Source organism: Pan paniscus, chromosome 6 (genome assembly GCF_029289425.2).
Source record: "Pan paniscus chromosome 6, NHGRI_mPanPan1-v2.0_pri, whole genome shotgun sequence".
Taxonomy (NCBI): Eukaryota; Metazoa; Chordata; class Mammalia; order Primates; family Hominidae; genus Pan; species Pan paniscus.
Genome location: NC_073255.2, coordinates 49,634,426 through 49,776,639, shown reverse-complemented (window position 1 = coordinate 49,776,639; position 142,214 = coordinate 49,634,426). Strand labels below are relative to the sequence as shown.

At 47.8% G+C, this 142,214-nt stretch overlaps 3 protein-coding genes across 22 annotated transcripts; 1 reads left to right on the top strand and 2 right to left on the bottom strand.

The window, feature by feature from the left end:
- The first annotated feature begins 15,205 nt into the window (after nt 1–15,205).
- LOC100974682 (histone H2A.V) lies at nt 15,206–36,579 on the top strand. Of its 6 annotated transcripts, XR_008955791.1 has the most exons (6): nt 15,277–15,406; nt 19,983–20,060; nt 22,315–22,428; nt 27,658–27,787; nt 28,755–32,283; nt 33,156–36,579. XR_008955791.1 is itself a non-coding variant. In XM_057302865.1 (5 exons), exons 1-5 carry the CDS (start codon nt 15,404–15,406, stop codon nt 28,814–28,816), a joined length of 387 nt encoding a protein of 128 aa, XP_057158848.1. In that variant the 5' UTR covers nt 15,206–15,403; the 3' UTR covers nt 28,817–36,579. The 6 variants fall into 6 exon arrangements, 5 of the variants coding, with proteins under 5 accessions (XP_057158848.1, XP_008967103.1, XP_008967114.1 ...); XM_057302865.1 differs by having other exon boundaries at nt 15,206–15,406; nt 28,755–36,579; XM_008968855.4 differs by lacking the exon at nt 28,755–32,283.
- Nucleotides 36,580–61,775: 25,196 nt separating this feature from the next.
- Nucleotides 61,776–67,792, bottom strand: PPIA (peptidylprolyl isomerase A). Its single transcript, XM_008968875.4, has 5 exons — nt 66,596–67,792; nt 64,136–64,166; nt 63,931–64,019; nt 63,537–63,709; nt 61,776–62,122 (listed from the first exon to the last, which is right to left on the bottom strand). The coding sequence occupies exons 1-5, from the start codon at nt 67,082–67,084 to the stop codon at nt 61,987–61,989; spliced, it is 918 nt and encodes a 305-aa protein (XP_008967123.3). The 5' UTR covers nt 67,085–67,792; the 3' UTR covers nt 61,776–61,986.
- Nucleotides 67,793–95,022: 27,230 nt separating this feature from the next.
- Nucleotides 95,023–115,192, bottom strand: ZMIZ2 (zinc finger MIZ-type containing 2). 15 transcript variants are annotated; one of them, XM_055115905.2, is made up of 20 exons: nt 114,719–114,758; nt 113,731–113,896; nt 107,399–107,510; nt 107,159–107,273; nt 106,551–106,753; nt 106,138–106,321; nt 105,591–105,851; nt 104,255–104,434; nt 103,489–103,566; nt 103,124–103,292; nt 102,124–102,268; nt 101,812–102,022; nt 100,731–100,836; nt 100,298–100,455; nt 99,226–99,293; nt 98,703–98,771; nt 98,133–98,377; nt 97,379–97,548; nt 97,049–97,291; nt 95,023–96,198 (listed from the first exon to the last, which is right to left on the bottom strand). In XM_055115905.2, exons 3-20 carry the CDS (start codon nt 107,446–107,448, stop codon nt 96,091–96,093), a joined length of 2,763 nt encoding a protein of 920 aa, XP_054971880.1. In that variant the 5' UTR covers nt 107,449–107,510; nt 113,731–113,896; nt 114,719–114,758; the 3' UTR covers nt 95,023–96,090. The 15 variants fall into 15 exon arrangements, 13 of the variants coding, with proteins under 13 accessions (XP_054971880.1, XP_054971878.1, XP_054971883.1 ...); XM_055115903.2 differs by having other exon boundaries at nt 102,124–102,295; nt 114,719–114,751; XM_055115908.2 differs by having other exon boundaries at nt 106,551–106,657; nt 114,719–114,751.
- Nucleotides 115,193–142,214: the final 27,022 nt, after the last annotated feature.

The following is a 142,214-nucleotide window of genomic DNA, read 5'->3' as shown; positions in this document are numbered from 1 at the left end:
TAATATGATTTTTACTTTTACTAGAATAAGCAGGGATTAGCTTACTAGACCTCTACTTTGTATTCCTAGCTTGTCATGGTCTAGTATTGTGCTCAATGAACAGAGTTCTCGCTTGAACACCTGGTTAAATTTGAAAAAAGACCAGCAATGACGTCCCTGTGCTTGACCCTCCCAAACTCAATATAACATTTTCCTCTCAAGTCAGCATGGACAGCACTTGCTGACAAAACAGTGCACTTGGAGTGGCTAGGAAGAGCTCATTCCTTCTGTAGTTGTGGTGGTTGGAGAAGTTTTTCAGGCTGCTATCTGGGATCAATAATAAATGATAGGCTAGTGATGTATGAACCATGTACAGAGAGAACTCTAAACGTTCTTGCTACAACTATTTTACCACTTATTGTATGGTAGAAATCTATATTTGTTATTTGATAATTTTTTTATTTTGCAATAAGCCCTTTCTTCAATAATGAGCTTAAAAGGTGTCTAAAAAAATACCTAAGTGAATACTGAATTTCCATTTCTGTGTATAACCTGCACAAATTTTTTGTTGACATTTACTATCAATGCCATATCAAGATCAATAACCAGGCTGGGCATGGTGGCTTACACCTGTAATCCCAGCACTTTGGGAAGCCAAGGCTGGTGGATCACTTGAGGTCAGGAATTCAAGACCAGCCTGGCCAACATGGTGAAAACCCATCTATACTAAAAATACAAAAATTAGCTAGGTGTGGTGGCAGGCGCCTGTAATCCCAGCTGCTCAGGAGGCTGAGGCAGGAGAATCACTTGAGCCCAGGAGGCAGAGGTTGCAGTAAGCCAAGATCACGCCACTGCAATCCAGCCTGGGTGACAGGGCGAGATTCTGTCTCAAAAAATAAAAAGATCAATAACCACAGGAAATCCAGTAGACATAAATTTTCTGTAGAAGTTTCTGCATCTACTTCAAAATTTAGCAACTATCTTAAATAAACATTACCCAGAGGCCAGGCACAGTGACTCATGCCTGTAATCCCAGCACTTTGGGAGGCTGAGGCGGGTGGATCACTTGAGGTCAGGAGTTCAAGACTAGCCTGGCCAACATGGTGAAATCCCATCTCTACTAAAAATACAAAAATTACCTGGGCATGGTGGCAGGTGCCTGTAATCCCAGCTATTTGGGAGGCTGAGGCGGGAGAACCACTTGAACCCAGGAGGCAGACATTGAATGAGCTGAGATGGTGCCACTGCACTCCAGCCTGGGTGACAGAGCAAAACTCTGTCTCAAAAAAAAAAAAAAAATTACCCAGAGACAATGATTTAATTGATACAATTAATACAGAAGGTACACTTACAAATCACTCTGTGAAGCAAGACTTTTTACTTAAATAAATTGACTGTTTTTAATTAATTTCACTCATCTTCTCATCTTCAATTCAGAGTTTTCTTATGCCCATACAAAAAGTGAAGCCATGGCTCTTAATATGCAGACTAGACTAGATATATGCTACTACATAGAACTTCCAGTTATGTGATGCCAGTTTTATCAGTAACATATTCAGATTCAAATAGAAAAATTGACTTCATTAATTCTGGTAAGTTTCAAATTTTTCACTCAATTCTTTTAATCAGTGTTGAAGTAAAACAATCTGATATTTTAATGTTACTATGAAATTAGTTTAAAAGTCCAACAATTCTGGGACGTGTCGGGGAAGCATTGCAGGGACGGAAAGCATTAGGAAAAAGATCTAATGCATGCTGGCCTTAATACCTAGGTGATGGGTTGATTTGTGCAGCAAACCATCATGGCACATGTTTATCTATGCAACAAACCTGCACATTCTGCACATGTACCCAGGAACTTAAAAAAAATTTTTTTTAAGTTCAACAATCAAAATTGTATTTGTGATAATACAAAGTTGGGTGGAGCAGAGCATGGTAATACAAAAATGTATTTAATGAATTAGGAAATCAATGGAGGATAAATGTACTTGGAATTGGATGTAGTGTACCTATAATTCATAATAATGTCCAGGCAAGCTGTTTTATTTTACCAACTAAAATAGAAGATGTAGTAGCCAAATTTTAACAAGTTTTGAGTAACTAACCTACAAAATTGCTGTGATAAAGTAGATGTTGAATCTAAAAAGCACTTCAGCTCACACCTGCAATCTCAGCACTTTGGGAGGCTTAACTGGGAGGAACGCTTGAGGCCAGCCTGGGCAACATAGCAAGACTTCATCTATATAAAAGAAATTTTTTTGTAATTAGCTAGCGTTGTGGCAGGCATCTGTAGTCCTAGCTAATTGGGAGGCTTAGGCAGGAGAATCATGTGAGCCCAGGACTTCAAGGCAGCAGAGAGCTATGATTGCACCACTGCACTCCAGCCTGGGCAACAGAGAGAGACCCTGTCTCAAAAATAATAATAATAAAAATAAACAAATTTTTAAAAAGCACTTCAGCATGGCAGGTTTTGCCCATCATCCTTTTTAGAAATGTTTAAGCCTTTGAAAATCAACCTATCCTATACTGAAATTTTTGATAAATGAAGCCTCTAAATTTTGGTAGTATTTTATTGATTGATTGATTGATTGATTAAGGAGTTTCACTCTTGTTGCCCAGGCTGGAGTCCAAGGGTGTGATCTCAGCTCACTGCAACCTCCGCCTCCCGGGTTCAAGCGATTCTCCTGCCTCAGCCTCCTGAGTAGCTGGGATTGGAGACGTCCACCACAACGCCCAGCTAATTTTTTGTATTTTTAGTAGAGATGAGGTTTCACCATGTTGGCCAGGCTGGTCTCAAACTCCTGACCTCAGATGAGCCACTTGCGCCCAGCTGATAGTATTTTATTTAAAATCAGTTGGGAACCTTTCATCTGAGCATTGAATGAATAGAATGATAAGAAACTTCGGCCAGGCACGGTGGCTCATGCCTGTGATCCCAAGCACTTTGAGAGGCCACGGCATGTGGATCACGAGGTCAGGAGTTCGAGACCAGCCTGGTCAAGAGACCAGCCTGGCCAATATGGTGAAACCTTGCCTCTACTAAAAATACAAAAATTAGCTGGGCATGGTGGTGGGTGTCTGTAATCCCAGCTACTTGGGAGGCTGAGGCAAGAGAATTGCTTGAACCCAGGAGGTGGAGGTTGGAGTGAGCCGAGATTGCGACATTGCACTCCAGCCTGGGTGACAGAGTGAGACTCCGACTCTGAAAAAAAAAAAAGAGAGAGAAACTTCAGGCCGGGAGCAGTGGCTCAGGCTTGTAATCCCAGCACTTCAGGAGGCCAAGGCAGGCAGATTACTTGAGGTCAGGAGTTCAAGACCAGCCTGGCCAACATAGTGAAACCCAGTCTTTCTTAAAAATACAAAAATTAGCCAGGCACAGTGGCAGGCACCTGTAATCCCAGCTACTCAGGAGGCTGAGGCAGGAGAATTGCTTCAACCTGGGAGGTGGAGGTTGCCGTGAGCCGATACCATGCCACTGCACTTCAGCCTGGGTGACAGAGTGAGACTCCACCTAAAAAAAAAAAAAAAAGGAAAGAAAGAAACTTCGGTTTATGAGCCCTTACTGAGTTGCAAAGTGTTGAGAGCAATACTTGCAAACAGGAAGACATTAGACTTGATCCCTAGCAGAGAAAGCTTGAAAAAATAATGATAAATCACTCTGAAATACCTTGGCTTATGGAAAAAATCTTGTAATGCAACTTTTTTTTTTTTTGAGACAGGTCTTACTCTGTCACCAGGCAGGGGTGCAGTGGCACGATCTCGGCTCACTGCAGCCTCAACCTCCTAGGCTCAGGTGATTTTCCCACCTCAGCCTCCAGGGTAGCTGGGACTATAGGCAGGGACCACCACCACACCCAGCTAACTTTTTGTATTTATTGTAGAGATGGGGTTTCGCTATGTTGCCCAGGCTGGTCTTGAACTCCTGGGTTCAAGCAATCCTCCCACCTCAGCCTCTCGAAGCAATGAACTTCCATTTTTTATTGGATAAATGTATATTCTGGCCAGGCGTGGTGGCTCACGCCTGTAATTCCCGCACTTTGGGAGGCTGAGGCTGGCAGATCACGTGAGGTCAGCAATTTGAGACAGCCTGGCTAACATGGCGAAACCTCGTCTCTCCTAAAAGTACAAAAATTATCTGGGTGTGGTGGCGCATGCCTGTAATCCCAGCTACTCTGGAGGCTGAGGGAGGAGAATCGCTTGACCCTGAGAGGCAGAGGTTGCAATGAGCTGAAATGGCAGCCACTGCACTACAGCCTGGGTGACAGAGTAAGACTCTGTCTCAAAAAAAAAACAAAAAACAAAACAACAAAAAAAAATTATATTCTGTACTGGAATGGAGTGAAATTGAGAGGGCTTACTATTTTGTAGCATATAAATTTGATGAAACAGGCTGGGTGGGGTGGCTCACGCCTGTAATCCCAGCACTTTGGGAGGCCAAGGCGGGCGGATCACTTGAGGTCAGGAGTTTGAGACCAGCCTGGCCAACATGGCAAAACCCCGTCTCTACTAAAAATACAAAAAAATTAGCTGGGCATGGTGGCGGGTACCTGTAGTTCCAGTTACTCAGGAGGCTGAGGCAGGAGAATCGCTTGAACATGGGAGGCAGGGGTTGCAGTGAACTAAGATCCTGCCACTGTACTCCAGCCTGGGCGACACAGTGAGACTCTGGCTCAAAAAAAAAAAGGAAAAAAATATATACAAGTTACATTTCTGCAAGAGAAAAAAAAAGTTTCATTTTGCATTTGTGCATTGCTAGTGGATAAAATAGGTAATGCATGCACATTGTACAAATTCTAGTGACCCAAGTTTTTTTTAAAGAAACAATTTTCTTGTAAAAACATTTGTTGCCAATTTACTTTAAATTTACTTCAACATACCCAGTTGAAAGTGGGGCAAAATAAATGAGAATATAAAATAAAGTAAAAGAGGCCATGAGATATTATTGTAGCTGAGTGATGCCAGGTTCACTGCACTATTTGTTTTACTTTCATATGAGCTTAAAGTTTTTGATAAGAGAAAGTTTAAAAACAAAACAAAACAAAATCATATGCTGTAACAGTCAACATTCATTCAGGTTCCAGAAAATACAATGTTTTTTTGTTTTGATACAGGGTCTCACTCTGTCGCTCAGGCTGGTCTCAAACTCCTGGGCTCAAGGGATCCTCCTACCACTACCTCCGCCTCCCTAAGTGCTGGAATTACACACATGAGCCACTATGCCCAGCCCATCACTTATTTGAACAGAGACAATATAAGATATCATTAACTGGGTATAATATTGTTAACTACTAGGGCCGGGCGCGGTGGCTCACACCTGTAATCCCAGCACTTTGGGAAGCCAAGGCGGGTGGATCATGAGGTCAGCAGTTCGAGACCAGCCTGGCCAACATGGTGAAACCCCGTCTCTACCACAAATACAAAAATTAGCTGGGCGTGGTGGTGGGCGCCTGTAATCCCAGCCACTGGGGAGGCTGAGGCAGAAGAATCATTTGAACCCAGGAAGCAGAGGTTGCAGTCAGCCGAGATCTCGCCATTACACTCCAGCCTTGGTGACAGGGTGAGACTCTGTCTCAAAAAAAAAAAATATATATATATATATACTATATATAACTATATATATGATCATATATCTATAGTTAACTACTACAGGGTAAAAAGAGAACTCTAAGGTGTCATGGAGGTAGCAACTAGCAGCTACCTTGAAAAAATCAAAGGGAAAATCTTAGAAACCTAGAGAAAGGGACCTCTAGAGCTGCAACTCAAACCTCTGAGGAAGGAGCCGGCTGGTGCTGGTGAGGGGGTTAGGGACAATTAGGCTGGTTTTTCAAGAGTTGGAAAAACTGAGTCAGCTGCTGCTACCTAACGAACTGCTCCAGCCAGAGTGAAGTCCTGAATAAGTGACACTCAGAGAAACAGAAAGCGGACTGGAGGGCGCCTTCAGTCTTTCCATTTCCCTCTAGTTCCCCCTATTGGCAAAGCCTAGCAGGGAAGCAAAGGCAAAGCAGAAGTGTGTTTTGCAGAGTCCCAGGCATCACAGCTGAGTATAGAAGGGTGGGTGCATCCTGATTGACCTCATTTAGAACTGGCCAGGCTTGGGCCAGGCTCACTGGCTCACGCTTGTAATCCCAGCACTTTGGTAGGCTGAGGCGGGCGGATCACAAGGTCAGGAGATCGAGACCATCCTGGCTAACACGGTGAAACCCCGTCTCTACTAAAAATACAAAAAAAAATTCGCTGGGTGTGGTGGCGGGCACCTGTAGTCCCAGCTACTCCGGAGGCTGAGGCAGGAGAATGGCGTGAACCCGGGAGGCGGAGCTTGCAGTGAACCGAGATGGCGCCACTGCACTCCCGCCTGGGTGACAGAACGAGACTCCGTCTCAAAAAAAAAAAAAAAAAAAAAATTGGGCAGGTTCTGGCTCATGTGAGTAGCTGCCTTGCCACTGCAATCTGCCCTAAACCTTTCCAGGAATTTTTACAAAATAATAGTAATAATAATAATACAGTCGTGTGCCACATAGGGCATTTATTTGTGGCCCCATAGGATTACAATGAAATTGAAAAATTCCTATTGCCTAGTGACATCATAACCATCTTAGTCATTATAACTTCTTAGTGCCAGGCATTACCCACGTTTCTGGTGATGCTTGTGTAAACAAACCTACTGGCTGCCAGTTGTATAAAAGTATAGCACTTGCAATTATGTACAATATATAATTGCTAATGATAATAAAAAACTATGTTACTGATACCTTTTTTTTTTTTTTTTTTGAGACAGAATCTTGCTCTGTGGCCCAGGATAGAGTGCGGTAGTGTTATCTCGGCTCACTGCAACCTCCACCTCCCAGGTCCAAGCGATTCTCTTGCCTCAGCCTCCTGAGTCGCTGGAATTACAGACATGCGCCACCATGCCAGCTAATTTTTGTATTTTTAGAGAGACAGTGTTTCACCATGTTGGGCAGCTGGTCTCGAACTCCTGGCCTCAGGTGTCTGCCAGCCTCGGCCTCCCAAAGTGCTGGGATTGCAGGCATAAGCCACCGTGCCCAGCCGTTACTGGTACTTTTTATCAATATTTTATTTATTTTCATTTTTTATTTTTTGAGACAGAGTCTCGCTCTGTCGCCCAGGCTGGAGTGCAGTGGCTCGATCTCAGCTCACTGCAACTTCCGCCCCAGGTTCAAGCGATTCTCCTGTCTCAGCTCCCCCGAGTAGTTGGGATTACAGGCATCTGCCACCACGCCCGGCTAATTTTTGTATTTTTAGTAGAGACGGGGTTTCACCATGTTGGCCAGGCTGGTCTCAAGCTCCTGACCCCAAGTGATCCGCCCACCTCGGCATCCCAAAGTGCTGGGATTACAGGCGTGAGCCACCACGCCTGGCCCTTTATCATTATTTTAGAGTGTACTCCTTCTACTCATAAAAAAAGAACTGTAAAACAGTCTCAGGCAGGTCCTTCAGGAGGGATCCACAAGAAGGCATTGTTATCACAGGACATGTGTTAATGCCCTTGAAGACATTCCAGTGTGACAAGATGTGGAGCTGGAAGACAGTGATATTGATGATCCTCACCCTGTATAGACCAAGGCTAATATGTGTGTTTGTTTCTTCATTTTTAACATACAAGTTTTTAAAAGTGAAAAAACAATTTTTTTTAATTAAAAATAGACCAGGTGCCATGGCTCATGGGTCTGTAATCCCAGCACTCTGGGAGGCCAAGAGGGGAAGGATCACTTAAGTCCAGGAGTTGGAGACCAGCCTGGGCAACATGGTGAAACCCCGTCTCTACAAAAAATACAAAAATTTGCCGGGCCTGGTGATCTGTGCCCATAGTCCCAGCTACTCAGGAGCCTGAGGTGAGAGAATCACTTGAGCCCAGGAAGCGAAGATTGCAGTGAGCTGAGATTGCGCCATTGCACTGCAGCCTGGGTGGCAGAGTAAAATCCCTTCTCAATAAAAAGCAAAAAGCTTACAGAATATGGATATGAAGAAATAAAACATTTTGTGCAGTCATACAAGGTATTTGTGTTTTAAGCTAAGTGTTTTACAAAAACTCAAAAAAATTTTTTAATGTAAAGGTTTATAAAGTTAAAAAGTTATGGTAAGCTAAGGTTAACTTATTATTGAAGAAAAATATTTTTATAAATTTAGAGGAGCCTATGCACAGTGTTCATAGTCTCCAGTACTATACAGTATAAAGTCCTAGGCCTTCACATTCATTCACCACCTACTCACTGAATCATTCAAAGCAACTTCCAGTCCTGCAAGCTCCATTTATGGTAAGTGCCCTATACAAGTGTACTATTTTGTATCTTTTTTGGGGTTTTTGTTTGTTGGTTTGTTTTTTGAGACAGAGTTTCGCTCTTGTTGCTCAGGCTGGAGTGCAATGGCACGATCTCGGCTCACTGCGACCTCTGCCTCCCAGGTTCAAGCGATTCTCCTGCCTCAGCCTCCCCAGTAGCTGGGATTACAGGCATGTGCCACCACACCCAGCTAATTTTTGTATTTTTAGTAGAGATGGGGTTTCACCATGTTGGCCATGCTAATCACGAACTCCTGACCTCAGGTGATCCGCCCGCCTCGGCTTCCCAAAGTGTTGGGATTATAGGCATGAGCCACCCCAGCCCAGCCTTGTATTTTTTATACTGTATTTTTACTGTTCCTTTTCTATGTTTAGGTATACAAATACTTACCATTATGTTACAGTAGTATTCAGCACTAGTAACATGCTGTACAGATTTGTAGCCTAGGAGCAACAGGCTATGCCATATAGCTAGGTGTCTAGTAGGCTATATATACCATCTAGGTTTGTGTAAGTACACTCTATAATGTGAGCATGACGATGAAATTTCCTAATGACACATTTCTCAGAAGGTATCCCCATCAGTAAGCAATGCATGACTGTACTTTAAAAAGGAGAATTTGGCTATCCTTTACAAGAGTAGCCAAAAGAGGCCGGGCGCGGTGGCTCACGCCTGTAATCCCAGCACTTTGGGAGGCCAAGGCGGGTGGATCACGAGGTCAGGATATCGAGACCATCCTGGCTAACACGGTGAAACCCCGTCTCTACTAAAAATACAAAAAAAAATTAGCTGGGCGTGGTAGCCGGGGCCTGTAGTCCCAGCTACTCGGGAGGCTGAGGCAGGAGAATGGCGTGAACCTGGGAGGCGGAGCTTGCAGTGAGCCGAGATCGCGCCACTGCACTCCAGCCTGGGCAATAGAGCGAGACTCCGTCTCAAAAAAAAAAAAAAAAAAAAAGAGTAGCCAAAAGAAAATTTCTGTCTCTTACAGTCTTTGTGATATTTTGAAGAGCACTGCAGCATTAAAATGGAATTTAAAAGTGAACACAGGGATAAAAAGCTCCTGCAATCTATGTATAGTAATCTTTAAGGCTGAAGTCTCTAAATGCCAACACACTTCACTGTATCAGCAACACCTCTGCAGAGGTGAAACTGATGACTAAGGGCAAGGACGGGAGGAGTTTGTGTATGTGTGTGTATGAGTCTTGCTCTCACTCAGGCTGGAAGGCAGTGGCACAATCACAGCTCATTGCATCCTTAAATTCCTGGGCTCAAGTGATCCTTCTCCCTCAGCCTCCTGAGTAGCTGGGACTACATGTGCACGCCACCATGCCTGGCTTATTTTTTAAATTTTTTTATTTTTTGAGACGGAGTCTTGCTGTGTCGCCCAGGCTGGAGTGCAGTGGCGCAATCTCGGCTCACTGCAGGCTCCGCCTCCCGGGTTCATGCCATTCTCCTGCCTCAGCCTCCCGAGTAGCTGGGACTACAGGCGCCCGCCACTACGCCCGGCTAATATTTTGTATTTTTAGTAGAGACGGGGTTTCACCGCGTTAGCCAGGATGGTCTCGATCTCCTGACCTCGTGATCTGCCTGCTTCGGCCTCCCAAAGTGCTGGGATTACAGACGTGAGCCACCGCGCCCGGCTTATTTTTTTTATTTTTCACAGAGATGTGGGTCTCACTATGTCACCCACACTGGTCTCGAACTCCTGGGCTCAAGCGATCCTCCTGCCTTAACCTCCTAAAGTGCTGAGATTACAGGCATGAGCCACTGCACCAGGGGAGTCTTTTCACTGTATACCCTTTGTACCTTTTGAAATTTTGTACGTATGAATATCTTGCCTACTCAAAAATTGACTACATTTTTGCAGAGAAAAGTCATTGTCTTAGTTCAGGTTTCCCAGGAAACAAATGGGATTTGCTTTCAAGAGGTAATAGTATGGAATGCTCTTGGGGACATTACTAGGAGAAAATAGAGGAAGTAGGATTACGCAGAAGTTGAACTTCAATGCAGTTAGATCAAGTCAAAACTAATCACACAAGAAACTCTGGAGCTGGAATGGCCCTTCAGAATTGTCTCAAATTAAGGCAAAAGAGCTAGGCACTATATCCTACATCCACCAGTCACTGGAGGTAGGCCCCCTAAAAAGGAGTGTAAACTTGGGCAATACAGCTTCCTTTGGCCAAGTGCAATTCCTGGGTAGAGATCCCTGAGTAATGATCAGTCAACACTTCCAGGAGCTAAATAAGTGCTCCAGTTTTTTTGTTTTTGTTTTTTTGAGACAGAGTCTTGCTCTGTTGCCCAGGCTGGAGTGCAGTGGCGCCATCTCGGCTCATTGCAACTTCCACCTCCTGGGTTCAAGTGATTCTCCTGCCTCAGCCTCCCGGAGTAGCTGGGACTACAAGCGCGTGCCACTACACCCAGCTAATTTTTGTTTTAGTAGAGATGGGGTTTCACCATGTTGGCCAAGCTGGTCTGGAACTCCTGACCTTAGGTGATCTGCCCACCTCAGCCTCCCAAAGTTCTGAGATTACAGGGATGAGCTACCACACCTGGCCAAGTGCTCCAGTTTTATAAGGAATACGTGGGCTCTGGACTGTGCACTGCAGCATATACTATACCAGTGGTTCTTAAATTTCAGTATGCACCAGAATCCCTTGGAGCGCTTGTAGGTCCCACCCTCAGTGTCAGATTCAGCAGGTCTGGGGTGGTGGTGAGAATACATTTCTAACAAGTTCCAAGTGATGCTGATGCTGGTGGTCTAAGGATCACACTTTGAGAACAATTATACTATATATTACTGGGTTAAATCCAGCAACATTGAATAATTTTTTTTTTATTTTTTTTATTTTATTTTATTATTTTTTTTTTTGAGACGGAGTCTCGCTCAGTCGCCCAGGCTGGAGTGCAGTGGCGCGATCTCGGCTCACTGCAAGCTCCGCCTCCCGGGTTCACGCCATTCTCCTGCCTCAGCCTCCCGAGTAGCTGGGACTACAGGCGCCCGCTACCACGCCCGGCTGATTTTTTGTATTTTTAGTAGAGACGGGGTTTCACCGTGTTAGCCAGGATGGTCTCGATCTCCTGACCTCGTGATCCGCCCGCCTCGGCCTCCCAAAGTGCTGGGATTACAGGCGTGAGCCACCGCGCCCGGCCAATTTTTTTTAGAGATACAGTCTGGTTCTGTTGCCTGTCTGGTGAGCAGTGACACAATCATACATAGCTCACTGCAGCCTTGAACTCGTGGGCTCAAGTTCTCTACCCACCTCAGCCTCTCAACTAGCTGGGATCACAGGCATGCGCCACACACTCAGCTAATTTTTTTCTTCTAATTTTTGTAGAAGTGGAGTCTTGCCATGTTGCCCAGGCTGGTCTCAAACTCCTGCCCTGGTGACTCATGCCTTGGCCTCCCAAAGCTTTAGGATTACAGGCATGAGCTACCATCCCCAGCCCAAAGTTGAATAATTTGTCAATGTTTGTAGTTTATCATTTATAGATGCTAATACATAACATTTTCTGGTTAGACTGGTGTTCTTCATGAGCTCATCTTTGCCTTTTTTGTAACCCTAGTTCACTAGAAACTAAATTTTACTAACACACTTGGTTTATAAAACTGTTAGGAGGCAGACTTTTTTCTGGCATCTGTGTTTACAGTGATGATATAATTTAGTGATGATATATAAATCAGTGAAAGGATTACTATTATCTACAATGAGAACCAGTTTTTTTCAACCTAACTCCACTTTCATCAAAATCTGAATCAATGACATGAAGGCTGAGGGGTAGAGAGTGGTGAGAAAATGATTTTCCTGTTAAGGAAGGAAGTTAACATTTATTGGATATTATGTGCTAGGTACAGTGCTAGGTGCTTTCTCATACATTATTGGACACTTCTTTCAGCCCCCCTTCACAAGGGTAACTCTTCTTTTTTTTTTTTTTGAGATGGAGTGGAGTCTTGCTCTGTCGCCCAGGCTGAAGTGCAGTGGCGCAATCTTAGCTCACTGCAGCCTCCGCTTCCCAGGCTCTCCTGGGCCCAGGTGATTTTCCTGCGTCAGCCTCCTGAGTAGCTGGGAATAACAGGCATGCGCCACCACACCTGGCTAATTTTTGCATTTTTAGTAGAGACAGGGTTTTGCCATGTTGGCCAGGCTGGTCTCGAACTCCTGACCTCAGATGATCCACCCACCTTGGCCTCCCAAATTGCTGGGATTACAGGACTGAGCCACCACGCCCAGCCTGCATGCTCTTTGTGGACCACCCACACCAGCTAAACTACATTCCCTGTTTCTCTCTTAAAGCACCCTGTTCTTTTCCTTCAGCACACTTGAACTTATTATAATTCACATATGGTATTTGTTTATTTCTTTAACATCTGACTCCCGCTGCAGAGGACCACGAGGGCAAGGACGATGTCTATTTTGCTAATCACCAAATCCTCAGTACCTAGCACAGTGCCTGCAAACAGTAGGCACTGAGTGATTTGTTAAAGGAATAACTCACAGGCTTATGCCTTGGTAGATTGGTAATGCCATCCACTGAGGCCAGAAACACAGAGGAGCAGGAATTAACAATGGCTATTTTTACTGAAGTAACTCCACTCTTCTACCTAGTTTTGAGGCTTCTATTAATCTGGGCACATTGCTCCATTCCTTCCTATTTCACTGGACACCCTTCCTCACACTTGTCTGTACCTTCATCCGTATTTTTCCAAATTCTTACTTAGAAGCTCACCCTCTTCCTCTTCTTGAATTTAAGTTACCTTTTTTTAAAGACTCACTTCCCCAAAGTTGCTTCTCCTGATTCAAACTTTGGAACAGCTATCATCAGCCTGGATATAAATTTCTAAAGTGCCAGCCTGGGAAAATCCTATGACAACAGAATCTCCACTAAGGCAGAAACTTGTTTTTTTCACTATTAACTCACCAACACCAAGAACACATTCTAGCACAGTCAATGCATCATACTGTGAAAAGAATGAAAGAATTTAAAGCTGGAATGAGTTGGAACAAATGTGAGCTGGTATCTTGGTTATCTACAGGCGATGCGGTCTCAGGCAAATGACTAAGTTCACCTAAGCCCATTTCTTCAGTTATGAAATGAAGCTGGCTCTCCCAGAAAGCTCATATTGTCCAGACTGTAATAGAGATGATCATGATAGGGTGATGGGCCTTTTTTAATTGTGGAAACAGGCCAGGCGCGGTGGCTCACGCCTGTAATCCCAGCACTTTAGGAGGCTGAGGCGAGAGGATCACTTGAGGTCAGGAGTTCAAGACCAGCCTGGCCAACATGGTGAAACCCTATTTCTACTAAAAATACAAAAACTAGCGGGGAATGGTGGTGGGAGCCTTTAGTCCCAGCTACCCAGGAGGCTGAGGCAGGAGAATCGCTTGAACTCAGGAGGCGGAGGTTGCAGTGAGCCCAGATCACACCACTGCACTCCATCCAGCCTGGGCAACAGAGTGAGACTTCATCTCAAAAAGTAAATAAATAAATAAATTGTGTTAACACTGTGGAAGAAAAATGATCGCTGGAGAGCCTGTGCACTCACATACATCCTTTAATTTTTACAACAGCTTCCGGGGGAAGGCGATTCCACTTTAGAGCTTTTCTTCCTTTCTAGCTGGGAGTTATCCTCCAAATTTTAACCTAATGATGTAAGCAAAATAAACACACTGAAGAGGTTGAGAAAAGAAAAACGGCTCACAACAGTCTGAGCTCTGTGAGGTCTGCAAAATGCATTAGGCCTAGAGGGACATGAGTATGGGACTTCGGTTATGCCCACCCTCTGCCCCCACATACACACATACCCAATCCCATGCATACCCAATTGTTTAAAGTCATTTCATTCCTGACTATCGGCCTCATCCATTACCTTTTTTTATTATTATTATTTTTTAGACAGGGTATATTCTGTCTCCCAAGCTGGCGTGCAGTGGTGCGATCATGACTCACTGCAGCCTCGACCTCCTGGGCTCAAGAGATCCTCCTGTCTCAGTCTTGACAGTAGGTGAGGCTACAGGTTCGCGCCACCAAGCCGGCCCCATTATCTTCGTGTTCTTAGAATTTGTAATACATGCCGGGCGCGGTGGCTCACGCCTGTAATCCCAGTACTTTGGGAGGCAAAGGCGGGCAGATCACCTGAGGTCAGGAGTTCGAGACCAGCCTGACCAACACGGAGAAACCCCGTCTCTATTAAAAATACAAAAGTTAGCTGGGCATTGGGGCGCGCGCCTGTAGTCCCAGGACTCCATCTCTAAAAAAGGAAAAAGAATTTGTCATACAAATAACAATATGTAGCCAATTGATAGCTTTTGTTTTTGTTTGTTTGTTTTGAGACGATGCGTCGCCCAGCTGGAGTGCAGTGGCGCGATCTCGGCTCACTGCAACCTCCGCCTCCGGGGTTCAAGCGATTCTCCCGCCTCAGCCTGCCGCGGACCTTGTCAGGGTCCGCGCTGAGAGGACGTCAGAGTAGTCAGTCCGCCAGAATACGGCTGAGCATGAGGCCTGCCTAACCTTGAAACCCAGCGCCCTCCTGATCCACACGTTCTAAGACGAATAAATCCTCACAGTCTGTGAAAACCCACCAGGAGAAGCACGTCCAACACTCTTTACCTCCCCAAACAAGTCTCATAAGCGGGAAAACCAACGCCGCGAATGGGCGGGAAAGCCACAGCGCCTGCAATCGCTTCACCTTATTAGCTAATTTTGCTGTCCTTCCCAGTGGCCCGCCTCCCTTGCTCGCGGGCGATATTTTTATTGGCTTTCGTCTGCGAGGCGTCCAATCTCATTGGTTTGCCTTTCTGTTCGTCAGGCTTGGGCGCCTGGTGAAAGGCAGAGAGCGCGTCACTATTGGGGCTGGAGGCCCGCCTCCGCGTGCCGTGTGCAAAAACAAACAGCCGTTAGGAAGGCGGTGCCGGGGGGGCGGGGTCTGGCTAGAAGGAGGCGCGCGATTGAACAGCCGCTGGGGTTCGAACCAGCAAGACAAGCGGGCATTGGCCACAGCAGCGCGAGGCGGGCACGGGGTATTGTCCGGCTCCGGCGGCGGCGGTCGGTGCTGCGAGAGCGGCGGCGGCGGCGCGGGTCGGCAGCGGGAGGGCGCGCGGCCGAGCGGAGGCGGAGTCGGCGCCGAGAACATGGTAAGGGCGGTCGGGTGGGCCGGGGGCACGGGGCCTAGGGGAGCAGAGCGCGGAGGCCCTGGCGTCCGCGCCGCTACCTGTGGAGTCGGGAGTTTGCGGGTGTCTGGGCTTCGTCCGGCCGAGCCCCTCGCCGCCCGCCGGGGGGCGCCATGTCCCAGCTGCGGAGCCCGACACGGGTCCCCGGGTGAGAGCTGGGCCTGGCCGGGTAGAGCGCGAAGTCTGTTCCGAGCCGGACAGATCTGTCCCGACGCTTGTGACGCTGCACCGCCCGTCTTAGAAGGAGGAGGACGGCAGAATCCGGCTTGGAAATGTAGAAACAAGTGCTGGATCTTAATGTGATCGCTTCTCTGTATGAATGAGGTCAAACAGGCTGCCGCTGTACAAGTTAGATAAGTCTTTGGCGATGTTTGGTTACGTAATCTCCCTGGCAGTCAGTTTGAGGGTTTCTGCGAAAGGGTGCTTGTATTTGTGGTCTTTTGAGCGACAAAGAATGGTTTTATAGACCAGAACCACACGATTTGTTCTAGGTGATTGCACAGGTTAGAAATGAACGCCCGTTATCTTCTGAGCCCCTTGCAGTTTGCGGTTTTCATTATACAACAGTACTTTCCTTTGCCCTTGCTATGGATTTTCAGTCTTAAAGTATTCATCTTTTCATTCTGAAATTCAGATCTAGATAAGAAGAGTGTGGCTTTAAAAAAATGAAAGTGAATAGAACTTCAGCCCCATCTTAAAGTTGAGGGAAAAGAGAAGGTGCTAAAGGATACGCTCTGAGTTGCATCAAAGATTGTGTAAAAATAATAAGACTGTTATGGAATCTTATTTTTGCCGGTATTCGTGCTTTAAGCATTCTGTTGAAAGGTTACTTCAGCGGGAGCTACCTGCTTAAAAGTTAGCACCAAGCTGTCATTTATCATACTGCAGATAGTATTAGATGATTTGTCTTGTGCTTGATGTGACAGATATGGTATTGAATAGACATAACACCTAACTGTAAACAGATTGGCCAGTCAAGAGGACAATGTTTGGTTATTGTAAAATACCCAAATCTTAGAGCTGGAATAGACTTTAGGGATAATTGCTTCCAACGTCTAACGTATAGTTTATTGTTATTGTAAAAAACCCAAATCTTAGAGCTGGAATAGACTTTAGGGATAATTGCTTCCAATGTCTCACGTATAGTTTATTGTTATTGTAAAGTACTTTATAGTACTTTAACAAACTGGGGTACAGCGTACATCTAATCTGTAAAAGGATTTGCTCAAACAGATGATTTTCATGATTCTAGTTTTTTGTGGTTTTTTTTTTTTTTTTGGTTTTTTGTTGTTTGTTTTTTGTGGGTTTTTTTTTTGAGATGGAGTCTCACTCTGTTGCCAGGCTGGAGTGCGATGGGCGATCTTCGCTCGCTGCAACCTCCGCCTCCCGGGTTCAAGCGATGCTCCTGCCTCAGTCTCCCGAATAGCTACAGGCGTGCGCCACCACGCCCTGCTAATTTTTTGTATTTTTAGTAGAGATTGGGTTTCACCATGTTGGCCAGGATGGTCTCGATCTCTTGACCTTGTGATCCGCCCGCCTCGGCCTGACAAAGTGCTGGGATTACAGGCGTGAGCCACCGCGCACAGCCAATTCTAGTTTTTCAGATATTTTTCAGTCTCTAGTGATACGCTATATGTTTTATATCCACTTACCAGTAGCTAAAAATACATAAGTATTAACATAAGCTAAAAATGCAGGAGACATTGAGTTGTCGTTCTTGATAGATTTTAAACCTGAGAGGAAGTAAGCAGATGTCTGTTAAAACTGACATGAAAGTGTCTTAGTATCCAGTTTGCAAGTTTATCCAAGTAAAATGAACGAACTCCTACTTCCTCCTCTCTCTCTCTCTCTGTGTGTGTGTGTGTGTGTGTGTGTGTGTGTGTGTGTGTGTAATTTTTTAAAACCAACAACCTTAACTCAGGTTAATACGAAGTCAGTTCTTGGAATTAAAAAATTTAGATTTGGGTTCTCAAGCACCAATTATATTAAAATGAATGTTCAAAGTAGGGAGGCTATATATACAGTTTGAGGGGATATCGGAAAGAAAGTAATTATCCATTTATTGTATAGTTTTATATTCAGATAAGTTTGATACCATAAAAGTTTTCTCTTGTTAAGTATGAGAAATGTATCAGGAGTCTCTAAATGTTGGAAATAGTCATTTAATGGATTGAGGCTTTTAAAACCTGACTGTATGTCTACTTCCTTAAAAAGCAAATAGAACACCAAATATGACATATCTGTAACAGTGAGGATAAAATTGCTTAAGCAGAGTAGTTATTATATGACCTGGGGAGCCTGGGGAATTTTGTAGTTGTTGGCTTTTCATTAGTGACTACTTCTTTTTTCCAATCCAGTCATAGGAAGACAGTGATTATAATTTTAGATGCCAGTTGAGAGGTTTTTAAGTGTTATATATTAGGGCAAATGGAGATAACAAGGGTTTTTTATTTGAGAAGTAAGACTGTCTTGTTAGTGGAGCTGACCTCAAAAATCCAAAAATTGTATTTTTCTTATATAACAACATAGTCAAAAATTATTAAAATATGAGGCATTCTGGTAGAAATAGCGTCTCAGTTCTTACTGGTAAACTTAAATCAGTCTCTTGTTGAATTACCTAATATAAGAGAGTGAATATGAATTAGTTCTTAGATTTTTATTTTTCCTGTTTCTGATACCTGCCAGGGTTTTACTGTTTTTCTTCCATATTATCTTGGGTGACACGCACTTAATCCACTTAGACGTGCAATTAGAGGAAGTATACAGGGGTAATTTTTAGCTTTAAAAAATTTTTAAGGAAAGGGTTAGCTACAAAGGGGATATGCCATTTCAAAGCTTACCATCTATTTTGAAAGAATAGCCCCTCAAACAGCCAATCTTGTAAACTGATTTCTTTTTTTTAACAGTAAAGAAATAATCTGTTTAAATGGTAAGAGCAAAATATATGAGAGAAAATTAGTTTTCTTAAGTCAGACCCTTAGTATTTCCTCCCTAGAGGCAAATAACATTTCTAATTTATTGTGTCACCTACTAGAAATACATGTGTACACATATACTCTATAATACCCCATATTTACTTAAAAGCTCATTACATTGGCACATACTTTGCCTTTTTCATGCAGAAATAGGTTTTTTTTAAGCGTACAGTTCAGTGGCATTAAGTACATTTATAGTGTGCAACCATCACTGCCTTCTGCCTCTAGAACTTTTTCATCTTCCCAAGTGGAAACTCTACTCATTCAACAATAACTCGGCCAGGCGCAGTGGCTCACGCCTGTAATCCCAGTACTTTGGGAGGATGAGGCAGGCAGATCACTTGAGGTCAGGAGTTCAAGACCAGCCTGGCCAACATGCAGAAACCTTGTTGGTACTAAAAATACAAAAATTAGGGCATGGTGGCGCGCACCTATACTACCAGCTACTTAGGAGGCTGAGGCAGGAGAATCACTTGAACCCAGGAGGCAGCTACCCCTGGCAACCACAAATCTGCTTTCTGACCATGAACTTTACTATTTTAGGGACCTCATAAGTAGAATCATACAGTATTTGTCTTTTTTGTAACTGGCTTATTTTCCTTAGCATAATGTCCTCAAGGCCCATTCATGTTGTAGCTTGTGTCAGAATTTCCTTTTTGAAGCTGAATACTATTCCATTATATGTATATCATTTTGTTCATCATTGGACACTCAAGATTGTTTCTACCTTTTGGCTATTCTGAATAATGCTTCTGTGAACATGGGTGTACATGTGTTTGTTTGAATCCTTGCTTTCAATTTTTAGGTGTATACCTAGAAGTGGAATTGCTAGACTGTATGACAATTCTGTGTTTAATTTTTTGAGGGTTTTTTTTTTCTTGGAACATGCTTTATTTTTCTGAGAGCTAAGTTCTAAATATTTCTGTGGAAGTAATATATGTTACATTGACATTGATAACAATTGTGAAATATTTCATGTATGCATAAAAGTTATATTGACTTGCAAGATTCTTTAATCTGGAAATTAATAAATATGTTTGTTTTTAAAAATCTCATATTTTTCAGCCTGGCACTGTGGCTTATGCCTGTAATCCCAGCACTTTGGGAGGCCTAGGCGGGCGGATCACTTGAGGTCAGGAGTTCAAGACCAGCTTGGCCAACATAGTGAAACCCACCTCTACTAAAAATACAAAAATTAGCCGTGTGTGGTGGTGTGCGCCTGTAATCTCAGCTACTCAGGAGGCTGAGGCAGGAGAATCGCTTGAGCCCGGGAGGTGGAATTTGCAGTGAGCCAAGATCGTACCACTGCACTCCAGCCTGGGCAACAGAGCTAGACTCCGTCTCAAGAAAAAAGAAAAATATTTTAAATAAGTGTTTAAGGTTTGATTTCTTTGATAGAAATTATAAAAGGTGATAGAATCCCATGTATATTTACAAATGAGGAAGGGGATCACCTACATATTGTTAACTACCTAAAGTAAAACTAGAAAAAATTCTGTTTCCAGAATATTTTTGAAGTAGTATTTTCAACTCTTTTCATTCAAAAAATTTTTTTTTGCATTTAGGCTGGAGGCAAAGCTGGAAAGGACAGTGGGAAGGCCAAGGCTAAGGCAGTATCTCGCTCACAGAGAGCTGGGCTACAGGTAATGAATCCATGCTGCCATTACATTATTATTTTCTTTACTGTTGTAATTTATGACCTATGCTTCATCAATTACAAAAATCTACTTGTATACTACAGACTTTTTTTTTTTTTTTTTTTTTTTTTGAGACAGAGTCTCACTCTGTCGTCAGGCTGGAGTGCAGTGGTGCAATCTCGGCTCACTGCAACCTCTGCCTCCTGGATTCAAGCGATTCTCCTGCCTCAGGCTCCCACATAGCTGGGACTGCAGGCGTGCGCCACCATACCCAGCTAGTTTTTGTATTTTTAGTAGAGACGGGGTTTCACCATGTTGGCCAAGATGGTCTCAATCTCTTGACCTCGTGATCCGCCTGCCTCAGCCTCCCAGAGGGCTGGAATTACAGGCATGAGCCACCGCGCCTGGCTGAGAAACCCTTTTAATCAGGAAGGCTAAGCTATAAACTGTTATCCTCTTGGCAGTGGTAAGCCATTGAGAGTTTGAGCCAGAGGACAACATTATCCAGATGATACCGAAAGAAGGGGGATGGGAACTTACACTGATATGCACATTCTGTATTTTAGGTCTCCATGTATATTCCCAATTAGAATTTATTTTAAGGCATACTTAATTTGAAGTAGAAAATGGAAGGCCAATGGAGGTTATTGCAGTGGTTTAGGAATAAAGTAACATACTTGAATGGGAAGGAGTAGAAAGCATGTGTGTGCAGAAAATAGGTGAAGCAGTATAAGGTTGAGAGAAAGTCACATGTTTCTCTAAGGCTTAGAACCTAAGGAACAGAGGAGTTTGTAGTAGGGGCAAGTTATGAGTAAATTTAAATGGAATCATTTTGAAGTTCACTAAAACATCCATGTGAAAATGTCCAGAAGTTGGAAACATGAGTTCAGCTTTCTAATAGAGGTGATAGAATTAGGAATTTGAGATCATTTATGTAAAATGGATAGTTTATGTTATGGATGAGTTTCCTAACCTAAGAGAATGAGAAAGGAGCACAGGGACGTTGGTGGACCCCTCAAAAACTTTAAGAAAAAGCTGAGGAGTAGTCAGACTTGGTATGAGAACTCTGAAGTCTAAGATGAAATGTTTTTGAGGGCCTACTGTATGCCAGACAACATACTGGTTACTAAGGATACAAAGGAAAAGAAGACATAAATCTTGCCCTTAAGAAGCTTTTGGTCACTTAGAGATGAAGTATAAATGCAAAAAAAAGATTGCTTGTTTTTATTAAGGAAGTAAAATGTCACTGCTGGCCTTCAAAGGTCAAGTTAGGGTTAGGAAAAATGGGTGACAAGAAAGTAAGGGTTTCAGGATTTGTTTTTTCAATTCAGTCTTTGGAAAGAGACTGTCTAGACTATAACTGGAAGCAGTTTTCATAGATTGTGAAGTTTTCAGTAAAGTCTGTAGAAGGAAAGGAACCAGCGGAAAGGAAGTAATTGTAGCTGTTGAAATAATGGAGCAGTGAAGGGTTGAGGGAGGCCTGTAAGAAAGGCACAGACTGGCGGGGCACAGTGGCTCATGCCTGTAATCCCAGCACTTTGGGAGGCTAAGGTGGACAGATCACGCAAAACCCTGTCTCTACTAAAAATACAAAACAGCCAGGCGTCCTGGCGCGCCTATAATCCCACCTACTCAGGAGGCTGAGGCAGGAGAATCGCCTGAACCCGGGAGGCGGAGGTTGCAGTGAGCCAAGATGGCGCCACTGCACTCCAGCCTGGGTGACAGAGTGAGACTCTGTCTCAATAAAAAAAATAATAAAGGGCACAGACAAGTGGGATCAGGATACTTTGAAATGAGAAAAATACCCTCTTTTTCAGAAAGTAGAAAGAACCACAATGAGATAATAGTATTGATTTTTCTTAACTATCAGATCACCTCTTGAAACTGAAGAAAGAACATTTAAGATCTGAGGAAGGTATTGGAGGTTCAAAGGTGCATGTGGCTATTATGTGAAGAAATTAACTAGATAGGAATTTGATCCATGGGTCATGTTGAACGTACAGTTGATGACAGCCCAGCATGGTTTTTTTTCATTTTAGAGTGATATTTTCCATATTATGCAGAGGTTAAAGATTTTGGACAGATTACCAGAACACAGATACAGGCCCTGGGAACTATTGATGCGTAATAGGTTTGGCTTCTGATATGTGTGATCAAGTTTTTTATTATTTCATGCTTACTCACATTGTTCAGCCTTTGATTACAGTCAGTGCAATGTTAAGACTCTGCAGTGCTTCCCACTAAGACATCTCTCTTTTAGTTTCCTGTGGGCCGCATCCACAGACACTTGAAGACTCGCACCACAAGCCATGGAAGGGTGGGTGCCACTGCTGCCGTGTACAGTGCTGCGATTCTGGAGTATCTCACTGCAGAGGTTTGTACAGGAATGTCTGTTGTATATGGCCATCCAGAAGGTGCACTAGTCTCAGTGACAGAAACCCATGGAATATATTTGAAAAAAGACATATTATGCTCACTGGGGCTTTTTTGTTTGTTTGTTTGGAGACAGAGTTTCACTCTTGTTTCCCAGGCTGGAGTGCAATGGCCAGTCTCGGCTCACTGCAACCTCTGCCTCCCGGATTCAAGCGATTCTCCCACCTCAGCCTCCCAAGTAGCTGGGACTACAGGTGTGCACCACTGTGCCCAGCTAATTTTTGTATTTTTAGTAGAGACGGAGTTTCACCATGTTGGCCACACTGGTCTCAAACTCCTGACCTCAGGTGATCTACCTGCCTCAGCCTCCCAAAGTGCTGAGATTACAGGCTTGAGCCACCACGTCCGGCCTCATTGGTTTCTTTAATAGCAGTTTGAGATGCATCTTGTCAGCTATTACCCAATGCCAATGTAAAAGAACCTTGGTGTACTTGTTTTTAAAGCTAAGCAAGGGGCTGGGCACAGTGATTCACGCCTGTAATGCCAACACTTTGGGAGGCTGAGGTGGGTAGATTGTACACTTGAGTCCTGGAGTTCCAGACTAGGCTGGGTGACAGAGCAAGACCCTATCTCAAAGTAAAAAAATTTTAAAAAGTTAAGCAAGGGCCAGCAATCTCTTATCTTTTATTTTTATTTTTTTATTTTGAGACTGGGTCTCACTCTGTCACCTAGGCTGGAGTATAGTGGCATGATCATAGCTCACTCCAACCTCAAACCTCCTGGGTTCAAGGGATCCTCCTGCCTCAGCCTCCCTAGTAGCTGTGACTTCAGGTGTGTGCCACCACACCTGGCTAATTATTTATTTATTTATTTATTTATTTATTTTGAGACAGGGTCTTGCTCTGTACCCCAGGTGGAGTGCAGTGGCACAATCTTGGCTCACTGCAACCTCCACTTCTTGGGTTCAAGCGATTCTCCTGCCTCAGCCTCCCCAGTAACTGGGATTACAGGCACCCGCCACTACACCCGGCTAATTTTTGTATTTTTAGAGGAGACTGGGTTTCACCATGTTGGCCAGGTCAGTCTCAAATTCCTGACCTCAGGTGATCCACTTGCCTCAGCCTCCCAAAGTGCTGGGACTACAGGTGTGAGCCACTGCGCTGGGTGCTAATTTTTTATTTTTATTTTATTTTATTTTTTTTTGAGACAGAGGCTCGCTCTGTCACCCAGGCTGGAGTGCAGTGGTGCAGTCTCGGCTCACTGCAACCTCCGTCTCCCGGATTCACGCCATTCTCCCGCCTCAGCCTCCCGAGTAGCTGGGACTACAGGCACCCGCCACCACGCCCGGCTAATTTTTTTTTTTTGTATTTTTAGTAGAGACGGGGTTTCACCGTGGTAGCCAGGATGGTCTCGATCTCCTGACCTCGTGAGCCACCCACCTCCGCCTCCCAAAGTGCTGGGATTACAGGCGTGAGCCACCACGCCCAGCCTATTTTTTATTTTTTTGTGGAGACAGGGCTCCCTATGTTGCCCAGGCTGGTTTCTAACTCCTAGCCTCAAGTGGTCCTCCCAAGTTGCTGGGATTACAGACATAAGCCACCATACCCCAGTGAAATTTGAAGTATGTATGTAATCAGTAGACAGTATTTGTGAAGTTAGAGCATAATGTTGTAGTTTATGAAGATTTGGGATGATGTAAAGTTTGGCCAGTGTGATGATATATAAAAATCACAAATATGATAATAGAAGTAAAAGACTCAGTCTGTCCTGGTTCTCTGCAGGGTTATACATACAAAATTGCTGTATATTACTCAGTTTGAAATTTCAGGAAGACAAGTTAATTGGGCAAGAGTTCTTGGGTCACAGACCACCACTTTCCCCATCCCTATTCCTCCTTTAAAAAAATCCGTTGGGAAGTCATAAAACTTCAGCTACATTCCAGACTGGGGAAGTAATTTGAGTCACAAGTAGGTCAAGTGCAGACGCATTCATTCTGGTGGAAACAGAAGGGTCTTACTTGGGGAGATATGATTGGGAGCTAGGCTGAGGAATTTAGCTTTTAATCTGTATGTCAGTTATCATTGCTGTCATTTATTTCATTAGTCTCACCAAGTCATCTGTGTCCCACTGGGGATTTAACATCGAATTATGGATGTTATGGATAGTTTCAGCTTCTCTGTGTCATGATCAAGGGGTGTTTTGTTTTTGGGGTTTTTCTTGTGTGTTTGTTTTGAGACAGGATCTCTCTCTGTCTCCCAGGCTGGAAGGCAGTGACATGATCTCTGCTCATTGCAACCTCTGCCTTCTGGGTTCCAGTAATTCTCCCACCTCAGCCTCCGGAGTAGCTGGGGCTACCGGTGTGCATCACCACACCTGGCTAATTTTTGTTATTTTCTTGTAGAGACAAGGTTTTGCCATGTTGGCCAGGCTGATCTCGAACTCCTGACCTCAAATGATCTGTCCGCCCGAGCCTCCCAAAGTGCTGGGATTACAGACATGAGCCACCTTTTATTAAAAGAGGCCACCTGGCCTCTTTTATTTTTAAAATTTTTTAAATTTTAATTAAAATACATTTTAAAACTTTTCTATAAGCATTAAGAAATAAATTTCACGGCTGGGCACGGTGGCTTACGCCTGTAATCCCAGCACTTTGGGAGGCTGAGGTGGGCAGATCACGAGGTCAAGAGATCGAGACCATTCTGGCCAACATAGTGAAACCCTGTCTCTACTAAAGATACAAAAATTAGCTGGGCATGGTGGCGTGTGTCTGTGTATAGTCCCAGCTACTCAGGAGGCTGAGGCAGGAGAATTGCTTGAACCCAGAAGGCAGAGGTTGCAGCGAGCCGAGATCGCGCCGCTGCACTCCAGCCTGGCGACAGAACGAGACTCCGTCTTAAAAAAAAGAAAAAAAAAGAAATTTCAGCTATTAAAGGTTCTGCAGAAATAGACCACATAGATATATTAAAATATATGACTTTGGCTGGGTGTGGTGGCTTACATTGAACATTCTGGTTCACAAGGTTCAAGCCCCATCTATCTAAGCGCCCCCCCCTTTTTTTTTAATCTTTGGAAACTTTGGTTAAAATTTTTAAAGTTAACACAGTGGCTCATGCGTGTAATCTCAGCACTTTGGGAGGTCAATGTGGGCAGATCATTTGAGTCCAGGACTTTCAGACCAGCCTGGACAACATGGCAAAACCCTGTCTCTACAAAAAAATACAAAAAATTGACCACATGTGATAGTGTGCACCTGTAGTCCCAGCTACTGGAGAGGGTGAGGTGGGAGGATTACCTGACCCAGGAGGTTGAGGTTGCAGTGAGCCATGATTGCACCACTGCACTCCAGCCTGCATGACAGTGAGACCATGTCTCAAAAACAAAAAAAAAAACAATTTAGGTTAAGATTGGACAATGAATACGTGTGGGTGCAGTCAACTTTTTTTTTTTTTTTGAGAGTCTTGCTCTGTCGCCCAGGCTGGAGTTCAGTGGCTCAATCTCGGCTCACTGCAACCTCCACCTCCTGGGTTCAACCGATTCTCCTGCCTCAGCCTCCCAAGTAGCTGGGATTACAGGCGTGTGCCACCACACCTGGCTGATTTTTGTATTTTTAAAGTTCAGCAGTTGATTCTCCTGTATACCCAACACTGCTCTATTTAAAATGAGGAGGTGGCCTGGCGTAGTGGTTCACGTCTGTAATCCCAACACTTTGGGAGGCCAAGGCGGGCAGATCACAAGGTCAGGAGTTTGATTTTTTAATTTTTATTTTTTTTTATTTTTTTTTTGAGACGGAGTCAAGGTCAGGAGTTTGAGACCAGCCTGGCCAATATGGTGAAACCCTGTGTCTGTTTTTTTTGTTGTTTTGTTTTTTGTTTTTGTTTTTGTTTTTCTTTTCGAGACAGAGTCTCGCTCTGTCGTCCAGGCTGGAGTGCAGTGGCGCCATCTCGGCTCACTGCAAGCTCCGCTTCCTGGGTTCACGCCATTCTCCTGCCTCACCCTCCCGAGTAGCTGGGACTACAGGTGCCTGCCACCACACCCAGCTAATTTTTTGTATTTTTAGTAGAGACAGGGTTTCACCGTGTTAGCCAGGATGGTCTCGATCTCCTGACCTCATGATCCACCCCTCTCGGCCTCCCAAATTGCTGGGATTACAGGCGTGAGCCACCGCGCCCAGCCGAAACCCCATCTCTACTAAAAATACAAAACTTACTCAGGCATGGTGGCAGGCGCCTGTAATCCCAGCTACTCGGGAGGCTGAGGCAGGAGAATAGTTTGAACCCGGGAGGCGGTGGTTGCAGTGAGCTGAGATCACACCGTTGCACTCCAGCCTGGGCAACACAGCAAGACTCCATCTCAAAAAAAAGAAATTATTTTAAATTATATTTTAGGCTGAGTGCGATGGCCCAGTACACCTGTAATCCCAGCACTTTGAGAGGCTGAAGTAGGAAGATCACTTGAGGCCAAGGGTTTGACACCAGCCCTGGCAACATAGTGAGGTCCCATCTCTTTTATTTTTAAAAAATTTTAAAAATACATTTGAAAACTTCTAAAAGCATTAAGAAATACATTTCAGCTATTAAGGGTTGTACAAAAATGGACTACAAGTATATATTAAAATATATGACTTTGACTGGGCGTGGTGGCTCACACTTGTAATCAATCTCAGCACTTTGGGAGGCCCAGGTGGGCAGATCATTTCAGCACAGGAGTCTGAGACCAGCCTGGGCAACGTGGGGAAACCTTGTGTCTACAAAAAACAAAAATACAAAAAAGTAGCCGGGTTTGGTGGCGCTCACCTGTGGTCACAGCAGCTCAGGACGCTAGGGCAGGAGAATAACCCTGCACTTGGGAGGTCAAGGCTGCAGTGAGCCAAGATCACACCACTGCACTCCAGCCTAGGCAATGGAGTGAGACCTTGTCTCAAAAAAAAAAAAATGACTTTTCTAAATGTTCACATCTGGCATCTTGGCTAAGGGATAATATCTCCTGTCCTTACCCTTATTTCTGTATAGAAGTGGGTTTTTGCTCAAGTTTGTGTCTCTGTTGCAGAGAATGAATATAAATGAAGTTAAATGAATTAGAGCTTTATAAAAGCATTATAGAAATACAAGAAAGAAAAATATATTATCAGTTTATGTATTGTGTGTGCATTTTGTATGTACAAATGCTAAGTGATCCTTCATTTGGGATCCTAGGTCCTTCATTTGATATGCTAATCATGGATGCTTTGTAGGTGCTGGAGCTGGCAGGTAATGCTTCTAAGGATCTCAAAGTAAAGCGTATCACTCCGCGTCACTTGCAGCTTGCAATCCGTGGTGATGAAGAGTTGGATTCTCTTATCAAGGCTACCATAGCTGGGGGTGGTATGTATTACTACTTAAGCCTTGATTCCTATTGGTCTTTCTGACTAATATATCGTTCAGATCAATGATATAGTATATTTGATTGGTTAACTAGAAAGCATATAAACTTTAATTTCATAAATACTAAATCTATAACAATTCTAAGCTTTTCATAATGATCTGAATAAATATTTCACCTTCTAGCCATATGTAATGCTATTTTTATTTTAGCCAGTTCTTTGTCTAAATTTCATATGATACTTAAAGCCTGATGTTTAACATATTTCCCATACTTTTTTAACTGTGTTTGAAAAATGAGTTGGAGACGTTGCATAACATACACTGGAAAGGGTTGAAATAAATACACTTGAAAAGTGGGTCAGGATCAATGAAAGTGAGAGGTAAGTTGGTGGTTCTTAATCTTCTTTGGATAACCCTCAAAGAACCTCATGAAAGCTGTGGTTACAGCTGGGCACGGTGGCTCACACCTGTAATCTCAGCACTTTGGGAGGCTGAGAGGCCCCGGATCACCCAAGGTCAGGAGTTCAAGACCAGCCTGGCCAACGTGGTGAAACCCCATCTCTACTAAAAATACAAAAATTAGCTGGGCGTGGTGGTGCACACCTGTAGTCCCAGCTACTCAGGAGGCTGAGGTAGGAGAATCACTTGAACCCAGGACAGAGGTCGCAGTGAGCCAAGATTACACCACTGCACCCCAGCATTGGCGACAAAGTGAGGCCATCTCAAAAAAAAAAAAAAAAAAAAAGCTATGGTTACTCTTCTCAAAAAATGCACGGAAAGTCACACAATTTTACATACAGTTTTAAAGGGTTCACAGACCCCTGGGGTGTAGCCATTGGTATAGATAGTTTAACAGTATCAGAATATGAAAAGGGACTTAAGTAAATTTCATTTTTTCTATAATTAACTTTTTACTTGAGGCAAAAACTTTAAAAGTTTTTAATAACTTTTTTAAATTTCATTCTAGGTGTGATCCCTCACATCCACAAATCTCTGATTGGAAAGAAGGGACAGCAGAAAACTGCTTAGAGGGATGCTTTAACCAACCCTCTTCCTCCCCGTCATTGTACTGTAACTGGGACAGAAGAAATAATGGGGATATGTGGAATTTTTAACAACAGTTAAATGGAAAAGCATAGACAATTACTGTAGACATGATAAAAGAAACATTTGTATGTTCTTAGACTCGAAGTTTGATAAAAGTACCTTTTCATGTGGTGACAGTTGTGTGTTGATTGGCTAGGTTTCTCCCGTGTGTTTTATACAAAAATGGAATTGATAAACCATTTTTTACAAAATTAATTTGTCTCAAAACTGTTCTGTTCATGATGTATTAGAAATATTTTGCTCAGACTTTAAATATTTTAAATCTCAGATTGGTTATTCAGAGTAACCTTAGAACAGAAATTGGGAATATATCTTTACAATGATTGATACCATGGTATATTGACTCTTAGATGCTATTGATCTGTAGCACCATTTTTTACAAACGACTAAGGAAAAAACCTGCCAATTAAATCATGATATGCCATCAATTATGAGACATCCCAGTTTGAGAGATGTTAGATTATAGAAAAGTATGCATTTATGACTGAAATGGTAGCGGAATTATTTGAATTCTACACCAAGCACTTACCATGTGCCAGGCCCTTTGCTGAGTGCTGTACTGACCAAGAAATGTTATTCCTGCCACATTATAGATGTGGAGCCTAAGGGTCACAGAAATTGTGTGCTGTGCCAAAAAACATTGAACTGGTAGATAGAAAATGACAGAGCTAGGATTCAAACCTGGATCTGGCTGACTCCAGAGCCTAGTTTTACCTGGAATTGATGTTCAGTTTATCAAAGGTTTCTCCTTTTGGTTTAAAATCCCAATTTTTGGCCTGGCATTGTGGTTTACGCCTGTAATCCCAACACTTCGGGAGACCGAGGCTGGTGGATCACTTGAGGTCAGGAGTTCGAGACCAGCCTGGCCAACATGGTAAAATGCCGTCTCGGCCAGGCGCGGTGGCTCACGCCTGTAATCCCAGCACTTTGGGAGGCCAAGGCGGGTGAATCACGAGGTCAGGAAATCGAGACCATCCTGGCTAACATGGTGAAACCCCGTCTCTATTTTAAAAAATACAAAAAATTAGCCGGGTGTGGTGGCACACGCCTGTAGTCCCAGCTACTCAGGAGGCTGAGGCATGAGAATGACGTGAACCCGGGAGGCGGAGCTCACAGTGAGCCGAGATGGCACCACTGCACTCCAGCTTGGCGACTGAGCAAGACTCCCTCTCAAAACAAAAAAAAAAAAGTCTCTACTAAAAATACAGAAATTAGCCAGGCATGGTGGTACACACATTTTTCCCAACTACTTGGGGCACTGGGGCACAAAAAATCACTTGAACCCAGGAGGCAGAGGTTGCAGTGAGCCAAGATCACGCCACTACACTCCAGCCTGGGTGACAGAGTGCGACTCTGTCTCAAAAAAAAAAATAAAATCCCAGCTTTTAGTAGTCTCTTAGTCATGCAATAACAGTAATTTGTACAATCTTTTAAAAATTATTTTTATTTATCAGTTTCTAAGAAACTTTTTTGTTTGTTTTGAGACAGGCTCTTGCTCTTTTGCCCAGGTTGAAGTGCAGTGGCATGATCCTGGCTCACTGCAGCCTCCACCTCTCAGGCCCAAGCAATCCTCTTACCTCAGCCCTGCAAATAGCTGGGACCACAGGCACATGCCACCATACCTGGCTAATTTTTTTTATTTATGTAAGAGACAGAAGTCTCCCTATGTTGCCCAGGTTGGTATTGAACTCCTGGCTCAAGCCATCCTCCCACCTTGGCCTCTCAAAGTACTGGGATTATAGGCATAAGCCACCATGCCCTGCCCTAAGTAACTGTTACTTGAGTTAATGTACTAGTTAATTGACCCTTAGAAAATTATATTTTTCTGCTTGTAAGTCTTCATTAAAGAAGGAAATTTTAAAATATTTTATAGTATAACACTATCCAAACTCATTTTTAAAAACATTTTATTATGGAAATTTTCAGAAATGCACAAAAAGAATAGCAGAATGAAGCTCCGTGTACCCATCCTCCAACAGCTGTCCTGTGGTCAGTCTTGTTTACCTGCATCCCCACCTATCCCCTGCCCCAACCCACAGGGATCAGTTTGAGTCCCATTAACAGGCATAGTATTTTCATGTCTGTGTGATCAGAGACATTCAAATATAACTCCAAAGATAGGGTACGTTTTTGAACATAACCACAATACCATTGTGTAAGACTGCTAAAACATTTTTTGATGCCAAGTACCAGTCAATATTCAAACTTCCTGATTGTCTCATAAGTTTTTTTTAACAGTTGGTTTATTTGAGTCAAGATCCAGGCAAGATCTAGATCCTGCATTTTGTTAATATAATCTATAGATTTAACTTTCCTGTTTTTAATTTTTGAAGAAACTAAGTTGTTTGTCCTATAGAATTGTCCCTCAATGGATTTTACTGAATGTATCCTAATGGGATTATGTACACCTTTTCTGTCCCTTATATGTTCTATAAACTGACAGATCTAGAGGGCTTCTGTTGTTCTGTTTTGCTTTTTCACAAAAATAATTCATAGGTGATACATGCTCCATGTTGTATCACATCATGGCACATAATGGCTCTCATCTTGTAACATTAAGATTGATAGTGGGTTTGGATGCTGCCAGCCCACTCCATTCATTACAAAAGTTCTCTATCAGCTTTTCCCCTGATGGATTTAGCCATCATTAATGATATTTGCCCACATCTGGGATTCCATTAGAGGTTGCCAACCGGTGATATCTTGTCATTCCTTCTGCATCTATTAGCTGGAATCCTATAAAGAACTTGTGCTCATTAATTCACGAGGCAGGATAAAATAGAAATTTCAAATTCTGATTGAATTATCTAGGCACCCATTTTGAAGTTTCTGTGTTGAGAGTCAGGCCTACAGTAAAAGTAGCAATAGAAAGCTGATTGTTTGAAAAAAAAGGGGGGGGGAGTGCAATATAATCAACAGACTTTCCTTTGGCTGAATCACTTGATTCAGGGCAATTTTTACTGCAGTTTTATAGATAATTGCTTCAAATGTCTAATTCATTTTGATAGTTTAGTTACTTGACTACATAATTTCTTTCCAGGGTTGTATTTTCACTTTGTTTTCTAACAAAAAACATAGAAATAGAACAACTAGGTCATGTACTCTGGGCTTAGCTCTCACAGTTATGATCAGTCTCATTTCATTTGTACCCAACCCCTTGAGTTATTTTAAAGCACGTTCCAGCTATCATATCACTTCATGTATAATATCTTAATACGTATCTAAAAGATAGCTTTTTTATGTTTTATTTTATTTTTATTTTTTCAGACAAAGTATTGCTCTGTCGCCCAGGCTGGCATGCAGTGGCACAATCTCAGCTCACTGCAACCCCCACCTCCCAGGTTCAAGTGATTCTTCTGCCTCAGCCTCCTGAGTAGCTGGGATTACAGGTGCCTGCCACCATGCCTGGCTAATGTTTGTTTGTTCTTCTGTTTTTGTTTCTGAGACAGGATCTCACTCTGTTGCCTAGGCTGGAGTCCAATAGCCTAATCTTGGCTCACTGCAACCTCAGCCTCCCAGGCAACTGGGACTACAGGCATGCGCCACCATGCCCAGCTAATCTGTGTGTGTTTTTTGTTTGTTTGTTTATTTGTGTAGTAGAGATGGGGTTTCACCATGTTGGCCAGGCTGGTCTCAAACTCCTGACCTCAAGTGATCCACCCGCCTCAGCCTCCCAAAGTGCTGGGATTACAGGCATGAGCCACTGTGCCTGGCGTAGAAAGTATTTCTTATAATTAAAAACAACACCCAGTCTAACTAGTATAACACCTAAAAAATTGTCAGATCTGTATTTTAGATAGTACGACACAGTGAAGTGCAATGGCACTTAAGCAGAGAGAAGAAGGATTTTTCTTTTTCTTTTTTTAAATAGAAGGTGTTAGAACCTGAACTGGGCCTGGTTTGCATTTGGGAAGAGTCCAGTGGGGAAACAACACAAATAAGGTCTTGAGAATGAAGAATTGCATTTATATAGGGAGTTGTAACAAATGGCCTGGAGAGTATCTGACTCTTTATGATAATGAGAAATGTGACTTGCTTTGGTGCCTATGGTTGAATTTATTGCGATGCTTCTGACATTATGAAAATTTTCAAACATGCAAAAAAGTTCCAGTAGTTATCCAGTGAATTCTTATACTCACCACCTATATCTATAGTTAACATTTTACTTGTATTTTATCCAGTTATCAGCTCATCTATGAGATGGCCCTTATTTATTTGCCTGCTGTTTTTATTCTCTATTTGTCCTGTTATTTCTTGTTAGAGAAGAGAAGGTGTTCTTAGATCAGAAGATGCCATTGTATTAGGTGACGGCAAGGTTTTGCTGATTTAGTGGAACAAGATTCTACTGGGATGTGTGCTGAGCTGAACCAAGGAACTGCCCGAATGTGCTGAACAAGGACATTTGCTTCTCAGATACGTGAATTCAATTTTAAGCAAGATTCTTGATCTGCTTCCCAGCAGCTTTGATTTAAAGTAATTTCAGAGCACCTTTCCTTGCATATGAGTAATTTTCTGAATGTATAAAATATTCTATTTATGTTTGACCTTTTGGATAAACTGTGTTGCTGCAGTGTTGGTCCACACTACCATCCTAAGTGAAGACTTAGTAAGTCTGAGGATCTCCAGGCACTGGAAAGAGTGAGAACCTGGGAGTGAAAGGGTTATAGTTAGTGTCCATTTTTCGGGTTTTGTTTCATAGGGAGTCCTGAGTGGGGTAACCTGAAATGTTTTAACAGTTGAAGATCATCCCATTCCTATCCCCAGTAAAAATAGGCCTTTCCACAATCTTCTACCAGTTAACTTAGCTTTTTTTTTTTTTTTTTTTTTCCCCTTTAATAGAGTCTCATTCTTGTCACCCAGACTGGAGTGCAATGGCACGATCTTGGCTCACTGCAACCCTCCCTCCCAGGTTCCAGCGATTCTCCTGCCTCAGCCTCCCAAGTAGCTGGGATTACAGGCGCACGCCACCATGCCCAGCTAATTTTTGTATTTTTAGTAGACATGGGGTTTCACCATGTTGGCCAGACTGGTCTCAAACTCCTGACCTCAGGCGATCCGCCCGTCTAAGCCTTCCAAAGTGCTGGGATTACTGGCATGAACCACCAGGCCCAGCCAACCAGCATTTCTTAAGGTGAAAATACATGGTGTTAATTTATATTTTGAGTGAGACCCAGTCCAGCTGCTATAACTGCTTGGACACTTGGCAGAGGACAGAGTACTGCAAAACTGTCTAAGGGAGACAGCATTTTGCCTTGGGTGCTGTAGATGTACAAGAGAGGTTCCAGGAGGGGGTGATAGGCAGAATTTTGGTCCCCATCACCTTCCCTGCCCAGTGTTATGCCTATGAATGTGTTACATTATGTGGTAAAGGGGACTTTGTAGATGTAACTAAAATTTCTAAAATAGAGATATTATCCTGGATTACCTGGGGGAACCCAGTGTGATTACATGAAACCTTAAAAATGGAAGAGGATGCAGGAGTCAGATTCAAAGGAAGGCCCAAGGTGCTATTGCTGACTTGAAGATAGAGGGGCCATGTGGAAATCAAGAGAAGGAAGTGAATCCTTCCAGTGAGCTTGGAAGAGCACCTTGAGGCACAGATGAGAAGCTTGGCCTTACCTGATGCCTTGATTTTAGCCTGGTGAGACCCTGAGCATATAAATTTGCTGTGCTATGCCACACTTCTCACCTACAGAAACTTAGTTTAAAGCCACTAAGTTTGTGGTAATTTGTTACAGCAGCAATAGAAAACAAATAGAGGAATACATACAGAATTTGTTGGCTTTAGGCCCCTGAGGGTAGAGATTTATGGCTTGTGTTACAAGTAGAGAGCAGTGGAGAGTTGGGCTTTGTAATTCTTTCAAGGGTGATTGTAGTTCTGGAGTCCTATCTACCTGGGTTCAGATCTTTGTCGGCCAGTCCCTGGCTGTGTGACTTCACTGCTTTAAGCCTCTGTCTTCATCCTTAAAGTGGAGATGATAGTACCTACCTCACTCTGATCTCTGAATGAGAACACATGTAAGACACTTAGCACAGTTCCTGGTGCTCAAAGAGTTCCAACACCTGAAAGCACCATGGCCCTGTTTGTTTTTCAGTCAAGATTTCTAAAAGCCGTTATTACCAGAGATTCAGTGAGAACATGGGCAGGGTAAACTCAAAATGGAGAACATAAAACTGGGACTCCCAGACCAGTCACTTAGAAGACTGCTGCAGGAAGTACCAAGGTCATTAAGAATCAGTAGTAATAATAAGTAATGTGTGAATCCATTAGAATGTTGAGAAGTAGACCTTTGACATTTCAGAAAAATGTATATCTCAGACACAGCCATATGTATCGTTATCCCTGAGTTGGAAGAGCATCACAGAGCAGTTTCACAAAAGCTTCAAAAAATATACTAATTGCTGGTAATATGTGAACTAACAGAAAAAAATAGCCATGTTAAAATAGGAGTGCCTGACAATTAGCTCTGTTCATCTTGTCTCCTAGCTGTAAGCACCCTAGATTCAAATTATGCACCTAGAAAACTAAATTACTATGTATGTTATAGGCCTTTGAAATGGATACATGAAAATTAGTGAAATCAGAATGAACGTTTCACCTGCCAAAGATATGTATTTTTATAAGTGATACAAGGGCCCCATGAGCTCCATGGCCACATCTGTACAAAACAGGCCCTCCTTTCAGGAACTGGTCTCGAGAGAGCAAAGGGGTCAACTCCCTAAATGGCAGCTGAGACAGTCCTCCCTGGTGGCATGGCCCTGTTTCCTGTTGATATGGTGATAGTTGGAGAGTCAAATTTTTACCAGAATTTGTGAATATCATCTCTGGTTAATGATTACATAAAACCTTTTAAAATTTTAAAAAATTATTTCTAATTCTATAAATAAACTCTGCAGTTGTACAGCCACTGTACAGCTAACATCTCAACACTGGAAATGAGGCTGGTTTCTTCCAGTTTGGCTCAGATTCTTCAGGGAAGCCCAGTTAAGACAAACAGCTCTCTATACTCAATCCTTACTTTGCTGAGAAGATACAGGCCTGCCCACTCGCTCCCACCTACTCTTCATGAGGAGTCCTTTATTCCTGCATGTTTCCTGTTCTTTGGGACCTTTAGGAGCTAACCTCCACAGATGCTGATAGTCTGTAGAGTCAGGAATACCATGTAACATGTTGAAGTAGACTAAAGATTAGTTCTTTGGCAATAGCCCAGTCTGGACTTACTATGTACTTTTGAAAATAAAACTGCTTATTTGTAAACTCTGTAATTAGGACCTTTTGCTATTTGAGTTATATTCCTTTCTAACTTCAAACGTCTGCATTCATGTATAATAGCCATTTTATGCACAGATGAGGTGATTCCCACACTTTTTTTCACAGATGTTTCATTATCTGGATGAGTGTATTACATAATAAATTTGAATAATGGTAGTCTTCCAAATGACAAAAAGCAAGCTAGTTGATTTGTCAATTTTGAGTTTAAATGTTTTGACTGCTTATCAGCAAAAAAAATCAAAGAATAGCATACTAATATTAATGGAAATGCAGAGTATATTTAATTGGCATGATTTTTTCATGGATGTGTGCTTCATTTGATCTATTGTATGTAGCTCGTGATCACATTTTCTGTTGGTTAACATTGTTCCTAGCTTATATGATGGAATTAAATATATTCTGTGTAAAAAGAGGTATGGACTAAATATTTCTGGACGATGGCTTTCAGCTTTAGAAACTCTGAGAAAGGGCTGGGTGTGGTGGTGCACACCTGTAGTCCCAGCTACTTAGGAGGCTGAGTAGGATTGCTTGAGCCTGGGAGGTCAAGGCTGCAATGAGCTATGACCATGCAACTGCACTCCAGCCTGAGCAACAGAGTGAAATCCTGTCTTTAAAAAAAAGAAGAAGAAGAAACTGAAAAAGTGAGTCCTCCCATCTCTGAAGGTGTTGGAGGAGAGGGTGGACCTAACCAGCCCTGGCCACTCTCAGGCCACACTCTGCTGAAGAGCCTCAGGCTCCTCTCAGTTTTCCATCTCCACAGCAAGAAGGCAATAATACTTCATTTTACAGATGAGGAAATTCAGGCAGAGGAAGATGATTCAACATCCCAGGGTCACATAATCTGAAATGGGAAAGTGCTGAGAATCTGGTCTGTTTAGCTCCAAAACTTAAGTTTTTTCCTATGGAAGGGGAAGGTCACTAAACATTTCTTTGAAAACCTACCAGCCTGCCTTATGTGGATTTAGCTCATTTAACCCCCTGAATAAATCTGGGAAATAAATACCAGCCTCATTTTACAAGCAAAGAAATTCAGATTCAGAGATGTTAGATACAGCCTGGCGTGGTGGCTCATGCCTGTAATTCCAGCACTTTGGGAGGCAAGTGGATCACTTGAGGTCAGGAGTTTGAGACCAGCCTGGCCAACAAGGTCTACCAAAAAATACAAAAATGAGCCAGGCATGGTAGCACGTACCTGTAGTCTCAGCTGCTCGGGAGGCTGAGGTGGGAGAAATTGCTTAAACCTGGGAGATGGAGGTTGCAGTAAGCCAAGATTGTACCACTGCACTCCAGCCTGGGTGACAGAGTGAGACTCTGTCTCAAAAAAAAAGAAAAAAAAAAAAAAAGAGATGTTAGCCCAAGCCCAGGGTTACATGGCTCCAGTTGGTGACACAGGAATCTGAACCCAGGTCAGTCTGACCACAAATCCAGGTCAGTGCAAAAAGTTTCACGAGTCTGCTCAAGGGGGTCTGCAGCTGGCCCGTGGACATGCGATGGCACTTACATTCTTCTGGTTTGCTTGAGGCCACATATAGAAAAATATCTATAAAGCCCTCATGTTAATGTCTCACATGTAGAGCCAGGTGGCCTTTTGAGCTTAGGTAGCTTTGTGCCTATTTATCGTCTGGGCTTTCAAAAAGAGTTTGTGGAATAGGTATATATGAGAGGTACATGTATTTCCTGGATGGTCAGAAGCCGTGACTCCCTGTTTAGTATGGAGCCAGGCAAGTCTGGCACTCAGTATTCAGTTTAGCACTTCCTGCACACAGGCAGGCTCATCTAGTCTCCAGCCCCGTCCTACAAGCCCCTCACATGCCCAGAATGCCAGTGGGAAACTAACACTCTGGGAATTGCCTATAAGCCTGTAGACTCCATAGCCTCCTGCCACAGCTGAGTGTGAGTGTGGACCTCAGCAGCTGAGGAACTCTGCTCCAAGGCTTTGCTTGGTGGGGTTCAGCAGCAAAACCCTATGTGACAGCCTGTCCTGTCAAAAACTTGCTCCTGCTCCCACACAAGCTGCCTTTTTTTCCTCACTTATCAGGAGCATCAATTCCTCAATCCCCATTCCGCTTTTACTGCCTCTGCCCACTTCCTGCTATCTTCCCCAACTCTGAGTACAGCCACATACTTCTGGAAACTCATGATAATCTGTTTCAGATATTCTTCCTGGAGGACATTCATACCGTATTCACACATTGCAGAGCACACATTCTGACCTTCAGTTCTGACCTTTTCTTCAGATTTACACACATCCTTTCATTTTCCACTGACTCCCTATGCTCTTGTAGTCACCTCCTAATTACCCAGTTTTGTTTGTTTTTTTAGAGACAAAGTCTCATTGTGTGTGTGTAGGCTGGTCTTGAACTCCTGGGCTCAAGCAATCCTCCTGCCTCAGCCTCCCAAAGTACTGGAATTACAGGCATGCACCACCATACCCAGCCCAGTCTTCCAGTTTTAACCCATTCTACATACCACTGCCAGACTGTCCATATACCACATTTTAGACTGTCCCTAAAATGTGGCCCTTTGAGTCTGGCAAACCCTGCTCCAGTCAGTGCCTGTCTCATCCAGGAAGGCAAGGCCTTGTGTCTGCATCTGAGGACACATACTCGAGCTGCTTCCTTTACTGGTCCTCTGTCATCAAGTTTGGTTTTCTCCCACCAGTGAGTGTGATTTCATTTCCAGCTCATCCTCTGGTCCTGATGTATTGAAAGTCTTCCATATGCCACTGCAGGGGCTTTGCACACAAACTGCTACTGTCTGGCTGCCACCCTCAAGAAGCTTATAACCTAAGTGAAGGAAGGAGACATGGGCATATAGACGGATTCCGGGCACAAGGCCGCATATTGTTGTATGACAGGGCGCCAGATGTGTGGTATTGGCCCCTTCTCATTGTCCACAGATTTTTTTTTTTTTTTTTTTTTTTTTTTTTTTTTTTTAGTTTTCGCTCTTGTTGCCCAGGCTGGAGAGCAGTGGCGCGATCCAGCTCACTGCAATCTCCGTTTCCCAGGTTTGGGCGATTCTCCTGCCTCAGCCTCTTGAGTAGCTGGTATTACAGGCACACACCACCATACCCAGCTAATTTTGTTTGTATTTTTAGTAGAGACAGTGTTTTGCCATGTTGGCCAGGCTGGTCTCATACTCTGAGGTGATCCACCCGCCTTGGCATCCCAAAATATTGGGATTACAGGCATGAGCCACTGTGCCTGGCCACAGATTGTTTTTTCAAGTAAAAACTATTAAGATTTTTTTAAAAGCTGGATGTGGTGGCTCATGCCTATAATCCTAGCTACTTAGGAAGCTGAAGCAGGAGGAACCCTTGAGCCCAGGAGATCAACACCAGCCTGGGCAACATAGCGAGACCCTCATCTCCCCACCAAAAAAAATTTTTTTTAATTTTAAGGTTCTTTTAGAAGGTGTTCTAAGGGAAAAAAAAATGTTTTTAAGTGTTCCAAAGTACCCAAATATAAACACCTCAGAGTTTAAAGGCGGAGATTTCCACTCAGTGGCTGGGAGTGTCCTGGGAGTGTGAAAGTGAGAGCCTTGGAGATGGGGACACCCAGCTAAGGGAAGGGAGGGAAGGAGAGAAAAAGGGAGGGAGGTGGAGGAGAGAAGGAGGGAAGAAGAAGGAGGGGAGGGAGGAGACAGAGGGGAAGAAAAGAGAAGTGGAGGGAAGGAGAGATTGAGAGAGGGAGGGAGCACAGACAGGCAGGCATTCCAGAAGAGAATGAGAACTGTGGCATGTCAAGTTGCTGAGGGGCAAATTCCCTCCTCTGATCAGTAGCTAGTAGAGACTGACTGAAAGGGAATGCCACTCCATAGGGGGTTAGGTTTTGTAGGGTGATGCTTACTCTCTGCCTCACGCTGTTCACATGTCCACACCACTGGTTGATGAATCTCCTCACACTGCTTTGAGAGTACAAAGACAAGTCCAGTAGCAGGGTGGAGGATGAGTCTGGGGAGGAAGAGAGCTTGGGCTAGACAATCGGAAAATGAAGATCACTGGATCTTGATGAGATGGGGTTGAGTCTGGATTGGCACATCTTATTCTACTCCAAAGACATGTGAAAGTCCTGCACCAACACAGCTGAGGAGAAAGAAAAAGAACCTCTTGAAAGCAACAGCATTTGAACCATTTTTCCATACCAGGGAGAGTTACAACCCCAGGGCGGGTCAAGGCTTTGAGAGGACCCTGAGCCCTGAGGCCTTGGCCCAAGAGCAAGTCCTCAGAATTGTGGCATAGTCTAAATTGCCGCTTGCCAGAGGAGAATGGGAGCCCTTTAAAATTCACAAGTAAGTTGTTCTTGGGATAAATCCCAGTTTGTTCCTGTCTTCTGATACCTTCATCCTTCCTTCGTCAGGAAGAAAAGAAAACAAAACTTCCTGTTTCTCCAGTACAGTCCAGAGATGAGCAATCACATGTACCCTTTTTTTTTTTTTTTTTTTTTGAGGCAGTCTCACTCTGTCACCCAGGCTGGAGTGCAGTGGTGCAATCTCGGCTCACTGCAACCTCTGCCACCCAGGTTCAAGCGATTCTCCTGCCTCAGCCTCCTGAGTAGCTGGGATTACAGGCACCTGCCACCACGCCCGGCTAATTTTTGTATTTTTAGTAGAGATGGGGTTTCACCATATTGGTCAGGCTGGTCTTGAACTCCGGACCTCGTGATCCACCCACCTCGGCCTCCCAAAGTGCTGGGATTGCAGGCGTGAGCCACTACCCCTGGCCTTGTTTTGTTTTTGTTTTTGTTTTTATTTTGTTTGTTTTGTTTTTTTTGAGACGGAGTCTAGCTCTCTTGCCCAGGCTGGAGTGCAGTGGCGCAGTCCAGGCTCACTGCAACCTCCACCTCCCAGGTTCAAGTGATTCTCGTGTCTCAGCCTCTCAAGTAGCTGGGACTACAAGCACATGCCACCACGCCCGGCTAATTTGTGTATTTTTAGTAGAGATGGAGTTTCACCACGTTGGCCAGGCTGGTCTCGAACTCCTGGGCTCAAGTGATCCACCTGCCTCAGCCTCCCAAAGTGCTGGGATTATAAGTGTGAGCCACTGCCCCAAGCCTATCCACTTTTCTACAAGGTCATTGCTGCATCATTATGAGGTCATTGTTCCACCCTTTCTACATTGCAGCTGGCTACTCCAGAACACCTGGTGGTCATTCTTCTTACCCATCCATGCTGGATTTGGTGCTATTGTAGGATGGTTTCTTTCTTACTCCATGCATAGAGACACACTGGAAAAAAAGATCACAAAATTATCGCCAGAGTAAGAAAGGAAAAAAGCTTCGGGGTGAATCGTACTAAGGAACCACAGCCAGAGGGTGCAGTGGGGACTGAGGAGGACTCAAGGCCCATTGAGGAAAGGGGGCTGGCTAGGCTCGACTCCCTGACTATGGGACTAGAAAAGACTTTGTAATCCCAACACATCAGGAGGCCAAGGTGGGAGGATCACTTGTGTCCAGGAGTTCAAGACCAGCCTAGGCAACATAGTGAGGCCCTGTCTCTACAAAAAATCAAATATTAGTCAAGCGTGGTGGCATGTGCCTGTAGTCCCAGCTACTTAGGAGGCTGAGGTGGGAGGTTCACTTGAGCCTGGGAGATGGAGGCTTCAGTGAGCTGTGATTGTACCACTGCACTCTAGCCTGGACAACACAGTGAGACTCTGTCTCAAAAAAAATTAAAAGACTTTATGTCCTTGAAATTGACCTAGATAAATGACACAAACACTCTCACAGGAAATCGAGGAAGTTGCCATCTGCCCAGCGTCACAGGTGCAAAAATAGAGCCCCCATTCTGAGAACCATGTCACTGCCCCGCAGATCAATGAATACAAAAACTGGGCGGCAAGCAACAGACCTGCAGGAAGTGAACTAGGCAGACTCAGAACCATGCCATAAAGATGTTTATGTGGGGCTGGGCACAGTGGCTCACACCTATAATTCCAGCACTTTAGGAGGCCAAGGCGGGCAGATCACAAGGTCAGGAGATCGAGACCATCCTGGCTAACATGGTGAAACCCCATCTCTACTAAAAATACAAAAAAAAATAGCTGGGCATGGTGGCAGGCACCTGTAGTCCCAGCTACTCGGGAGGCTGAGGCAGGAGAATGGCGTGAATCCGGGAGGCGGAGCTTGCAGTGAGCTGAGATTGCGCCACTGCACTCCAGCCTGGGTGACAGAGTGAGACTCCATTTCGAAAAAAAAAAAAAGTTTATGTGTCCCAGGACACACGGGACTTTAATGGAAACACCTTTTTAAAAAAGTACAAACTTTGAGAGGCCTAGGAGGGAGGACTTGAACTCGGGAATTCAACAACAGCATGGGCAACACAGGGAGACCCTGACTCTACAAAAGATAAAATAAAAAATTAGCCAAGTTACTTGGGAGGCTGAGGTGGAAAGACTGCTTGAACCAGGGAAGTCAAGGCACAGTGAGTCATGATCACACCACTGCACTCCAGCCTGGGCAAAAGAATGAGACCCTGTCTCAAAAAAAAAAAAAAAAACCATACAAGAAGGCAAACCACCATTAAAAAAAGAGCAGCTGGATTTTAAAAATAATTAGAAATTGCGTAAATGAAAGATACAGTCCAGGCAAGCTGACTCATGCCTGTAATCCCAGCACTTTGGGAGGCTGAGGCAGGAGGATCACTTGAGGTCAGGAGTTCGAGACCAGCCTGGCCAACAGAGCAAAACCCCATCTCTCCTAAAAATACAAAAATTAGCTGGGCACGGTGGTGCACACCTGTAGTCTCAGCTACTCAGGAGGCTGAGGCAGGAGAATTGCTTGAACCCATGAGGCGGAGGTTGCAGGGAGCCAAGATTGCGCCACTGCACTCCAGCCTGGGCGACAGAGCGAGACTCCTTCTCAAAAAAAAAAAAAAAAAAAAAAATTGCAGGTTGAGTATCCCCTCTCTGAAATTCTTGGGACCATCTTATTGAATTTGTGATTTTTTTTTTGGATTTTGAAATATTTGCATATACATTATGAGCTATCTTAGGGATGTGACCCCAGTCTAAACACAAAATTCATTTATGTTTCACATACACCTTATACATGTATCCTGAGGATAATTTTATACTATCTATCTATCTATCTATCTATCTATATATTTTTTTTTTTTTTTGAGACGGAGTCTTGCTCTGTCACCCAGGCTGGAGTGCAGTAGCACGATCTTGGCCCACTGCAAGGTCCGCCTCCCGGGTTCACGCCGTTCTCCTGCCTCAGCCTCCCAAGTAGCTGGGACTACAGGCACCCGCCCCCGCACCCACCACCACGCCCAGCTAATTTTTTGTATTTTTAATAGAGACGGGGTTTCACTGTGTTAGCCAGGATGGTCTCAATCTCTTGACCTCGTGATCCACCCACCTTGGCCTCCCAAAGAGCTGGGATTACAGGCCTGAGCCACCACGCCCGGCTTATACAATATTTTTTTTAAATGTTGTGCATAAAACAAAGTTTTGATTGCATTTTGACTACAACCCATCACATGAGGTCAGGTATGGAATTCTCCACTTGTGGCATCTTGTCAGCACTCTAAAAGTTTTGGATTTTGAATTTTGGATTTTTAATTAGGGATACTCAATTTGTACTAAAATTAGGCACTACCAGAGGAAGTAAGTACTGTAATTATACCCCTTTTATAGATAAGGAAACAGACTTAGCATAAATCACTGCCCCAAGGCTCCCCAGGTGGTAATGATAAAAGTGGACTCAAAGCCAGTCTGACCAGATCTCATCTCAGAGTGGAGAACCAGCTGGAGGCAGCACTACAACCCAGAGGGTGTCGAAATCTCCAGGGAGGCCACTGACCTAAAACCAGGCCCGTGGAGCCCAAGTTGGGCCCAAGGTATTCACCATCTCCCACCTCTGGATGTCTCCTCCCACTGCAGCTTCAGCTAGTGCTGGGGGTTGACTGGTTGTAGCTAGGGTTAGAAATTTTGAAAAAGCTTAAATGTCCACAACTTTTAGGGATATATGTATATATGTTAGTTACTGTTTGCCTAAAGTATTCCCCAAAAATACTGAAATTCAGGAGATTAAGCATCTGGCTGAACAATAGTCTTTTTTTTTTTTTTTTTTTTTTTTTTTTTGCGGGCAGGGTGGGCGGGTTTGTTTGTTTGTTTTTGAGACGGAGTTTTGCTCTTGTTGCCCAGACTGGAATGCAATGGTGCGGTCTCAGCTCACTGCAATCTCCGTCTCCCAGGTTCAAGTGATTCTCCTGCCTCAGCCTCCCAAGTAGCTGGGACTAGAGGCGCCCACCACCACAACTGGCTAATTTTGTATTTTTAGTAGATACGGGGTTTCACTATGTTGGCCAAGCTGGTCTCAAACTCCTGACCTCGGCCTCCCAAAGTACTAGGATTACATATGTGAGCCACAGTGCCCGGCCAGTTTGTTTTTTGAGACAGAGTCTTGCTCTGTCACCCAGGCTGGAGTGCAGTAACACGATCTCGGCTCACTGCAACCTCCACCTCCCGGGCTCAAGTGATTCTCATGACTCAGCCTCCCGAGTAGTTGGGATTACAGGCACGTGCCACCACGCCCAGCTAATTTTTGAATTTTTAGTAGAGACAGGGTTTCACCATGTTGGCCAGGCTGGTCTCGAACTCCTGGCCTCATGTGATCTGCCCGTCTCAGCCTCCCAAAGTGCTGGGATTACGGGCCTGGTGGCTCACGTCTATAATCCCAGCACTTCGGGAGGTTGAGGTGGGCAGATCACCTGAGGTCAGAGTTCGAGACCAGCCTGGCTAACACAGTGAAACCCCGTCTGTACTAAAAAGATACAAAAAATCAGCCAGGTGTGGTGGCGGGCGCCTGCAGTCCCAGCTGCTCAGGAGGCTGAGGCAGGAGAATGGTGTGAACCTGGGAGGTGGAGCTTGCAACAGAGCCGAGATCGCGCCACTGCACTCCAGCCTGGGTGACAGAGCGAGACTCCGTCTCAAAAAAAAAAAAAGAATCCATTCTATTTCTTCCCAGATCTGCGTATGTGAAAAATATCTATTTTAAATATGCAATTCAGTTAGCAATTATGTAAATCTATTATGAAATAAATATGAAAAAAGTTTTTTCTATGAAAAGCAGATTTAAAAAGAGTGGATTAACACAAATTGCTTTCTTTTTTTTTTTTTTTTTTTTTGACAGAATCTCACTCTGTTGCCCAGGTTGGAGGGCAGTGGAACAATCTTGGCTCACTGCAACCTCCATCTCCTGGGCCAGCCTCCTGAATAGCTGGGACTACAGGCATGCACCACTACACCTGACTAATTTTTTTTTTTTTTTTGAGACAGAGTCTCTTGTTGCCCAGGCTGGAGTGCAATGGCTTGATCTTGGCTCACCGCAACCTCCGCCTCCTGGGATCAAGCGATTCTCCTGCCTCAGCCTCCAGACTAGCTGGGATTATAGGCATGCGCCACTACGCCTGCCTAATTTTGTATTTTTAGTAGAGATGGAGTTTCTCCATGTTGGTCAGGCTGGTTTCGAACTCCCTACCTCAGGTGATCCTCCCGCCTCAGCCTCCCAAAGTGCTGGGATTACAGGGGTAAGCCACCTCGCCTGACCTTTTTCTTTCTTTCTTTTTTTTTTTTTTTTTTTGAGATGGAGTCTTGCTCTGTCACCCAAGCTGGAAGGCAGTTGCACAATCTCGGCTCACTGCAACCTCTGCCTCCCAGGTTCAAGTGATTCTCCTGCCTCAGCCTCCTGAGTAGCTGGGATTACAGGCGCCCACCACTACACCTGGCTAATTTTGTATTTTTAGTGGAGATGGGGTTTCACCATGTTGGCCAGGCTGGTCTTGAACTCCTGACCTCAAGTGATCCTCCTGCCTCAGCCTCACTAAGTGCTGGGATTACAGGCGTGAGCCACTGTGCCTGGCCTGATTTCTAGCTTTTGTTTTGGAAAATTGCCTAATAAGTAATAAAAGTAATAATGAATGGGCTGGATGTGGAGGCTCACACCTGTAATCCTGGCACTTTGGGAGGCCGAGGTGGGAGGATCACTTGTGACCAGGAGTTCAAGACCAGCCTGGCCAACATAGTAAACCCCTCATCTCTACTAAAAATACGAAAATTATGGCCTGGCGTAGTGCCTCATGCCTGTAATCCCAGCACTTTGGGAGGCCAAGGCAGGTGGATCACCTGAGGTCAGGAGTTCAAGATCAGCCTGGGCCAACGTGGTGAAACCCCGTCTTTGCTAAAAATACAAAAAAATTAGCTGGGTGTGGTGGCGGGCACCTGTAATCCCAGCTACTCAGGAGGCTGAGGCAGGAGAATCACTTGAACCCAGGAGGCGCAGGTTGCAGTGAGCCCAGATTGTGCCATTGCACTCTAGCCTGAGCAACAGAGCACGACTCCGTATCAAAAATAAATAAATAGCCAGGCGAGGTGGCTCACGCCTGTAATCCCAGCTACTCAGGAGGCTGAGGCAGGAGAATCGCTTGAACTTGGGAGGCGAAGGTTGCAGTGAGCCAAGATTGCGCCACTGCACTCCAGCCTGGGCGACAGGGCAAAACTCCATCTCGAAAAAAATAAAAATAAAAATAATAAATAAATAAATAAATAAAAATACAAAAATTAGCCAGGTGTGGTAATGTGCACCTATACTCAACGCCGTCTCTACTAAAAATACAAAAATTAGCTGGGGGTGGTGGCGGGTGCCTGTAATCCCAGCTATTCAGAAGGCTGAGGCAGGAGAATCGCTTGAACCCAGGAGGCAGAGGTTGTAGTGAGCTGAGATAGTGCCATTGTACTTCAGCCTGTGCGACAAGAGCAAAACTCTGTCTCAGAAAAAAAAAAAAAAAAAGTAATTTTTGAACAATATATTTGTTTAAGCGCTTGGAGTGAGCCACATACTACTGATTTATTTTAAAATGTATGTTTTTGAAATTTTTCATATGTAATGCAGGTAAAAATAAGTCCTCTGGCCACAGTCCTTGAGCCTCTACTTGGAGACACCCACTGTGAAACATTTCTTCGCTGTCCTCCCAAGGATATTATAGTCACATGCAAGCATAAAGATACATTTAATTTTACTTTTTACAAAAACAGTGGCATATGTTATATTGCGTTCTACTGTTCTTTGTTTTTCTAAATCTAACTTTACAAAATCTACGTCTGTCTGAGGCTATTTTGAGGATGTACTACATTGGCCTTTATCTACTTTCTTTCTTTTTTTTTACGTCTGTCTTTTTTTTTTTTTTTTTTTTTTTTTTGAGACGGAGTCTCGCTCTGTCACCTGGGCTGGAGTGCAGTGGCACGATCTCGGCTCACTGCAACCTCCGCCTCCTGGGTTCAAGCAATTCTCCTGCCTCCAGCCTCCTAAGTAGCTGGGACTACAGGTGCCCGCCACCATACTCAGCTAATTTTTATATTTTTAGTAGAGATGCTTGCATGTGCATAGAATATCCTTGGAAGGACAGCGAAGAAATGTTTCACAGTGGGTGTCTCCAAGTAGAGGCTCAATGACTGTGGCTAGAGAGAACTTATTTTTACCTGCATTACATATGAAGAGTTTCCGCCCGCCTTGGCCTCCCGAAGTGCTGGAACTACAAGTGTGAGCCACCACGCCTGGCACATTGGTCTTTTTTAAAAAAATAGAGACAAGGTCCATGCCTGTAATCCCAGCACTTTGGGAGCTGAGGCGGGCAGATCACGAGGTCAATAGATCGAGACCATCCTGGCCAATATGGTGAAACACGTCTCTACTAAAAATACAACATTAGCCGGGCCTGGTGGCGGGCCTCTTTAGTCCCAGCTACTCGGGAGGCTGAGGCAGAAGAATCGCTTGAACCCGGGAGGCGGAGGTCGCAGTGAGCCGAGAATGCGCCACTACACTCCAGCCTGGCGACAGAGCAAGACTTCGTCTCAAAAAAAAAAAAAAAAAATTGTGACAACATCTCACTTAGTTTCCCAGGCTGGTCTCGAATTCCTAGGCTCAAGTGATCCTCCCACCTTGGCCTCCCAAACTGCTGAGATTACAGGCATGAGCCACAGCACCCAGCCTACACTGGTCTTTTAACAATTACTTCTATCTCGTCATGTTGGTGGTTTCAGCAGGACAGCAGTGCCTCCAGGAGGCACTTTGAAGATTTGTGGGCCTCCAACAGTGGTTGGGGAGATGTTGCACATCTTGTCATGCATGGCACTGTCCACATGACTGAAATGTCCAGCCAGATGTTCATGTACATGAATAACTCATTTATCATTGCCTAAGTCTAGAACTCTATTTTACATATAAACACAAAGGGGTTTGGTTGTAGTTTTGCTTGTTAAAAGTTTTAACATCCCTGACATTCTCCAGGCCTGTAAACTGCTGTGTAATCAGAGAGAAGAATGAACTTTATTTTACTTATTTACTTTTATAAATTTTTTTCTTTGGAGATGGGGTATCCCTATGTTGACCAGGCTGGTCTTGAACTCCTGGCCTCAAGTGATCCTCCCATCTTGGCCTCCCAGAGTGTTGTGATTACGGGCATGAGCCACTGTGCCTGGCCAAAGCATGAACTTCAGCTTCATTGTTTGGAATTTTGTTGAGTTGTTCATCACTTCTGGAAGTCAGCTGGTGTCACCTGAGATACTGAAAGACACCTAAACTGCACTCCTTGCTACAAGCAGTTACAGCAGGATGGACTCGACCTCTCACTGTACCCTCTCCAGTGATCTTAGAGACCCAAGCATTTACAGAGTGAAACATGCCAGGCACAGTGGCTCACGCCTGTAATCCCAGCACTTTGGGAGGCTGAGGCAGGCAGATCACCTGAGATCAGGAGTTCGAGACCAGTCTGACCAACATGGAGAAACCCCGTCTCTACTAAAAATACAAAATTAGCTGGGTGTGGTGGCGCATGCCTGTAATCCCAGCTACTCGGGAAGCTGAGGCAGGAGAATCGCTTGAACCCAGGAGGCGAGGGTTGCGGTGAGCCAAGATCATGCCATTGCACTCCAGCCTGGGCAACAAGAGTGAAACTCCCTCTCAAAAATAATAATAATAATAATAATAATAATAATACAGAGTGAAACACATATTATTTCATCATCAGGGATTTCCCTTTCCTTTGTCCTTTATTGTCTAGTTAGACATTACTGATCTTTAAAAATGTTGTAAGAAAGTCACACCCATAATTTGAGTTCAGGGCAGTAAAAGGAAGCAGTGGATCTGTAAGGCTATTATAAATTAATAGGCGGGGCGCGGTGGCTTACGCCTGTTATCCCAGCATTGTGGGAGGCTGAGGTGAGCAGATCACCTGAGGTCAGGAGTTCGAGACCAGCCTGGCCAACATGGTGAAACCCCATCTCTACTAAAATTACAAAAATTAGCTGGGCATGGTGGTGGGCATCTGTAATCTCAGCTACTCAGGAGGCTGAGGTAGGAGAATTGCTTGAACCGGGGAGGTGGAGGTTGCAGTGAGCTGAGATGACACCACTGCACTCCAGCCTGGGAGACAGAGTGAGACTCCATCTCAAAAAATAAAATAAAATAAAATAATATAAAATAATAAATTAATAGAGAATAATTTGTTTAGCCAGTCCCCTATGATGAATATTTATACTGTTTCCTAAAATTGCATTTGTACATAACCATTGATTCAAACAAAGCAAGAAAATTTAAAACATGGAGAAAAAATAGTATTTCAGAATTTAAGGTTCTAAAGATAACCAATCTCATTTCCTCTTGCATTTATTTATATTTTATATTAATATATGTGTGTGTGTATATATATTTATTTATTTTATTTTTTTTTTTTTTGAGATGGAGTTTCGCTCTTGTTGCCTAGGCTGGAGTGCAATGGCACGATCTTGGCTCACTGCAACCTCCACCTCCCAGGTTCAAGTGATTCTCCTGCCTCAGCCTCCCGAGTAGCTGGGATTACAGGCATGTGCCACCATGCCCGGCTAATTTTATATTTTTAGTAGATACGGGGTTTCTCCATGTTGGTCAGGCTGGTGGTCTCAAACTCCCAACCTCAGGTGATCCGCCTGCCATGGCATCCCAAAGTGCTGGGATTACAGGCGTGAAGCACTGTGCCCTGCCGTATTTTTTTTGAGACAGTCTTGCTCTGTTGTCCAGGCTGGAGTGCAGTGGTGCAATCATGGCTCACTGCAGCCATGACCTCCTGGGCTCAACCAATCCTCCTGCCTCAGCTTCCTGAGTAGCTAGGACTACAGGCATAAACCATCATATCCTCCTCTTTCATTTAAAGTAATCCTGTCATTAAAGCAGATTTACTTTTCACCACTGACATTACTATCCTGGCCCAAGCCCCTTTCCTCACTCCTGGATGATGCAGTAGTCTCCAGATTTCACTCTGCCACATAGTCTATCCTCAACAGACTTCAGTCAAAGTGACCTTTTTAAGAATGGTGGCTTAGGCCGGGCGCAGTGGCTGATGCCTGTAATCCCAGCACTTTGGGAGGCTGAAGTGGGCAGATCACCTGAGGTCAGGAGTTCAAGACCAGCCTGGCCAACATGGCGAAACCTCGTCTCTACTAAAAAATACAAAAAATTAGCCGGGCGTGGTGGTGGGCGCCTGTAATCCCAGCTAGTTGGGAGACTGAGGCAGTAGAATTGCTTGAACCTGGGAGGTGGAAGCTGCAGTGAGCCGAGATCACGCCACTGTACTCCAGAGTGGGTGACACAGCAAGACTCCGTCTCGGTGGGGAAGAAAAAAAGGTGGCTCTATTGGGCACAGTGGCTCATACCTGTAATCCCAGCACTTTGGGAGGCCGAGTCAGGTGAATCACCTGAGGTCAGGAGTTCAAGACCAGCTTGGCCAACATGCCGAAACCCTGTCTCCAATAAATATACAAAAATTAGCTGGGTGTGGTGGCGCTCGCCTGTAATCCCAGCTACTCGGGAGGCTAAGGTAGGAGAATCACTTGAACCCGGGAGGTGGAGGCTGCAGTGAGCCGAGATTGCGCCACTACACTCTAGCCTGGATGACAGAGTGAGACTCTGTCTCAAAAAAAAAAAAAAAAAAGAAGAAGAACGGTGGCTCATGCCTGTAGTCCTAGCACTTTGGGAGACCAAGGCAGGCGGATTGCTTCAGCCCAGGAGTCTGAGACCAGCCTGGGAAACATGGTGAAAGCTTGTCTCTACAAAAAATTTTAAAAGAATTTTTTGGCCAGGAGTGGTGGGTCACGCCTGTAATCCCAGCACTTTGGGAGGCTAAGGCAGGCGGATCACTTACGGTCAGGACTTTGAGACCAGCCTGGCCCACATGGTGAAACCCTGTCTCTACTAAAAATACAAAAACTAGTCGGGCGTGGTGGTGCACTCCTATAGTCCCAGCTACTTAGGAGGCTTGAGACACAACAATCGCTTGAACCTGGGAAGTGGAGGTTGCAGTGAGCTGAGATAACACCAGTGCACTCCAGCCTGGGCAACCGAGCAAGACTCTGTCTCAAAAAAAATTTTTTTAAATATTAGCCAGGTGTGGTGGGTGGCACATGCCTGTAGTTCCAGCTACCAGGAGGCTGAGATAGAAGAATCGCCTGAGGCCAGGAGGTCGAGGCTGCAGTGAGCTGAGATCAGTTCACTCCAGCCTTGGCAACAGAGCAAGACCCTATCTAAAAAAAAAAAAAAAGTTAGGCAAATGCTGTCACTCCTCTGCTCAAACTTCTATAGATATATGGATCCTATTTGGATGTAAATTCAAATAAGGCAACTGGGAAAACAATTATTTAATATATTGAATAAAAATACATAAGTCCATAGTGACAGGAGGAGGGAGGGATCAGAAGGGTACTTTACAACTGCAAAAGGGAATAATTGATTCAGACAAATATAATTAATGCCAAAACACAACAATCAGGTGAAAAGGCTCTCTTCTTGGAAAGAGGGTCTTTATGCAGAGGCAAAATATCACCCCTCAAGATTACCTAATTTTCAGAAAAGGGAAAAGATACCTTTCCAGTGGAGCAGTCTGGCAGGCATTACCTTAACTGCAAGTTCAAATTTAGCCTCACTGATGAGTCAGCCTGAGACTTTGTGCCTCCTGATGTGAGGCAAGATTAAGTACACAAAGCATCACCTATGAAATCTTCCTGCTAAATATGATGAATTTGAATCCAATTAAGCTTCTAGGCCTAGTGTAATTTCCAATTTACAGAAAATACAGGAGCTAAGAGAGAAAAACAGGAAACAATTAGCTCCAGAATAATGGACATTCCACAAAGTCAATGTCCTGAACTCTGTTTTATTTGTTTCTTTATTTTATTTATTTATTTATTTTTGAGATGGAGTTTTACTCTTGTCGCCCAGCCTGAAGTGCAATGGCACGCTCTCAGCTCACTGCAACCTCCACCTCCCAGGTTCAAGCAATTCTCCTGTCTCAGCCTCCCGAGTAGCTGGGATTACAGGCATGTGCCACCACGCCCGGCTAATTTTTGTATTTTTTAGTAGAGATGGGGTTTCACCATGTTGGCCAGGCTGGTCCTGAACTCCTGACCTCAGATAATTCACCTGCCTCGGCCTGGAATTGCAGGCGTGAGCCACCGCACCCAGCTGTTTTATTTCTTTTGGAGACAAGGTCTGGCTCTATCACCCAGGCTGGAGTGCAGTGGCACAATCACGTCTCACTGCAAACTCCACCTCTCAGGCTCAAGGGATTCTCCCACCTCAGCCTCCTGAGTAGCTGGGACCACAGGCTCGCATCCTGTGTGACCACAGGCTCACACCTGGCTAATTTTTGTATTTTTTGTAAAGATGGGGTTTCACTATGTTGCCCAGGCTGGTCTCCAACTCATGAGCTCAAGCAATCTACCTACCTCGGCCTCCCAAAGTGCTGGGATTACAGGAGTGAGCCACCGTGCCCAGCTGTCCTGAACTTTTTTTTTTTTTTCTTTGATACACAGTCTCGCTCTGTCTCCAGGCTGGAGTGCAGTGGCATCTGCCTCCCAGGTTCAAGTGATTCCCCTGCCTCAGCCTCTTGAGTAGCTGGGACTACAGGTGCGTGCCACCACCCCCGGCTAATTTTTTGTATTTTAGTAGAGACAGTGTTTCACCATGTTGGCCAGGTTGGTCTTGATCTCCTGACCTTGTGATCCACCTGCCTCAGCCTCCCAAAGTGCTGGGATTACAGGCGTGAGCCACCGCGCCCAGCCTGTCCTGAACTTTTAAAAGAGTCAACATCGGCTGGGCGCAGTGGCTCATGCCTGTAATCCCAGCACTTTGGGAGGCCGAGTTTGGAGGATCACTTGAACTCAAGAGTTCGAGACCGACCTGGACAACATCGTGAAACCCCCTCTCTACTAAAAATACAAAAATTAGCTGGACGTGGTGGCATGAGCCTCTAATCCCAGCTACTTGGGAGGCTGCGGAAGGAGAATTACTTGAACCTGGGAGGCGGAGGTTGCAGTGAGTGAAGATCGCCCATTGCACTCCAGCCTGGGTGACAGAGTGAGACTCTGTCTTAAAAAAAAAAAAAAAAAAAAAAAAAAAGCCGGGCGCGGTGGCTCACGCCTGTAATCCCAGCACTTTGGGAGGCCGAGGCGGGCAGATCACGAGGTCAGGAGATCGAGACCATCCTGGCTAACAAGGTGAAACCCCGTCTCTACTGAAAATACAGAAAATTAGCCGGGCTTGGTAGCAGGCGCCTGTAGTCCCAGCTACTCGGGAGGCTGAGGCAGGAGAATGGCGTGAACCTGGGAGGCGGAGCTTGCAGTGAGCCGAGATCGCGCCACCGCACTCCAGCCTGGGTGACAGAGCAAGACTCCGTCTCAAAAAAAAAAAAAAAAAAAAAAATCATTTTCACTTAAGGGAAACAATGTCGCCATGCACCTGTAATCCCAGCTACTGAAGAGACTGAGATTTAGCCAGTCCCCTAAGATGAATATTTATATTTCCTAAAATTGCATTCATACAGAACCATTGATTCAAATAAACAAGAAAAACATGGAGTAAAAAAAAATAAAGTCCAGGAGTCCAGTCCTGCACTGAGTCCGGGAGTTTGAGGCTTCAGTGAGTTATATTGCACCACTGCACTCCAGGTTGAGTGACAGAGCAAGACTCCATCTCTAAACAAACAAACAAAAAAAGTGGGAAGGAGCAAAGACCACACAGTGTATGATTCACTGTAAAAGTCCAGCCAGGCCCAGTGGCTCACACCTGTAATCCCAGCACTTTGAGAGACAGACGTGGGAGGACTGCTTGAGCCCAGAGATCGAGACCAGCCTGGGCAACGTGATGAGACCTCTTCTCTACAAAAAACTTAAAAATTACCCAGACGTGGTGGTACATAGCTGTGGTCCCAGCTACTTGGGAGGCTGAGGCAGGAGGATCACTTGAGCCCAGGAGGTCAAGGTGTTAGTGAATGATGTTCGTGCCATTGCACTTTAGCCTGGGTAACAGAGCAAGACCCTGTCTTAAAAAAAAAAAAAAAAAAAAGTCCAGAAACAACAAATCTATAGAGACAGAAGGCATGTTTGCAGTTGCCAGGTGGTGAGGGGACTGCAGTTGAAGCAAGATTGACCACATATGGAAACAAGGCCTTGTACTGGGGTGATGGAATGCTCTAAAACTAACTGAAAATTATTGAACTGTGCTCTTAAAAAGGGTAATTTTGGCCAGGTGCAGTGGCTCACTCCTGTAATCCCAGCACTTTGGGAGGCCGAGATGGGTGGATCACCTGATGTCATGAGTTTGAGGCCAGCTTGGCCAACATAGTGAAACCCCGTCTCTACTAAAAATGCAAAAATTAGGTGGGCGTCTGTAATCCCAGCTACTTGGGAGGCTGAGGTGGGAGAATCACTTGAATCCAGGAGGGGGTGGTTGCAGTGAGCCAAGATCAAGGCCACTGCACTCCAGCCTGAGTGACAAAGACAGACTCCATCTCACACACACACAAAAAAGGTAATTTCATGGTATGTAAATTATAATCTCAATAAATTTTTAAAAGCTAGTAAGCAGAAATTACAGGTTTTGGTTTTGTTTTGTTTTTTAAGGTGGAAAGACTGCTCTGGAGTAAAAGAAACCAAAGACACCTAACAGTCAAATGTAATGTGTAAAACTAAATTAGATCCTGGGAATGGTGGAGAGAGGAGGAACAGTTATAAAAGACATTCTAATTGTATGTAAATTATACCTTAATAAGGATGATTTTAAAAATACATCCTCATAGAAAGAGCAGGATTGAAATAGAATTTTTTTTTATTTCTTCAAAAAAAAAAAAAAAAAAACAGGCCAGGCATGGTGGCTCACACCTGTAATCCCAGCACTTTGGGAGGCCGAGGTGGGCAGATCACCTGAAGTCAGGAGTTCGAGGTCAGCCTGATCAACATAGTGAAACCCCATCTCTACTAAAAATACAAAAATTAGCTGGGCATGGTGGCGCCTCCCAGCTACTTGGCAGGCTGTGGCAGGAGAATCACTTGAACCTAGGAGGTGGAGGTTGCAATGAGCTGAGATCGTGCCATTGCACTCCAGCCTGGGTAACAAGAGCGAAACTCTATCTCAAAAAAAATAATAATAAAAATATGGAATACATGTGTAGAACATGCGGGTTTGTTACATAGGTATATGTGTGCCATGGTGGTTTGCTGCACCTATTAACCCTGAAATATAATTTTATTTATTTATTTATTTTGAGACAGAGTCTCGCTCTGTTGCCCAGGCTGGGGTGCAATGGCACGATCTTGGCTCACTGCAGCCTTCATCTCCCAGGTTCAAGCGATTTTCCTGCCTCGGCCTCCTGAGTAGCTGGGATTACAGACATGCACCACCATGCCTGGCTAATTTTGTATTTTGAGTAGAGATGGAATTTCACCATGTTGGCCAGGTTGGTCTCGAACTCCTGACCTCAAGTGATCTGCCCACCTCGGCCTCCCAAAGTGCTGAGATTACAGGCATGAGCCACTGTACCTGGACTGAAAAAGAATTTTAAAAAGCAATAAACATAAAAACACATTATAAGAACAAGGGGGGACATCTGACTGTGAACCAGATATTATAGATTTTACAGATTTTCTGAGGTGGAGAAAGGCATTGGCTGACTTTCCCAGAAATAGTTCTTGTGTTCTCAAAGACCCTGAGGCCACACTCTAACCCAGCCTGCTCAACTTGCCTTCTCCTGGGAGCCTGCCTCATAATAGTGGCAATTTCAACCTTTCTTTGCACAATTAGGTTTGTGCTTGCTTCTCACTTTTTCTCAATATGTTTTTAGGGACACAGGTGCTAGAGATTGATGAACACAAAAATTGGAATCATGGGCTGAGCGCGCCTGTAATCCCAGCACTTTTGGAGGCTGAGGCAGGAGGATCACCTGAGGTAGGGAGTTCAAGATCAGCCTGACCAACATGGAGAAACCCAGTCTCTACTAAAAATACAAAATTAGCCGGGCATGGTGGCACATGCCTGTAATCCCAACTACTCGGGAGGCTGAGGCAGGAGAATCGCTTGAACCTGGGAGGCGGAGGGTTGCAGTGAGCTGAGATTGCATCATTGCACTCCAGCCTGGGCAACAAGAACAAAACTTCATCTCAAAAAAAAAAAAAAAATTGGAATCATGGTTCCCTCTGAAGAGGAAAGAGCGTGCAACTGAAGAGGGCTCGCAAAGGGCATTTCTGGGATACTAGTAGATATGCTGGGGTTCTTTTTATTTCTGGTCTTTAAACTGTACGTATTTTATAGACTTGTGGTAGGCAACTCTTAAAGATGGTCCCTTATCCCCACCTCTATAAATTGGGTTTCATCATGTTGGCAAGGCTGGTCTCGCACTCCTGACCTCGTGATTCACCTGCCTTGGCCTCCCAAAGTTCTGGGATTACAGGCATGAGCCACCATGCCTGGCCGCCTGGGTAATTTTTCTATTTTTAATATAGACAGAGTTTCACCATGTTGCACAGGCTGGTCTTGAACACCTGGGTTCAAGCGATCTGCCTGCATTGGCCTCCCGGGTGCTGGGATTACAGGCGTGAGCCACCATGCCCACCCAGCCTAGAATATTTGTAAAGGGCTCAGAAGGGGTCTATCACACAGTTACTGTGATATTTCTTCTGAGCCTTCTCTGAACCAAGCTTTAGCCTAGGTACTGGGATACACTGGTGAAAAGCTAGACAAATCCCTGCTGGGTGTTTACACACTAACAGAACTGTTCATGCATGTACCATGTGCTAACCACTCTTCTAAGTACTTCATATCTAATCCCCACAACTCTGTGAAGCAGAGTTTTTTGTTTTTTGTTTTTTGTTTTGAGCTGGAGTCTTGCTCTGTCACCCAAGTCTGGAGTGCAGTGGCACAATCTCCGCTCACTGCAACCTCTGCCTCCCGGGTTCAAGTGATTCTGGTGCCTCTGCCTCCCAAGTAGCTGGGATTACAGGCGCGTGCCACCACGCCCAGCTAATTTTTGTATTTTTAGTAGAGACGGGGTTTCACCATGTTGTCCAGGGTGGTCTCAAACTCCTGATCTCAGGTGATCTGCCTGCCTCAGCTTTCCAAAGCGTTAGGATTACAGGCGTGAGCCACCACACTGGGCCAAGTATCTTTTTTTTTTGTTTGAGACGGAGTCTCTGTCACCCGGGCTGGAGTGCAATGGGGCCAATTTCGGCTCACTGCAACTTCCACCTCCCAGGTTCAAGCGATTCTCCTGCCTCAAGCCTCCTAAGTAGCTGGGATTACAGGCGCATGCCACCATGCCTGGCTAATTTTTGTATTTTTAGTAGAGACGGAGTTTCATTCACCATGTTGGTCAGGCTGGTCTCGAATTCCTGGACTCAGGTGATCCACCCGCCTCAGCCTCCCAAAGTGCTGGGATTACAGGTCTGAGCCACTGTGCCCGGCCCTGAGTATCTTCTTATTCACTGTGTAAGGCGTGGATATATACAGCAAACTCACAGTGTGGTCTAGGCAAACTCCCGCCTCTCAGCTTGTAAGTTTCCTAAGGGTTTCCATGAGAGCCTCCAACCAGCAGAAAAATGATGGGTTTTCCTGGTTACCTTTCTTCCAAGCTCCACTTCTTTCTCAGGGTAGCCATTTGAGACCTTTCTGACCAGGTCAAATCTTACTACACAAGCTGATGCCGCAATACCAGCTTGGCATCTGACTCACTTTCCTTTTTCTTTCTTTTTTTTTTTTGAGACGGCATTTTGCTCTTTTGCCCAGGCTGGAGTGCAATGGTGCGGTCTCGGCTCACTGCAATGTCCGCGTCCGCAGTAGCTGGGATTACAGGCTAATTTTTTGTATTTTTAGTAGAGACGTAGTTTCACCACGTTGGTCAGGCTGGTTGCTAACTCCTGACCTCAGGTGATCCACCCGCCTTGGCCTCCCAAAGTGCTGGGATTACAGGCATGAGCCACCATGCCTGGCGCGGCCTTCCTTTCAAAAGGTCTGTTGAGGGAGGAAATTGTCTACTTTGGCACATAATTATCTTCCCAGTGGTTGGGCATGGTGGCTTACACCTGTAACCCAAGCACATTGGGAAATGGAGGCAGGAGGATTGCTTGAGGCCAGTTTTTTGTTTTTTTCTTTGAGACAAGAGTCTTGCTGTGTCACCCAGGCTGGAGTGCAGTGGCATGACCTTGGCTCACTGCAAGCTCTGCCTCCCAGGTTCACACCATTCTCCTGTCTCAGCCTCCCAGGTAGCTGGGACTACAGGCACCTGCCACCATGCCCGGCTAATTTTGTTTTTGTATTTTTAGTAGAGACAGGGTTTCACTGTGTTAGCCAGGATGGTCTCCATCTCCTGACCCCGTGACCCGCTCACCTCAGCCTCCCAAAGTGCTGGGATTACAAGTGTGAGACACCGTGCCCGGCCGAGGCCAGTTTTTCAGACTAACCTGGACAACATAGCAAGACTTTTTTTTTTTTGATACTGGGTCTTTCTCTGTCACCCAGCTGGAGTGCTACCACAGCTCACTGCAGCCTCGACCTCCCAGGCACAAGGGATCCTCCCACCTCAGACACCTGAGTAGCTGGGACCACAGGCATATGCATCCACATCCAGCTTTCTTTTTTGAGACAAAGTCTCACTCTTGTCCCCCAGGCTGGAGTGCAATGGCCCAATCTCAGCTCACCGCAACCTCCACCTCCCAGGTTCAAGGATTCTCCTGCCTCAGCCTACCAAGTAGCTAGGATTACAGGTGCCTGCCACTATGCCTGGCTAATTTTTTTTTGTATTTTTAGTAGAGATGAGGTTTCACCATGTTGGCCAGGCTGATCTCAAACTCCTGACCTCAGGTGATCCGTCCACCTCGGCCTCCCAAAGTGCTGGGATTACAGGAGTGAGCCACCACACCTGGCATCCCAGCTTATTTTCTTATTTGTAGAGTCAGGGTCCCCCTATATTGCCCAGGCTGGTCTCAAACTCCTTGGCTCAAGGTCCTCAGGCCTTGGCCTCCCGAAGTGCCGGGATTACAGGTATGAGACACCACAGCCGGACCTTTTTTTTTGGGGGGGGGACAGAGTCTCTCATATTCTGTCTCCCAGGCTGGAGTGCAGTGGCACGATCTTGGCTCATTGTGCATTCTGGGTTCAAGCAGTTCTCCTGCCTCAGCCTCCCAAATAGCTGGGATTACAGAAATGCACCACCATGACCATATAATTTTTGCATATTTAATAGACGGAGTTTCTCTACGTTGGCCAGGCTGGTCTCAAACTACTGACCTCAGGTAATCTGCCTGCCTTGGCCTCCCAAAGTGCTGGGATTACTGAGGCCCAGCCCAAGTACTGAACTCTAATACCAGATGTCAGGGATCACGCTGGGCACTGGAGAAATTAAAAAAAAAAAAAAAAAAAAAAAGAAATGGGGCTGGACGCGGTGGCTCACGCCTGAAATCCTAGCACTTTGGGAGCCCGAGGCGGGCGGACTGCCTGAGGTCTGTTTGAGACCAGCCTGGCCATGAACATGGTAAACCCCTACTCTACTAAAAATACAAATAATTAGCTGGGTGTGGTGGTGTACACCTGTAATCCCAGCTACTCTGGAAGCTGAGACAGGAGAATTGTTTGAACCTGGGAGGCAGAGGATGCAGTGAGTGGAGATAGTGCCATTGCACTCCAGCCTGGGCAACAAGAGCCAAACTGTCTCAAATAAAAAAGAAAAAAAAAGTTAAATACTTGGATGAATAAAAGCAGTTAATGACGACGTGGTGAGGCTATTCTGTTAATTAATGGAATAAGGAAATACTAGGGATAATGAAAAGATGTTTGATGTTTATTTCCACCTTGCACTCAGGTCTGAGCCACAAGTACATTAAGACATTGAATGGTATCACCCAGGGAATACGTAACCAGACAACACACAAGACTGAGATGCACAAGTGGTGGTGGTGGTAATTCACGCAGAAGGAACCAGAGTAAAACAAAAATTGCCCAACACACCAAATGATCAAATCCGCCACCTCTAGGATAGGCAAACTTGATTGCTGGGTTAAGAACCCTAGAGGTCTGTTAAGGTGGGCAGAGAAGGGGTTTTCTCAGCTTAGATTGTCCTGACATGTACTGTTAAACCTATACATCTAACTGCCAGCAAGCACTGTACATATAATTTCCTGAGAAACCAAGTCCTTAGTGGGAAGGGTATCCCTTTGACCAGATCTTATGGCTTAAATTGGTCAGGTTTGCAAAACCTCAAAGCCTCCATAACCAAAGCTAGGGAGAGGCTCTATATGCTACAAGCAGTACCTCCTCACTGCAGGTAGTCTGCGCCTTAACCCTCTGCAGGGAGACTGACTGTAGCACCAAGTGCCTGGCTTTTTAGACTCTACATAGGAATTCCACCATAATTAAGATGTATAAACTTGACCTACAGCCTAAAGCCCAATATGCTTCCCTCAAGAACATCAAGTGTTCAAGCTTAGCTTTGTTACAGAAAATGAGGTAGGGTGCGGTGGCTCACATCTGTAATCTCAGCAGTTTGGGAGGCCAAGGCAGGCGCATCAGCTGAGGTCAAGAGTTTGAGACCAGCCTGGTCAAAATGATGAAACCCCATCTATACTAAAAATACAAAAATTAGCTGGGCATGGTGGCACACGCCCGTTATCCCAGCTACTCAGGAGGCTGAGGCACTAGAATCACTTGAACCCAGGAGGCGGAGGCTGCAGTGAGCTGAGATCACGCCACTGCATTCCAGGGGAAAAAAAAAAAAAAAAAACCACAACAGATGTCTCAATTTTTGACATTAGTCATCTTGAAGAACACCTCTAAATGCATGAACTCACTGCAGACTGACCAACCTCTTAATTCTGGCTCCTTGCTTTTCCTGCCTCTGCCTACCTTTGAGACACAAGATCTGTGACACCCAGGCTGTACAGTGGCATGATAATAGCTCACTCTAGGCTCAAGCAATCCTCCCACGTCAGCCTCCAGATCAGCTAGGACTAGGCATGCACCACCAGGCCAGGCTAATTATTTTTTGTAGAGACAGCATCTCATTATGTTGCCCAGGATGATCTTGACTCCTACCCTCAGGTGGTCTTCTGCCTCAGGTAATACATTACAGACAGTGAGCCACCATGCCCAGTTGCTGCCTACATTTTCAATATTCCACTCAACAAACATTGACACTTCCTGGGACTGGAAAGTAAAAAAATCTAAGTACTGTGTAGAATTAAGCAACCAAGTGATGTTTCAGAAGTAACCCATTACTGCTTAAAATAAAGCCTACATCAACACTCTTAACTCAAATGAGGACAATTGTTATTTAGTTTTTATTTCATAATCATAAACTTAACTCTGCAATCCAGCTAGGCATGGGAGGGAACAAGGAAAACATGGAACCCAAAGGGAACTGCAGCGAGAGCACAAAGATTCTAGGATACTGCGAGCAAATGGGGTGGAGGGGTGCTCTCCTGAGCTACAGAAGGAATGATCTGGTGGTTAAGATAAAACACAAGTCAAACTTATTCGAGTTGTCCACAGTCAGCAATGGTGATCTTCTTGCTGGTCTTGCCATTCCTGGACCCAAAGCGCTCCATGGCCTCCACAATATTCATGCCTTCTTTCACTTTGCCAAATACCACATGCTTGCCATCCAACCTTGAAAAGGAAGAACAATCACTATGACTGGCAACCACAAACAAGCAGCCTCCATGTGTCATGAACCAAGACGAGAAAGGTAGCTTTTTTTTTTTTTTTAACTGAAGCCTTTTGTACTAAATGTCATTAAACATGATTCTCCAATTACCATTAAAGAGTTACACATATAGGCCGGGTGCGGTGGCTCACGCCTGTAATCCCAGCACTTTGGGAGGCCAAAGCGGGCGGATCATGAGGTCAGGAGATCGAGACCATCCTGGCTAACACGGTGAAATCCCGTCTCTACTAAAAATACAAAAAATTAGCCAGGCGTGGTGGTGGGCACCTGTAGTCCCAGCTACTCGGGAGGCTGAGGCAGGAGAATGGCGTGAACCTGGGAGGCGGAGCTTGCAGTTAGCCGAGATCGCGCCACTGCACTCCAGCCTGGGCGACAGAGCTAAACTCCATCTCAAAAAAGAATTACACATATAGAATGAATTGCGCGCCCCCCCCCACCAAAAACAAACACAACAAAAACAAAACCAAACCCCCAAAGAAACAAAAAACCCAACCAACCGCATGTTATTAATAGTAACATAAAAGCAGCACTTAATTGGCTGGGCACAGTGGCTCATGCCTGTAATCCCAGCACTTTGGGGGGTCAAGGCAGGCAGATCACTTGAGCCCAGGAGTTCAAGACCAGCCTGGACAACATGGTAAATCCCGCTCTACTAATAATACACAATTTAGCTGGGAGTGGTGGTGCATGCCTGTAGTTCCAGCTACTTGAGAGGCTGAGGCAGAAGAATTGCTTGAACCCAGGAGGAGGTTGCAGTGAGCTGAGATGGCACCACTGCACTCCAACCTGGGAGATAAGAGCGAGATCCAGTCTGGGAAAAGAAAAAAAAAAAAAGCACTTATTGGTTGGGCGCAGTGGCTCATGCCTGAAATCCCAGCACTTTGGGGGGCCAAGGCAGGTGGTTCACCTTAAGTCACGAGTTCAAGACCAGCTTGGCCAACATGATGAAACCCCGTCTCCACAAAAATACAAAAAATTAGCCAGGCATGCTGGCACACATCTGTATTCTCAGCTACTCAGGAGACCAAGGCAGGAGAATCGCTTGAACCCAGGAGGCAGAGGTTGCAGTGAGCCCAGATTGTGCCACTGCACTCCAACCTGGCAACAGAGCAAAACTCCATCTCAAAAAAGTAGCACCTAATTCAACCACCCAGCTAAGGGCCAAGTTTCTATCATAGGATCTGACATTCTGTATCACATTGGCTATATTTGTCGTTATGTATGCTCTTCTTCTAGTATCTTAGGGATGAAAAAGTCTGTGGAAGCAAAGGTTGAAGAAAAGTAGTGTTTGTTCCGTTCCCCCCAGGGCAACTTTTCATTTAGTCAGGTGGTTAGTGTGCCATGTTGTACCCTTACCACTCAGTCTTGGCAGTGCAGATGAAAAACTGGGAACCATTTGTATTGGGTCCAGCATTTGCCATGGACAAGATGCCAGGACCTGTATGCTTTAGGATGAAGTTCTCATCTTCAAATTTCTCCCCATAGATGGACTTGCCACCAGTGCCATTATGGCGTGTGAAGTCACCACCCTGTCAACATATAGGAAAAATGTCACTTCTGACAACATAACCATAAAGTGTGCCAAATCTGCAAGGTTCAAACTTTAAACCCAAGTTCAAACTGAATAGAAGGGTTAAATAGAACCGAAATGGTAGAGTAACAGTTCAGATATGTGTATCCTGAAATATTCTGGCTCAATCCCAAATGAAGGGAGCAACCCAAATAAAATAAAATTCAGTAAATTTCGTACCTGACACATAAACCCTGGAATAATTCTGTGAAAGCAGGAACCCTTATAACCAAATCCTTTCTCTCCAGTGCTCAGAGCACGAAAATTTTCTGTTTAAAAAAAAATTAAACACATATATACATACATAAAAAAATATATATACACACACACACACACAAACTGTCACAATTGGAACATCTTTGTTAAACTTAGAAAATGGACCAACCTGCTGTCTTTGGGACCTTGTCTGCAAACAGCTGTAAGAGAAAATTACAGTTAATTAACATCTGCTTATTTTGTTGCTTAGTACCCATGTCTTTAGGGGCTTCTGAGTCATAAATTCATTTTCTCACTAGAATACTTCTTCAGTAATTACTTTAATTCCCAAGAACTGCTCCTGACAGCCGTAAGGCCCTGCAGGCAGTTGGGTTAAGAAACATGAAACCCAAAGACATGCCAAAAATCCAATACTAGTCATAACTTAAATAGTGAGACTTCTAGAAAGTGTCTCAAACTTTTAGTACATCACACCTACTTCTGAAAAGATATATGGCTTCTTAAATGTCTATCACCACCCCCCAACTTGAGCTAGAACTTACAAGGCAAAATTCTAAGGAACAGCAAGCACTGCTGCACGATCAGGGGTAAACAGCTGTTCTTTTAGTCACTTGTAATGAAAATGCTACTACCTCCAATCTGTTAACATAGCTTTATGGATTAGATGAGCAGTCACTTCTTGGTTTCCAGGCCCCTTACCTAGTAGTGGGGTAAAAAATAAAGATTGGTTTCTAGTATATCTGGTTTTGAACCTTTCTTGAATGTATAATACGTTATGGCTAGAGAGGTAGCTTAAATACCATAAACATTTACAAGCCCTTTCATAAAAACAGCTTGTTTAAAAGTAGCATTTTATAAGCTATTTCACAGATGTGACTGAATTAACTATTAGTATCCGTGTGCACTTCTCTTATAGCGATGTACTTTTTTTTTTGAGACAAGAGTCTCGCTGTCACCAGGCTGGAGTGCAGTGGCGCGATCTCGGCTCACTGCAGCCTCCGCCTCCGGGGTTCAAGCGATTCTCCTGCCTCAGCCTCTAGAGTAGCTGAGATTACAGGCAAGCGCCACCACGCCCAGCTAATTTTTGTATTTTTAATAGAGGTGGGGTTTCACCATGTTGGCCAGGATGGTCTCGATCTCCTGACTTCGTGATCCGCCCGCCTGGCCAACGTACTTATTTTTTAGTTTTTAGGTATTTGTACTTAGAATGTATGGTCTTTCTAAAACATCAGCTTTTCTCAGAGCTTTATAGTCGGTACGTTTAAGTTCCTATGGCTTCCCTTTCAGACTTTCGCTAAAGCCAAAGCCCTCATTGGCAGTTACCCCTCCATTCTCATCAAGACCTGCAAGTCCTTTCTCATTTCCCTGAAGCTCTTTGGGTAACCTGATGCCCAACATTAGGTCAGGCCAAGTTTCCACGAAAGCCCTTGTCACTTACCAGCTTTGGCTACACTCATAGGTGGGGTGTGGATTAACATGCAGTGTTTCAGTGCCTATGTGCCAGGCACTATGGACAGGGTAGGCAACAAGGAAATCGCCCTGTCCTCACGAAGACTGCATGAGGATCAATCTATTTTCGGAATAAGATCCCAAACTAGCCATTGGTGGCCTTTTGAGATGTGATTTAAAGGAATAAAACCACTAACATCCTATTTCGCTACTCCCTAAGGTCTATCCATGTTAACTGGAACGGAATCGTACTCAATATTTAACTTTTAAGACACGCGCCAAGTTTAGATATTATGCTATAATTACAACTGATCTTTAAGAACGCATTTAACGCTCTCAAAACTAATTAGGTAATCACTGGTAATCCACCTTGGTCGGAAGAGGCCTGCCTTGTGGCCAGTCGCAACTTGCTTGCTAGGCAGAGGGACAATCGGGAGGGGCTCAAGAGCGCCTCCCCCGCCAGCGCCGTCACTGCAGTGGAAGGCGGTCCTTGGGCACCAGCAAAGGCAAGGCCCATTTTCACATTTCCGCTTGGGGGTGGGGGACACGGAGGGACGTTTGGGGCACATGTATAAATATTCCTACTTTATCCAAATGGAAGATATTTCAAGTGGCAACCCGTCACATCCCAGCAAGTCTCCTTTTATAACATGGCCTCCCGGGATCTACAGGACCGAGCATGGACCGGCTCACACCGCGCCTCGATCCTTGAGAAAAACCCTCAAGCAAACAGCTTCCCAGCTCAGGATGTAAAGCACCCATGCCTGCCAGGGGACAGCTTCCCAGGAAGGCGGTCGCAAGCCCCCGCGAGCGTGCTTCTGGCTCCGGTCTGCGGCGCCCAGGCCAAGCTAGGGCGGAGCCCAACGACTCTTAAGGCGCGGACCTGAGCGCGGCCGCCGAGCACGTGCGTCGGACAGGACAGGGCGCGGCCACATGAGGCGGGCGGGCGGACGCGGGCCCCCTCCCCCAACGGCCTCGCAGCCGCCCCGCCTGCCTTTGTCCGCCGCCGCCCCGGCCTCCTCCCCGCGACTCGCGGACCTCCCAAAATGGCCCCTCGTCAGGAAATGGCGCCGCAGCCCGCCCGCGCTCGCCCCGCGCCCGGGCCTTCGGGGCGCTACCACCCACCCCGACCCCGGCCCACTTTCTGGGCCCCATTCCCGCACGCCGCCGCCCGCCCGACCTCAAAGGAGACGCGGCCCAAGGGCTCGCCGTCGACGGCAATGTCGAAGAACACGGTGGGGTTGACCATGGCTAATAATACACGCTTTTCCTCGGCGGCGGCGTCTGCAAAACAGCACGAGCCTGGCCTCCCGCCCCTTTTATACCACGTTCGGCCCCGCCCGCAACCCGGTCTCGCGCCTCCGTCCCGGCCAATCGGGTCTGCGACTTCGCCAGAGTGACAGTACATCTGGCCTATAGACGGAAGCCGGCGCTGATGGGGACGACACATGAGGCGCGCGTGCGCGCTAACGCGCGGAGGCAGGTTCCCGCCTGCGGGCTCCGTCGCGGTGGCTGCGGCATGGGACTCGGGGCGGGGCGGCAGTACGGGACGCGGGGCACGGGGGAGGGTCAGTGCGGAACAGGGGTGGGCAGCATGGCGCGCGCACGCGGGAGACGGAAGCGCGGCGGCTCTTCGGCCGTTGTCAAGCGATGAGGCGCGTCTCCCCATTGCACAGAGGGGGCAACTGAGGCGAACGCAGGCCTCAAGGTCGCGCCGCCAGTCAAGGTCGACTGGGGTCCCGCGCCCGGACCCTACGCCTCCGCGAGCGGAAATGGGGATGGCGCGTCCCCGAGACCTAGGAGCAGCCTTGCGTCCGCATTCCGCGCGGGCAAACACCACGTCGCGTCCTACCAGGCAATGTCAGGAAGGAGGTTGCCTTTGAGCATCGCTGTTTTCTCTAACGAGGTGGGACAGGAGCAGTCTCCGGTTTTGAGAGATTATGAAATGCTTTCAAAATGCCCTACTTTCCGAAAATATCTTACACTCTGCTTGAATCTTCTTCAGGAGGAAGCCATTAAAACAGGAGCCTGGCCAGGCTCTTACCTGTGAAGATGCATTATGCACATTTTGCCCTCTTACTCTTTTTGAATCTCTGCTCCTGGTCTTTCCCTGCCCCCGCCCCGCCCAGCTCCTACCGCCCCCGCCTCGGGGCTGAATTGTGCTTTGATTTTTGGGTGAAAGATAAGTCACAATTTAAAAGCGAATTTCTTCAGGCAAAGACATTAATAATACTTTAATTAAAATGCACTTGTAGGCCAGGCGCGGTGGCTCATACCTGGCGCTTTAGGAGGCGCGGAGGCCAAGGCCGGGGAGAATCGCTTCATCTTAGGAGTTCGACACCGGCCACCAGCCTGGGCATCTTAGAGAGACGCCGTCTCTACAAAAAAATAAATAAAAATAAAAATTAGCTGGGCGTGGTGGCGCTCGCTACTCAGGAGGCTGGGCGGGGAGGATTGCTTGAGCCCAGAGGTCGAGGCTGTAGTGGGCGGTGATCGCATCACTGCATTCCAGCCGGGACGACAGAGTGTGACCCTGTCTCAAAAAATAAAATAGGCCGGGTGCGGTGGATCACGCCTGTAATTCCAGCACTTTGGGAGGCCGAGGCGGGAGGATCACCTGAGGTCAGGAGTTCAAGACCAGCCTGGACAACATGGTGAAACCCCATCTCTACTAAAAATACAAAATTAGCTGGGCATGGTGGCACGCACCTGTAGTCCCAGCTACCCCCTCGGGAGGCTGAGGCAGGAGAATCGCTGGAACCTAGGAGGTGGAGGTTGCAGCGAGCAGAGATGGCGCCACTGCACTCCAGCCTGAGAGACAGAGACTCCGTCTCAAATAAATAAACAAAAATATAAAATAAAATGCACTTATGTGACTGGTGTTTTGTTAAGAAAACCTTACAAGGGAATTCATATATCCTGGGCTGTCACTTAAGTTGCAATATTAAGGATATTATTTAATGTTTCTTTTTGTTTTTTTGAGACAAGGTCTCACTCTCACCTAGGCTGGAAGTGCAGTGGTGTGTTATCGGCTCAATGCAACCTCCCCTTCCCGTGCTCGAGCAAGCGTCCCACCTTAGCCTCCCAAGTAGCTGGGACTACAGGCATGCACCCACACCCAGCTCATTTTGTGTGTGTGTGTTTTGTAAAGATGGGGTTTCGCCACATCGCCCAGGCTGGTCTCAAACTCCTGGACTCAAGCGGTCCACCCGCCTCAGCCTCCCAAAAGTGCTGGGATTATAGGCGTGAGCTGCTGCACCTGGACGTTGTTTAATGTTTCTAAAACTCAGTTTCTTCATCTGCACAACCAGGATAGGGTTGTGGGGAGACAAAAATGATAATTCATCTGATAGATGAAGTACAGTTTCTGGCCTCTTGCCATTGTTAATAACCATGAGCCAACGTGTTAGGAATTTATTTATTTGAGATAGGGTCTCACTCTGTTGGTTAGTCTGGAGTGCAGTGGTGCAATCCTAGCTCACTGTAACCTCGAACTCTTGGACTGAAGCATTCCTCCCTCCTCAACCTCCCAAATGTCTGGGACTAAAGGCACAAGCCACTGTGCCAGCTAATTTAAATTTTTTTTACAGAAACTGGTTCTGGCTGTGTTATCAGGGCTGGTCTCAAACTCCAGGGCTTAAAGGATTCTCCCACCTTGGCCTCCCAAAGTTCCAGCATTACAGGTGAACCGCCATGCTCAGCCTGTGTTGGAAATTTAGACTATGTTGTTTTGTTCTCACCACCATCCCGTTATCCCCATTTTACAGATGCGTAAAGTAAAGCTCTGGCTTCTTGTTCTGAGTAATCGCTTATGAGTGTTAGCAAAGCCAAACTGGAAACTGCTTTTCTTCCCCCCACTCCACATCACTTCTTGCTTTGTGATCTTAAGAAAGCCACTTGTCCTCATCTGACACTGAAAAAAAATGCCCAAGGCCTTCAGGCATAAATTCTTTCCATTTCTCTCTCCATCCTAAAACCTAGAGCAGTTAGGAACTCCTCCAAAGAAGTAAATGAATGAGGCCGGGTGAGGTGGCTCGTGCCTGTAATCCTAGCACTTTGGGAGGCAGAGGCGGGTGGATAATTTGAGGTCAGGAGTTCAAGACCAGCTTGGACAACATAGTGAAACCCTATCTCTACTAAAAATACAAAAATTAACTGGGCAGGGCTGGGCATGGTGGCTCACACTGTAATTGCAGCACTTCGGGAGGCCGAGGTAAGTGGGTCACTTGAGGCCAGGAGTTCAAGACTAGCCTGGCCAACACAGGGAAAACCCATCTCTACTAAAAAGTACAAAAATTAGGGCTGGGCACAGTGGCTCACGCCTGTAATCCCAGCACTTTGGGAGACTGAGGTGAGTGGATCATGAGGTCAGGAGTTCAAGACCAGCCTGACAAATATGGTGAAACCCCGTCTCTACTAAAAATACAAAAATTAGCCGGGCATGGTGGTGCGCATCTGTAATCCCAGCTACTCAGGAAGCTGAGGCAGGAGAATCACTTAAGCTTGGGAGATGGAGGTTGCAGTGAGCCGAGATTGCGCCACTGCATTCCAGTCTGGGGGATGGGGTGAGATTCCATCTCAAAAAAAAAAAAGTAAATGAATGCATGAATAATAAATAGGCTGGGCGTGGTGGCTCACACCTGTAATGCCAGTGCTTTGGGAGGCCAAGGCAGGAGGATTGGTTGAGCCCAGGAGTTCGACACCAGCCTGGGCAACAGAGGGAAACCCTGCTTCTACAAAAAAATATGTATTTTCTTTTATTTTTTAGTTTTATTTGTTTGAGACAGAGTTTCGCTCTTGACGGAGTGCCATGGCTTGATCTCGGCTCACTGCAACCTCCGCCTCCTGGGTTCAAGCAATTCTCCTGCCTCAGCCTTACAAGTAGCTGGGATTACAGGCATGCGCCATCACTCCCGGCTAATTTTGTATTTTTAGTAGAGATGGGGTTTCTCGTGTTGGTCAGGCTGGTCTTGAGCTCCCAACCTCAGGTGATCCACCCACCTCGGCTTCTCAAAGTGCTGGGATTACAGGTGTGAGCCACCATGCCCGGCCTATTTTATTTTTATTTATTTATTTATTTATTTATTTTTTGAGACAGAGTGAGTTTTACTCTTGAAGCCCAGGCTGGAGTTCAATGAATGGCGTGATCTTGGCTCACTGCAACCTCCACGTCCTGGCTTCAAGCAATTCTCCTGCCTCAGCCTCCCAAGTAGCTGGGATTACAGGCATGCACCACCATGCCCAGCTAATTTTATATTTTTAGTAGAGATGGGATTCATCATGTTGGTCAGGCTGGTCTTGAACTCCTGACCTCAGGTGATCCGCCTGCCTCAGCCTCCCAAAGTGCTGGGATTACAGGCATGAACCACTGTGCCCGGTCAAAACATTTTTAAAAATAAAAATTAGCCAAGCACGGTGGTGCATACCTATAGTCCCAGCTACTCGGGAGGCTGAGATGGGAGGATCACTTGAGCCCAGGAGGTTGAGGCTGCAGTGAGCCATGATAGTGCCACTACACTCCAGCCTGGGTAACAGAGCAAGACCCTGTCTCAAAAATAAAAATAAAAATAAAAATAAATACATCCGGCTGGGTACAGTGGCTCATACCTGTAATCCCAGAACTTTGGGAGGCCGAGGCGAGTGGATCACTTGAGGTCAGGAGTTCAAGACCAGCCTGGCCAACATGGCAAAACCCCGTCTCTACTAAAAATACAAATATTAGCCTGGTATGGTGGTGGGCTCCTGTAGTCCCAGCTGCTCAGGAGGCTAAGGCAGGGGAATCGCTTGAACCTGGGAGGTGGAGGTTGTAGTGAGCCAAGATTGAGCCACTGCACTCCAGCCTGGGTGACAGACTGAGACTTCGTCTCAAAACAAATAAATGAATACATCCTTGTGACTTGTCCTCCCTCTCGCTACTATTTGAAGTCCTGCCTTTTTGTCACCATCAGCATTGTCACAGCAAAGTCCTAGTTCTTGTCATTTCATCTACACAGGCATGGGGTATGTACACTCAAGAATACAAATGTTCATGTTTTGTTTGTTAAGTGGGGAGCTGATATTCTGGGGGTTCCTTTTCTGACATTATCTGTTGAGTGGGACTGTCTAACTGTGGAAAATATCAGCAGACACAGAACCTCAGGAATGTGGAGCTGTCCATGCCTTATTTGGATGAATCAGACCAACAGCAAATCCAGCTGAACTCAACAGTGCCCTGTTCTGGCTAGATGGAGGTGTTCCATGCCAGCAAGCAGAACTCTGAAACTCAACTGTAGCTCCTGATCATATAGCATCTTATAAACAAATGCTTATCTCAAAAATGTGCCTGAGCAAGAGAGAAGGTAACCAGGGAAAAAATTAGGGTATTCAAAATTATGAAAACAGACGACTTTGGGTAGTAACTTGTCTTCTCTGTGCCTCTTGCCCAAGGCCTAGCTTGGTGCCTCTGCTCTCCAGGCTGAATGGAAACCGCTTCTGCTGAGACCATCAGTGACCTCTCAGCCCACAAACCCAGGTGCTTTTTGCAGGTCTGGCACTGCCTGCATCAGACAGGTTTCATCACCTCCTTGATTGGAAAGCTTCCTTTCCTTGATGGCTTTGACTTTTCTCTCATGTTTCCTTTACCATTTCCCCTTTAGCTTTTTCACAAATTTCTCCTCTGTCAGAATTAAGCATTTGATCTTATTTCCTTACATACCCTCCAAGATGAACTTCATCCTTTCCCATGACTCAAATTCTCAGATGATTCTAAACCAAGTTCTCAGTCAGGCACAGTGGCTCACACCTGTAATCCCAGCACTTTGGGAGGCCAAGGCAGTCGGATCACCTGAGGTCAGGAGTTCAAGACCAGCCTGGCCAACATGGTGAAACTCCATCTCTACTAAGAATACAAAAATTAGCTGGGCGTGGTGGTGTGCACCTGTATTCCCAGCTACTCGGGAGGTTGAGGCACGAGAATCTCTTAAACCTGGAAGGTTGAGGTTGCAGTGAGCCAAGATCGAGCCACTGCACTCCAGCCTGGGCAACATAGCAGAACTTTCTCAAAACAAACAAAGAAAAAAAACCAACCAAGTTTTCTAGCAAGCAGTAGAAAACTTCATCAATACTGGCTTAGACAGGAGTTTATTTGTCTCATACAATAAAAAATCCAGAGGCAAAGAGCAACTCAAAGGTGCTCTTAGTAGAATGGACCTACTAAGTGGTGATCAGAAGTCAGAAAAGCGATGTGGAATAACAAATTCAAATAGGTATCACATTATTAGCCCTAAGAGTTATGCAGGCCCTGAAGTATATGAAAGATTCCTAAATGCCTGTCAAGCACAGAAATGGTCAGAGACATTAATCTTTATTTTTTTTCTTTTTGAAACAGGGTCTCACCCTGTTGCCCAGGCTGGAGTGCAGCGTTGATCCTCCCACCTCAGCCTCCTGAGCAGCCAGGACCACAGGCATGTACCACTACGCCAGTTAATTTTTTAAAAAGAATTTTATTTGCTATGTTGTCAGGCTGGTCTCAAACTCCCGGGCTCAAGTAATCTTCTTGCCTCGGCTTCCCAAACTGTTGAGATTACAGGTGTGAGTCACAGCACCTGGCCCAGAAAAGACATTTATATTAATATAAATGAGGATTTCATCAAATATAAAAGCGTTTAGAAGAAGAAGCAAAAGAGACCCGCACATTCCACCCAGGGAGGGCATGGAGAAAGAACAGTGAGTGGAAGGAAAACAGGTCTGTGCTGTCCTCAAGCATAGAGGTCTTTCTATGGCAGGCACCCGGGGCAGCCAAAAGGACACTGTCCACAGCCAGGCCAGAGTCTAGCTGTCACACACATAGGCAGGCGTGTTGCATACCTCAGGCATGTGTTCAGGAGTTGTAATACTTAAGTGAATTTGTTTTTTTACAGCAACAACCTATAGTTCCATTTAAAAAGGGATAGTTATTTAATTTTAATTAAAACATATAGTAGTTTTTTTCTCACTTTGGTTTATGTATCCATTTTCAACAGCTTTGTTGAGGTGTTGTTTACACACCCTCAAATTCACTTGTTTTAAGCATACAATTTAATAATTTTTAGTAAATTCAGAATTGCGCAAACATCACAATCTAGTAATAGAAATTTTCTTTCACTCCAAAAGAAACCTGTGCTCGTATTTAGCAACTCCCTGTTCCCGCCCAGTAAGCGCATATGTGGGCAAAAGTTGACTGAGACTTGTGATTTTTAATTGAAATATCACAAAACTTATTGCATTTTTTTTTTTTTTGAGACGGAGTCTCGCTCTGTTGCCCAGGCTGGAGTGCAGTGGCACAATCTCAGCTCACTGCAAGCTCTGCCTCCTGGGTTCACGCCATTCTCCTGCCTCAGCCTCCCGAGTAGCTGGGACCACAGGCGCCCGCCACCACGCCTGGCTAATTTTTTGGTTTTTGTTTTGTTTTGTTTTTTGTTTTTTGAGACAGAGTCTTGCTGTCGCCCAGACTGGAGTGCAGTGGCACGATCTCGGCTCACTGCAGGCTCCGCCCCCCGGGGTTCACGCCATTCTCCTGCCTCAGCCTCCCGAGTAGCTGGGACTACAGGCGCCCGCCACCTTGCCTGGCTAATTTTTTGTATTTTTAGTAGAGACGGGGTTTCACTGTGTTAGCCAGGATGGTCTCGATCTCCTGACCTCGTGATCCGCCTGCCTCGGTCTCCCAAAGTGCTGGGATTACAGGCATGAGCCACCACACCCAGCCTATTTATTTATTTTCGAGACAGAGTTTCGCTCTTGTTGCCCAGGCTGGAGTGCAATGGCGCGATCTCAGCTCACAGCAACCTCCGCCTTCCAGGTTCAAGCGATTCTCCTGCCTCAGCCTCCCCAGTAGCTGGGATTACAGGCATGTGCCACCACGCCCAGCTAATTTTGTATTTTTTAGTAGAGACGGGGTTTCTCCAGTTGGTGAGGCTGGTCTCGAACTCCCAACCTCACGTGATCTGCCCACCTCAGCCTCCCAAGGTGCTGGGATTACACGTGAGCCACCGTGCCTGGCCTGCGTTTTAATATTTAAGATAACTTGTTCAACATATTTAAAAGTTTATTCGAGTTATTTAATACTCAGGGAGGTTTTCTTTGTTAATTTGGACAATTACATACTTTAATTGGAAATCAAATTTATTACATTGTTAAATGTAGTTTAAGATGTTAGAAGATGCCTGGGCACAGTGGCTCACACCTGTAATCCTAGCACTTTGGGAGGCCGAGGGAGGTGGATCACCTGAGGTCAGGAGTTCAAGACCAGCTTGACCAACATGGAGAAACCCCATCTCTACTAAAAATACAAAAATTAGCCAGCCATGGTGACAGGCGCCTGTAATCCCAGCTACTGAGAAGGCTGAGGCAGGAGAATCATTTGAACCTGGGAGACAGAGGTTGGAGTGAGCCAAGATCGTGCCACTGCACTCCAGCCTGAGCAAGGAGACAGAGAGAGACTCCGTCTCAAAAAAAAAAAAAAAGTTTGCAAATATGTTCAAAGAGTTCAAATTTGCTATACTTATAAAGAGACTAATATTATTTCTAAGGTAAACTTAAAACCCAGGAAAGAAGTAGGTTTTAAAATTGTAGTTTATTTTTTACTAACCTGATGTTTTTAAAATAAAATAATAAAAAACAAAATTGTAGTTTAGGCTGGGCACAGTGGCTCACACCCATAACCTCGCACTTTGGGAAGCCAAGGTGGGAGGACTGCTTGAGCCCAGGAGTTTGAGACCAGTCTGGGCAACATAGTGAGACCCCTCCCATCTCTACAAAAAAAAATTGCTTTAATTAAAATTGTAGCTTTAATGAATTAAATATCAGTTGTTAACATATAATAACCCCTGAATAGTCTTTCTACATAGGAAAGCCACAGGACACAAAACTGCAACAACATGTGCCTGGGATTGGACAGGAAAACCAGGAAAGAAGGAAGAAGGGCAAAAGTTGAGGGAGGAGCCACCACCATCTGTCCTGTTTCAAAAGTTTCCCAGGAGCCCCACTCGGCAGCTTCCACTCTTGGCTATAAGCATCCAGGAAGATAACTACAGTTGACCTTGAACGACATGGTGTTTCACCATGTTGGCCAGGCTGATCTCAAACTCTTGACCTCAGGTGATCTGCCCTCAGCCTCCCAAAGTGTTGGGATTACAGGTGTGAGCCACTGCACCTGGCCTAAATAGGCTTTTTGAGGAGTCAAAGGTTATATGTGGATTTTTGACTGTAAAGAGTATCAGCATCCCTAACGCCCATGTTGTTCAAAGGTCAACTGTATTTTTCTTTTTAGAGATAGGGTCTTGCTATGTTGCCTAGGCTGGAGTACAGTGGCTATTCACAGACACAATCGTAGTACATTATAGCCTTGAGCTGCTGGGCTCAAGCAATCCTGCCTGAGCCTCCTGAGTAGCTGAGACTACAGGTGCAGCCAGCATGCCCGGCTAAGGGTCAACTGTATTTTGATTGGGCCTGTGGCTGCCCACACCACTCAAGGTCCTGATAGTAAGGAAGAAGGCAAGAGAGAAGCCTGTTGTGTAGACAATGGGTGGATGTCTGATGCACTTATGACCTCACTCAGGAGAGAAGGGAGTGACTGGAGAGTCCTTGGGCACCTGGGGAGCTGGCACAAACAGAGCCCAGCATGGGCCTGGGGAGGACTCTACCAACTCTTCAGTGGACCCAGCCCTGAAGCACCCCTCTGGGGCGATGCTAAAGTTGAAGTTGGGGGCGGGGAGGATGCACCTGCTGGGTTGAGCCCTTAATCTCCGCCTGTGCCTTCAGGCCTCGGTGTCTAAGGTCTTCAGACTTTGCCTTCCACTTGAGCTCAGAAGGTGGGGAATTTCCCTAACAGGAAGGGCCACAATATCAAAAACAAAAAACCCCAGAAATAAGTCTTCAGTTAGTAAACACAGAATCCTAGAAAGTGTTAGTTGCTGTTATTAATGGTCATTGGGTTTTTTTGTTTAGTTTAGTTTTGTTTTTTGAGACGGTGTCTCCCTCTTGTTGCCAAGGCTGGAGTGCAATGGCACGATCTCTGCTCACTGCAACCTCTGCCTCCCAGGTTCAAGTGATTCTGCTGCCTCAGCCTTCCGAGTAGCAGGAATTACAGGTGCCCGCCACCATGCCCAGCTAATTTTTTGTACTTCTAATAGAGATAGGGTTTCGCCACGTTGGCCAAGCTGGTCTCAAACTCCTGACCACAGGTGATCCACCCACCTCAGCCTCCCAAAGTGCTGGGATTACAGGTGTGAGCCACTGCACCTGGCCCTAATGGTCATTGTTAAATTCTCACAGCAGTCCTTTGAATATTTATTTATTTTTTTATTTATATTTTTATTTTTTGAGACGGAATTTCACTGTTGTTGTCCAAGCTGGAATGCAATGGCACGATCTTGGCTCACTGCAACCTCCGCCTCCCGGGTTCAAGCGATTCTCCTTCCTCAGCCTCCTGAGTAGCAGGGATTATAGGCATGTGCCACTATGCCCAACTAATTTTGTATTTTTAGTAGAGACAGGGTTTCTCCACGTTGGCCAGCCTGTTCTCGAACTCCCAACCTCAGGTGATCATCCGCCTGCCTCGGCCTCCCAAAGTGCTGAGATTACAGGTATGAGCCACCGCACCCGACCTTATTTATTTATTTATTTTTGAGACAGAGTCTCGTTCTGTTGCCCAGGCTGGAGTGCAGTGGTGTGATCTTGGCTCACTGCAACCTCCGCCTCCTGGGTTCAAGCAATTCTCCTGCTTCAGCCTCCCAAGTAGCTGGGATTACAGGCACATGCCACCACACCCAGCTAATTTTTGTATTTTTAGTAAAGACAGGGTTTTACCATGTTGAAAACCGTTGGCCAGGCCAGGCGTGGTGGCTCACGCCTGTAATCCCAGCACTTTGGGAGGCCGAGGCGGGTGGATCACAAGGTCAGGAGATCGAGACCATCCTGGCTAACACGGTGAAACCCTATCTTTACTAAAAATACAAAAAATTAGCCAGGCGTGGTGGCGGGTGCCTGTAGTCCCAGCTACTCGGGAGGCTGAGCAGGAGAATGGCGTGAACCCGGGAGGCAGAGTTTGCAGTGAGCCGAGATAGCGCCACTGCACTCCAGCCTGGGCGACAGAGCGAGACTCCGTCTCAAAAAAAAAAAAAAAAAAAAAAACCATTGGCCAGGCTGGTCTCGAACTCCTGACCTCAGGTGATCCACCCACTTCAGCCTCCCAAAGTGCTGGGATTACAGGCGTGAGCCACCGCGCTCAGCCTAAATATTTATTTTTACTATTGTTATTCTTTTTTTCTGAGACAGAGTCTTACTCTGTCGCCCAGGTTGGAGTGCAGTGGCACAATCTTGGCTCACTGCAGCCTCCACCTCCCAGGCTCAAGTGATCCTCCTGCCTCAGCCTCCCAAGTAGGTTGGACTACAGGTGTGTGCCACTACGCCCAGCTAATTTTTGCATTTTTAGTAGAGACAGGGTTTCACCATGTTGCCCTGGCTTGTCTCAAACTCCTGGGCTCAAGCAATCCACCCGCCTCAGCCTCCCAAAGTGCTGGGATTACAGGCATGAGTCACCACACTCGGACTCTCCTGATTTTTTTTGAGTGCACAGTTTGTGTTCATTTGGCCATGTCCTGTATTCAACTGCGCAATAACTCAAATTTAGCTCTGGTATGGGTTTGGGTCCTACCACCAAATGTAAAGTCAACATTTCCCACAAGGCCCAGTTCTCCAGGCTCCTGGGGTGATTTTGGTCCCTGAGGTGATCATCTTGGCTTCTGATGCCAAAGGCAGAATTGCAGGAGGTGAGGATGAAGCAGGAGGGAAAACAGCGGCAGCTGAAGATGAACCCTCTGCCCAGGGCCAGAGCAAAATGAAATGTGGGGCTCCTCATCCAAAAATTAACAAGAATTGAATTTCTTTTTTTTTTTTTTTTTTTTTTTGAGACGGAGTCTCGCTCTGTCGCCCAGGCTGGAGTGCAGTGGCGCGATCTCGGCTCACTGCAAGCTCCGCCTCCCGGGTTCACGCCATTCTCCTGCCTCAGCCTCCCGAGTAGCTGGGACTACAGGCGCCCGCTACCACGCCCGGCTAATTTTTTGTATTTTTAGTAGAGACGGGGTTTCACCGTGTTAGCCAGGATGGTCTTGATCTCCTGACCTCGTGATCCGCCTGCCTTGGCCTCCCAAAGTGCTGGGATTACAGGTGTGAGCCACCGCGCCCGGCCTCAAGAATTGAATTTCAAGACTGTAACAGCAAAGCATTAAACCAAACACGAAGCCCTTCTGAGCATGGGGTCTGTGCAGCTGCACACTCACACCCAGGACGTTGGCCTTGCCACTGCAGTCAACCTCTAGGTGCGCCAGATGCAAGAGAGTTTGTACCCACTCGCCCACTCTTTCCCAAGAGCCATCGCCCACTGCTCAAGGGGGAGAGTGGAGGCCAGTCCAGAGACCAAAGAAGCCTACGTGAGGTACAGATGCTGGAGTCTGAAGGTGGAGAAGGAGTGCTGAGAGGAGCCCTCCTAACACAAGGGGCCTTGCAGTGAGAGCCTGAGAGTGCCCCTGGGGAGGGGCATGAGTGAGACCTGGGGGCAGAGCCAGAGTTCTAGTGGGAACTTGCTGGACATGTCCTACACTGGCCACCATGGGGGCTGTGACAAGAGAACTGAGGCCTGTCAGGGTGAGTACATTCTGCAAGCAAGGAGCAGTGTGAGAAACACCACAGGTGTTCCCAGGGGTTGCACTGATTGCCAGGCGCAGCCATCTCTCACTGGAGAGGGAAGGGAGAGCAGCAGTAGGCTACCCTGCTAGGGTGCAGGTGCACAGGGCTGACTGCAACAAACCCTGCAAACACGGAGATGCCAAACCAATAAAGGAAGGTGTCTGCCCTCAAATAATGTGAAGCCTTTGGTGAACTGAATTCCACAGCAAAGTCCAGACCCAGCTCCCTGAAGACTAGATGGGCTTGACCCCAACACTAACAGCCTGCCAGAGGAAGGTGTATGCAATTCTCCAAGCAGAACTGCTATTTACTTCAGTCTCTGCTATTCCTTTTTTTTTTTTTTTGAGATGGAGTCTCACTGTGCTGCCCAAGCTAGAGTGCAGTGGTATAATCTCGGCTCACTGCAACCTTGGCCTCCCAGGATTAAGCAATTCTTCTGCCTCAGTCTCTCAAGTAGCTGGGACTACAGGTGTTTGCCACCACACCCGGCTAATTTTTGTATTTTTTAGTAGAGACAGGGGTTCACCATATTGGCCAGGCTGGTCTTGAACTCCTGACCTCACGTGATCTGCCTGCCTCGGCCTCCCAAAGTGCTGGGATTACAGGTGTGAGCCACCACGCCTGGCCTCTGATATTCTTTTACACACAATGTCTAGCATTTAATGACAAATTCCTCCAGCCTGGCTGCCTTCAAACTGGGTCATCAACTTTTTCCTGACTTCAGATTGAAACTGAAACATTTGTCCTCCCCATGTCTTCAGCTTGCTGGCCTTTGGACTGGAACTCATGCCTTCTGCTCTCCTGGGTCTCCAGCTTGCTAGCTCACCCTATAGATCCCTATATATTCTCTTTATCTGGAGAACCCTAATCCAGACACCCCAAAAAACAAGATAATGTGATCCATCATTCAGAGAGGCAACAGTCAATAGAAGCAGATCCAGAGATGGCCTACATTCTCAGAGAGACATTGGCCATGAGAAATGTTTAACAGGATGCAGTGCAAAGAGTGTACAACATGCATGAAAAGGGGGGAGCCTGTTTGCCTGTTTGCCATGTGTGGATGCAGTGAGAAGGCACTGCCTCTATGAGGATACTCACTGATCTACAATGGGCATGATCCTTATTAGAAAAGCAGAGCTGATATGGCCGGGCACAGTGGCTCACGCCTGTGATTAAAGCACTTTGGGAAGCGGAGGCAGTCAGATCACAAGGTCAGGAGATGAAGACCATCCTGGCTAACATGATGAAGCCCTGTCTCTGCTAAAAATACAAAAAAAAAAAATTAGCCGGGCATGGTGGCACGTGCCTGTAGTCCCAGCTACTCAGGAGGCTGAGGCAGGAGAATCGCTTGAACACAGGAGGCAGAGGTTGCAGTGAGCAAAGATCACACCACTGTGCTCCAGCCTGGGTGACAGAGCAAGACTCTGTCTCAAAAAAAAAAAAAAAGAAAAGAAAAGAAAAAAAGGTAAAGCAGAGCTGATATCCCCCTGGAGCCACAAATGTTCACCACGGGTTATGAGTGTGTTTCTGGGTGGTTGGGACAAGTTGGGCCAGCATATCATCTGGTGAGACCTGATTCAGAACCAAGAACCCTGTCTAAGCCTTACTTGGAATTCCAAAGAGGCGCCCTGGTTCTCGGGGGTGTCCTTCAGGTCTGGCTATTCCCGAAAGGCTGGGGCTGCAAAGTGGTAGCAGTTGCCTCCTGGCCTCTAGCAGTTGCTCTCCCTGCTTGGACCCCTCTGCCATCTGCCCTCACTGCTTCATTTGATTCATTTATTGGTGTTTGACAGGCGAAGTTCTATGTTACCTGCTGTTTCACTGGAGCTCAAGACAAGTTCCTGAGACAAGACTCAAACTCAACAAATGTCTCCCTTTCCTTTCCTTACCTTGGGCTGGGCTCATTGTGTTGGTCTCCCAGCTACCATCAGCCCTGTCCAGCAAGGCCCTCAGCTGAATCATCATTGATTCTTGGCTGGGAGAACACACTGGGCCATGGCTCACACCTCTCCCAGAGGTGCTGAATGTAACTCTTCTCTGACTTGGGGTAAAGCGAAACCTGAGGTTCCCCATTCCCTAAAAGGTCTCTCTCTTCTGATTGCAGTGGAAATCTCCATGGGTCCCTTCCCTCCTTAGTCCTATCCAACTGCCAATGGAGACTCACAGCAGGGATGCCATAGATGAATCCCCCAAACCCCATCCCACAACAAAACAGTGATTAGGGGAAATAACCCCACTCCAGCCAGTTAACCAGAAAGCATCCCTCCGAGACAGTCAGTGTGAGTGGCCTGGTCAGGCTGGGAGGGAAGGGGTGTCCTGCTGTACAATTTGTTTCCACATTTCAAACCTCTGTTCATTCAGTGGATATCTATGAGCCTGGGTACACCTTCCTGCTTCCTCCAAAGCCTGGTGCTGGCAGGCTGAGAGAGGGGGCGCCCCTCTCTGAAGTGCCAATCCTGCTCTGAGACTCAGGGTAGGGGTGTGTAAAAAAACACAGGGTGCCAGGTGTGGTGGCTCACATCTCCCAGCACTTTGGGAGGCCAAGGCGGGCGGATCACGAGGTCAGGAGATCAAGACCATCCTGGCTAACACAGCAAAACCCCGGCTCTCCAAAAAATACAAAAAATTAGCCGGGTGTGGTGGCATGCACCTGTAGTCCCAGCTACTTGGGAGGCTGAGGCAGGAGAATTGCTTGAACCTGGGAGGCGGAGGTTGCAGTGAGCCGAGATTGCACCATTGTACTTCAGCCTGGGGGACAAGAGCGAGCCTTCGTCTCAAACAACAACAAAACACAAGGCATCTAAACACAGGAAATAACAATGAAGAGTCAGTGATCACATGGATGGATGCCTATGCCTTCTGCCAGATCGGCAGCACTGCTCTCTGTTTTTGCTAACAATACCTTAATTCCCTTTAGAGAACCCCGTGCCTGGTGTATGTGGTCTGGGTGGAGCTGACCTCATTTCCAGCTCCAGAATGGAGCAGTCACTTGGCTTTGGCCTGTAAAAACTTTGGTGTTCGGTTCAGGATGGGCACAAACCCCAAATCTTGATTAGGTGAAACTTCTCAGGACTTGTGCTGAAAATATTGGGAAAGAGACCCCGTTTCTCCTGAGATTGCTGGATGTGGTCCTCACTCCAAAGTGTTCAAAGGCCTTTTCCCTGGCTGGGTTGGTGTGCCAACCTCTCCTGGTGCTGTGCCACCTCTCTCTGGGGCTGCCTGGGCTGTGCCACCTCACCCTGGTGCAATGGCACTTCTCCCCAGGGCTGTGGCACCTCTCCCAAGACCTCACTTGTTCAAGTGTTATGAAGAATTTCACAACAGCAATGGCAGAGCTTAACCTGAGCCCAGCCCTTCTGAGAGAGAGTCCTATGTGACTGCCAGAATCGCCTGTCTGAAGTTGGGCCTGCATCCCACACACGTGCAACCTGAGGTGCAGCTGAAGACCCAAGAGGAACCACCACCCAGGGCTAGTGGTGCTTCTCTGCAGCCCTCTTGGCTCTGGGACCCTGTCCCCCAAGTCCCAACTGTCTGGGAGCCCTGGCCACAGCCTTTCCTTGGCCCCATGAGGTCCCCGCTGTCTGGGTTCCACCTCTCAGCACCGTGCTTGACTGAGGCCAGAGGGAATGTGGGGCCTGCCCCAAGCCCTTGCCTCTCCCAGAGACCACAGCTCCAGCTGACTAGTGGCTGAAAGCTGTTGTTTCCAAAGTCCAATGTTGACAGGAGGGCAAGTTTCCAATCAGTCACTCTGTCATGACCAGAATTGGAATCCATGTGTCCTTTTAAAAGATGTAGGGGCTGGGTACAGTGGCTCATGCCTGTAATCCCAGCACTTTGGGAGGCCGAGATGGGCAGATCACCTGAGGTCAGGAGTTTGAGACCAGCCTGGCCAACATGGTGAAACCCTGTCTCTACTAAAAATGCAAAAATTAGCTGGGCATGGTGGCACATACCTGTAATCCCATCTACTCGGGAGGCTGAGGCAGGAGAATGGCTTGAATCTGGGAGGCGGAGGTTGCAGTAAGCCGAGATGATGCCGCTGCACTTCAGCCTGAGGGACAGAGTGAGATTCCATCTCAAAAATAAATAAATACATAAATAAAAATAAAAAAAGATGCAGGGTTCTGTACCAATAAAAAATTTTGGTTGTAATCAACAGAAATCAACTCTAGCTAAATTCGACCAAAAAGGAATTTGTTGGAAGGCTCTCTCTCATAACTCACAAATACAGTGGGAAGCCAGGAGACTCACGCTTAGAAAATGGGCAGGAACTAAGGAAACATACACAGAAGGAATTGGTGGCATTATCCTGGTGATCAGCGTGGGATGGATGAGGTCCCCTGTTCTGGACATCCTACAGCCCCATTCACCACCCGATTGGCCTGCACCTGCAGCATCCCCACCTCACTACACCTGAGCCCAGGCCACATGCCTGCCATAGCTGCTGTTATGGGAAGGCCGAGCCCCAGTCCTCTCATACTGGAGGTGTCTATGTGGACAGGGGTCCAGGTAGAAGAAGACTTACATATGGCAAATGTCTTTCTAGACTTACATATGTGCTTTTTGGTTTCTTTGTTTGTTTGTTTGTTTGTTTGTTTGCTTGTTTGAGATGGAGTCTCGCTCTGTCGCCCAGGCTGGAGTGCAGTGGCGCGATCTCGGCTCACTGCAAGCTCCGCCTCCTGGGTTCATGCCATTCTCCTGCCTCAGCCTCCGGAGTAGCTGGGACTACAGGCGCCCACCACCACGCCTGGCTAATTTTTTTTTGTGTGTGTATTTTTTTAGTAGAGATAGGGTTTCACCGTGTTAGCCAGGATGGTCTCCATCTCCTGACCTCGTGATCCGCCTGCCTCGGCCTCCCAAAGTGCTAGGGTTACAGGTGTGAGCCTCTGCGCCTGGCCTCTGTTTTTGAGACAGTCTCGTTCTGTCACTCAGGTTGGAGTGCGGTGGCACAATCTTGGCTCACTGCAACCTCTGCCTCCCAGGTTCAAGTAATTCTACTGCCTCAGCCTCCCAAGTAGCTGGGATTACATGTGTGAGCCGCCACACCCGACTAATTTTTGTATTTTTGGTAGAGATGGGGTTTCTCCATGTTGGCCAGGCTGGTCTCAAACTCCTGACCTCAGGCGATCCACCCGCCTCGGCCTCCCAAAATACTGGGATTACAGGCGTGAGCCACTGTGCCTGGCCTTTTTTTGTTTTTTTTTTGTTTTTAATCAATAAAAATAATTATGGATGTTATTTGGTATTTACAAATAATATGTAAGATGCTGCGATGGTTAATGTTGAGTGCCAACTTGATTGGATGGAAGGATGCAATTATTCCTGGGTGTGTTTGTGAGGGTGTTGCCAAAGGAGATTAATATTTGAGTCAGTGGACTGGGAGAGGCAGACCCACCCTCAATCTGCATGGGTACCATGTAATCAGCTGCCAGTGTGGCTAGAATAAAGCAGGCAGAAGAAGGTGGGAAGAGCAGACTTGCTGAGTCTTCCCTCCTTCATCTTTCTCCCATGCTGGATGCTTCCTGCCCTCAAACATCTTTGGCTTTTGGACTCTTGGACTTATACCAGTGGTTTGTCAGGGGCTCTCAGGCCTTAGGCCACAGACTGAAGGCTGCACTGTCAGGTTGCATACTTTTGAGTTTTGAGACTCGGACTGTCTTCTTTGCTCCTCAGCTTGCAGATGGCCTATTGTGGGACTTCACCTTGTGATCATGTGAGTCAATACTCCTTAATAAACTGCCCTTCATATATACATCTATCGTATTAGTTCTGTCCCTCTAGAGAACCCTGACTAATACAGATGCTAATTTTAAAAACTGTCTTTTTTGTTTTGAGACGGAGTTTTGCTCTTGTTGCTCAGGCTGGAGCGCAATGGCGTGATCTCAGCTCACCGCAACCTCCGCCTCCCGGGTTCAAGTGATTCTCCTGCCTCAGCTTCCCGAGTAGCTGGGATTACAGGCACACACCACCATGCCTGGCTAGTTGTTTGTATTTCTAGTAGAGACGGGGTTTCACCATGGCCCGACTGGTCTTGAACTTCTGACCTCAGGTGATCCGCCTGCTTCGGCCTTCCAGAGTGCTGGGATTACAGGCTTGAGCCACCATGCCCGGCCAAAACTGTCTTTATTTTCTAGAGCACTTTTGAATCTTGTATGTGTAATTTTACCATTATAATATCATTCAGAGTGGCTTCACTGCCCTAAATATCCTCTGTGTTCCACCTATCCCTCCCTCCCTCCCCACTAACCCCTGGCAACTGCTGATCTTTTTACTGTCTCCAAAGTTTTGCCTTTTCCAGTATGCATAGAGTTGGAATCACACAGTATGTAGCCTGTTCAGATAGGCTTCTTCCACTTAGTAAAATGCATTTAACATTCCTCCTCCATGTCTTTTCACAGCTTGGTAGCTCATTTCTTTATGGTGCTGAATAATACTCCATTGTCTGGAGGTACCAGAGTTTATTTATCCATTCACCTACTGAAGGGCATCTTGGTTGTTCCAAGTTTTGGCAATTATGAATAAATCTGCTATAAACAACTGCATACAGGTTTTTGTGTGAACATAAGTTTTAAACTCATTTGGGTAAATATAAGGGCGTGATTGCTGGATTATATGCTTAGTTTTATAAGAAACTGCCAGCCAGGCACGGTGGCTCACTCCTGTAATCCCAGCACTTTGGGAGGCCGAGGCAGACAGATCACCTGAGGTCAAGAGTTGGAGACCAGCCTGACCAACATGGAGAAACCGCGTTGCTACTAAAAATACAAAATTAGCCAGGTGTGGTGGCGCATGCCTATAATCCCAGCTACTCAGGAGGCTGAGGCAGGAGAATCGCTTGAACCTGGGAGGCAGAGGTTGCGGTGAGCTGAGATTACGCCATTGTACTCCCATGCTGTTTTTTTGCACTCAAAAAAAAAAGAAAAGAAAAAGAAACTGCCAAACTGTCTTCCAAAGTGGCTGTACCATTTTGCATTCCCACCAACAATGATTTCCTGTTGTGCTGCTGTTTTATCTATTTATATATTTATTTATTTAATTTTTGTGTGTGTGAGAGACAGGGTCTTGCTTTGTTGCCAGAGTATAGTGGTGCAAACATGGCTCACTGCAGCCTCGACCTCCTGGGCTCAAAGGATTCTCCTGCCTCAGCCTCCTGAGCTGGGACTACAGGTGTGTGCCCACCATGGCTGGCTATTTTTTTTTTTTTTTTTGAGACAGAGTTTCACCCTGTTGCCAGGCTGGAGTGCAGTGGCGTGATCTCGGCTCACTGCAAACTCCGCCTCCCGGATTCAAATGATTCTTCTGCCTCAGCCTCCCGAGTAGCTGGGACTATAGGCATGCACCACCACGCCCAGCTAATTTTTGTATTTTTAGTGGAGATGGAGTTTCACCATGTTGGTCAGGATGGTCTCGATCTCTTGACCTCATGATCTGCCTGCCTCAGCCTCCCAAAGTACCGGGATAACAGATATGAGCCACCGCACACAGCTAGCTAAGTTTTAATTTTTTTTTTTTTTGAGACAGAGTCTTGCTCTGTTGGCCAGGCTAGAGTACAGTGGCATAATCTTGGCTCATAGCAATCTCCATGTCCCAGGCTTAAGTAATTCTCCTGCCTCAGTCTCCCGAGTAGCTGGGATTGCAGGCATGTGCCACCACGCCCGGCTAATTTTTGTATTTTTAGTAGAGACGGGGTTTCACCATGTTGGCCAGGCTGGTCTTGAACTCCCAACCTCAGGTAATCTGCCTGCCTCAGCCTCCCAAAGTGCTGGGATTACAGGTGTGAGCCACCACGCCCAGCCCATTTGTTTTGTTGTTGTTGTTATAGAGATGAGGTCTCACTATGTTTTCACTTCCTGGGTTCAAGCAATCCTCCTGCCGCAGCCTCCTAAGTGCTGGGATTAAAGGCGTGAGCCACCTTGCCTGGCCTATTTTAAATTTTTATTTGTTTTTTGGTTTGTTCGTTTTTACCATAAGTGTGTATTTACTATATAGAAGCAGCATTTCCCTGCAGGTTGCAAGCAACTGAAGGTTGAATGTGACACTTCATTATAAGGTGATGGCCTGGGCATCCTGGCTAACTCCACTGCTGATGAGGATGGTCTTTCTGTTCTTACTTTGGGCTTTTGTGGGGACAGTTGGGAAAAATGCCAAGGGAAAACACAAAAGAGCAGGCCGTGATCCAGATCTCTCTGCAAAGAGAAACTGGAAGAGCAGGTTGACTTAGGGACCAGGAGCGAGGAGCCCTAAGAATCCTTCTGCTTCACCTCCAAGGCTCTGTGATCCTGTGCGGCTTCCATCAGGATGAGGTTTGGCTTTGAGGCAGAAAAACCCAACAACACAGGCTCAAACAGCGCAGACACCTATTTCTCTTCCTTCAGTCTCAGCCCAGGCCAGCGTTATGGCTGCACAAGCACTGGAACCCAGGCCCTTGTCTTTTCCCTCCAACACTCCCAGCATTTGGTGTCTACTTGGAGGTCAGTGCTGAGCGGCACATCCACATTCCAGCAGCAGGAAGGAAAAGCAGCTCAGAGGGGGCACATCCCACCCTCTAAGGAGACATCCTTCGATATCCCACTGCCTGGCCACAGGCAGTGGCCGCACAGAGCTGCAGAAGCATCTGGAGAGGGAGTCTGTTCTCCTGGTCAGCGAAGTGTCCAGCTAAAAATGAGGGTTCCTGCCACCAAGGCAGGGGGAGCAGGCAGGTGTCTGGGTGCTGCCTGGCATTCCTTGCTATGCTGTGATTGAGGGTTCTTTCAACAGTGGACCCCTGACCCCGAGCTGTGACTCCTGGGCCACCCATCAGTCCCACTCAATTACCAATCCTATCACTGTAGACTGGCAGGCACTTCCTTAACCAAACCAGCACATGTTCACTGGATACCTCCATGTCCCACCTCACCCTGCAGGGTGCACTTCCTTAGCCAGGACATTCACAGGCTGAGTGGACATGATAACACCCAGACAAGACAAGCAGGAGGTGTGTTTGCTCCCTTTGTTCCAGGGTTAATTTCTTCGACAAATATTTCCAGCACTGGAGCATATCAGGATGACACTGCCCTCATGGAGCTTACAGTCTAGCCAGGAAAACAGGTGAAAAATGAAAGTCTCCTCAGGCCAAAAATGTTTAATCAGGCTCCAGCCTTATCTTTCAAGTAACAGGAAATACGGTAATAAAGGAAAGAGTAAATGACACCAGGAGGGAACGCATAGGGGACATTCTACAAGAAACTCCTGAATTGTGCGAAAAGATCAATGTAATGAAAAAAAGACTGTTTTAGATTAAAAGAGACTAAAGAGACACAACAGCCAGGTGCAAAATGTGAGTGTTGATTGGATTCTGTTGAAAAAAGTTTGGAACATGCGAATATAATAAATGATGCCATGGCATTACTCTCAGTATCCACCGATTCTGCATCCACAGATTCAACCAACTTCAGATCAAAAATATTTTGGGGGAAAATAAAAATAATACAACAATAAAGATAATACAGATGAAAACAATATAGTATAACAACTATTTACATTGTCTTAGGTATTATAAGTAATCTAGATATTATTTTAATTTTAATGTTTTTTAAAATTTTATTTTATTTTTTGAGACAAGGACTCACTCTGTCACCCAGGCTGGAGTGTGCAGTGGGGCAATCTCGGCTCACTACAACTTCCACCTCTGGGGCTCAAGTGATCCTCCTACCTCAGCCTCCTGGGTAGCTGGGGCTACAGGTACACACCACCACACCTGGCTAATTTTTGTATTTTTTGTAGAGACGAGGTTTCACCATGTTGCCTACACTGGTCTTGAACTCCTGAGCTCAAGCAATCTGCCTGCCTTGGCCTCCCAAAGTCCTGGGATTACAGGCGTGAGCTGCTGCGCCTGGCCTAGAGATGATTTAAAGCATACAGCAGGGGTAGAAAGGGTAGGAGGAAGTGGGTAGACAGAGATTTGTTAAAGGATATAAAATTACAGCTAGATAAGTGGCTAAGTTCTAGTGGTCTATAGCATTTTAGGATGACTGTATTACATCATTTCAAATAGCTAGAAAGAGAATATTGAATGTTCCCAACAAAAAGAAATGATAAATGTTCCAGATAAATATGCTAATTACCCTGATCTCATCACTATACATTATATGTATCAAAACATCACTATGCACCCTATAAAAGTGTACTTGTTTATATCAATTAAGAAAATAAAAGAAAAAATGTAAATAAGGCATAGAGAAAGATATGGAAATACTATGGCACTTTATATACAGGACTTGAGCATTCGTGTATTTTGGTATCCACAGGAGGTCCTGGAACTAATCCTCCATGGATACCAAGGGATGATAGTATTGTTAATTTTCTTAGCTGTGACAATGGTAATGTGGTTATAAATGAAAACTTCCTGGCTGGATGTGGTGGTACATGTCTGTGATCCCAGCACTTTGGGAGGCTGAGGTGGGCAGATTGCTTGAACCCAGAAGTTCGAGACCAGCCTGGGCAGCAGGGTGAAACTCTGTCTTTACAAAAAAAAAAAAAAAATAGCCAGGTGTTGGGGTGTGTGCCTGTAGTCCCAGCTACTTGGTAGGCTGAGGTAGGAGGATTGAGGTGGAGGCTTCAGTGAGCTGTGATTGCACCACTGCACCCCAGCCTTGGTGACAGAGCAAAGGAAAAATAAAACTTAAATTTTTTTCCAGCATACATACCGAAGTATTTAGAGATGAAGTATTTATTTTGTCTGCAACTTACTTTCCAAAGTTGGCAACAAAAAAAAGTGTGTGCATTAAAAAAATAGATATATGGAGAAAGAGAGAGCATGTAAACGAACATGGCAAGATGTTAACACTTGATGAATCTCTAGGTTATGTGGGTGCTCACTGCACTATTCTTTTAAATTTATTTTTATTTTTGTTGTTTTTTAGAGACAGGGTCTTGCTCTGTCACCCAGGCTAGAGTGTAGTGGCACCAAGATAGCTCCCTGCAGCCTCAAACTCCTGGGCTCAAGTGACGCTCCCTTCTCAGCCTCCCAAGTAGCTGGGACTACACAGGTGTGCTCCACCACACCTGGTTAATTAAAAAATTTTTTTGTAGACACAGGGTCTCACTTTGTTGTCCAAGCTGGTCTTGAACTTCTGGATTTTGGCGATCCTCCTGCCTTGACTTCACAAAGTGCTCGGATTACAGGTGTGAGCCACTGCACTTGCCATTGCATTACTTTTTAACTTTATTAAAATAAAGAGTTGGGGCCGGGGCCGGGGCCAGGTGCGGTGGCTCACTCCTGTAATCCCAGCACTTTGGGAGGCCTAGGCGGGCAGATCACTTGAGGTCAGGAGTTCGTAACCAGCCTGGCCAACATGGTGAAACCCCATCCCTACTAAAAATACAAAAATTAGCAGGGCTTGGTGGCACACGCCTGTAATCCCAGTACTCAGGAGGCCGAGTACTGTAATCCCAGTACTCAGGAGGCCGAGTACTGTAATCCCAGTACTCAGGTGGCTGATTCGCTTGAATCCAGGAAGCGAAGGTTGCAGTGAGCCAAGATCGCGTCACTGCACTCCCACCTGGAGGACAGAGTGAGACTCTGCTTAAAAAAAAAAAAATTAGCCAGGCGTGGTGGTGTAAGCCTGTGGCCCCAGCCACTTGGGAGGCTGAGATGAGAGGAGTGCTTATGCCCTGGAGGTCAACGCTGCGGTGAGCTGTGATTGCACCACTGCACTCCACCTGACAGAGTGACACCCCCCCATCTCTAAAAAATAAAAAAAAAAAGTGGGAAGAACAATCACACCACTGTTTAACTGATCAGCTATGATGGGAACTGTGAAAGGCATTCCACAGAGTGAATCAAGGCTTCAGGAGGAGGCCCTGACTTATCCTGGAAGCAGAGGGTTCTCCCAGGAATGGCGTCTTAGCTGAAGCCTGACCCAGAAGGTAGACGGGCAGGAACGAGGTAATGTGGAGACTGTTGGGAGCAGGCAAGGACTTCATCCCAAGGCAATGGGAGGCCCTCTGTACTCCCTCTTGTGATAACTGCTTCCCTTCTTTCGGGCAGTGCTCCTGACCCCACTCTAGCTGTGTGGGTGGGTCCCTACCTGGTTGAGTCAACCAGATCCCATCCCTGGGATTTTAAACTTGGAACCAGAAGGAGAGTGATCATCACCTCTTTTCTAGGGTGAATCAATGAGAAGTGAGGCTCCGAAGCTTGGATCTCAAATTCACAGAAGCAGCTGGTTGAGGGTGAAGCTTGCACACAGACGCCAAGGAAGGATGCCTACCCATGTCCAGCTGCCCCAGGGCCCTTTCAGGACTGCTATTTTGAGCCCCTTCCTTCCTTAACTGGTTTGAATTGGTCACCGTCACTTGCAACCTATCGAGTCCTAGCTAATGTACCATGACAGGGTTCAAGACTTGGTCAGAGAAGAGCTGGGGTATAGGACGCTGGGGAAGGGTACCCATTAATCCTCCCTTCTAAGTGGTAACTGAGAGAATGAACAAGAACAATACACAGTTAAATGAAAATAAAAAGGCACAGTGGCTCAAGCCTATAATCCCAGCACTTTGGGAGGCCGAGGCAGGCAGATCACAAGGTCAGGAGTTCGAGACCAGCCTAACCAACATGGTGAAACCCCATCTCTACTAAAATTACAAGAATTAGCCAGGCGTGATGGCGCGCACCTGTAATCCCAGCTACTCAGGAGGCTGAGCAGGAGAATCACTTGAACCCGGGAGGCGGAAGTTGCAGTGAGCTGAGATCATGCCACTGCACTTCAGCCTGGGCAACAGAGCAAGACTCCATCTTAAAAAAAAAAAAAAAAAAGAAGAAGAAAATAAACACAGACGCTTTAAGGATCAGTTAACAACAAGACACAGACTCTAATATTCACTGACATAAAGTTTCAGAAAGGGCAAAATTAATCTCTGGTGACAGGGGCCAGAACAGTGATGACCTGGGGTGGGGTGTGGGTTGGTCTCTCCTGTGAGGTTTGGAAGGGCAGGTACACACGCGTGTGCACTTACCAAAACCTACTGCACTGTGCATCCGACTGCACTGATGTCCCTGGCTTCTTTGAGGCAACTTGGGTGACAGGCCATCCTGAGCCAGTCATGTCTTGCCCTCCCACTCAGGGCAGGCAGGATGGGCTGTCTCAATGGCCCCCAAAGCCTGGAAGGCTGGAAGGGTGGCAAGGAGGAAACCCACAGTGGGTAGAGTTACGGGGGTCAGAAGTGGGGGCCACTGCCTGCTGGGGAGGGCCACTGGAGGAAGCTGGGGCAGAGTGGGAGGGAAGCTGGCCCCTCACATGAATACGGGGAGTTAGGAAGTGTTTTCTCCTCCGCAATGTTTGGGAGAATTTGGGGATTTATGTCCATTCTTTAGCATTTGGTAGAATTCACCATCTGGTCCTGGGCTTTTCTTTGTTGGGAAGCTTTTGATGACTGGTTCTACCTATGTGTTTTAGGTTGGTTCAGATTTTTTCCTTTTTCTTTTTTTTTTGAGGTAAGGTCTCTGTCTCTGCCTCATTCCTGGCTGGAGTGCAGTGGTGCTGTCATAGGTCGTTGCAGCTTTGAACTCCTGGGCTCTAGCTATCCTCCTGCTTCAGCCTCCCAAGTAGCTGGGGCTACAGGCACGTGCCATGACACCCGGTTGATTTCTAAAGATTTTGTTGAGGCAGGGTCTCTGTTGCCCAGGCTGGTCTCGAACTCCTGGCCTCAGGCCATCCTCCTAACTAGTTCTCCCCAAGTGCTGGGATCACAGGTGTGAGCCACTGCACCTGGCCCTGTTCAGATTTTCTATTTTTCCTGGGACAATTTTGGTCATTTGTATCTTTCTACGAATTTTTTTGTTGTTGTTTTGAGACAGAGTCTCACTCTGTCACCCAAGCTGGAGTGCAATGGCATGATCTCAGCTCACTGCAACCTCTGCCTCCTGGGTTCAAGTGATTTTCCTGCCTCAGCCTCGTGAATAGCTGGGATTACAGGTGTGAGCCACCACGCCTGGCTAATTTTTGTATTTTTAGTAGAGACACGGTTTCACCACTTTGGCCAGGTTGGTCTCGAACTTCTGACATCAGGTGATCTGCCTGCCTCGGCCTCCCAAAGTGCCGGGATTACAGGCGTGAGCCACCACACCCAGCCAAGATGTCGCATCTTTTTAAATGTTGGCATTTGCAGCTATAAATTTCCCTCAGAGCAGTTTTTGCCGCATTCCTTAAGTTCTGGTATGTTGTTTTCATCCATCTCTATTTCCTAATTTTTCTCGTGATTTCTCCTTTGACCCTTTGGCTGTTAAAAAGTGTGTTCAATTTCTATGTATGTGTGAATTTTCATTTTCCTTCTGGTATAGATTTCTGGTTTTATTCCATTGTGATTGGAGAAGGTGGTTTGCAGGATTCCCATCTCTAATTTACTGAGACTTGCTTTGTGCACTAACGTGTGGTCTGTCCTGGAGAATGTTCCCTGTGCACTTAGAAACGTGTGTTCTGCTGCTATTGGTGGAGCACCGTTAGGTCTGGTCAGCCTTTTGGTTTTTATGTAATACTTGGCACATTCACAAGAAAATGTGTGAAACAGAAAGTACGACAAAGGGAAACCCACAAAGCCACCACTGACCCTGAGGTTCAAAACCTGCAGCATCTCTGCTCTTCCCTAAGCACAGCTCCGTCCCCTCCCCACGGGTGAGCACTGTGTTGTACTGACTCCCTGCCCTCCTTGATGACTTTAGCACCTGGGTATGAATTCCATACATATTTGGTTTTGAGCTTTATAAAAATGGCATCATACTGTATGAACTGTCTTGCTTTTTCATCCCACGTTGTTTCTGAGAGGTGTTTGTGATGGAGCACAGGGCCACGGTGCCCATGCATTCCTCAATCATTTCTCCAGCCTTCTGAGGATGGGCTTCTGGGTTGTTTGCAGCCTTTTGCTTGTCCCAGTCTCCTAGTTTCTCCACTCCACCCGGGAGCATCACGTTTGCAACAGGCAGGGCAGGTGGTGCATCAGATGTCCAGGACAGTCATTTGACACCCAAGAAAGGAGGGCCTGGGGCCTGGATCAGGCCATGGCTGAGTGGGACTTTGCCAGGCTGTCTCTGCACCCAGCGACAGGAGTGTGCATGCTGCTGCTTCTTTTGTTTCCTCCACTTCTGTTCCCTCATCCAGAGAGGGCAGAAGAGCTGGAAACAGAGGCTTTGTCAGGGAATAAGGAAGCCCACCTGTGTGGTCCCAAATGTCACAGGGGCAATGCTCACACCAGATACCTCCCTCCTTCTCCTCCCTGCAGCCTCTGGGCTCCCACAGACAGATGCCCTCCTCTAGTGCCTCCAGGGGCAGGCCTTGGCCGCCAGCCTGAGGATGCCCAGCGCTCCCCTCCTCCCCTAGGTTCCTGTGTTCCCCCAGTTCTTGCCTCTCCTGCTGGCTGGCTGGGAAGGCCCTCAAGGATGGGGCCCAGGACTGGAGGAAAGGGTGACCTGGACCCCCACCAAGCTGGACAGGCAGATGGTAGGCAGGACACACCTCTGCAATCTCTGGGAAGTGACAAGCAGAGGCCTCCCAGGGACAAGAGCTGAGAAGGATGAGCCCCTGGCTGGGCTGGGGCTGCCAAACAACTGTCTCAGTGCCCCAGGGCAAGCCCAGATAAGGTGACATAGTGGCAAATGTCTCTCCTGGGCAAGCCTGGGATGCTTCACAAAACAGCTCTTCAGCTGAAGCCAACTTGGAAAATTCCAGGGAAAAGGAAATTTACTATGGGGCGGGAATAGCCGAGCCTTGGCTTGAAACATCCAGAGCTCAACCTGGGGCCCCAAAAGCCACTTGAAGGTCGACCTGGCCCCCAGGTCCTGCACAAGCTTTGCAGGCACAGACGCCCAAGCTTTAGGCAGGTCGCTGGCTTACGAGGAGAAAATAGTCCCTGGGAGCACGAAGGAGGGACTCGGCCAGGCCCACCAAGAGGGAGTCCTTTAATAGAGATCGGCACAGACAGGAGACACAACAGCCCAGGCGCCCTGCTCGCACAGGCTGGGGCCCTGAGCCAACAGATGCAGTGGCTTCCTCCTCCCCCACCTGGGTGTGGGCCCATGGGGTGGAGACAGAGAGGTGGCTTTAAAAAACACAGCTGTACTAATTCTTCACTTTCACAGAGAAGGGGAACTTGGGAGCGCAGCCCGCTAGAGAATCTTTACACAGAGCTGAATCTGAGAGCCCACCCACCCACCTCGGCCAGGCCGAAGCTCACTGTCCCCCACCCATTGGAGGTTCCTCCCTGATCTGTCTGCACATGGGAAGGAGCAGAGCGCACAGGGAGACCGGGCTGTACAACAGGAACATGCTGGCTGGACAGCTGGCTCCCCTCTCCCAGCTGTTAGTGTTTCTACACTATGTACATTGTTGTGCTTTGTAGCTCCCCCACCCCGAGGCCTCTGCTTGAAGCTGGGGTGGGGAGAGGAACCTGACACCACACACGGCTGGGCTGCCAGAGCTCCAGGCCCCCAAGAGGCTGCCATTCAGCGAGGTTCCAAGAGCTGGACTGCTGGGCACAGGGGCCACTGGAGCCAAAGGCCCAGGGGACAGAGCCAGCCCTGCCAGATGCCCAGCTCTGCCCAGTGGAGGAGTTGTTGAAACAGAAGGATCAATGCTGGACAAGAAGCAGGCTGGGTGGGAGCAGGCAGGGGTGGAAGGACAAGGTGTGAGGCTGTGAGACCAGGGGCGTGAGATGTGTGTGTGGACAAGGCTGGACAGGGCTGGGCAGGGGCACCTCAGCAAAAACCGTTCTGCAGCAGCAGGCTTGGTAGAGGGAGGTGGCGAGGGCTGCCGGCCTGGGAGCCCCTCCTATCGAGCACAGGGCTGCTTCCAATTCAGGGGCAGGGCTGGCGGCAGAAGGCTCTGGCTCCAGGTGTGTTTTGGGGGAGGTTTGGGAAAGACCACCGGGTGTCCCATGGGGCTGGGCATGAAGGGCAGGGCTGTGGTGACATCTGTGAGCGTGTCCCCGCCGGGCTTGGGGTAAACAGGATCAGTTGTTCTCAAACAGAGAAAGCAGGTCGTCATTGTTGTTCGTAGGGAGGTCGGGTGGGCCCAAGTAGGACAGTAGCTCATCAGGGTTGGTCAGTTCCGGGAGCAGCTGAGGACAAAGTGAACTCTGTTAGCAGCTTTGGTCACTGACTGGCCACACCTGAGTGACCATCCTGTCACCACATCCCGGCCCTGTCTCCAGGCACAGTGGGGATGCTGAGCAGCCCCTCCTCACACACAGGCCGGGTGCGGGGCCCCACCATAGGCCTGCATGTGCTCAAAGAGGCACACGCCACCCCCTGGGACCTCCCTGCAAGGTTGCTCTGGGGCCAGAACAGCTCGCAACATGCTGTTCAATACCACCAGGAAATGGGATGTGAGGGAGTGCAGCCACTCCACACTCCCTCTGTGCATCAGCCTGGGTGGGGATCCCCACCGTGATGCCCCAAGGTGAATGCTGGTGGTGGAATTCCATGCCCCTAGGATTTTCTGCTTGGAGCTGTTCTTCCTAACTTTTTCATGTTGAACTTCTAGAATGAGTTTCATGTTGAACTTCTAGAATGAGTTTCTATTATGGTCCAGGGACAGTCAGTTCTGTCCTTCATGTACTGAGTTTGCACTCCCATTCCACCTGTGAGTCAAGACCCAGGGCTACTGAGCAAATGGACAGACGAAATTTGACTCTAAGGACCGTGCTGTCAGCTTCCAGTGCAGTCTCCTCTGAGACTCTGCGTCCGCCCGTACGGCATCCAGGCCCCTCATGAACACAAATGTGGTACATCGCATCCCACCCGCAGCTACTCCAGGTATCTAATTCATGAACAAAAGCTGCATTTAGTTGACCTTATCTGACCGGCTCTCTGAGGGGTCAGTCTTCCCTTCCAGAACACACCTGGAACAGACACACCACCTCTAGCCCTGGCTCCCACGCACTCCCCAGCATGGGGCCTGGTACTCACGTCCAGAGCTGGTTCTGGGGCCTCCCCGGCTCCAGACATGCTGGGGGGCCCCATCACGCCTGTGGCAGGACTGAAGGCCAGTTCACCCGTAGGTCCTAAGCTCGCTTGGCCCAAGGACTGCCGGGACGCTGGGGGAGGGTTTGAATGGTGCAGCTGGGGACCTGGAGGGGCCCCAACGTTGGAGGTGTGTAGTCCTGGTGTCCCAGGATTGTGAGTGGGGTCCAGGTGACCTGCTGGTGCCATCTGAAGACAGAGAGAAGAACTTGTTAAAACAGCTCAGGGGCTCCCCTGGGGAGACAGGGCCCCTTGGCCTCTCGGCTTGGCACTGACCTGGCCTGGGAGGCAGGCGGTAGACTTCTCTGAAGTCAGGAGGCTGCTGGGAATGTCAGACTGGTAGGAGATGGGGGGTGGCCCCGGGGTGAACTCAGCAAGGGTTGGGGTGCTGGGCGTGGTGGGTGGGAAGGACTCAGGGAAAGTTCCAGGCCCCAGGAAGCTGGAACCTGTGAGAGGAGAGTCGGGGCCTGGGTGAGGGCTGGGGAAGGCCACCGCTGGCAGAGGAGCCAGGAGGGAGGCTGGCTGTGGCATGGGTGGGACTTGCAGTGCTCACCCACAAACAACAGCGGGTTTTGCAGAAGTCGCTATTTGGAAAAGGGCATTTCTTCTCATTGCTGCCAAGGGAATTGGCCTTGGGACATTCCTAGGAGTGAAGGTCTCGGAGGTTATAGGAATGGGAGCAGCCACAAACAAACGCACCACGCGTGTGAGGTGGGTCCCAGAGGGGGGCCCCAGATGGGGCCAGTCCTGTGAGGTGTTCCAGCCAGGAGCCCCTTAATCCAAACGGGGAAGGAAGGGTGGAGGCCCCACTGTCTGTTTCCTGGGACCATAGCCGAGACTGTGCCTTCACCGCCACGTCCCTGAGATGGGAGGGGCTGGAGGTGCCCCGCGGCATGTTTTGTGTGGCAACACTGATAACCTAGGTGTGTGACCTGCATAGCCACATTCTTGCAGGTGAGGAGACTGATCTGGGGAGAGGAGCCATATGCCCAGGGTCATCTGAGGTTCAAGGCTAGCCTGCTGTACTTACCCTGGCCAGGGTAGTCGCTGGGGGCAGGGACTGAGGGGGGCTGCAGGGGGGCAAAAGGGGCAGCGCCGGGGCCCAGGGCGGCGATCATCTCCATCACGCTGGGCATGAGCACGTGGGCGGGGCTCACGGTGCGGCAGCGCTTCAGTGCCGGCCCATCCGGCTCCTCCTTGATGTGCATGTCAGGCTTCACGGGCACTGGCTTCCAGCTGCACGTGGGGTCGATGGTGATCTCCTCATAGTCAGAGCTGGGCAGGGACAGGTGGGGAATGGTTACCTCCTGGCCTGCTGCTGGCCCGGCACCCACTGCCCCTCCCAGCCCTGGGCTGTTTCCAGGCAGGTTCCCCCACTCAAATGCTTGCTTCCACCCAGCACCTTCCACATCGAGCAGGACGCTGGGCCCAGCACCAACACTCAGGTAGGACACACACGCTGTCTCTGGCCTGGAATCCAGCCTGCTCCATGCCGGAAAGAGGCTGGAAGGCTGCACTTGGCAAGGGACATCCCCCGACACGTCCTGGGGCTGCCCTCCAGTGGCCACAGATGCAGGGATCACAGGAAGAGGATGCTTACTTCTGAATGTAAATCAGGATGCCCAGCATGTACTGGTCCACCTCCAGGCCCTCCAGCAAAGCTGTCTTGCTGTGGGGAAAAAAAGGGACACAGCTCAGAGACCTTGCACAACCCTGTCCTGGGCACAGGCCCTGTCATTTCTCAGCCCTGTCAGCTGTGACCCTGCATGAGGCAATCCTGTGTGAGGCAACTGAACAAGGTAACTCTGTGTGAGCTGACCCTATGTGAGGTGACAGTACAAGGTGACCCTGTGTGACTGACCCTTGTGTGAAGTGAAAATAGGAGGTGATCCTGTGCATGTGGTGACCCTGTGTGAAGTGACTCTGCACAAGGTGACTGCATGAGATGACCCTGCATAAGGCCACCCTATACGAGCTCTCTGCACTGAGCTGCACAACCCCAGTCCATGCAGTGACTTCTCCCAGCAGGCTCGTATCTTTGATGATGCTGTTGGAGGTTTCACCCATGAAAGCCTCTAAAAGCACCAGCCCCTCCTCCATCACACGCTGCATCTGAGACTCACTTGCACACAGGACACCTCCAAGTCCCCCGCTCACAGTTGAGCTGCAGGTACGACTCCAGGTCAAAGCACTGTAGAGAAATGGGAAGAAAGTCAGTTTCTCATTGTGGGTAGGACAGGGAAAATCTGGTCACTCTGCGATCCATTTTCAGGAATGTGTGACTTATTTACATGCATAACTGAGATACTGCATGTACCAGGTTTTCACTGCAACATCATTCTAATGGATCAAGGTTGGGAACAGCCCAAACAGCTCTCACTGAGACTGGAATGCTATGTGGCCAAAGCAAGCATCAGGCAGCTGTGCTGACTGGGACCCACTTCCAGAACATGGTGTTTTTGTTTTGTTTCAAGACAGAGTCTCGCTCTGTCACCCAGGCTGGAATGCAGTGGCTCGATCTCAGCTCATTGCAACCTCCGCCTCCCAGGTTCAAGCGATTCTCCTACCTCAGCCTCGTGAGTAGCTGGGATTACAGGCACACACCACCATGCCCCAGCTAATTTTTGTAATTTTAGTAGAGACAGGGTTTCACCATGCTGGCCAGGCTGGTCTCGAACTCCTTACCTCGATCCGCCCACCTCAGCCTCCCAAAGTGCTGGGATTACAGGTGTGAGCCACCGCACCCAGGCTCAGAACATGGTGTTAAAAGAAGAAAAACGACAGCACAGAGCAGTTTGTGCAATAGGGACCACTATGTAACCACAGAGACAGTGGGCTGTGCATCTACTTGTTCATACCCAGAGTATTTCTGCAAAGACAGACGCTAACGATGGTCACCCTTGGGGGTAGAGCAGGAAGACTGGACCCTGCAATCTTATGCCTTTCAAAACTTGAACCCATGAATGAAGCAGGCAGTAAAAAAGTTAGTAAAATGATAATTATATTTGGAAGAAAAAATAGCCTAGTCTTGGAGGAGCCAGGCCCACCTGCCTCCTTGGCATGGGAGGCCTGTCCTGTCAGCCTGACAGCCAAGGCACTCGGAGTTCACGTCTGTCCAGAGAATGACACTGATGTATCGACTCAAGATATTTTAGCAGCAGCAAATTCCAGCAAGACTCTGCAGTAACCACCTACCTGTATGTGGCGACAGTCATGACCTCGGGCAGGGAGCTGGATCCTGCGGAAGGTGATGGGGCACTTCAGGGACACCTTGATAGCTGTCTGCTCCACCCCGTCCTCTCCGTTGGGCCCAGGGGTGCCAGGGATGGTGCCGCTGCTGAAGTTCCGCTTTACTGACATCAACAAGGTAAAGGACTTGAGTAAAGGGTCCCCAAGATGGGGAGGTGTGAATGGGGATGCCAACGAGGCAGGGACCCAGTCACTGACCCACTGACAGCTCTGAGGGGCCACCTGGAGCTAACCACTGCCCCTACTGCAGAGCCACCTGTCCAAGGAGAAGGCCTGGTGTGACATGAGGAGGTGCCCACAAGGAGGATTGTTGGGCTTGGGCATGGGCCACACAGAATGGGGATGGCTGCCTGGCAGCTGAGGGGCAGGAGCCACTCACTCTTGGTGATGCAGTGCTCAGCAGGCAGGAGGCGCTTTTTGAGGAGGCCCTGCAGCACCGAGCGGACGGATGGGCGGTGCACTAGCTGCAGCACGAAGAGGTGGGACTGCAATACAACGGGAGGATGTCATCAGGGGGACTTGGGCCAGGGGCCACCCTGGCCAGGTAAAGGGTGTGCTGGGGGGTGTGTGTCAGGGGCTGCCAGGTGGGGAAGGGACAAGGCTGAGGGCAGGGTGAGCTGGGGGTGGGGGTTCAGCCAACAAAACTCCTCAATGGCTTGGCCCCATCCAGCTGCCTTTCCTGGCCTCAGCGCCCTGCCCACGCTTGTATCCATCTCTACAGCTGTGCTGGGCATCCTGCCGGTCTAACCATTGCCTAGTCACCACTTCTCCATGAAGAGAATCACCTCAAGTCCCCTTGAACGTTCCCCCTGCTCGCACATCCACAGTCACAGATGCTGGGTCTGTGTTGACATCTGCCACATCCCCGACAATGTGGTGTGTGGCCAACCCGTCCCCAAGGCCCTCATGCCCAGGCTGACTAGTGCACTCATAAGCCATGTCTTTCTTCTCTAGCCCAAGGGTGACCCTGATGCTTGCTAGAACCGGTAATGCTTGATCAGCCGGGGACTCCGAGCTCCAAGAGCTTTCTGCATATCCTGGTTTCTCTTACATAATTAATGTGAGCATCAAATCTAGTCAATTTATTCTAACTGGAAAACAGCTAGGGTATATTACTGGATCGCTTTCTTAAAGGGCAAGGATGACAGATTAAAATGGAAATACAAGGCAGTAACAAAGAGAAGCAACGCATTTTTCTGAAATAATAAAGCCCCCACGTCCTGCTCTCCACCCTGCAAGGGGGCACACATGCTACAGCAGGCGGTGGACAGCAAAACAGCAGGCGGCGGCATGATCTGATGGTGCTGCAGGCCGGCCCGCCCATGTCCTGGCTCCGCTCCCACTGCGCCGCTGGGCCAGGCCCCGCCCACACCCCGCCCCACCCCACGGCACCGCTGGGCCAGGCCCCGCCCCACCCCGCCCCACGCCACAGCACCGCCCCCTCGGCGCAGGACACGCACGCAGCAGCAGGCGGTGACGGTGATCTGGATGGTGTTGCGGCCTGGCTGGCACACATGCTTCAGGTAGAGTGGCTTGTGCGAGGTCTTGTTGTCGCCACGCTCGATGGTGAGCGGCGTGGCATTGACGCTGACCTGCACCGAGGCTGGCCAGTTGGTGTTCATCTGCCGGTCCTCGTGGTGGTAGCACTTGAATTGCAGCTCCAGGTCAGGCCTGCTCAGGAAGATGGGTGGACACCCAGAAAACAGGCCCTGAGAGTGTGGGAGGAGGAACAGAGCCTCGTGGGGGTCAGGTGGGGGCCAGGCGGAGCTCACCTCATTATCAGGGTCTTGTAGACTGAGTCTCGCAGCTGGAAGACGTGGTTGCTTACAGCCAGGTTGTGCTGCAGGCGGAAGGGCTCCAGGACCACCCCATCGCGCACAGGGAAGGTCAGCCGCAACTCGTCACAAGGCCCGCTTCCTGGGAGCAGAGGCCACTGGCTGTGAGCTGGGTTGCCCCAGCCAGAGCGTCTTGTGTCACTCAAGGAGGGCAGCGGCTCCCCAGCCACCTTCCCCGCAGGGACCTTGGTGAAGGGAGCCCCTCCTGTCAGGCACTGCTTGGCAGGCCTGAGTGGTGCCCTGGGGCTGGGGCCACGGGCAGCATCTCTCCTGAGGCCTGGGCATTCGGTCGTGATGTTCTGTCTTGCCTCCTGCCTCAGCAGCCCAGCCCAGTGTCCCCTAAACCATAATAGGGGAACATGTCCCCAACCCAGACAAAAGGTGTTTCCAGTGCTTTCAGAGAGACTGGGAGGCCAAGGTGTGTGAAGGCCTCCTGCAATTGCCCTACAGCTCTGTTTAGAGTTCTACGATCCCAACTTCTGCTGCTGTGGTCTCCCTGGAATGGGCTTCCAGGGTTCATAAATCCCCTGAAATTATATACAACATTTTGTGCACAGGGGAGAGAAGAGCCACAGCCTCCTTTGCAAAGAAAGCCACAAACAGAACAAAAAGGTGAAGGCTTGGCACTAAGCGACTTGTCTTTAAGAAGATGGAATCCTTGGCCTTTTTTTTTTTTTTTTTTAAGACAGGGTCTTGCTTTGGGACCCAGGTTGAAGTGCAGTGGCAAGATCATACTCACGGTAACCTTGAACTCTTGTGCTCAGCCTCCCAAGGTGCTGGGATTACAAGTGTGAGCCACCACACCCAGCCCTTTTCTTAGGGATATGGCAGCCATCCCCTGTCCCCCAAGCTCCTACAGGACTCTCTGGAGTCCTGTGATTCCCCCATGCCCACCCTGGCCTTGTCACCCCGCTGTCCCAAGAGTGGACAGACTTACCAGAGGGCGATGAGTGCAAGGAGTTGAGGTTGGGCTTGAGATCAGGCAAGAAGGGAGACTTGACCTCTTGGTTTGGTGACATGTAAGGGATGCTGCTGCTTGGGGTCATGGGTGGCGTGGGGTTCCCTGGCAGTGGGGAACTGGGATAGCCCGGGATGGAACGGGTAGGCTGTAGGGTTGAGCACAAACAGTCAAGGCAGATTGCCAGGGTGGATGGGAGTGGAGTCTGTTCACGGCGCACCCACTGGGAACCATGATAACAGAGGTGGACAAGAGGCGGCCCCAGGGGTGCCTGCCCGGTCGCCCTCTCTCCATATGCCCACCCTGTGAGCCTCCCGGCCCATCCTCCCGGCCAGGCCCCCTACCCCACTCAGGCCAGGTTGGCTGTAGCTGACGCTGCCCCCGTTGAAGCTGGCGCCCTGCCCGTTGAACTGCTCTGTGGGCTGCGGGAGAGAAAACTGCATGCACCTGGGGCTCCAACCTGACCCCTGCCGGGCCCCCTGGACCTGACCCTAGAAGCCCACCATACACGGTCTTCTTTACACTCTCTTGTATTTTCCAAATAATCTACAAGTAACACTACTTAAAGCAATCATAGCCACAGAGGAAAATGATCAAACAGGTTGGAGGGGCTGAAAAGACAAAAGCACGCTAAGCCCTCCTCCTCTCCTCCCCCAAGCTGCACCACCCGGCGCACCCAGGCTCCCAGGGAGGTAGGCTCTGCCCATGCACCCAGAAAGGGTGCATGGCCAGCAGCGAGGGCCTGTCCTCTCACTGGATTTCTCTGCAGCAAGTAGAAGGAATGACACTTTTCCATAAAGAACATTCAAATGTTTTGGGTACCCGCCTGCTGCTCCCTGCACAGGATACCCGAGATATATGAATCTTGTAGAGGGTCCTTTCGGAACTGGATCCCAAACCCCAGGAGCTGCTCCTGCACTGGTCAGAATGCCCCCACCCCCCACCCCCCATCTCCTGTAGAGCTGTGGTCCATGAGCACACATGGACCTACACATCCTGCTGGCCCCTTTAGCCACCCTGTCGCTCTCGAGGACAGGACTGCCCCAAGGTCCCCTGTCCCACAGCACTCAGCATGGAGCCCGGCACAGGGCCTGGAGGAGCCTGCCCTACCTTATAATGCAGTCCCGTGGGGCCAGGCACGGACAGGGACTGGGTCATGCCCTGCTGCAGGGGCAGCCTGTGCCCAGGGTAGGAAGGGGAGGGGGCAGGGGGCTGCCCAGGGCTGGGCGCAAACTGGGCGGTGCTGGGTGCGTACTGGCCTCCTTGCAGATACTGCTGCCCTGGATACACCTGAAAAAGAGGCAAAATGCCTCAGGCATCAGGGGAGCTGGTTCCAGAAGGAAAGTGGAGTCTCATGTGTGGCAGGGTTGGGGGAATGGAGATTTCCTGGTTCCCTTGAAGATCCTGCTGTGACACTGTCAGGCACAGGCAGTTCTCACATGCAGAAGCCTGTTTTTTGTTTTTTGTTTTTTAATTTGAGACAGTCTCACTCTGTTGCCCAGGCTGAAGTGCAGTGGTGCAATCTTGGCTCACTGCAGCCTCCACCTCCTGGGTTCAAGCAATTCTCCTGCCTCAGCCTCCCAAGTAGCTGGGATTACAGGTGCACACCACCACGCCCGGCTAATTTTTTTTTTTTTTTTTTTTTTGATGGAGTCTTATTCTGTCACCCAGGCTGGAGTGCAGTGGCATGATCTCAGCTCACTGCAACCTCTGCCTGCTGGGTTCAAGCAATTCTCCTGCCTCAGCCTCCCAAGTAGCTGGGACTGCAGGCGCCCGCCACCACACCCGGCTAATGCTTTTTGTATTTTTATTAGAGATGGGGTTTCACCATGCTGGCCAGGCTGGTCTTCAACTCCTGACCTCGTGATCCACCCGCCTTGGCCTCCCAAAGTGCTGAGATTACAGGCGTGAGCCACCGCGCCCGGCCTAATTTTTTCTATTATTAGTAGACATGCGGTTTCACCACATTGGCCAGGCTGGTCTTGAACTCCTGATCTCAAGTGATCCACCTGCCTCAGCCTCCCAAAGTGTTGGGATTACAGGCATGAGACAGCATGCCCGGCTTTTGCTTTTTTTTTTTTTTGAAACAGGGTCTCACTCCTGTTGCCCAGCCTGAAGTGCAGGGGAGCGATCACAGCTAACTGCACCCTCAACTTTCTGGGTTCAGGCGATCCTCCCACCTCTGCCTCCCAAGTAGCTATGACTACAGCCACATGCCACCACACCAGGCTAATTTTTGTAGAGACATGGTTTCGCCATGTTGCCCAGGCTGGTCTCAAACTCCTGAGCTCAAGGGATCCACCCTCCTTGGTTTCCCAAAGTGCAGGGACTACAGGCGTGAGCCACCATGCCCAGCCAGAAGCCTGCTCTTTACCACAGCTCTAAAGAGTGCCTGGGTGAGGGAGTTGGTACCCAAGGCCCCAAACTAGGTGACCTGGACACTCACCTCAGAGTAGGTTCTCTTGACCCCCTGTCGGGGCAGTGGCTGGGCCTGGGGAGGCCCAGGATACCCATGTTGGGGCAGACGCTGCCCTGCATACAAGGTTGTCATTCCTGCTGCCCGGGTGGGGTTCATAGCCAAGGGGGAGAGGCCAGAGGGGCCCATCACCCCTCCTATGCCAGTAGGGTTCATGCCAGCGGGGACACTAGGCCCCCGGGGACCTCCATGCTGCAGAAACTGGCTGTTAAAAGACTGTCCGGCCCCCATCTAGGAAGAGAAAAAAGAAGGATGGTCCAGGTCCCACCCACAAAGGGCTCCAAAAGATAGGCATAAAACCCGCCCACCCACCCATGTGGGCACCATACCCTTTCACAGGACACCCCAGAAACCTCTCCCCTCAGACCCTCACTCCTTCCCACACATCTCTCTTTTACTGGCTTCATGAGCCCTGGCATATTCCATGCTTGTCCCTGGAGCCCACTGTCTGGCTGAGTACCTCCTCCCAGGCCCTCAGGCTGGCTGCCATGTGGGAGGAGCTGCTGAGGGGGCTCACCGCTCCATACTGGCTCAGCTCCTGGCTCTGCTTCTCCTGGAGAGCAGCCACGGTGGCTGTGGCTGTGGCGGTGGCAGTGGCTGCCGCAGCAGCCACAGCCGCAGCAGCTGCCGCTTGCGTGAAGTCAGTGGAGGGTCTTGCAGCATGTGAGGGGAGGCCCAGGCCCCCCGGGCCGCCTGCATACCTGCAGGAGACACAGGATTGCCACGCTCTCTGCGTGGGCTCATGAGGGCCAGGACTGTGCTCACCCCAGAGGCATGCAGCACCCAGGGGGGAGCCCATTCTTTCTAGACCCTCCACTACAGCTGTCAGGAAGCAGAGAGGGAACGTCCAGCTGATCAGCGCCACAGTTCTGAGGTGCCTGCCAGATTGATGGCTCCTAGCATACCTGCCAGGTGAGGGGACTTGCTTACCCGGTGGTGAAGCCGGGGGCCCCAGGGTAACCCCCGCGGCTGTACACGCCTTGCTGCACGTAGCCCTTGTTGGCGCCGCCTTCAGCAAACGCCTGCTGTCCCAGGCACTGTGGGGAGGTCAAGGCGGAGCTGCCCCCTGCCACACCAGGCATCATGGAGCTGCCAGAGGGACTCCCTGCAGGGCCCATGGGGTTCCCCAAAACCTATGAGGAAGCAGGAATCACCAAAGGGAACCAGCCAAACAACGTGCTTCATGCAGCAGCTCCAAAGTGCTAGAAACCAACAGGCCTGGCAAGCGGGTTGGGGGAGAGGTGGGGGGGACAGGGTATAGCACGGGAAGCAGGGAAAGCAGCTGTCCACAGGTAGGTTGGGGCATTTTGTGAAGGCTAGGTGAAGACAGGAGAAGAAAATCCCACAGCAGGTGTGGAAAGAGAACCAGTGTCCAAAGACTTAGGGGACTCAGGAGGCCCCATCCTCATGTCATGCCTCAGCCTCTCTGTCCTCACCTCTCAGCCTCTTCGTCTCTCAGAGCTCTGAGGAGGCACTAAGCACTGCCAAGTGCTGGGAGGCTCTGTCTGCTCGGGGGTGGGGCACCAGTGGGTGCTTACCTGGCTCTGTGTCGCGTTGCCAACTCCCCACACAGTAGTGACCACGGACAGCGATCCAGCCGGCTGAGTGGCGCTTTGTTGCCAAGGCACAGACTCATACGCGAATGAACCATCACTGCAGGGAAAGAGGCTGCTGAGGCCTGGGTCAGGAAGCCACTGGTGTCCAAGAGTCTAGGATCTTCCAGAAATGCCACCCCCAACCCCAGGGCCTGAGGGGTGGGCAGAGGAGCCCACACTCACCCGTGTGGCGCGGGGGGCAGGGCAGGTTTCATGGGGTTCATGGAGTTCATTGGCAATGGAGCAGCCTACAGGCCGGGTCTGACGGTTTTTATCTGGAACTCAGCTGCTCTGGCTGCCCGACAGGAAGGAAGGGATGTTAGCTGCGATGCAGCCAGGAGACCCTTTCAGCAGGGTGGAGGGACCCCGGTGCCAGCAGGCCCCACCTCTTTCTCAATAAGGGACCCCTGGGCTCTGATGGCAGGCAAGGCAGTGGAGGGGCCTAGTACTGACCCACCCCACTCACTCTGGTGAGGCTCTGCCCCCACAAATACAGCCTGGAGGCCAGCATGAACCCTTTCTGACCAGGCCCTGCCACCCAGAGTCCCTGGATCAGCCCTAGAGATGGACTTCCTGATTCCAAATACTTTCCCCACTCTCCCGCCCACACCGAGGCCTGGCTATCCATATAAAGCCAGGGACAATCCTAGCTACCCCATGGAAACTGGGGTTTAGAGAGGAGCCAGTAGCCAGTAACCCCACAGAAGGCCCTGGGGTGAAGGACAGAGGGCCAGTGGAGGTGAGGGGACTCCCTGCTCAAGGTCTTGTCTACCCTGAGTAGCCCAGGTAGGGGCATAGGCGGTTCTGGAGGCCAGGGGCTGAGAAAGCCGAGGAGGAGAGTGCAGGGGTGCGGTGATCACAGCAGTGAAGTGGTCAACCAACAACTCTCCATCCTGGCCTTGGGGAGGGACATGCAGGATACCTCCTGAAATGGGGTGTGGGGCCAGTAACCTGGGCTCTGGCTAGCAGCCCCTCCCAACAAGAAGGCCCTCTTTAGGGTAGTAGAAGGGCTCCAGGCCAGGGGACCTCAGAACTGACCCAGATTCCACCAAGTGGGGGCTGCCCGAGGCTGATATGGTCATAGGGGCCAGGCAGGCAGACCCACTGGCCCATCCATGACACCCCCAGGAGAGGGCAGGGACACACAGCACAATAGATGGAGGGTGGGCACCCACAGACCTGGCAGGGACTGTGACTTGGCCAGTGTTTCTAAGAAAGGGGCTGGGGAGACACTGAAGTGACTCTGCAAGATGGGGCTGAGTGGATACCAGTGACCTGGTGCTCAGGACAGAGCAGCAGAGGGGGTGTGTCAGGGAGGACGCATGCAGGACCACAGTGCTGGCACCATGGGACTTCCATGTGCCATGCTAAGTTTGCTCTCCCCATTTAGTAAATAAGCCACGGAAGTGACCACACCTTCAGGCTGCTTCTGAGTGCCACGCCTTCCGACACTGCCACAAGCAAGCCCCTTACCAAAGCAGGCCCAGACGTGCCCTGGGGCCCTGCCCCTGAGTGTCCCTGAAGGGCCCTCACTGGCACTACTCTGGGTTCTGACACTCCCAGGACCACCTGCCATGTCCACCTCTGCCTGCGTGGGCTATCCACAGAGGAACACTGGCTGCAGCACAGGAGAGGCCGCTTCAGCTGTTTCTCAGGAGTCCCCAGGCATGCTCGCCTTGGATACTACTCCCTTTTAGGGCCTACAAGGCTGCCACACACACAGACATGCCACCTGAGGCGTGCTGACCACTGGTGCCATCCTGCCATCGCAGCACTCACATGACCTCTCCCTGCCCCAGGAGAGGGTGGCCCCGCATTCATCTAGGCTGCCGTTTCTTGTGCTGACCGAGGGCCTCACCAATGGAGGTAGGAATAGCCTCACCCCTCAAAATATAGACCTGGAGATTCTGAGGGCGAGCTGTGTGCCCCGGGCCCCAGAGCAGGTGAGAAGTAGAGCTGAGCTCTGCCTGGGGAGTCTAACTAAGCATGTGGCCTTTCACTGGATCTTCCCATCACCGAGCACTGGGACTGGGGGGTACCAATTAGGGAAGAGGGAGAGGGCAGTGTTCTGGACTTCCTCACACCCTCAGGGGAGGCAAGACTTGATTCCCAGCCCATAGGCTCCTCCCCTTGCTCCCCCAGACCAAGTCCTGCCCAGGAAGCAGGGGTGAGGAAAACCAGGGGCTGATGGCTCCAGAAGGCTCCAGGCACCTGGACTCTGGGCAAGAACAGGCCTGGGAGCTGAGATGGCCCAGCCAGGCAAGGTAGGGGTGGCAATCCCAGTCCTATAGCCTGACTCAGGAATAGTGATGTTGGGGGACAGAGGAACCTGCCAACAGCCAGAAATTCCTCCCCAGAACTGCTGGGTGGGGCCTTGAGCAGCCATACACAGATTTTAGGACTTAGAATATAGATATGGTAATCAAAACTGTGTGGTACCAACATGGGAACAGAACCATGGGCCAACAGGCGAGACCAGAGAATCTGAAATTGATTTGCACAAATAGGCCCAAACGATGTCTGACAAAGGTGTGAGAGCAATTCAAAGGAGGAAGGACAGCCTTTCCAACCAATGGTGCTGGGACAATGGAGCCACTGGGCATCAAAACAACAAACAAAAAACACCTAAACTTCACACCTTATACAGAAAGTAACTCAAAATGGTTTATAGATTTAACTGTAAAACATAAATCTATAAAATATTCAGGAAAATATATAGGAGAAAATCTTTGTGATCTAGGCCAAAGAGCTCTTAGACCTGATACCAAAGGCATGATCCATAAAAGAAAAAAATTGATAAACTGGACTTCATCAAAATTAAAATTTTTCCTTTGTGAAAGGCCCTGCTAAGAGGATGAAAAGATAAGTTACAGGCCAGGAGAAATATCTGCAAGCTGCATATCCAACAAAGGACTAGTATCTAGAACATATAAAGAATTCTCAGCCAGGCACAGTGGCTCACACTTATAATCCCAGCACTTTGGGAGGCCGAGGCAGGAGGACTGCTTGAGCCCAGGAGTTAAGACCAGTCTGGGCAACAGAGTGAGACCCCCGATTCCTCAAGAAATTTAAAAATTAGCTGGGCGTGGTGGCATGCACCTGTGGTCCCAGCTTTTCAGGAGGCTGCAGTGGGGGGATCACTTGACCCCAGAAGGTGGAGGCTGGGGTGCGACATGATCATGCCACTGTACTCTAGCCTGGATGACAGAGTGAACCATGATTTAAAAAACAAAACAAAACAAAAAAAGAATTCTCAAAACTAAAAAAAAAAATTAAAATTAAAAACTCCAATTAGAAAATAAGCAAAAAACATAAAGAGACACTTTGCCAAAGAGAATATACAGATGGCAAATAAGCATAAGAAAAGATGCTCAGCATCACTAGTCAGTGGGGAAATGCAAATTAAAACCACAGTGAGATATCACTATACATCCATCAGAATGGCTAAAATAAAAAATAGTGACATCACTAAATGCTGGCAAGGAGAAACTGGATCTCTCACACATTACTAGTGGGAATGTAAAATGTACAGCCACTCTGGAAAACAGTCTGGCCGTATCATATGGAACTAAGCAAGCAGCTACCCTACTATGACCCAGCAACTGCACTTGTACACATTTATCTCAGAGAAATGAAAACTTATGTTCACATAAAAACCTGTACACAAATGTTTATAACTGCTTTATTTGCAAGAGCTATGGAATGGAAACAGCCCAGATGTCCTTCAATGGATGAATAGTTAAATCAACGGTGGTACATCCATAGCCTGGATGCAATATAAAGGAATGAACTACTGATATATGCAACAACCTGGATGAATCTCCAGAGAATTAATGCTCGGTGGAAAAAGCCAATCCCAAGAGGCTACATGGTGTATGATTCCTTTATTTAGCATTCTTGACACACCAAAATTAGGGAAATGGAGAACAGATTGGTGATTGCCAGGGGTTAAATGTGGGGGTAAAGAGAAAGGTACTAATCTCTTCTCCATTTCTGTAATTTTGTCAGGAGGAAGGTGGGCGTGAATATAAGAAGGCAACAGGCTGGGCACGGTGGCTCACGCCTGTAATCCCAGCACTTTGGGAGGCTGAAGTGGGCAGATCATTTGAGGTCAGGAGTTCGAGACCAGCCTGGCCAACATGGTGAAACCCCAACTCTACTAAAAACGTAAGAATTAGCTGGGCAAAAACTAACTGGGCGTATTGGTGGGCGCCTGTAATCCCAACTACTCAGGAGGCTGAGGCAGGAGAATCATTTGAACTCGGGAGGTGGAGGTTGCAGTGAGCCGATCGCACCATTGCACTCCAGCCTGGGCAGCAAGAGTGAAACTCCATCTCAAAAAAAAAAAAAAATAGAAGGCAACAGGCTGTAACCTCTTTACTGTATCAATGTAGTGTCGTGGTGCAATGTTGCACTAGTTTTCCAAGATGTTACCATTGGGGGAAACTGGGTAAAGACCAGAATAAATCTCTCTGTGTCATTTCTTATAATGCACATGAACCTTTAATTTTTTTTTTTTTTTTTTTTTTTTTGAGATGGAATCTTGCTCTTTCACCGAGGCTGGAGTGCAGTGGCACGATCTCGGCTCACTGCAACCTCCACCTCCCAGGTTCAAGCGATTCTCCTGCCTCAGCCTCCTGAGTAACCGGACTACAGGTGTACACCACCATAGTCCATGCCTGGCTAATTTTTGTATTTTTAGTGGAGATGAAGTTTCGCCATGTTGGCCAGGCTGGTCTTGAACTCTTGACCTCAAGTGATCCACCCACCTCGGCCTCCCAAAGTGCTGGGATTAGAGGTGAGCACCACCGTGTCCAGCCAATAATTTCAAAATAAAAAGTTTAATTACAATACAACTGCTACCACCAGCCTTCTGTCTCCGCAGAACTGCTGTGACAATCCTTCCCCACTAGAAAGCTGGTTGGGTTGGCTGGCCACTTTGCTGTCCCAAGAAGAACAGGGAGGGAATCTGGCAGGCAAGCAGATGTGCCCCCTCCCCTGCCTGTGGTCAAAGGCCTCAAAGTGCAGGCAGCACTCCGTGCAGCACTGCCTCATTTTAGGTCACCTAGGGCAGCAGCTCCCCAATTGCAGCACATCAAAACCAGCTTGCAGCTGGTGATGACAGGCTGCCCAGCCCCACCTGAAGTCAGTAGGATGGGCTGGGGCCTAAGCCCAGAATTTCTAACAAGTTTGCAGCTACTGCTGCTGCTGGTCCAGGAACTGTAGTTTGAGAACCTCAGATCTAGGAAATGCAGTGAGCTGGGGAGAAGGGGCACAGGGCAGGTACAGGGAGGGGAGGAGCCCACAGCAGGCTCCTATGTCACATGAGCCTGGGGAATTCCACCCCTGATGGTTCTCTGCTGTGGACAGGGACCACAAAGATTTCCAGTTCCCTCTGAGCTTACTCTTCACTGCACAGGGGGATTTCCTGCCGACCTGAACTCATGCCTCTGGTCTCCTCTCTGAGGACAGTCTCTCTGAAAAGACTTCCAGTCTCCAGGTCTGGTATCCTTGACCCTGTGCCCCTGATGATAAGATAGTGTTCTGCATTGTGTGTGTGCAGATCCTCTTCCCATCTCCTGGCTTTGAGTCTGGGTTGGGAACAAGCCTGGAGCCTGGAATCTGGATCCCAGATCATGCAAGGCCCATGCCCACCAAGGGTCTTAGTGCCTGGCGCTTTCCTTGTAAACTAACTCCAGCTGGAAGCTAGGACCCCTTGAGAGATGGACAAGGTCAGTCTAGAGGGCCACAAGGCTTTCTCGGGGGTCAGATCACATCTTCCTCTAGACAGAGTTACAGAACTCACTACCCAGACCTCTCTTCCCCAAATGTCCCAGAGTAGCTGCACCCCCAAGTCTCCTGGTTGACCTCCTGAGCCTTGTTCCATGCCACCTCTCTGCCTGCCTAGTCAGCTAGGAGCAGGACCAGCAAGTGGGCCCTGTGGCAGGCAACACTTCTCAATAGGTCACAAATCAGGACTCACTGTCTCCAAGATTGCAGGGTCAGGATCCAACCCAGGTGACAATGGAGTCAAAGGGTATTGAAGAAATGATGGCTGTGGAATGTTGCAGGAGCGGGGTCCTTGGTAGCAAAAAGTGGGGTACTCACATATACAGGTAGCTGAAAGTCCTGCCCCCTCTACCTGTAAGGCCACAGTACTAAAATGTCTAAGCGTGGGGCTAAGTCAGGATGCAGAGTTCATCAAAAAGTCCAGGAATAAGCAATGGCCCAGGCATGAGACATTTCAGTGAACAGCTGAAGGGACAACCTTAACCTGGCATCAGTTTACAATGTGTAAGATGGATATCTGGTAGCATCCTAGGACTGAGGACACATGACCACCTTCATGTCATCAGCCCTTGGGAGCTCAATCCCAATAATCAGGATGCTCCCCAAACATCTTAGGCCTGTCCTTCAGAAATCTACAACCGGCAACTGTCACCTGCTTGTTCTCTTCATTTACACTTCCAGCTTGTAACTATCCCCTGGGCATGACAAGGGCTAGAGGTCAGTACCTCTGGAAGTTAAGATTCCTTCACTTCTCCTGTTTCCACACTAAGCATCAAGGGATGCCCTCTGGTTCTAGCTTGCCAGAACTTGGTGGTGAGTCTGTGTCCATCCTATCCGTAATCACCACGGTCTCAGACCAAGTCACATGTTCCGTGTGTGTCCCTGTGAAATCTGCGATGACACAAATTAAAGACACCACCATGGATGTTCTGTAATACTGGAAAGAGGGTACCCTAGGGAGAAGGAGAGGCAGAACACTGCAGGGCAGAGGGTCCAGGGAATGGGAGGAGAGACACGGTAGGTGGAGGGGTAAACAAGGCACCGGGTGGAGGGCCGCGGTGAAGGACACCTGGCACTAGGGAAGACAAGGCACCTCAGGGGAGCAGGGCATCCTCACGCCTGAGCTTCAGTATGTCCAGTTTGGAAAGGGGTGTCCCCATCAAAACTGGCAGCTGGGGGCTGGCCGCTCAGCGTCGTTCAGCCCAGGAGCGGAACAGCTCCTCCGCGAGCAGGTGACGGCCTCAGACGGCCCCCGCATCGCCGTGCTGGTGGGCACGTAAGTAGGAGCGGAGGGGCGTACCATGTAGGTGAGACTGCCTGGCCCCAGAGCTAGGAACGATCAGGTTGGAGCGAAGGCCCGGCCAGCCTTCATCGCTCAGGAGAACCCCGAGCGCCGCTTACACCCCTCGGCCAGCCTCCAACAAAGACTCAGGGGAGGGCTGGACGACCCTGACGCCCACGGGGCCGAGCCTGCCCAAGACCACGACGCACGCGTGGCAGGTGCCGGCAGGTGGGCGGCAGAGCCTCTAGCCCCAGCCCAGCTGTGAACCCTACCGTGGCGCCGCAGCGGAACCGGGGCGCCCCGGGCGACCAGCTACACCTGCCTGCCCGCCCGCACCTGCCGGCCCGCACCTGCCGCACCTGCCCGCCCCCGCCGGCCCACACCTGCCTGCGGGCGGCGTTGCCAGGGGCCACCCCCAGGGCCCCGCTCACCTCCGCCCGGCCTGGCCCGGCCCCTCGCCGTGGCGGCCCCCGGCCGGCGCCGCTCCATGCGCTCAGCCCGCCCTCCGCGCCGCCCGCCGCCCCGGGGCCGCCGCCACCCGCGCCATCGCGCCGCCGCCCGCTCCGAGGGCACAATGGAGCCGCCGCCGCGCCGCTCATGCATATGCATGACGCCGCGCAGCCGGCCCCGCCTCCCAGGCCAGAGCAGCAGAGCCCCGAGCCGGCGCTCGGGGCGGGGGCGGCCGCGAGCCCGAGCGGCCCAAAGCGGCAGGGTGGGGCCAGGGCCGCAGGTGGCTGGGCGGGCAGGAGACGCAGCCTGATCCCGACCTGCGCCCCCAGCCCCCTCCACACCTTTCTGAACGCGGCGTCGGCAGAGCCACTGCGCTCTTCCTGCTCGCAGTCCGCCGGGAGCGGGGCGGGGCCTGGCGGCGGAGGCGGGGCCAGGACGCCGGGGCGGGGCCGAGTGGAAGGAGGGGCCAAGGTGCCGGGGCGGGGTCGGGAGGAGGAGGCGGAGCCAGAGAGCCGGGGTGGGGCCAGGGCTCGGGGCGGACCCCGGCGGAGGAGGAAAGGAAGAGTGAGTCCTTGCCCTTCCCCCACCCGCCCCGCCCGCGCCCCGCCCGCGCCCCCCCTGCTTCCTGGGAGTCCATTGCTCTGGCCTGGCGGGCGGGGACACGACTGGGAGACGGAGAGACCCAGGGTGCCACTTTTGGGAGGGGATCTTATTAAAGGACTCCGGAAGCCCCTCGTTAAAGCAGAAAACTAAACTTAACAAGTTCGCTTTCCTCACTGCTCTCTTCCCAGTGGTTCTCCTCCTGGAAAAAGTCACTATTGAGCTAGTCTAGCCTGATGGAATAGCCTCTCTGATCAGTTTCGATCTTTGAAATGCTATTATCAGCCTTTAAGTTATTCTTGACTTTTCCTACCGTAAGTTGAGGAAGACCACATTCTCTCAACTACCCATAATTAATTTTTCTTAATTGTGGTAAAATACACATAACGTAAAACTTACCATCTTAACTGTTTCCAAGTGTAGTTCTGTGGCACCAAGTACATTCACATTCTTGTGCAACCACCAACCGTCTCCAGGACTTTTTCATCTTCTCAAATGGAAACTCCATACCCAGTAAACACTAGCTCCCCATTCTTTCCTCCTCCTAGCCTTTGGCATTCACTATTCTACTTTGTCTCTAAATTAGACTACTCTAAGGACATCGTATAAGTGGAATCATACATTATATGTCTTTTTGTGACAGTCTTACTTTAGTTAGCACAGTGTCCTCACTTCCATCCATGTTGTGGCATGTGTCAGAATTTCTTTCTTTTTCTTTCTTTCTCTTTCTTTCTTTCTTTCTCTTTCTTTCCTTTCTCTCTCTCTCTCTTTCTTTCTTTCTTTCCTTTCTTTCCTTCCTTCTTTCCTTCCTTCTTCCCTCCCCTCCCTCCCCTTCCCTTCCCTTCTTTTTTTTGACGGAGTCTCACTCTGTCGCCAGGCTGGAGTGCAGTGGTGCAATCTCGGCTCACTGCAACCTCCACCTCCCAGGTTCAAGCGATTCCCCTGCCTCAGCCTCCTGAGTAGCTGAGACTACAGGGGCACGCCACCACGCCTGGCTAATTTTTTTGTGTGTGTGTTTTAGTAGAGACGGGGTTCATCATGTTGGCCAGGATGGAATCGATCTCCTGACCTCGTGATCCGCCTGCCTGGGCCTCCCAAAGTGTTGGGATTACAGGCGTGAGCCACCGCGCCCAGCCCCTTCTTTCTTATGGCTGAATAATATTCCATTGTATGCATATTCCACATTTAAGTTATCCATTCATCTATCAATGGATACTCCACAATTAATTTTTGACATTGTTGAAATTTCTTCCCTGAAGGCCGCCTCTGAACTCAGTGCTCTATTTCTTTTGGGAATCATTCGTTCATTGAACAAATATAGCAGGCCTGCTGTACAACAGTCCCTGGTCTGGGGTCTGTGAACACTGGTCTGTCCCCAGGAACCAGGAGAATAAGGCCCTTCCATCCATACAGCAAGCATGTTAGAGGGGACAAACAGAAGGAAATGAGTTAACAGGTAACAGTGTGTCTGTCAGAAAGAGTGTTAGGAAGAAAACTAAAGCAGGGCCAGAGAATGGGGAGGGAGTGATGAGGTATGAGGGACGGATTCTCTGTGGAGCTGGCCCCGAAGAAGAGACCCAAATGAAGGGGGAGGCAGGCACCAGGGGACCCTGACCATTCCTCTGTCTCGGAAGAGGCTGCATGTATGGGGGAGTTGCAGGCAGGTTTGTGGAGGATGCTGGAAGTGGCCACGCCAAGCATCCCAGGTGCCCCCAGGGCAGGCATCTCTCTCACCTCCTAACTGCTTCAATAATTCCTGCCCTGCGCCCCTGGGAGAGGCCACCTGGTGTCCACTCCTTTCTAGGGAATGTTTTCATTTTCTACTATATGATGAATTGTTAAGAAAGTCTTCCTTGAGGCCGGGCACAGTGGCTCACACCTGTAATCCTAGCACTTTTGGAGGCCAAGATGGGTGGATCACCTGAGATCAGGAGTTCGAGACCAGCCTGGCCAACATGGTGAAACCCTGTCTCTACTAAAAAATACAAAAATTAGCCAGGCATGGTGGCGTGAAACCCTACTCTACTAAAAATACAAAAATTAGCCAGGTGTGGTGGCATGCACCTGTATTCCCAGCTATTCGGGAGGCGGAGGCAGGAGAATCGCTTGAACCCGAGAGGCAGAGGTTGCAGTGAGCTAAGATCGCACCACTGCACTCCACCGTGGGTGACAGAGCGAGACTCTATCCCCCCACCCCCCCCAAAAAAAAAGTTGCCTGGCACGGTGGCTCACGCCTGTAATCCCAGCACTTTGGGAGGCCGAGCCAGGCAGATCACGTGAGGTCAGGAGTTCGAGACCAGCCTGGCCAACATGGTGAAACCCTGTCTCTACTAAAAGTACAAAAATTAGCCGGGCATGGTGGTGTGTACCTGTAGTCCCAGCTACTCGGGAGGCTGAGGCAGGAGAATTGCTGAAGCCGGGAGGTGGAGGTTGCAGTGAGCCGAGATCACACCACTGCACTCCAGCCTGGACGACAGAGCAAGACTCTATCTCCAAAAAAAAAAAAAAAAGTCTTCCTCATTTACTAGAATAAAAAAACTGCCTTCTTGAAGCTTTTCCTCTACAAGTGCATAAAATAAGAATCATCACTTTGTTATTTGACAGCTCTTCAAATATTAAAAGCAACTTCTCAATCCCCCAGTCTTCTGTTGGAGGAAAAATGCTCCCAGTTCCTTAAGTGTTAACAGTAACACAATTTTCAGATCCTGTACCAACTGGCCACTCTCCTTTAGACAGGTACCAGTTAGACAATATCGCTTTTAAAATGTGACACCAGAAAGGGAACCTGATATCCTAAATGTAATCAGCCTAGCCCAGCGTCCAGAGGCTCCTGCGACTCCACAGTCTCCTACAGTTGGTGTGGCCTTAACCTGAATTTGGTTTTTAACCAGTTTGGGTACCCCCAGTTACTATGACTCTTGACTTGCAAAACTAACTTTAAAAAGAAAAAGGTAGGCCGGGCGCAGTGGCTCACGCCTGTAATCCCAGCACTTTGGGAGGCCGAGGTGGGCGGATCACGAGGTCAGGAGATTGAGACCCTCCTGGCTAACACGGTGAAACCCTGTCTCTACTAAAAATACAAAAAATTAGCCAGGCATGGTGGTGGGCCCTGTAGTCCCAGCTACCTGGGAGGCTGAGGCAGGAGAATGGCGTGAACCCAGGAGGTGGAGCTTGCAGTCAGCGAAGATCACGCCACTGCACTCCAGCCTGGGCAACAGAGCGAGACTCCATCTCAAAAAAAAAAAAGAGAAAGGTGCTGCTGCTCCTTTGCATACAAGCGATGTATTCTTATTGTGGAAAATACAGAGAAATGTTCAAAATACATTAAAACTGTTCAGAGATAATTCCAGTCAATTGTTTGCTCTGTTTTTTTCCCAGATGGTTCTCTTTGCATATCTTGATGTTGTGGAGAATATGGCATATGTATGATTTTGCATTCTTATTTTTTCACATTATCAACATAAACATTTCCCTTACAAGCATTATCTGTGTTTCTCACAAAATAAATACTTCAAAGATTTATTTACAAGGATGTTTGCTGTGACATTAGGATATTGAAAAATTACACACAAGCTGTATTCATTCATTCAACAATTTTTTGTTGAGCTTCTACTGTATGCCAGATACCACTCTCAGTGCTGGAAACATGGCAGTAAGTAAAACTGATGAAAATCTGCATTGTCGTGGAGCTTGTGTTAGCAAGCTAATAGTTACATCCTAGTAGGTAATAGTTAAGTAGAACGCACCCACAGGTTGGAAATCATATTTTTGAAGAATATTTAATGGTATGAGCAGACAGTCACAATTTGCTAACTGAAAACATCATACAAAGTTGCACAATGCCAACATCTTTGTTTCCTGAAAAGCCTTTACGGAGCACACAGTCTTCCCACAGGCCTCTAATTCATTATACGGGGAGAAAGGAACCTTTATAATAACATTGGTCAGACACCACCTTAGCAAAATGACTAAGGTCAACAACACCAACAGTGGGACCATTTGACATCCTGGGTACCTGATGTGATACTCAGAGAAAAGATACAGACTCCTTCAAGTAGAATTTCCAGCCAGAAATGTTCAACCTGAATCTGATCATGAAAAAATAAGACAGAGCTACACAAAGGCTCAGTCTCCAGCACTGTCTGTGACTCTCAGAGAACGTCAGGCCTGGGGAAATGGTCTCATTTCTCGGTAAGCAGGTCTGTGCAAGCCTGCCCCTAAAGTCCGAGGAAGCGAAGAGGTCAAAGAAAGAGGCTGACAAATTCAGTTTCTCCAAAAGAAACATTTAATAGGAACTCATGAGCTGAAGCCATGTCTGTGTATCAGGGGCTTACATGGGATAGGGAAAGGGTGACCCTGAAGGGATGTATAGGATAATTGAAGTATGATAACATCAAGACTGTTTTGACCTAAGGGCAGGAATTACAATAAGGCCTCTTACACAAGGAACAATAGATAAACTGGAAATCTTAGAGGCCTTCCCAGAACAGGGGTTAATCAGAGGTCACCATGGCAGATCGGCATCAAAGATGGACTTGCTTTAGCCTCCACAGGTCTGGATTAGGGGAGACTAGAGACAAGAGAAGAAAATGCCATGCTCCTTAACTAGACTGGGGCAGGGACACTATTGGGACAATTGGGGAAATTTGATTATAGCCTAGAGGGTAATTGCATTGAATGGGCTGGGCATGATGGCTCACGCCTGTAATCCCAGCACTTTGGGAGGCCAAGGCGGGCAGATCACTTGAGGTCAGGAGTTCTGGCCAACATGGTGAAACCCCATCTCTACTAAAAATACAGAATTAGCTGGGCGTGGTGGCAGGATCCTGTAATCCCAGCTACTCAGGAGGCTGAGGCAGGAGAATCGTTTGAACCCGGGAGGTGGAGGTTGCAGTGAGCTGAGATTGCACCACTGCATTCCAGCCTGGGCAACAGAGTGAGATTCTGTCCTAAAAATAATAATAATAAATAAATAAATTGCATTGAATGAATGTTTAATAGCCCACTGGGAGTCATGGGTCAGCAATTAAGGCTCATAAGGTTAAAACAAAACAACAAAGTGTGTGTGTGTGTGTGTGTGTGTGTGTAGACAGAAATAAAGAAACATGGCACAGTGTTTGTAGGGGCACTAAAATCTAAAAAAGTATTTAGAAAGGCATTAAAAAAAAAAGGGACAGGAAGGGGCCAGGTGCGGTGGCTCACGGCTGTAATCCCAGCACTTTGGGAGGCCAAGGTGGATGGATCGCCTGAGCTCAGGAGTTCAAGACCACCCTAGGCAACGTGGTGAAACCCCGTCTCTACTAACATACAAAAAATTAGCCAGGTGTGGTGGCACGCACCTGTAGTCCCAGCTACTCAGGAGGCTGAGGCACAAGAATCACTTGAGCCCGGGAGGCAGAGGTTGCAGTGAGCTGAGATCACACCATTGCACTCCAGCTTGGGCCACCGAGTGAGACTCCGTCTCAAAAAAAAAAAAAAAAAAAAAGACAGGAAGGAAATGTGCCAAACCATGAATAAGAATGCATGAATGCATTCTTTGTAGAATCAGGGACTGGCACGGTGGCTTACACATATAATCCAGCACTTTGGGAGGCTGAGGCTGGAGGATCGGTCAAGCCTAGGAGTTTGAGACCAGCCTGGGCAACGTAGTGAGACTCCATCTCTACAAAAAATTTTTCAAAAATAGCCGGGCATGGTGGCTTGCACCTGTAGTCCCAGCTACTTGGGAGGCCGAGGTAGGAATATCACCTGAGTCTGAGAGGTTTAAGGCTGCAGTGAGCTGTGATTACACCACTGCACTCCTGCCTGGGTAACAGAGCCTCAAATAAAACAAAACAAAACAAGAATACATTATTTGTAGAATCAGAAAAAAAAAAGCTATTTAAAAATCTTACAATTTATTTTCTTCTCTGTCACCCAGGCTGGAGTGCAGTGGCATGATCATGGCTCACTGCAACCTCCAACTCCTGCACTCAAGGGATCCTCCCACCTCAGCCTCTTGAGCATCTGGGACTATAGGCACATACCACCACATCTGGCTACTTTTTATTTTTATTTATTTATTTATTTTTGAGACGGAGTCTTGCTTTGTCGCCCACGCTGGAGTGCAGTGGTGCAATCTCAGCTCACTGTAACCTCTGCCTCCCAGGTTCAAGCAATTCTCCTGCCTTAGCCTCCCAAGTAGCTGGGACTACAGGCACGTGCCACCACACCTGGGTACTTTTTGTATTTTTAGTAGAGACGGGGTTTCACCATGTTGGTCAGGCTGGTCTCAAACTCCTGACCTTGTGATCCTCCCACTTCAACCTCCCAAAGTGCTGGGATTACAGGTGTGAGCCACTGTGCCCGGCTATTTTTATTTTTAGTACAGACAGGGTTTTGTTATGTTCCCCAGGCTGGCCTCAAACTCCTGGCCTCAAGTGATCCTCCAGCCTTGGTCTCCCAAAGTTCTGGGATTACAGGTGTGAGCCGCCAAGCCCAGCCTAAAATAGTCTTCATGACTGTCTGTTTTATAGATGTATCATGATTTACATTGTAGGCAATAGGGGACCTAAATAAATAAATAAATAAATAAAGCAGAATGGAATAGCGTTATCACACTTTAGGGAGATGAATCTTAGAGGTGAGTATGGGACCCATTGGACTGAGGGGGACCAAAGACAGGAGCTATTGTTAGAGGCATAAAGCGAGCAGGCTGCTGAGTGGGGTGGAGTTCAGTGAAATGTATGGAGACCATTGTTTTGGAGTAAGATCCTGCACTAGGCCCCAGTGGACCAGAGCAAACCAAAATGGAATCACTCATGCTAGGTACCACATCGCCCAACTGAACTTTGAAATGGGCCAGTTTTCCAAAAAACAGGAAATTCACAGCAACCAATCAGAAGGGTCCCTGTTTTCCTGAGCCGGCTTGACAAGAAAGTCCTCTTTGTTTTAACCCTGTAAGGAAAGTAATTTAAAATGACCCACCCCCTTTTTGTTCTCTATTTTTCTTTCCTCAGCCCTTTTCAACAAAACCAATCTCCTCCGCTCCTCTCATTGGAGTGCGTTTTCTAAATCCTTAGATGATATGCTGGCCAACTCATGAACCACTAATAAAAACCAATTTGAGGATGGCACAGTGGCTCACACCTGTAATCCCAACACTTTGGGAGGCCGAGGCGGGTGGGTGGATCACCTGAGGTCAGAGACCAACCTGACCAACATGGTGAAACCCCGTCTCTACTAAAAATACAAAACTAGCTGGGCGCAGTGGCTCATGCCTGTAATCCCAGCACTTTGGGAGGTCGAGGTGGGTGGTCACTTGAGGCCAGGAGTTTGAGACCAGCCTGGGCAACATAGTGAAACCCCGTCTCTACTAAAAATACAAAAAGTAGCCAGGCATGGTGGTGCGTGCCTGTAATCCCAGCTCCTTGGGAGGCTGAGGCAGGAGAATCGCTTAAACCCAGGAGGTAGAGGTTGCAGTGAACCGAAATTGCACCACTGCACTCCAGCCTAGGCAACAGAGTGAGACTCTGTCTCAATAAAACATTTTTTTAAATCTTTATTTATTTATTTATTTTTGAGACGGAGTTTCACTCTTGTTGCCCAGGCTGTAGTGCAATGGCGTGATCTCAGCTCACTGCAACCTCTGCTTCCCGGGTTCAAGCTATTCTCCTGCTTCGGCCTCCCAAGTAGCTGAGACTACAGGCGTTCACCACCATGCCCAGCGAATTTTGTATTTTTAGTAGAGACGGGGTTTCACCATGTTGGCCAGGCTGGTCTTGAACTCCAGACCTCAAGTGATCCACCTGCCTCTGCCTCCCAAAGTGTTGGGATTACAGGCGTGAGCCACTGTGCCCAGCCGAATTTGATTTTTAAACTAAACTAAATGTGCTGAAATTTGTTTAACAGTGGGTAGAGAGGCTGCAGATGTCTAAAATCACATTGTCGAAATGGTGACTTGAGCAGATGTGGCGGGGGAGAGAACTGGAAACAGGCTGGGTGGCTACGGCCATTCTCCCTGCCATCTTACTGGGCAGCTGAGCAGAGGTGGGGGTGGGAAAGCTGCCAACAGCTGTCTCTTCATAAGAGTCTACTTTGCCATGGGTGAGGTCTGGAGAGAAAGGGGCAGGGCTGGTCTGACAGTGCTGGTGCCTTCCCAGCAGGGTGACTTGCCCTGGAGCAGGCAGCAGAGCCGGGTGGGAGTGGATGGTCACTTTACACCAGGGTGCCCTGCCATAGTTTTGTCTTCTTTACTGCAAGGATCATGGAGATCTTCTCAGAGTTATGTATGAAAAAGCCTTCCTCTCTGCTTCTTCATATCTGCTCAGATAGCTCTACCTTCTGAGAGCTTCTGCTGTCCTGGAACTTTGGCTCTAGGTGGCCCACCCGGTCCTGTTGGTCAAATTCCCTATTCAATTTTCTTACCTTCGCTCTCCTGCTAACTGGCTCAACCTTTTCATACTTCTTAAAGTTCTAGGAGAATCTGCCCGGTGCGGTGGCTCATGCCTGTAATCCCAGCACTTTGGGAGGCCGAGGCGGGCGGATCATGAGGTCAAGAGATCGAGACCATCCTGGGCAACATGGTGAAACCCCGTCTCTACTAAAAATACAAAAATTAGCTGGGTGTGGTAGCACGTGCCTGTAGTCCCAGCTACTCGGGAGGCTGAGGCAGGAGAATAGCTTGAACCCGGGAGGCAGAGGTTGCAGTGAGCCGAGATCTCACCATCGCACTCCAGCCTGGAGGCAGAGCGAGACTCCGCCTCAGAAAAAAAAAAGAATCAGTGGCTGGCCACCCTGCGAGTTGAGATGTCGACACAGAGTAGTGAAGAGGGGAGGGTCAAAGAGCGGGCACTGGACATGGGGAGCAGGGGTTAATGTGCATGCCCACGGTGCAGGGTCAGAGGTCAGGAGGGGTGAAGTGAAGGTGGCACCAGACAGCTCTGTCCTGTCACCCGGGCCTAGGACCAGTGTGGTGGCTGCAGCTGATCTCCTGCTGCTTCTCCCATCCACCTTCACTTCCTAGCACAGATTCCAAAAGCCTGGCCACCCTGCCGCTCCTCACTCAGAGTACAGCAGAGGCCAGGGCTCACTGAGCCAGTCATATAGCCTCACAGGGTCCACCAGGACCCCAGGCTCCTCCGAAGCTCTGTCCCAGGCTGTACCCTAGGTCCTACCCAGGCTTTACCACAGGTCCCACTCCAAGCCCACCTCAGGCCCCACCCATGCCCCACTCCAGGACTTGTCCAGCCTGCACCCAGGCTCCACCACAGGCCTGGCCCCAGACTGTCACGAAAACAATACCTATTTATTGTAAAACATAAAAATATGTAAGACCGGCTCGGTGCGGTGGCTCACGCCTATAATCCCAGCACTTTGGAAGGCCGAGGCGGGTGGATCACCTGAGGTGAGGAGTTCGAGACCAGCCTGGCTAACATGGTAAAATCCTGTTTCTACTCAAAATACAAAAAATTAGCCAGACGTGGTGGCGCGTGCTTGTAATCCCAGCTACTCGGGAGGCTGAGGTGGGAGAATTGCTTGAACCTGGGAGGTGGAGGTTGCAGTGAGTCAAGATTGCGCCATTGCACTCCAGCTTGGGCAACAAGAGGGAAACTCCGTCTCAAAAAAAAAAAAAAAAAAAGGTAAGACTAGGTGCTGTGGCTCATGCCTGTAATCTCAGTACTTTGGGAGGCTGACATGGGTAGCCCAGGAGTTCGAGACCAGCCTGGATACCATAGCAAGACCCCATTTCTACAAAAAAATTAAAAATTAGCCACCACAGGCATGGTGGCATATGCCTGTGGCCCCAGCTACTCAGGAGGCTGAGGTGGGAGGATTGCTTGAGCCCAGGAGGTCATCTGCCATGAGCTGTGATTGCATCACTGCCTGGGCAACAGAGTGAGACCTTGTCTCTTAAAAACAAAACAAAAAGCTAAAGTAAAGAGAATTAAATAAAATTTACTGTAATCCTGTCTCCCAGAAAAAAAAAAAACTACTACTTTTAGCGTATTGATGTTCTTCTGCTATTCCACATACAACATTCCAGCAGCACTGGCCCCCACTGCATGTGTTTATACAGATGGAACTGGGTCAGCTCCATCATCCATGCTCCCTCCACCCAGGGTCACCACGCCACTTCCCCCTGGCTCCTTGGCATTCTTGGGGAGCTTGCAGGAGCTACATCAGCCTGACAGGCACAGTCTTGTGAAGGACCCTCCACACTTCTCTCTCTGCCTCTGTCTCCCAGTTGCCCATGACCAGCAGGCCCCTGGCTGTGGCCCCAGCTGACATGTCCATGCCATGGGCACCATATTCAGATACTTCCGAGTTTCTTTTTTTTGAGATGGAGTCTTGCTCTGTCACCCAGGCTGGAGTGCAATGGCACAGTCTAGGCTCACTGCTACCTCCGCCTCCTGGGTTCAAGCGATTCTCCTGCCTCAGACTCCTGAGTAGCTGGGACTACAGGCATGTGCCACACACCCGGCTAATTTTTGTATTTTTAGTAGAGACGAAGTTTCACCATTTTGGCCAGGCTGGTCTCAAACCCCTGACCTCATGATCCACCCGCCTCGGCCTCCCAAAGTGCTGGGATTACAGGCATGAGCCACCGCGCCGAGTTTCTGAACCCCAAGTCAGGCAAGGTGCCGACATCTGCAAAGTGAGGACAAAAATCAGCTATGCCCCAAACTCTGCTGGCTGGTCACAGGAGGGATAAATTTCAACCCATGCTCCTCTAGCTGCCTTTGGGCCCTTCTAGCCGCTGGGCTCCTATGCCCAAGACCTGACAGGGTCTGCACCCCAGAACTTCCTGTGGGCCAGCAGCTCTCATGGGCTAAGTTGGTGCAGGTGGGCAGGGAGGAGAGAAGGGGCAGTGTCCAGAGGAACTCAGTCCCCCAAAACTCCCAACACACATGCATAATGCTCTAACAGAGGTGAGATTCTAAGGTGGAAGTTGTGTTGCCTGTTTTCCAGTTAGCATTTGTATTATTTTCTAAGTGTCTCCTTCCAAGCCCTGTTAACCCCTACCCATGTCCATATCCAGACACCAGCAGCCCATGGTTGTGTAGGCCCTGCTGCCTAGTTTCAGTTGATCTTCCTGACCCCTGACCTCAGATGGACCTTAGGTGCTGGCAGGTTGGACTGATTCCTTCCCAGTCAATGCACCCTGTGCTTCCAGACACAGATCACAATTTCTCACCTCCTTGGCTCACTCTTCACAGACGACCTTCCTCCTGAGTCCACTGAGCCCATAAAAGTGATGGGAGAGAGCCTCAACAGGTGCCTCTTCCCAGGACCCCACCCAGCTGCCTCTGGCCTGGGCTCAGCCCGCTCTGGTGCTCCTCCCTACTCCAGGCCCCTGATCTTCTGTACCCACTACTGAGCCACATCCAAGCACTTCGCAACACCCAATCACTGCTGCCCTTGCTCCAGCCCTTGCCAGCCCTCTCTTTTTGCTCTCTTTTTTTTTTTTAATTTTTATTTTTTGAGACAGGGTCTCTTTGTAGCCCAGGCTGGAGTGCAGTGGTGTGAACGCAGAGCCCTCTGCAGCCTCAATCTCCCTGGTTGAAGTGATCCTAGCACCTCAGCCTCTGAAATAGCTGGGACTACAGATACGTGCCACCATGCCCAGCTAATTTTTGTACTTTTTGTGGAGACAGGGTCTCCCTGTGTGCCTAGGCTGGTCTCAAACTCCTGGGCTCAAGTGATCCACCCATCTCTGCCTCCCAGAGCACTGGGATTACAAGGGTGAGCCACTACCATCAGCCTCTTTTTGCTCTTAATAACAGCCTATTCGAGCTATAAATTCACATTTATACAATTCACCTGAGGTGGGCGTGGTGGCTCACGCCTGTAATTCCAGCACTTTGGGAGGCTGAGGTGGGCAAATCACGAGGTCAAGAGTTCGAGACCAGCCTGGCCAACATGATGAAACCCCGTCTCTACTAAGAATACAAAAATTAGCTAGGTGTGGTGGCACACGCCTGTAATCCCAGCTACTTGGGAGGCTGAGGCAGGAGAACTGCTTGAACCCTGAAGATGGAGGTTGTAGTGAGCCGAGATTGCGCCACTGCCCTCCAGCCTGGGCAACAGAGCAAGATGCCATCTCAAAAAAAAAAAATTCACCTATATAAAGTATACAATTCAACAGTGTTATGTATATGAACATAATCAATTTTAGAGCATTTTTATCACTGTCAGAAGAGATCCTATATCCATTAGAAGTCATTCTGCATTACCTCCTCCCCAGCCCCTGGCAACCAATAATCTACTTTTCGTTCCTATGGTTTGCCTATTCTGGACATTTAATATATACGGAATAATAAAATATGTGATCTTTTGTATCTGGCTTCTTTCACTGAGCATAATGCTTTCATGGTTTATTCATGTTGTAGCATGTATCAGCACTTTATTCCTTTTCATCGCTGAATAATATTCCATCATAGGGATACACCACATTCTGTTTATCTGTTCATGAGTTGATGGACATTTTGGTTATTTCAGCTTTTTGGCTACTATGAATAATGCAGCTATGAACATTCATGTATAAGTCTCTGTGTGGACATGCTTTCACTTCTCTGGGTATATACTTGTAAGTGGAATTAATGGGTTTAATGGTAACTCTATGTTTAAACTTGGAGAAACTACCAGATGATCTTCCTGTTCTCCAAAGCAGCTGTACTATTTGACATTCCCACCAGCAGTGTATGAGGGTTCCAGCTTCTCTACATCCTGTGTCTTTTTATTAGTCATTCTAGTAGGTGTGACGTGGCATCTCATTGCGGTTTTTGTTGGCATTTCCCTAATGATTCATGATGTTGAGAATCTTTTCACGTACTTACTGCCATTTGTATATCTTCCTTGGAGAAATGACTATTCAGATCCTTTACCCGTTCTTAAATTGGATTTCTTTTCAAGAAGATGAGGGTCTCCCTGTGTTGCCCAGGCTGGTGTCTAACACCTGGGCTCAAGTGATCCTCTTGCCTCAGCCTCCTGAGTAGCTGGGACTAGAGGCACATGCCACTGCTCCCAACTTGGAATTCTTTGTATATTCTAGACACAAGTCCCTTATCAGATATAATTTGTAAACATTTTCTCCTATTCTGTGGATTGTCCTTTCACTTAATTTTTTTTCCTTTTTTTTTTTTTTTTGAGATGGAGTCTTGCTCTGTTGCCCAGGCTGGAGTGCAGTGGCATGAATTACAGGTGCCCACCACCACGCCTGGCTAATTTTTGTATTTTTAGTAGAGACGGGGGTTTCACCATGTTGGTCAGGCTGGTCTCGAACTCCTGACCTCGTGATCTGCCCGCCTCAGCCTCCCAACGTGCTAGGATTACAGGCGTGAGCCACTGCGCCCAGCCTATGTCTGGACTTTCAATTCTATTCCATTGATTTATGTATCTCTCCTTATGCCGGTACCTCACTGATCTGATTACTGTAGCTTTGTAGTAAGTTAAAATTGGGGCCCAGGTTCCATGGCTCATACATATAATCCCAGTGCTGTAGGAGACTGAGGACTGAGGATCCCTTGAGGCCAAGGGTTCAAGACCAGCATGGGCAACTCATCAAGATCCTGTCTATACAAAATAATTTTTTTTTTTTTTGAGATGGAGTTTTGCTCTTGTTGCCCAGGCTGGATTGCAGTGGTATGATCTTGGCTCACTGCAACCACTGCCTCCTGGGTTCGAGCAATTCTCCTTCCTCAGCCTCCTGAGTAGCTGAATTATAGGCTCCCGCCCCCATGCCTGGCTAATTTTTGTATTTTTAGTAGAGACAGGCTTTCGCCACGTTGGCCAGGCTGGCCTGGAACTCCTGAACTCAGGTGATCTGCCATCCTCGGCCTCCCAAAGTGCTGGGATTACAGGTGTGAGCCACTACACCTAGCCAAAAAATATATTTTGTTAATTAGCTGGGCTTGGTGGCAAGCACCTGTGGCCCTAGCTATTCAGGAGGCTGAGATGGGAGGATTGCTTTAGCTCAGGAGTTTGAGGTTGCAGTGAGCTATAATTGCACCACTGCACTCCAGCTTGGGAGAGAGATCCTGTCTGTAAAAACAAAACAAACAAGGAAAGGAGAAAGGAAGGGGGAAAGGAAAGGTGAGGGGAGGGAAGAGTAAGGGAGGGGAAGGGAGGAGAGGGGAGCGGAGGGGGAAGGGGAAGGAAGAGGAAAGGATGGGAAGGGAGGGGAGGGGAAGGAAGGGGAGGGGAGTGGAAGGAAGGGGAAGGGAGGGGAGGGGGAAGGGGAAGGGAGGGGAGGGGAGGGGAAGGAAGGGGAGGGAAGGGAAGGGAATTGGGAAGTGTGAGTTTTCCAACTTTGCTGTCTTTTTTTCAAGGTTGTTTTGGCTATTCTGGGTCACTTGAATTTTTTTATAACTTTATGTCTAATTGACAAATAATAATTGTATATTGTTATAGGGTAAAAGGTATTATTATATGTATACACTGTGGAATGATTAAATCAAGTTAACTAGGTCAGGAGCAGCGACTCATGCCTGTAATCCCAGAACTTTGGGAGGCCAAAGTGGGTGAATCACTTGAGGCCAGGAGTTTGAGAGCAGCACTGGCTAACATGGCAAAACTCCGTCACTACTAAAAATACAAAAATTAGCCGGGCACTATGGCTCACACCTATAATCCTAGCACTTTGAGAGGCAGAGACGGGTGGATCACCTGAGGTCAGGAGTTCAAGACCAGTCTGGCCAACATGGCGAAACCCCATCTGTACTAAAAATACAAAAATTGGCCAGACGTGGTGGCTCACACCTGTAATCCCGGCACTTTGGGAGGCCGAGGTGGGTGGATCACCTGAGGTCAGGGGTTTGAGACCAACCTGACCAATATGGTGAAATCCTGTCTCTACTAAAAATGCAAAAATTAGCTGGGCATGGTGGTGGGCAGTCCCAGCTACTCCAGAGACTGAGACAGGAGAATTGCTTGAACCCGGGAGGTGGAGGTTGCAGCAAGCCAAGATCGTGCCACTGCACTCCAAACTAGGCAACAGGGTGAGATTCCTTCTCAAAAAAAAAAAAATTAGCTGGACGTGGTGGCACATGGCTGTAATCTTAGCTACTCAGGAGGCTGAGGCAGGAGAATGGCTTGAACCCGGGAGGCAGAGGTTGCAGTGAGCTGAGATCGTGCCACTGCACTCCAGCCTGGGTGAAAGAGCGAGACTGTGTCTCAAAAAAAAAAAAAAAAAAAAGAAAAACCCACAAAAATTAGTCAGCTGTGGTGGCGCATGCCTTAATCCCAGCTACTCAGGTGGCTGAGACATAAGAATCGCTTGAACCTGGGAAGTGGAGGCCGCAGTGAGCTTCTATATGATTGCACCCCTGTACTCTAGCCTGGGTGACAGAGCAAGTCTCTGTCTCAAAAAAAAAAAAAAGAAAAAAGTTAACTTATATATCTACCTATCTGTCACCTCATATACTTATTTCTTTGTGGAAAGAACATCTAAGATGGACTCTTTAAGCAATTTTGGAATATATAATCCATTATTATTAACTATAGTCACCATGCTATGCAGTAGATCACTAGAACTTATTTCTCCTAACTGAAACTTTGCATGTACCCTTAGACCAGCCCTTTCCCCATCCACCACCTCCTGCCTCCTCCTGCCTCCTCCTGCATCTGGTAACCACCATTCTACTCTCTACTTCTATAATTCTGTTTTTTTGTGATGGAGTCTCACTCTGTTGCCCAGGCTGGAGTGCAGTGGCAAAATCTCGACTCACTGCAACCTCCACCTCCTGGGTTCAAGCGATTCTTCTGCCTCAGCCTCCTCAGTAGCTGGGATTACAGGATTGTGCCACCATGCCCGGCTAATTTTTGTATTTTTAGTAGAGACGGGGTTTCACTATGTTGGCCAGGCTGGTCTTGAACTCCTGACCTTAAGTGATCCACCTGCCTCGGCCTCCTAAAGCGCTGGGTTTACAGGTGTGAGCCACCACACCCAGCCAGTATCCTGCAAACTTGAAACTTTACTAAATTTGTTTAGCAGTTCTAACAGGTTTTTTCAAAGTCTTTAGGGTATTCATGTTATCGGCAAATAAAGACACGTTCAATTCTTCCTTTCTATTTTGATAGCTTTTACTTCTTTTTTCTTGCCTAATTACTCTGGTAGGACTTGCAGTACTATATTGAATAGAAGTGGTGAGAGTGGGCTGGCGCAGTGGCTGACACTTGTAATCCCAGCACTTTGGGAGGCCGAGGCAGGCGGATCACCTGAGGTCAGGGGTTGAGACCAGCCTGACCAACATTGAGAAACCCAGTCTCTACTAAAAATACAAAATTAGCCAGGGTGTGGTGGCGCATACCTGTAATCCCAGCTACTCGGGAGGCTGAGGCAGGAGAATCGCTTGAACCTGGGAGGTGGACGTCGTGGTGAGCCGAGACCGAGATCACACCATTGCACTGCAGCCTGTGCAACAAGAGGGAAAATATGTCTCAAAAAAAAAAAAAAAAAAGAAGAAGTTGTGAGAGTGGGCATCCTTGTCTTTTTCCTGATCTTAGAGGAAAAGCTTTTAACTTTTCACTGTTGAATATGATTTTAGCTGCTGTGGGCTTGTGTTATATGGCCTTTATTGTGTTGAGGAACATTACCTCTATATCTAATTTGTTAGGAGTTTTTATCATAAAAGGAGGTTGAGTTTTGTCAAATTTTGAACTTTCTTTCTTTCTTTCTTTCTCTCTCTCTCTCTGTCTTTTTTGATGGGGTCTCGCTCTGTTTCCTAGGCTGGAGTGCAGTGGCACGATCTCCAACCTCCGCCTCCTGGGTTCAAGCAATTCTTCTGCCTGAGCCTCCTGAGTACCTGGGACTACAGGCATGTGTCACCACACCCGGCTAATTTTTGTATTTTCAGTAGAGACGGGGTTTCACCATATTGGCCAGGCTGGTCTCAAACTCCTGACCTCGTGATCCACCTGCCTCAGCCTCCCAAAGTGCTGGGATTACAGGCATGAGCCACCGTGCTCGGCTGAAACCTTGAATTTTCACACGAATTTTAGGGTCAGCTTGTCAATTTCCACAAAAAAAAAATCTGAGATTTTGGTAGGGATTGTGTTGACTCTGTAGATCAGTTTGGGGAGTAATGTCATCTTATTTATATTAAGTCTTCCAATCCATGGACATGGGATATCTTGCCATTTATTTAGATTTTTTTAATTTCTTCAACAATAGTTTATAGTTTTCAGAGTGTAAGTTTTGCACTTTTTGGATAAATTTATTCCTAAGCATTTTATTCATTTTGATGCTATTAAAAATGGAATGTTGGCTGGGCACGGTGGCTCACATCTGTAATCCCAGCACTTTGGGAGTCTCACGTGGGCAGATCACAAGGTTAAGAGATAGAGATCATCCTGGCCAATATGGTAAAACCCTGTCTTTACTAAAAATACAAAAATTAGCTGGGTGTGTTGGCACACGCCTGTAGTCCCAGCTACTTGGGAGGCTGAGGCAGGAGAATTGCTTGAACCCAGGAGGAGGAGGTTGCAGTGAGCTGAGATCGCACCACTGCACTCCAGCCTGAAGGCAGAGCAAGACTCCGTTTCAAAAATAAATAAATAAATAAAAATAAAAATGGAATGTTTTCTTTTCTTTTTCTTTCTTTTCTTTCTTTTTCTTTTTTTTTTTTTTGAGACAGTGTCTCCCTTTGTCACCCAGTGTGGAGTACAGTGGTGTGATCTCAGCCCCCCGTAGCCTCGACGTCCCAGATTCAAGTGATCCTCCCACCTCAGCCTCCCAAGTAGCTGGGACTACAGGCACGGACCACGACACCTGGCATTTTTTTTGTATTTTTGGTAGAGATGAGGTTTCACCATGTTGCCCAGACTGGTCTTGAACTCCTGACCTCAGGTAATCCACCCACCTCAGCCTCTCAAAGTGCTGGCGATGCAGGATTTTTTTGGTGCTGTTTCACCAGCTGGAGACCTCTGTGGCTGGCAACCCCCTTCACAGGGCTTTGCTTGGCTCCAGGCTTGCATCTGGAGGTACCCCACCCACGCAGCCCAGAGGCTGCCCTTGGCTTGCACTCAGCCCACAGGTGGGCCAGGGGTGGTGTGACCTGCTTCTGCCTTGGGCACCAGTGCCTGGACAAGGGGAATGCAGTGGCACCTGAGAAAATCAAGACACCAGCGACCCCGAAGCCCACCACAGGAGGTGTTACAGCGTGCTACAGCTTTGGCTTGGGGAGCCCCGAGGTCTAGGCCCCCAGAAGGGTCATAGCTCTTCTCTTCTTCCCATTGCCCACAGCATTTCAAACAGGGAGATTGGGGGCGTGTTTAAGCCAGTTTGTGTTACAGCTCATTGAGTCCCGCTGCCCCACTCTGGCCCGTGGCTCCAGGGCTGGCCTGGCCTCACTCTGGCTTCCTGTCACGTGGGTCATCTGCTTGGAGCCAGTGGAGGGCAGAGGGCAACAATGTTAGAGCAGCTCCTTTGGCACCCACCATTCAGTAGGTCCTGAGTTCTTGTCCTGCATCCAAGAAGAATGATGTTACGTGGACAACCAGAGGGTGAGAAGGGCAGAGAAGAGTTTTATTGAGCCATATGGAACAGCTCTCAACTGAGAGGGGACTTGGGGAGGGTGATCCCCCACCCACAAGTGTGGCTGAGTCTGGGGCTTATGGGCTCATAATGGGGGATTGCATGCTGATTGGTTTGTGAGTATGCAAAAAAGGCTAAAAAAAAAAAAGGCACCACTCAAAGATGGACATGACTGTAAAAAAAAGAAAAACAATTAGGAAAGGGTAGGTATATGTAAAATAGGTGAAGGGTGGGGATGAATCAGGAAAGTGCACCAAATGGGAACAGAGGTTCTCAATCTGGTCTGTGGATTTATCCAAGACTCATAGCATGGTATTCAGGCTTTAAACTGCCTTCGGCTTGAAGGTCAAGTTTCACCAGGGACCTGACCCTGTCTGCCTAGTGATTTGTCTGCCTCCTGCTGCTATCACTGGGATAGCTATCCTGCTGCTATCACTGGGCGTGTGCCACCTCACCCAGCCAAAATGAAATATTTTCTTTAAAAAAAATTTTTTTTATATCTGGGTGTGGTGGCTTACACCTGTAATCCCAGCACTTTGGGAGGCTGAGGCGGGCAGATCACGAGGTCAGGAGTTCGAGACCAGCCTGACCAACATGGTGAACCCCATCTCTACTAAAAATACAAAATTAGCTGGGCATGGTGGCGCACACCTGTAATCTCAGCTACTTAGGAGGCTAAGGCAGGAGAATCGCTTGAACCTGGGAAGCAGAGGTTGCAGTGAGCCAAGATCGTGCCATTGCACTCCAGCCTGGGTGACAGAAAGAGAATCCGTCTCAAAAAAATAAATAAATAAATAAAATTTTTTAGAGTAGAAATGGTGTCTTACTATGTCAACTAGGTTAGAGTAAAACTGCTGGGCCTAAGTAATCCTCCAGCCTCAGCCTCCCAAAGTGTTGGGGTTATAGGCGTAAGCCACCATGCCCTGCCAAAAATGGAATCTTTTTTTTTTTTTTTGAGATGGAGTCTCACTCTGTCGCCCAGGCTGGAGTGCAGTGTCGCGATGTCAGTTCACTGCAACCTCTGCCTCCTAGGTTCAAGCGATTCTCCTGCCTCAGACTCCCAAGTAACTGGGATTACAGGCATCCGCCACCACGCCCAGCTAATTGTGTATATTTAGTAGAGATGGGGTTTCACCATATTGGCCAGGCTGATCTCGAACTCCTGACCTCAGGTGATCTGCCTGCCTTGGTCTCCTAAACTGCTGGGATTACAGGCATGAGCCACCGTGCCCAGCCCAAATGGAATCTTTTTAAAATTTTATTTTCAGTTTGTTCACTGCTACTGTGTAGAAATACAAATGATTATTGTACATTGATTTTTGTATCCTGCAATCTAGCTGATCTCATTTACTAATTCTAACAGTTTTTTTAGTAGGTTCTTTAGTATTGTTTTTTATTTTTCTTTTTCTCACTCTGTCACCCTGGAGAACAGTGGTGCAATCTTGGCTCACTGCAACCTCTGCCTCCTGGGTTCAAGTGATTCTCCTGCCTCAGTCTCCGGAGAAGCTGGGATTACAGGTGCCCACCACCACACCTGGCTAATTTTTGTATTTTTAGTAGGGATGGGGTTTCACCATGTTGACCAGACTGGTCTTGAACTCCTGACCTCAGATGCTCAACTTGCCTCTGCTTCCCAAAGTTCTGGGGATTGCAGGCGTGAGCCATTGCACCCAACCAGTATTCTCTATATAAAATATAAAGTAATCTGCAAATAGAGATAATTTCACTTTTTCTTTTCCAATCTGAATGCCTTTTATTTCATCTTTTCTTTCTGTTTTTTTTTGGGGGGGGGGAGGGGCTGGATCTTGCTCTGTCATCCTACAGACACGATCTGTAGGCTGGAGTGCAGTGGCCAGATCAAGACTTACTGCAGCCTCAACCTCCTGGGCTCAAGCAATCCTCCTGAGTAGCTGGGACTACAGGCACACACCACTATGCCTGGCTAATTTTTGTATTTTTTGTAGAGATGAGGTTTCGCCATCTTGCCCAGGCTGGTCTCAAATTCCTGGCTGGTCTTGAATTCCTGAGGTCAAGTGATTCACCCACCACAGCCTCCCAAAGTGCTGAGATTACAGGCGTGAGCCACTGTTCCTGGCCATATTTCATTTTCTTGCCTAATTGCTCTGGGTAGAACCTCCAGTGCAATGTTGAACAGAAGTGATGAAAAGTGATTGGTCTCCCTGCCTCTGCCCTTACCTCAAAGAAAGCAGCCAAAGGGGGCCCTGTAAAGCATAAGCCAGCACATGACACTCCTCTCAGAACCCTGTAATGGTTTCCCACTGCACTCATGCTCAAATAAGACCCAGTCCCTTTAAGGTTTGACACACTCTGGCCCAGCTGTCTTCCTGCCTTCATCTCCTATTACTTCCTCTCCTTGCTCACTATGCTCCAGCCACACTGGCTGACTTTCTGACTCCCAGACCTCTCCAAGTTCCTTATCTTTCCATTTCCCACACCCTTTCCTGTGCTGCTCCTTTCCCAGACTTCCATATGGCTCATTGTCTCATTTGTACCCATGTAATTTTAATTTATGGAGGTGACTAAGTGACAAAGTGAGGAGACCAATGCCATTGAAAGGGAAGTTTAATGTAACTCACAGTTTTTCTAGAAACAAGAGGTATGCCATGCCATGTCACATGGAGAAGCACCAAGTTTGGTCAGGAGGCATAAGCAGGATCTGGGGGAAGCCTACGCCAGATTCTTTTTTTTTTTTTTTTTAGACAGAGTCTTGTTCTGTCACCCAGTCTGGAGTGCAATGGCACGATCTCGGCTCACTGCAACCTCTGGCTCCCAGGTTCAAGCAATTCTCCTGCCTCAGCCTCCTGAGTAGCTGGGATTACAGGCGCCCGCCACCATGCCCAGATAATTTTTATATTTTTAGTAGAGATGGGGTTTCACCATGTTGGTCAGGCTGGTCTCTGACCTCAGGTGATCCATCCATCCGCCTCGGCCTCCCAAAGTGCTGGGATTAACAGGTGTGAGCCACCACGCCTGGCCTCAGATTCTTTATTGGGGTTTCTGTGGGACAGGTGTGAAAGAAAAATAAATCTCGGGACCCCAAAATCATTAAGCCAAGGGAAAAGTCAAGCTAGCAACTATGTCAGGCAAACCTGCCTCCCAGTTTAGTCCTAGATAAGACAGCTACAAAAATAAGGAGCTACATAACTCCCTCACAATTTGCCCACAAGGAAATTTCTGTCTGACAAAGGTCAGACAGAACTCAAAGTCACCTCTCTAAGGCTCACCTAAGACAAATGCATATCTGATTGCTTCCTCTGCCCTATTGTTTATATAAAAAAGCATATTCACTGAGCCAGACTAAATTGTGTATTCAGTGGAAGGCTGATCAAGGACTCAAAATAATGCAACCTTTTGTTTCTTATCCACTTAGGACCCGGAAGCCCTCACCTCCAGTTGTCCCGCCTTACCGGATCCAACCAATGTACAGCTGACACATATTGATTGATGTCTCATGTCTCCCTGAAATGTATAAAAGCAAGCTGTACCACGACCACCTTGGGCACATGTCCTCAGTACCTCCTGAGGCTGCATCTTGGGCGCGTCCTTAACCATGGCAAAATAAACTTTCTAAATTGACTGAGACCTTTCTCAGATATTTTGGGTTCACACAGGCAAGGCAGAGAAAGGTGAACAGTTTGGGATTTGCTCACTTGAATAATTTTGGTGGGCTTTGGGATATTGGGGCTGTCCCAAGTTGTCTGGAACTTGGCCCTGTGTTGATTTCGGGCAAGGGAAAAATTCACTTGGTATGTGAGTGTTTGATAAAGGAGATGGTTGGGTGTATAGGCTCTAGACTGATTAGTTTGCATATAAACGGTGTATTCTCAGGGAGCACTTTTGTAAGAATTGACTAGCCCTAGGAAGGGCAACCTTTCTCCATCCAGCAAGGTCACAAATGCTAGAGCATTAAGAATACAGAAAATAGCCTGTAATCCTAGCACTTTGGGAGGCCGAGGTGGGCGGATCACGAGGTCAGGAGTTTGAGACCAGCCTGCTCAACATGGTGAAACCCTGTCTCTACTAAAAATACAAAAATTAGCCAGGCATGGTGGCGGGCACCTGTAATTCCAGCTACTTGGGAGACTGAAGCAGGAGAATTGCTTGAACCCGGGAGGCAGAGGTTGCAGTGAGCTGAGATCATACCACTGTACCCCAGCCTGGGCAACAGAGCGAGACTCCACCTCAAAAAAAAAAAAAGAAAGGGATTCAGAAAATAAAACTGGGCATGGTGGCTCATGCCTGTAATCCCAGCACTTTCAGAGGCTTAGGTGGGCTTGGGCTGGAACCCAGGAGTTTGAGAGCAGCCTGGGCAACATGTGTCTACAAAAAAAAAAAAAAAAATACAGAAATTAACCAGACGTGGTGGCAAGTGATTGTAGTTCCAGCTACTCGGGAGGGGAGGTGGAGGTTGCAGTGATCACACCACTGCACTTCATCCTGGGTGACAGAGCGAAACCCTGTTTCAAAAAAAGAAAAAAAAAAGAAAAGAAAATATGGTTAATACAATTGGCCCTGTGATTAATGGATGCCAAATAGACAAATTCACTATCTGAGAAAACAAGATTAGAAAACTTATTTTCTTTCTTTCTTTCTTTTTCTTTCTTTTTTTTTTCTTTTTGAGACAGAGTCTCGCAGGCTGGATGGAGTACAGTGGTGCAATCTTGGCTCACTGCAACCCCTGCCTCCCGGGTTCAAGCGATTCTCCTGCCTCAGCCTCCCAAGTAGCTGGGGTTACAGGCACGCGCCACCATACCTGGCTAATTTTTGTATTTTTTATAAAGACAGGGTTTCACCATGTTGGCCAGGCTGGTCTTGAATTCCGGACTTCAGGTGATCCAACCCCCTCAGCCTCCCAAAGTGCTGGGATTACAGGCAGAAGAAACTGCGCCTGGCTAGGACATTTATTTTCTTATTTCATACAGGCCAATGGTTCTCATATTTTTTGGTATCAGGACAACTTTGCACTCTCAAATGAATTTTTTTTGTTTTGTTTTTGAAACGTTGTCTCACTCTGTTGCCCAGACTGGAGTGCAGTGTCCTGATCTCAGCTCACTGCAACCTCTACCTCCCAGGTTCAAGTGATTCTTCTGCCACAGCCTCTGGAGTAGCTGGGATTACCGGCTTGTGCCACCATGCCCAGATAATGTTTGTATTTTTAGTAGAGATGGGGTTTCACCACGTTGGCCAGGCTGGTCTCGAACTCCTGGCCTCTGGTGATCTGCCCTCCTTGGCCTCCCAAAATGCTGGGATTACAGGTGTGAGCCACCGTGCCCGGCCTCAAGAATTTTCGAGGGAGACAGGCAGGTGGCTCATTCCTGTAATCTCACACTGAGGACAACAAAATCACCTGGTGACAATTGAACAGGCCCCGGAGGCAAAATCTCCTTATCTAAGGAATTTAGAGGACAGCAAAGACCAGCTGGTGACCATCTAACAGGCCACCCAGAGGCAAAACTCCTTCTCTGGGGAAATTAGTAGTAATTAGCCTTCCCTTTTTTATTTTTTTAGAGGTGGAGTCTCACTTTGTCGCTCAGGTTGGAGTACAGTCACTGGGTCTCTGCTCACTGCAACATCCACCTCCCAGGTTCAAGAGATTCTCCTGCCTCAGCCTCCAGAGTAGCTGGGACTACAGGGGCCCGTCACCACGCATGGCTAATTTTTTTGAGTTTTTAGTAGAGATGGCGTTTCACCATGTTGGCCAGGCTGGTCTCCTGACCTCAGGTGATCCGCCTGCCTTGGCCTCCCAAAAGGCTTGAGCCACCACACCTGGCCAGTAATTAGAATTTCTATACATCTCTGGAACGTCATGCCAAAACTCGTTGAGCAACCCTTGCTGACACTGAGGCACCAAAATGTCTACAAACACAATTCTCAGAGATGTTTGAACCAGAGCGACTCCATCTTGAATAGGGGGCTGGTTAAATGAGGCTGAGACCTACTGGGCTGCATTCCCAGACAGTTAAGGCATTCTTGGTCACAGGATGAGATAGGTCAGCACTGTGAACTAACCAGTGATCTCTGACTGCTGCTCAGAAAAAACAAGAGGGATGGGTAATGTAGAAATCTGAATCAATATTCTAATTCTGGGCACACTGGAATCAGCTAGCAACCCCATATCAGCTTGGTTCCAACAGTTGCCCACTTCATGGAAAACGTTCATATTTAGATTACTTGGGATAATTTTACTTATTTTGCTTTATTGCTGTAAAATATATTGTACTTTTTGTGTAGGATTGAGAGTAAGCTTACTCAACTCAACATTTTCTTAAATTAAACACTTATTAATCTTCCAGATATCACCTTTTGTCAGAACTCGGAGTTATGAATGACCCTTACCATACCAACGCTTTCTGACTGGGCTCGTCTCTATCCTAAATGCAAGAGACCCAATAGTTAGGCAGGAATGTCATTGCCCCTATTCAGGCTGAAGAAGTTGCAGAAGATGGATCTTCATCTGTCTGCAACCCTTAGGATTAAGGGTTCTCTTATAGAGCTGGCACAGTGTCTCATGCCTGTAACCCCAGCAATTTGGGAGGCCGAGGTGGGTGGATTACTTGAGGCCAGGAGTTCAGAACCAGCCGAGCCAACACAGTGAAACCCCATCTCTACCAAAAAATAAAAAAATTAACCGGGTGTGGTGGCACACATCTGCAGTGCCAGCTACTCAGGAGGCTGAGGCAGGAGAATTGCTTGAGTCTGGGAGGCGGAGGTTGCAGTGAGCCAAGAGTGTGCCGCTGCACCCCAGCCTGGGTGACAGAGTGAGATGCTGTCTAAAAAAAATTTAAAAATTTAAAAAAGAGTTATCTCGGCCAGGCACAGTGGCTCACGCCTGTAATCCCAGCACTTTGGGAGGCCAAGGCGGGTGAATCACGAGGTCAGGAGATCAAGACCATCCTGGCTTAACACAGTGAAACCCCGTCTCTACTAAAAAAATACAAAAAAAATTAGCCCGGCTTGGTGGCAGGTGCCTGTAGTCCCAGCTACTCAGGAGGCTGAGAGGGGAGAATGGCGTGAACCCGGGAGGTGGAGTTTGCAGTGAGCCGAGATCGCGCTGCTGCACTCCAGCCTGGGCTACAGAGAGAGACTCCACCTCAAAAAATAAATAAATAAATAAATAAGAGTTATAAAAGGGAGGGGGGAGGCCGGGCGCGGTGGCTCACGCCTGTAATCCCAGCACTTTGGGAGGCCACTAGGGGGCGGATCATGAGGTCAAGAGATTGAGGCCCTCCTGGCCAACATGGTGAAACCCTGTTTCTACTGAAAATACAAAAATTAGCTGGGCATGGTGGCGCTCCCCTGTAGTCCCAGCTCCTCAGGAGGCTGAGGCAGGAGAGTTGCTTGAACCCGGGAGGAGGAGGTTGCAGTGAGCCAAGATCGTGCCACTGCACTCCAGACTGGTGACAGAGTGAGACTCCGTCTCTAAAAGAAAAGAAAAGTGATTAAGCCTCCTAAATGCTTCATAAAAAGCCACTGTGACTCTCAACTGTACAACTTGCCTGCTTTACAGCTAGGTAAGGCCTGGCACACATGGAGTTAGATGCTGGAAAGAGTCAGACCTTATCTGGACTTCTGTCTGAGTCCTAGGCTCTACACCTACTACATCATTAAAATCCCGAACTTACAAAGGTTGGCAGTAAAAGTAAAAGTCACTAAGAGTTAACACTGTAACATGTAATTGAGACTACTGAAGAAACAGTTTTACATGCAAGGTGTGTAAAAAAGTGAAATGTGTTTTTGGTAAAAGATTATAAGAAGTCATGGGAATGTACATTTTTTTGACTAGATTAATGGGTTAAATGATTGTATTAAGTTAGATGGAATAAAGCTGAAGGTTTAAGCAAATTGTGGAAGGTTTGTAAAAAATTAATCCTGTAGACTGGGCTTGGTGGCTCACTCCCGTAATCCCACCACTTTGGGAGGCAAAGGCAGGTGGATCATTTGAGGTCGGGAGTTCAAGACCAGCCTGGACAACATGGTGAAACCCCATCTATACTAAAAATACAAAAAAAATTAGCTGTGCATGGTGGCACACGCCTGTAGTCCCAGCTACACAGGAGGCTGAGGCAGGAGAATTGCTTGAACCTGAGAAGTGGAGATTGCAGTGAGCCAAGATTGTGCCACTGCACTCCAGCCCGGGCAACAGAGCGAGACTCCATCTTGGAAAAAAAAAAAAAACACAGAAAAAAATAATAATCTTGTTAAAAAAATTCAGTGTATGGGCCAGACATGGTGGCTCACGCCTGTAATCCCAGCATTTTGGGAGGAGGCTGAGTCGGGTGGATCACTTGAGGTCAGGAGTTCAAGACCAGCCTGGCCAACATGGCAAAACCCAGTCTCTACTA

Excerpts from the sequence above, each read along its gene's own strand:
- LOC100974682 (XM_057302865.1), top strand. Across the intron at positions 22,429-27,657 it reads TGGAGTATCTCACTGCAGAG|GTGCTGGAGCTGGCAGGTAA; the intron begins GTTTGTACAGGA and ends GATGCTTTGTAG. Across the intron at positions 27,788-28,754 it reads GGCTACCATAGCTGGGGGTG|GTGTGATCCCTCACATCCAC; the intron begins GTATGTATTACT and ends ATTTCATTCTAG.
- PPIA (XM_008968875.4), bottom strand. The coding sequence starts at position 67,084 with ATGGGGAGACGCGCCTCATCGCTTGACAACGGCCGAAGAGCCGCCGCG. Across the intron at positions 64,167-66,595 it reads TGGGCCGCGTCTCCTTTGAG|CTGTTTGCAGACAAGGTCCC; the intron begins GTCGGGCGGGCG and ends TTTCTCTTACAG. Across the intron at positions 63,710-63,930 it reads TTCCAGGGTTTATGTGTCAG|GGTGGTGACTTCACACGCCA; the intron begins GTACGAAATTTA and ends ATATGTTGACAG.
- ZMIZ2 (XM_034964038.3), bottom strand. The coding sequence starts at position 107,448 with ATGAACTCCATGAACCCCATGAAACCTGCCCTGCCCCCCGCGCCACAC. Across the intron at positions 98,378-98,702 it reads ATCCTGATTTACATTCAGAA|CTCTGACTATGAGGAGATCA; the intron begins GTAAGCATCCTC and ends GTCCCTGCCCAG. Across the intron at positions 97,292-97,378 it reads CCGCCTGCCTCCCAGGCCAG|ATGGCACCAGCAGGTCACCT; the intron begins GTCAGTGCCAAG and ends CTCTGTCTTCAG.